At 34.4% G+C, this 144179-nt stretch overlaps 1 non-coding gene across 1 annotated transcript; it reads left to right on the forward strand.

Annotated features, from left to right (window-relative positions):
• The first annotated feature begins 122230 nt into the window (after nucleotides 1-122230).
• LOC122202585 lies at nucleotides 122231-122336 on the forward strand. Its single transcript, XR_006194748.1, has one exon. It is a non-coding gene; the product is annotated as a U6 spliceosomal RNA (small nuclear RNA).
• Nucleotides 122337-144179: the final 21843 nt, after the last annotated feature.

Below are 144179 nucleotides of genomic sequence, written 5' to 3' on the forward strand. Positions count from 1 at the left end.
ATCTGTATTGTTTACTTAGGGAAGCAAAATTAGAGGTAGGCTACTAGGCAGGCCTCTGTGGACAGGTAGCAAAAGCAAGAAATATACCTGTGATGTGTTAAGCCACTGAAGTTTGGGGTTTACTTCTTTCTTTAGTATAATAAGAAAGTTTTAAAAAGTTATTTGATGCTGATATTAATAATAAAATTGGGATTTCTTTTCCCAGCAGCATTCTTATTGCTGAAATGGGACCATTTCAAACATTAAATTAGTCCAGATGGCTGAGACCCAAAATGAGGTAAAATTTGGAGTAAAGTTATTTCTTGCTGTTATTTATGTTTTATTTTGTATTATATAAAAGTCCTTGAAGAATAAATTCCTTTAGATTTGTTTGAATGTTATACCATTTTTAGATTTATATCTAAATGTTTCTGGTTGTGGTTGTTTAATCCGTATATAGCTCTTCTAAATAAAAACAGACTGAAATCTGTTTCTTACTGATCTAAGATCTGGACTGTCAATAGTTGAGATGGATTGCCAAAGTCTCCATAAGTGTATAATATTGATTTGATGCAGAATTTACACCATGTAAGGATATATGTAAAACCACATTGGTCCTCATCTATTCTTTTGAATTGCTGCCAGCATGAAAACGATGTCCATTGTATTGTATGAATAAGTCTTTATTACAAAGGTTGAGTGGTGTTTTGTAATGAATTGGGACAATGAAATTAGTTATAAGGTCTGTGAAAGTTATTACCTTAAGCGTTTGGGGTCTGAATCAATACACCTTTGCTCAATCATAACTGAAGTCAATGAAATGAATTCCCCAAGAAAGGCTACAGAATTGAGTGTAAGACATTAACATTGGAATCATTCTAGCCGCTAGCTAACAAGGTAATGTTTTAGAAAGAGAAGGATGATTTATCACAACTGCATGAACATTTCTGAATCTGTTAGGTGACATTATACAGCCTCTGTTCCCTTGCTGGTGCATTGATTAAGTAAAATAACTTAAAGATGTGGGTTGTCGTGTTAGAGGCACAGTCCAATATTATCTTAATTATCCCTCATTACAAATGTTGCTAAGCTAAGGTTAGAATGTGCCAGAATTGTGAGGATGGCATTAAATAATCCATCACCATCATAATCAGGCAAAGGATAAGTTTAAACCGAGTAGGTAAGACAAGAGCTTTCTTTCTCATTTTAAACTGAATAAAAACAAATGCTTTCTGAGTATATATAGCACACAAAAACGGTTCTTTTATACATCATTTCTTCAGTTACGAATGCAGTTTTCTGAAGCATAGTTTATATAATTTTTCCTTGTGTACCTTTATTGCAAAAGAACTTAGTTTACTTTAAGATTAGTAAATATACTGTTGTTTTATAAAATAGACCATTGATTCCACTGAATTCACTTCACATAAATTTTATTACAGACAATTGCCCTACAAAAATTAATTCACTATAACATCAATTTTATTTAATTCATCATTGAATAGCTATACAGACAAGAAGGGTAATGGGTTAGATAGTGAAGTTTCTCTCTCCCCAACAAATGTATCATTCAAAACACACACTGCTTTGTTTCAGTATTAAAACTAATGCTTACACAATCATTTTTCCTTTTTGAAGGACTAGCTCTAAGATATTTCTTTTTTTTTCTTTTTTTTTTTTTAATATGAAGTTTATTGTCAAATTGGTTTCCATACAACACCCAGTGCTCATCCCAACGGGTGCCCTCCTCAGTACCCATCAGCCACCTGCCCCTTCCTCCCACTCCCCATCAACCCTCAGTTTGTTGTCAGTTTTTAAGAGTCTCTTATGGTTTGGCTCCCCACCTCTCTAACTTTTTTTTTCTTTCCCCTCCCCCATGGTCTTCTGTTAAGTTTCTCAGGATCCACATAAGAGTGAAAACATATGGTATCTGTCTTTCTCTGTATGAGTTATTTCACTTAGCATAACACTCTCCAGTGCCATCCATGTTGCTACAAAAGGCCATATCATTCTTTCTCATTGCCACGATGAATGGATAATTTTTTTTTCTAAATGGCTTTCTATAGAACACAAGGTACTATACAAATATCTACTTTTTAAGTCTTTCTTTACTAAAACAAACACATTAGATCAGATGTTCAGATGTTCAATCTTTTCTATATTGTTTTTTGATCTATGAGCCATTGTGGTAAAATTTTATAGAATTTCCTGAGGTGGTCTACTCCAGACAAACTCATGGTCCTTTCAAATGAAACCTCACTGCTCTTAAAAATCATTTTAATCATATGATTTTTTCCTAACATATTTGGAAAGTGTAAAATATTTTTAAACTTAATCAACGTTTATTTTCCTATTGCTTCCCAATAGGTTTGTTTCTGCAGATCCTTTCTACCCTCTCTCTCTCTCTCTCATAAGATAAGGTAACACTCTTCCTTATCCAAATGTCTTATTCTTCTTTTGCTATCACTCATACTTGCCCATATTCTTCAAGAGTCTTCCATTACTTGCAGTCTTCAAATTAGCTGTTGATTCTTTTTCAAGTACTCATAGACACCTTTATTTTGGAATGAAAACAATAAAATTCTTCATCAACTCTAAGGTTACTTAACATATTATTTCTTTTCTTTTTTTTCTTATGTCAAAACTCTTTAACTGGTGTCCTATAACTTGTCTCTTACTATTGATTCAGTATTTTGTATTTTAGGTTCTATCGAAATTGTGTTAGGAGGATCACCATGGGTTTCCTAATTCTCAAGTATATTTTTATCAGTTCTCATAATTAAAGATATCAGCAAGTCATTACTCTTAGTCAACATTTTCTAGAAAAATGTTTCTCACCTTTAGCTTCCGTGGCTTTTTTTTATGTTTTGTCATAATTCTGAAATCAATATCATGGCTTTATTTTTTGTCTCTTTGTACAGCTGTCATATGAAAAAAGCAAAATCGTTTTGTTTTTTGAGGTTTGTTTTTTGCTTTTTCCTCTCATTGTTATGGTTTTAATGAGCAATTTAATTTATCCATCCAACACACATTTATTGAATGTGTGTCAAATATGTAGATATACCATGAATGAATGTTGAATTTGTCAACTGCTTTTTCTGCATTTATTGAAATGATCATGTGCTTTTTCTTTAGCTGTTGGTATGATAGATTATATTGATTGCTTTTTGATTGTTGAACCAGTCATACAGTCCTGGGATAAACCCCACTGGTCATGGTATAGTTTCATGTCTGTGTATTACTGAATATATTTTTCTAATATTTGGCTAATGATTGTGTATTCTGACTCATGAAAATTATTGGTTTGTAATTTATCTCTTTTGAAATGTCTTTACTCATTTGGATATTCAAATAATGCTAAACTCATACAATGAGTTGGGAAGTGTTCCCTGCTCTTCTTTTTCAGAAAGAAGTGATATTGCTTTGTTATTTTTTCTTTCTTAAATATTTGATAGAATTTTCCCAGGAAAAACCACTTTGGTCAGATGTTTTATTTGTTGAAAGGTTATAATTACAAGTTTACTTTATTTAATGAGATTGTCTTTTCCCCCAGCTTTATTGAGGCATAATTGATAAAAACTGTATATATTTAAGTTGTATGATGTGAGATTTTGTGTGTGTGTGTGTGTGTGTGTATATATACATAGTGTATATATATATATATAGTGTGTGTGTGTGTATACACATACAGTATTTTAATTATAGTCACCAATCTATATATTAGGTGTCTCAAACTTCTTTATTTTGCATATATGAAACTTTGTACCCTTTGACCAACATTTCCCATTTCTCCCACCCCATTCCCTGGTAACCACCATTCTACTCACTGCTTCTAAGAGATGGACTCTTGTAGATTCTACATACAAGTGAGATCATGCAGTATTTGTCTCTCTGTATCTGGTTTATTTTACCCAGCGAGTAATGGCCTCCAGTGCTCTCCATTTTGTTTAAATACTCAAAAGAATATTATTCAGCCTTAAAAGTTCTTGTTATATATATATATTTATATTTATATATGATATATATAAATGTATCTATCACATTTTCTTACCCATTCCTATGTTGACCAAAAAGGATTGTTCCATATTTGGCTATAGACTATATATGAGCATATTTTTTACTCTGAATATAAGTACATATTTGTTACACACACACACACACACACACACACACACACACACACACACATTTACCCTGAACTTTAAAAACATATTCTTAGGATTATTAAGTAGAAAAATATTAATGCTTATAAAGTGGTTATAACAATGCCTAGTAAGAACTAGATAAATATGTGATATTATTTATTTATTTATTTTTTTAATATTTATTTATCTTAGAGACAGAATGAGAGCGGGGAAGGGGCAGAGGGAGAGAGAGGGAGACACAGAATCCGAAGCAGGCCCCAGGCTCTGAGCTGTCAGCACAGAGCCCGACTCGGGGGTCCATTTCACGAACCATGAGATCATGACCTGAGCCAAAGTGGGATGCTTAACCGACTGAGCCATCTAGGTGCCCCAATATACGCTATTATTAATTGCAAAGTGTCTGTACACCTATATTTAAAAATGTGATCATGAATAAGGGCATATAAATGTGATGGCAGTTGTCACACATTAAGAAATAGTGAATGAATAAGCAGGAGTAGAATGCAACTAGTGTACTTTTTTATTGTCTACTCTTGGTACTTTATTCCACTTTTTTTTCAATGTTTATTTATTATTGGGAGGGGAGGGGCAGAGAGAGAAAGGGAGACACAGAATCTGAAGCAGGCCCCAGGCTCTGAGCTGTCAGCACAGAACCCCACCATGGGGCTCCAACTCATAAACTGTAAGATGGTGACCTGAGACAAAGTGGGACGCTTAACCGACTGAGCCACCCAGGCGCCCCTCCATTTTCCTTATGGTGCAATCACTGATATCTCTGATATTTTCCCACTTTTCTTGCTTAGTCTGACCATTTCAATGTTTCTAATTTTTTTCTTTTTCCCTGTTATTTAAAAAAAATTATGTTTATTTTTAAGAGAGAGATAGAGCTAGGAGGAGGGGTGGAGAGAAAGGGAGAGACAGAGAATCCCCAGCAGGCTCTGCACTGTCAGCAGAGCACCTGATGTGGGACTCAAACCCATGAACCGTGAGATCATGACCTGATTGGAAACCAAGAGTTGGGCACTTAACAGACTGAGCCACCCAGGCCCCCTCTTTTTCCCTGTTATTTATACTTGGAGTATTTTAGACATCTTGCTATTAAGTTTATTTAGCAAAATATTATTCATCTGTTTTTTGTTTTTATAGATGTTTTTAATTATTTAAAATATTTTTAGTCTTGAACAACAAGAAATTTGTCTATAGACAATTTTAAGTAGCAAACTAGACAAAATTCTTCTGCGTTAAAACAGTACCTGACAGACAGGAAGTCCTAATAAATGTTTCTCAAATTATTAACTACATATTTTCCACGTCATCACCTAAACAGGAGGTTTTGTCATTTGTCACTTAGCATAGTCATGCTGGTGGTAGACTGTTTCTGATATGATGATGACTTGAAATGACAAAGCTCTCTGATACTTTGATGTCAAATCAGAATCATTATGGGATCTGTCTAGATCTGAAATTTATATAGCACTACTTCAAGTAAGTATTTTTTTTTAATAATGTAAGGAAAACTGGTCTAGAAAGGGATCTTACAAAGCAAAATGATTGCCACTCTATTTGCAGGTTTCAACCATCAGTTCCATCTGTTGTGGTCATATTCTAACTAGTAAAAAACACTATTCCTCTGAGTACTGTGGTTCCTTCATGTATTAATTTAATTAATAAATTTAATTCTTTACAACTATTAAATTTAGGAAAGCAAAAATTTATGAAAATCTTAAAAGGAAAAGAAAATTCCGGGGCACCTGGGTAGCTCAGTCAGCTTAACGGCTGACTTCGGCTCGGGTCATGATCTCAAGGTTTGTGAGTTCCAGCCCCGCGTCAGGCCCCATGCTGACAGCTCAGAGCCTGGAGCCTGCCTCAGATTCGGTGTCTCCCTCTCTTGGCCCCTCCCTTGCTTGCACTCTGTCTCTCTCTCTCTGTCTCTCTCTGTCTCTCAAAAATAAATAAACATTAAAAAAAGAAAGAAGGAAAATTCCAAAATTTAAAGACATAGTTAATATGTTACAACTCAACTCATTATCCATGTGTATTTGTGTAATAGAACTTGTCTAGGTCAGAAGTGAGACTCAAGCTGATGTGTGGACAGTGGCAACAGTCTCCCAGGTACTTAGGACAGACTAGCTCTCTGTCACTGAACACCTGTCAAAATTATTTTTTTCTTTGGTTTTTATTTAATTTTTTATGCTTTAGCGACAATGTTCACACTTGCATTTGCACACACAAGTGGAGGAGGGGCACAGGAGAGGGAGAGGGAATCCCAACCTGGCCCCAAGCCCAGGGCAGAGCCCAACATAGAGTTCAGTCCCACCACCATGAGATCATGACCTGAGCAAAACTCAAGAGTTGTTTGCTCAACCGACTGAGTCACCCAGGTGCCCTAAAATTCTTTACTGTCACACAGAATTTGGGGGCAATGAGGATATTGGTAGAGCACAGGAATATTGTTTGGTTTGGGACAGATTGAGTCCCAGATCTGTCACTAAGTAAAACTGTGACCTGGGGCAAGTTATTTAAAATGTCTTAATTTCTGTTTCTTCAGAGTGCAAAATGGGCTTGATAGAGTCTTAACACATAGATTTACAATGATTACGTAAAAGCATCAATATAAAATATTGATATTAGTAGATTAATTCCAGGTTTGTTTCCAGGTCACAACAAATTGCCATTGCTCTAGTATTTTCAGTAACATAAATTAGCCAGTAACTTCATGGGTCTTTATCAGTTTATTTAGGCAAGTTATAGAGTAAAAGTCCCCTTCTTTCACTACCATTATGAGCTGCTCCGCAAAGCAGAATGGTAATGAATGATGAATGTAAAATCAAATACGAATGATTTTTACGGTTAAAACCAAAACTGAGGCACTGGAAACAAAATGTAAGCTAATGAAAGAATATTAAAAATTTGAATATGTAAAACCATTTCATTTAGAAACTAATGTGCTGTCCCAAGAAAGAAACTTCTTAGCTGTGGTGTTGAGAAGTGACTTTCCAGGCTTCAGAATATTGCTGCATCTGGGCAAAAATGTCACTCCTCTCTATAATCTGTAATTTGGAATTATTTACTCATTTTCTCTCTGTGTTTATTTTATACTACTGTGGTAACAGAGTGGCTCTTTGCTGTGGTAAACAGGTCATTAAAAGGAAGCTTCAAATTTAAAACGAAGCTTCAAATTACGGATCCAGCAATTGTTTCATCTAATTTTCTTCTCATGCCCTATTTTCTGGTGTATATATGTATGTGATTCATTAAAAAGTGTGAGATACACATATGAAAGTTGTGAAATGTAGTAAAATGAACCCTTTGAACTACCACAATGTCCGAGAACTAGATTATCTCCATTACCTCGAAGAAACATACTGCAGGTACTCTTTTATGTCTAATTTTTTTTTTTTTTTTTTTTTTTACTGTGTGGTTTATCGAACTTGTTACATATGTTAGTAGATTAGTTGTTTATTTTATTGCTGAGTATGACTATACTATGATTGCACTACCAAATCTTCTGTTGATTGCTTTTGGTTGTTTCCAGTGTGAGACTCTTACAAATACAGTTGTTATATTCATTCTAGTGCTAGCCATTGTCCACATGGACAATGAAGCATCTCTGTGAATGAAACTACTTGGTCATTTGGTCACTATTTGTTCAACTTTAAAGTAACTAACTTTTCCAATATGCCACTTTACCTTCTTATTAGCAATGTTTTAGATCATTGGTATTTCATAACCTCACCATTCTTGCTACAGTCAATCTTTTAAATTATAACCATTCTAGTAGAAGGTTAGTGGTACCTCACAGAGGATTAACTTTCATTCTCCTGGTGATTAGAGTAATGCTAAACACTTTTTGTGTGGGTTGCTGAATTTCTGCATACCTTCCAAGTGGAAATCAGTACAGGGGCGCCTGGGTGGCTCAGTCGGTTGGGCGTCCGACTTCGGCTCAGGTCACGGTCTCGCGGTCCCTGAGTTCGAGCCCCGCGTCGGGCTCTGGGCTGATGGCTCAGAGCCTGGAGCCTGCTTCCGATTCTGTGTCTCCCTCTCTCTCTGCCCCTCCCCCGTTCATGCTCTGTCTCTCTCTGTCTCAAAAATAAGTAAAACATTAAAAAAAAATTTTTTTTTAAAAAGTGGAAATCAGTACAAATATTTTGCCCATTTGATAATTTTTACTATTGAGTTGTAAAAAATTTAAATACACATTCTAGATAAGTGTTGATTTTCATTTATGTTATAATATATATATTACAAAATAATTTATGCTAGTCTATGGATTACCTATAATCTTTAGATAGTATTGTTAATAAGGAAAAGTTTTTTAATCCTCTGTATTGAGGTATGATTGATATAACAAAATTATAAGTATTTATGTATACAACTTGATGTATTTGGATATAAGTATATACTATGAAACTATATACAATATAAATTTGTCCATTATCTCAAAAATTTTTATACTGTCCCTTTTTTGTTGTTTTTCATATTGTTTTGTTTTCATTTGTGGTAAGAACACTTCATGTAAGATTTACCCTCTTAGCAAATTTTTAAGTATGCAATAAGGATTATTAATTATAGGTCTTATGCTGTACAGCAGACCTCCAGAAATTGTGCATAACTGAAACTTTTTGCTATTTGACCAAAACTTTCCATTATCCCATTGCCGCTCGTCCCTGACAACCACCAGTCTGTTCTCTGCTTTTCTATGTTTGACTATTTTCGAGTACACGTGTAAGTGAGATCATGCAGTATTTGTCCTCCTGTGTGTGATTTATTTCACTTAGTGTAATTTCCTCAAGGTTCATTCATGTTGTCTCAATTAACAGGATTTCCTCCTCTTAAAGTCTATATACTATCCCATTATTTATATATACCAGATGCTCTTTACCCATTTATTCGTCAATGACTATCTGGATTGTTTTTATATGTTGACTACAGTGAATATTGTTATAGTGAACGTGGAAGTACAGATATATGTTTGAGATATAGATTTTTTCCTTTGAATATATACCTATAAGTGGGATTGCTGGATCATAGTAATTTTAATTATAATTTTTTGAGAAACCTCAATACTGTTTTTCATACTGGCTATAGTAATTCACATTCTTGTCAATAGTATACAGGGTTTTTCTCCATACTTTTGCCAATATTTATTCTTTTTTATTTTTATTGTTTTGAAATTAGCCTTCCTAACAGGGGTGAGATGACATCTAATTGTGGTGTTGATTTGCATTCCCTTTACGATTATTGATGTTGAGCACTTTTTCATGTACCTTTTGTCCATTTGTATGTCTTCTTTAGAAAAATGTCTATTCAGGTCCTTTGCTCATTTTAAATTGGGTTATTTATTTCTTGCTATTGAGTTGTTTGAGATGCTTACATAGTTTGGACATTAACCTTTATCAGATTTATGGTCTCCAAATGTTTCCTGCTAGCTCACATTCTGCCTTTCACTCTGTTGATTATTCTTTTGTCGTGTAAAAGCTTTAGTTTTATGTGATCTCATTTGTCAATTTTTCTTTTGTAAACTGTACTATGGGTGTCACATCCAAGAAATCATTGCCCTCTCCAATATCTAGAAGCTTCTCCCCTGTTTTATTCTAAGAATTTTTTGTTTCAGATTTTACATTTAAGTCTTTGATCCAAATTGAGTTGATTTTTGTATATGTTGGGAGATAAGTAACTAATTTCATTATTTTGCATGTAAATATCTATTTTTCCTAGTACCACTTATTAAAGAACCTGTCTTTTCCCCATTGTGTAATCTAGGCACCCTTGTTGAAGATCAGTTAACAAATGTGTGAGTTATTTATGGGCTCTCTATTCTGTTCCATTGATCTATAGATCTGATTTTATGCCAATACCATGCTATTTTGATTACTGTATCTTTGCAGTATGTTTTCTTTAATTTATTATTTTATTTTTGAGAGAGAGAGAGAGCAGAGGAGGAACAGAGAGAGAGAGGGAGAGAGTCCCAAGTGAGTTCCGTGCTGTCTGCACAGCCAAGAGCCCAATGCACAGCTTGAGGCTTTGAAGCATGAAATCATGACCTGGGCAGAAATCAAGAGTTGGGCACTTAACCGACTGAGCCACCCAGGTGCCCCTCGTTGCAGTATGTTTTGAAGTCAGGGATTCTGATAGCTCCAGCTTTTTTCTTGCTCAAAATCGCTTTGGCTAGTCAGATGTGTTTGTTTGTTTGTTTGTGTTTATGGTTCCAAATTAATTTTAGAATTATTTTTTTCTATTTCTATAAAAAAATACCAATGGAATTTTGATAAAGGTTGTATTGAACTTGTAGTTTGCTTTGGAGAGTATGGACATTTTAACAATATGAATTCTTCCAATCTATGAACACAGGATATCTTTCCATTTATTTCAGTCTCTCTGAAAATCTTTGGTAAGTATGTGTGCTTTTGAATGTATAGGATTCCACCTCCTTGGTTTAGTTAATTCCTAAGCATCTTAGTCTTTTTGATGCTATTGTGAGTGGAAATTGTTTCTTTATTTCTTTATGGATAGGTCATTGTTGGAGTATAGAAATGTAACTTATTTTCTATGTTGATTTTATATCCTGTAACCTCTGAATTCATACATTAGTTCTGTGTGTGTATATGTGTATGTAGGTGTATGTGTAGTCTTTAGTATTTTCTACGTATAAGGTCATGTCTTTTGCAAAAAGATAATAGTTTTACCTCTTTTTTAATTTGAATGCCTTTGGTTTCTTTTTTTGCTTAATTAATGTGGCTGAGACTTCTAGTGCTATACTGAATAGGACAGGCAAAACTGGGCATCCTGTCTTGTTCTGGAACTTAGAGGAAATTTTTTGGTTTTCACTATTGAGTGTGATGTTAGCGGTGGGTTTTTCACTTTATTATATGAGATGAGTTCCAAATATAGCTAATTTATTGAGCATTTTTATCATGAAAAGGTAAATGGAACTTTGTCGATTTTTTTTGCATTTGTTGAGATAATTACATGATTTTTATCCTTCATGTGTATCACATTGATTTATCACACTTATACCTAGGGATTAACCTACTTAGTCATGGGATATGATTCTTTTAATGTGATTTTGGATTCTGTTTGCTAGTATTTTGTTGAGAATTTTTGTATATATGTTCATCACTGATAACAGAGTGTAGTCTTATATTTTCTTTTGTTGTGGTCACTTTGTTAGGCCTTGGTATTAGGGTGATGCTGACTTCATAGATGAGTTGGAAGTATTCCCTCTTATATTTGTGAGGAGAGTTTAAGAGTTTGTATTATTTTTTTTTTTTTTTTGTCAGTAGAATTTGACCATGAAGCAATGTAGTAGTAAACTTTTCTTTGTTGGGGTTTTTTTGGTTTTTTTTGGGGGTTTTTTTTTTTTTTTTGATTACTGATTCAGTCTTCTTATTTGTTATTGCTCTGTTCAGGCTTTCAATTTCTTTTTGACTCTGAATTAAGAGGTTGTATGCTTCTATGAATTTATCCACTTCTAAGTTGTTCCATTTGTTGGTATATTTGTTTATTAGAGTCCTTTATATTCTTTTTATTTCTATGGATCAGTTGCAATGTCTCCTCTTTCATTTATGATTTTTTAAATTTTAGTTTCTCTCTTTTTCCTTAGTCTAGCTAAAATTTGTCTGTTTTTTTTCAAAAAAAAATGACAATTATCTCATCAATTTTTAATTTTTTTTCCTTCTTGTACTGCTTTTGCCACATCCTGTAAGTTTTAGTATGTTGTGTTTTCATTTTCATTTGTCTCAAGTTTTTTTTCTGACTTCCAACTTGATTTCTTATTTGGCCCAATAGTTGTTTAGGAGTATGTTGTTCAGTTTCCATGTTGGAAAAGATACTTGGAGTGATTTCAGTCTTGTTAAATGTGTTAAGGGGTGCCTGGGTGGCTCAGTTGGTTAAGCGTCCAACTTCAGCTCAGATCAAGATCTCACAGTCTGTGAATTCAAGCCCCGCATCGGGTTCTGTGTTGACAGCTCAGAGCCTGGAGCTTGCTTCAGATTCTGTGTCTCCCTCTCTCTCTGTCCATCCCCCACTTGTGCTCGCTCTCTCTCTCTCTCTCTGTCTCTCTCAAAAATAAATAAACATTAAAAATTTCTTTTAAATGTGTTAAGACTTGTTTTCCAACCCAGCATGAGATTTATACTGGAGACTATTTTATGTGCACTTGAGAAGAACTAGTATTTTCCTCCCATTACATAGAGTTATGTATATATCTGTTAGGTCCACTTGTTCTAAGGTGTTAGTCAAGACTGCTGTTCCCTTACTGATTTTCTATCTGGATGATTTATCTATTATAGAGAACAGAGTTTTGAAGTCTCCTGCTATTATTTTATTGCTGTCTATTTCTCCATTCAGATCAGCCAATGATTTTTTTTTATATATATTTAGGTGCTTTGATGCTGAGTTCATATATATTTATAACTGTTATATCTTCCTGTTGATTGATTCTTTTTTCATTATATAATGTCCTTCTTGTCTCTTGTGACAATTGTTGACTTAAAGTCTATTTTGTCTATGATAAGTATAGCCACTCCTGTTCTCTTTTGGTTACCATTTGAATGAAATCTATTTCTCCCCCACAGCCCTGCCTTCACTTTCAGCCTATATGTGTCTTAAATCTAAAGTGAGTCTCTTGAGTGACATCAGCAAAATGGGCAAATAATTCACCCCCCACCCCCCACCCCCCCCGCACCTTATCCCCTCTCAGCTAGAATTTGGCATCCCTCCACAGACAAAAGTGCCTTTGAGGAAACTTCAGGACTCAGGTAGGAAAGTGAAACCCAGGAGCAGTCCAAGACTCTCTTCCATGGTTCAGAAGCCTCTGGAAGTAAACCCACTGAGCTCAATCAAACTATAAATTCTGAAAGAACCCTGTCACTGAGCTCCATCCCATCCCAGTCCACAGTCTGCCAACAGTCTTGTTGGCACAGTTACCTAACAGGAGACACTCCCATCTACATCCCTGGAGATCCTAAAAAGGACCTATACTTTGCTCCAGGCCCCACATGGCTACAATCTGTCAGGAGTCCTGAGGGTTGAAAATCAAGGGAAGACACTCTCGTGTGTCTCGTGTACAAGCCCTTTACCCCATTCCAGCCGCTCCCAGACACAACCCATAAGCAGCTTTGCTGACCAAGAGACCTAGCAGGGAATGCTAGGTCCCCAAAGACCCCGAAAGGGCCCTATACTCAGTACGAGCCCCTATCAGCCATCATCCACAAGCCAGCTTGCTGTCATAGAGACCCAGCAAGAAATGCTCACATCTGCACACCAGGAGATCAAAAAAACATTCTTATACTTGGCTCCAGGCCCTCTAGCAAGGTTTAGGGACTACAAGTTGACTAGACTAGTCAACTAAGGGATCTAGAGGGAGACATGGCCATCTATACCTTGAGCACTAGGTCTACAGACCTTGATACTGGCAGTAGATCCTGAAATAGCACTAGGTTTTGGTTTCAGGCCCCTTAAGCCAAAGTCCAGGGCAAGTCTTGCCTACCTAGGAGTCCGTACAGTGACCAGGAAGTTGTCCCAGGGACATGGCAAGAACCACCCATCTTCACATCTGACAATAAGCCTGTTGTTTGAGGACCCAACTGTGGACCCTAAATTAGATCTTTGTCCTGGTGCCATCCTATTGAATAAGGTACTGGAAGCAGCCCCATCCATCCAGGGACCAGACAGAATCCACACATGCTTAAGCCTCCAGTAACAAGTATGCCAATAATGGAAAAAATACAAAATGAATCATGGGACAACATCAAGGAAACATTCATATCATAAAAGTTCCAGATGGAGAAGAAAGAATAAAAGGGGCTGAACACTTATTTAATATAATAGTAGGTGAAAACTTCTTAAATCTTGAGGAAAACAGGCACATGCAGATAGGGGAAACTAAAAGGACCTACTCTCAATATCGAATATAACACCCAGACATAAAGTTAATAGGGAAACATCAGATCTGAATAACACTATAGACAAAATGGACCTAAACGGACATTTACAAAATCAGCAGAAAACACACTCTTCTCAAGCACACATGGAACATTCTCCAGGAGAGATCAAATGTTGAACTACAAGACAAGCCTTGACAAATATAAGAAGATTGAAATAATATCAAGTGTCTTTTCTAAATACTATGGTATGAAACGAGAAATCAATTACAGGAAGAAAATGGAAGTATTCAGAAATACGGCGAAATTAAACAACACATTTCTCAACAACCAACGGGTCAAAGAAGAAATAAAGGGGAAAATAATAAAGGATCTTGAGACTATTGAAAATAAAACAACATTCCAAACATTATGAGTGCAGTAAAAGCAATTCAAAGAGGAAAATTTATAGCAAAACTTGTGCATACATTAATAAAAAGAAAGCAGATAAACAGCTTAAGATTATATGTAAAGGAATTAGAAAATTAAGAACAATCTAAGTCCAAAGTTAACAGCAGGAAAAATACAATAAATATTACAGCAGAAATAAATAAAATAGAGCCTAGAAATATAATAGAAGAAAAACCATTGAAACTAAGATTTGGTTTTTGAAAGATAAATATATTAGACAAAACTTTAGCTACATTAAACAAGGAAAAAAGAGAGAAGATTCAAGTAAGGAAAATTAGAAATTGAAGAGGAGACATTACAACTCACATCACAGACATACAAAGGAACACAAAAGCCTGCTAGGAACACCAACAAATCAGATGACCTAGAAGAAATAAATAAACTCTTAAGAACATATAACCTACTAGAAAAAATAATTAGCAAATAGGAAATTTGAACAGATCAATAATGAGTAAGGAGACTGAATCAGTAACCAAAATCTTTCCAACAAAACAAAAAAGCACAGGACTGGAGGGTTTCACTGCTGATTTCTACAGTACATTTAAGGAAGAATTGATGTCAATCCATCTCAAACTCTTCCAAAATATGAAGAGGATGGAACACTCCAAACTTATTATATACAGTCAGAATGACCCTGATTCCAAAGCCAGATAATGAGGCTATAAGAAGAGAAAACTACACACCAGTATCTCTGATGAATATAGGTGCAAAAATTCTCAAAACAATATTGGTAAAACTACTTCAGTAGAAGATTAATCATATATCATAATCAATTGGGAGTTATCATTGTTATACAAAGATGGTTCAACATATGTAAATTAATAAATGTGATACACCATAATAATAAATGTAAAAATCACAGAATCCTCTCAATAAACACGTCATTTAAAGAATATTGATTTTTGTTTTAACAAGTAGTCTCCTTGACTAGTCTCAAATTCCAAACTGTTTCCTCTGCAGTAGGCAGCAAGTGAACTCTTCAGTCCACAGTGTTTCCAACTTCTCAGCTCTTGCTTTCGCTGGACTTGTTGAAGTCTTCCCCACACATGTAAAGTTCAAAAACTAGCCAAGCTTTGGGCGGGAAATGGCAGATTTTGGGGTTTCCCCGCTGCATAACTCCCTCTTTTATAAGACTTCACCTCATTTTCCTGCCACTCTGGCACTCCTGGACTCTCTCCTCTGACCCCTAAAGCTGGTTAAATTGAAACTTTCTTGTTGTGTTTTACCAACCTCAACCTTGTAGAGTAAAAAGTGCTTTTAGAAGGAAGACGGACCCTCACAAACACAAGTATCACCCACTGCTATTTCCCTTTTTAATATTTTGATCACCTTCCCATTTTCCCCTGCATGTGTTCATTTTTCAATTGCTGTAAATACTTTTTAAAAAAATATTTTTCCAGATTTTTATCTGTTGGAGAGTTAATAATAAAAAAGCTTTACCACCATATCCAGAAGTGAATCTCCCATCTCGTAATTTTTAGTCGTCATTCAGTATTTGTTTCAAATTCCTTCAAACTCTTGTAATACAAGAAAGTAAGTTTTTGTGTGAGTGTCTTCTATCTACACGTATGCAATACATATCCATAAATAGGAGCTATTAAGTGTTTTAGATACATTATTTTGTAAGTAGAATAGTTTATGGTTTTAAATATTTTTCAAACTGCTTAATGATGATCTTTTATTGACGGATAACAGAGAACATAATTTATTTTAGAACAAATGGATTAGATTTTCAAGATCATTATTGCATAACAGAAACAGAATTTAAAACAGATTTAACTTACGAAATCTTCTGTTTATCCATCCATACGTGTATTAATCAAAACTGTTATATTTCGTAGATAAGAAAAAAATTAGAAGATCTCAAATATACGTATAGTTAACAAACATGTTTACAGATTGTCTTAATGTTTCTTAAGTTTATTTTCATGGATCATGTAATTATAAATATGTCTGGAAAATGTATGTCATAATCTGATGAAAGTTTAAACTGTATGCTGTGAACTTTTTTCACTAAAAAAATCTTTCTCAAAATAAATTTTAATTGCCTATTTTAAAGAAAAATAGCCTTATCACCCATTCTAAAAAGTAAAGTCAGGTCTAGAGTTGCTTTAACGATGCAGAGGAATCCTATAAAGACCTGTATTATGGTCTTGATGAAATAAATGCCCCACTTTTCTCAGAGGACTTAGCCATATGAAATACTTGGAGACTATTCTTCTAAGAGGACTAGAAATTCAAAATCCACACATGTTAACAAATTCCATATATTGGGGGAAGGGCCTATATCTTTTACATCTGAGTCCCTAAGTTTGGCACATTGCCTAGAATTTGTTAGCAGTTGTGTTATATGAATAAAAATTATTGTTAATAGCTGAAATGGAAATTAACCCTTGTGATAATTATAATTTGATATACATTGGAGCTATTTTTTCAACACTGTTCTATTCACCACATAGATCATGGGAACTTCTAGCTACTGAAGTAATAGGATTCATGGTGAGGAGAACACCTAAAAAAGCCAGTTTGATTTAGGTTGTTTATACTTTGAGTTACTATATACTCCAACAACTCCACTTTAACTAATATACATTATGAAATCACAAATGAAGGAAATCAAGTGATGAGCTGTAAAGCGTCTTCATATAATGGTTCATTTTGTTTATATTTTGTTCTAGAAATTTGTTCTAGAAATCTGAGCCTTTACAAAATGATAAAAGCATGTCAGTTATGGGTATGGACTAGTACAAAGACATTAGAATGAATACTTAATACTCTGTTTTCGTTTCAACTATTTGGATATAAGCACACCTTTGAGATGCTGTTCCCTTAAACTCCACAAACTTAATTGTCATAAAAGGAAATAGAAGCTGATGACTGAACTCAGTTATTTAATGTTTATCAAGGATAGATAAGAACCATTTGATTTGTAAAAGTTCAGAAATATGTTGCTGTGTGAATAAGAAAAGAGAGATGATGGTTAAAAACAAGTGGCCTGCATTGTAGCAAACAACCATTGGTTCAGTAACTATTCATCTCTTTTACACTTGTGTATATCCAATCCCAAATTAGCATGAGAATATAATGAAACATGCAAGGGAGAGAGATAAGTCAGAGAATGTTTTTAGCCATACTGAGTGAAGTTCAGAATTCTAAGATCTCTCAAACACAGCCTGCTCTCTAGAATTTAACAAGTAACTCTACACTGCTTAAGAATATGAGGCAAACTGCTCAAAAGAATGGAAACTGAAGAACAGACACAAAACACATCTATTTTGTGTTATACTTGGAAACATACACAGATGGGAGCATTTGTGTTTAATACTTCTATTCTCTAGCGCTAAATAAGCCATGTTCATTTTGAAAAGTAGTTTATTGAAGGATATATTTTGCTTTTGGAGACATAGCTGTTTCATTTCAACTGATGACCTCGGTCTCACTTTTTAGTTAGTCGGCTGATTGAAACACTTCTCTTCCATTTTCTGCAATAGAAGTAACAAAAACATACTTTTCACACAAAAGTGCCCTATCTGCTATTTTTTCCCATGCATAAACGTTAAGAATGTCATAGTGTTTTCAAGGGAACATTATATTAAAATGATTATATTTTAAATGAGGTTTATAATCTTAATGTTAAAAATCATTAATAATTTTAATTGCAAAATATCTACAGAATTAGATCATACTGACCTAATTTGCCTCTCAGATATATATTTCCAGCTCCATCTCCTATTGTCGACATATATTCTGTGATCAAAATCACCTATGCATGGCTATAAACAGATACACATTTCTTTGGTTATTTATAGTTGCTTTATTATAAGCTGACATTTGTAGCCCAGAGCATTAGAGATAAAGATGTTTTCTACAAAATACAGAAAAAGACATACATTCGACATAAGAAATTCTATAGTTTTTTTTTTTCTATTAGGATATTTGCTTTCTATTGTAGAATCATAAAATATCCTGAGAGATATACTGAGAGATATACATGCATATATGCATCATATATATACATACATACATATTCATATACACACATGCATACACTTAGAGGAGAGTATAAGCCATTTTTAAAGGAGTAAAATACCTAAAGTACATCTCTATGGTAATATTATCTATTGCTTACATTAAAACATTTCTATATATTACTGACAACCAAAAAGACTCTACTCAAATAAGATTCTATAAATTTCCCATTCACATTATTTATGTAAAATATAAAACGCTTTTAAAACCTTTCAATAAATTAAATTTTAAAAGTTTAAACCCATAATTTACTTCTGAAAACTTCTTTGATGTTACTACTTGATAGATAACTTTATTGTATCATAAACAATTGTAGAAAGGCAAAGATGAACTATAAGAATGAGAAATGAGCACACACATCTTTCTGTATTCCTCCTCAGAACCAATTAAATTAGAGCAAAACAGCTGAAAATTGAAATTAAAATGTAACTATAAGTTTGTATATAAACAAATATACAGGAGAAGGGACACAAGGAAATAAGAGAATTCAACTATTTATTGGAAGGTAGAAAGGCTGTGGACATCTGTTTAATGGATACTTCTGTGGGAGAAAATACCAGAATCTTCAATTAAAAATGAGAGCCACTCTGGCAAACATAAATCCACACACCTTCAAGTTCAGGGCTGAAAGGTGTGAGAGAGGACAGGAGCTCAAAGAAGGGCAGAAGGGCTAATTAATTGCCTATTCCATGGACACAAATGAGTTTTTACTTTCAACTTTAAGGTAACTGATAGTATCTAAATAATCAATAAATGACAGAGACAGGCAAAGATGTGCCTGTAACTGAGATGAATCTTCATTCCTTTGAGTAAGGAATAGTGGAAATACTTTAGGTTAGGATATAAAAAGAGGAGAATGGCATACCATTTGAAGATAGGAAAAGGAAGAATTAATAGTACACACGAATAAATATTAATTAACAAGAGCAGATATCATTTATTGAATGCTTATTAACCGCCAAGCATAATTTTAACTGCTTTATATGAATTGATTTCTCAAAACACTACATTCAGATGAGAAAAACAGATATGAGCAGTCAAATAACTTAAGATTCAACAGAGCAAGTGGAGGAATAAAAATTGGTACCCAGGAAAGCTTATTCCAGAGAGCTTGCACTTAACTAACAGTTACAAGAGTTAACTCTCTCCCAGTTATGGGAGACTTAGATGAATCTGATAACATTTTATAAGCATCAATTCCTTTGCTTTTATTTAAAGCCTCCATATACATAGATAATGTGCTACATGCATACTATCTCTCTTCCATGTAACCACTCATGCCTAAATTGCCTCATTAATAAAATTGGAGAAGTAACTATTTCTTACAATTACTGGAAAATCATATGGATTAATATGTGCTTAAAAATGTGTGGCACAGAGATATTGATGGTGTTATTTTTTAACACAATAAATATTACTACTAGCAAATTCACTCATCTACTCTTGCATATGTTCCAATGCTGGAAGAAACAGCTGCTGTATTTAATTCATTGTGATGTAATGCCTGTCTCCCTTTGGCTTCATTTTAAATATAACTCTTGTTTCAGGTGCTGACCAAAAACCTAACTTTTATGCAAGATGTGAATCAACTATCCCCTATAATTCCCTAGACTTTTACAGTTTTGTTGTTTACTCTCCATCTTCTTGCAAGTGCTCAAATATCCAGGGCTAGTGTATGGTAAAAAGCCAGTCTCTTATACAGTTACATAAAAATGTACAAAACCAGACCCAGGTCTTAGAATCTAAAATAATTCAATAAATCACACTTAACAAAGAGAGGGAGTTATGCTGTTAAACCATATAAGACTAGCCATAAAGCAAGCCATTGAGGAAGAGGACTCTAAGCAGATATGGAAAAACAAACTAGCCTCCACCTAGACTTGAAATTCAGGAAGCTGTGTTGGGTGATTTATCTGGCTCTTACAGTGGCTGGCATGCAAGGAGATATCGATAGGGTGGCAGAATAGATACTTTTTAGTTAATAATTTCTGTCATAATTGAATCAACAAAATATATTCACAAACTGTACTATTTCTATGTCAAGGATGAAACTATGCCTAAATGAACTTTGCATCCTTGTACTAAGATAGTGCAGAATATATAAAAATTGAAATATCTTGATAGAATTAGCTACACAATTGGGGTGATGGAGAATGGCGGATGGTTTTCCATTCTAAAAGAACACAATTACTTTAGGAAAAATAAGGGACAAACTACATCATCAAATTATAGACCAATCTAAAAAGTTGTGATCACAAATATTTATATACATATTTATGTATCTTCTTCTTTTTATTGGTATAGTCTACTCTGAAAGAACATTAATAAATGTATACAGTTTAGTTATTTATATTAGTCATCCAGAAATCATATTTAGAAATGGTCTTGTGTGCTATGATGGAAAAAGTTAATAACATTTGCCCTTTACAACCATTTTGTAAAAGATGTAAATCCCTTTAATCATTTTGTACAAATGTAATCATTAAGATTTGTGCTGTTTATGATAGTAGAGGACAAATATAATATTATTTATCTAGGATTCCAATGATAATGATGATTGTAGCAACAACAATGGTGACAGATAACATTGATCATTGACTATGGGCAAGGGAATAATCTATTTTATTTTCAACCACCAGATGGGGTACTCTTATTACTTCTATCTTACATATTAGATGACTTTCAGTGTTTAGGTAATTTACCCAGTATCATAGTGGAATGTACATTCTTTAGGTGCAGATTTTTTTAGAAATTCATTGTTGCATGGTAAGTGCCTAGCATAATGTCTGAATGTGGTGCATTCATAATAGAATTTATTGATTGAATGGAAACAAAACGTGGCACTATTGCTATTGAATGTTGTTTTGTTTTACTTTAGTTTTGCTCTTAACTTCTATGATATTCTGCTTCTCATTACCATAAAAGACCACCTTAAACCAAGTATGGGCTTGTTTATGTTTATTGGGAAGTATGAATTGGTATGGCCTGAAAATCTCCCCATATGTAGAAAATTGTATGTCTCTTTTCATCCATCCTTTGAATGATTTTGTCTGTCATCCTCGTTTGTAGAAAGCAATTATGGTATCTTTTTAAATAGCTTTCTATATTATTGTCTACATTTACTAGGTACCTGATGTTGAAAATTCATCCTATTTCCAAAATTACTTCTCTCAATCTTCAAAACATAGATGAATTCACAGACGAATTCTTATTTGTTGGTTGATACAACCAGTGATAACATGCACTTATCTAAATGAGATCATCTTTTTGGTTGGGGGCTTTTGAAAGGTCTTTATGAGAGCATAAACCTAATTCCAAAGATATCTTCTAGGTAGACCATGTACAACAGGTTTACCGATGCATTGCAAGCAACTAATTGATTAGTAAAATGATCTTATAAAGAATACCCTGAATAATGTAAGTTGAGCTCAACACATCTAGATTTCTGAGGTTAACCAAATGAAGTCCTGAAAGCTTTCCATCATGTATTCACAGCAAGGGGCAACTCCATGATTCCTGGTTTGCAGCATTTCATGACATATATTTTCCACTTTACTTTTACTTTCTTTTTTTTTTTTTTTTTTTTTTTTTTAACATTTTGGTATTATCCAACTTTGCAAACTAACAATTCTCCCTAGGATTTTCATTGCTGGTGCCAAAACAACAAAGCTTCCATTCAAAGTGAAGCATCAAAACTCCATGACTTTTTGCACTAGATCTCAATTTCACAAGGCAGGAGCAAAAGCACAGTAGGATAGAGTTTTGCATGCACTGTCATTCTTGCAGTTTCAGATGTGGTGGTCAGCAGGACTGTAACATTAAAAATGCAAGTTTCATTAATGATGGTCCACAAGGAAGAGGGATGAAAGGTTGCTTTGAATTGTCTTTGAAGACCATAGATAGTGAAAGAGCCTTTGATACGGGGAATCAGCACTAGTCTACTCAAATCAAGGACATCTGTCCTCCAAAACAGGAGAGAACAAAAAATAGATACTGATGAGTAGCTCAAGCAGGGCAGAAAGATGAGAAAATAGTTACTGCTCAGGTGTTTAGATAGCTATGGGAAAGAGTGAATAAAAGTGGACAACCCTTCTTTTGGAAAAACATGAAACAGTGGGTATTCTTTACTTGTCAAATGTGAAAGGATTGAAAAAATTGTTAAATGTGCCTTCTGGCTAGTTTGCTGGCAAATACAAGCTGTTCTCCCCAGATATCCACATTTATGTGTTTCTTTTACTAAACTCGCTAAAGTATTTGCCACTTAACAATTTCCTTATTCAATTTGGCTGGAGGGAGATTCATGAAAAAGAATCAGGCGACATAAAACAGAGAAATCAAATTAGATAATATTCCCATGTTCTAGCACATAGAAGTAAATTAGTTGGGATCGACCGGTTTGATTTCCAAATATTCTTAGACATAAACAGAGACATACAGTGAAAGATGAAATTTAATAAAGTTTGCACTTCAGATTCCCTGAGAACACAGCGTATTAATATCATCTTGAGGAAAGAATATTTTAATATTACATTAATAATAGCTAACATACAGTGTACGCTCTATGCCAGGCTACTTTATATCTAGTAACACATTTAATCTCTACCGCAACTCAGTGAAGTAGGTATTTTTTAATTATCATTTTGGACAAGGGGGAGTGAAACAAATTGGTCAAGTAATTTTTTCCCAAAATGTATAAACAGTAAGAGGGGATCTGGAATTTTAAATCAGGATTGCTTTGGTAAAAAAAATCTATGCTCTTTCCCAACATGTTATACTCATTTTCTGTTCAATGGATTTCTACAAGCAGTTACAGTCTCACAAAACCTAGCCCTTAAAAAACAAATCAGAGTCTTAGTAATTATTTTACCTGCTCTAATTTTAATTGCACACACACACACACACACACACACACACACACACACAGACTAAAATAGTGTCAGGTATTTGTTCATATACATGAGGACAATTTAAGGCTCTACTTTAAGTCCAAACTATTCATAATATCCATAATATTTAAGTAATATGTATGCCCTGATTAAACACCAAAACTCATGCTAATTTTAAAAATACATATGCATATGTAAGTATCTTTCGGATATTACAACACAGTATCTCAGTACTCTCTTCAGTGTGAAAAGGCTATCTTGGCATGAAAAATATGTTGGAAAGTGTGCCTACTGTGTGTGATATAATCCTGAAACAATGTCACTATAGTGTGACAAATGGACAATGATGTCTATAATATACATATCATGCATGATATACATTCAACAAAATATCTTTATGCATGTTAGTGTTAACTGAAATAGAAATTCACATAGCTTTGAAAAAAATTGAAGTCTGTGGTGAAAATCAGAGATGCACAAAGATGAGATTTATATATTGAAAAAACCCTAAAATCAAATTATCGAGTATGGTAAGGAGGATATCCATATGGGTTGAAAGTGCTACCCAGAGTAGAAGTCAGAATTCAGGTAGAGAGTAGAGGTGATTTGTGCAGGGGGAGTGTGACAGTAGAGATGGAAGATTGGTTACATATAGGCAATTAATCAAATAAATAAATACAGGGACGCCTGGCTGACTCAATCAGTAGGATATGCAATTCTTGATCTTGGGGTTGTAAGTTCGAGCCCCACGTTGGGTGTAGAGATTACTTAAAAATAAAATCTTTAAAAAATAAATCAGTAAATAAATAAATAAATACATTAACAATAATAAAAACAGCTTTCTTAAGAGTGGAGAAAGAAGTTAAAAAACACAAACAAGTGGGAAAATTAGCATGAATCTCATGATGTTAAAGTTGGATACATCAGGGTGAAGACATGATTTCCAATACATAGTTGAATAGATTAGACTAGATAGATTCCTAGATAGATAGATAGATACACAGAGACTTAATTTTGTGTGTATATAACTGTATGTATATTCTTATGCATATTCCCTAGATCTATTCACTGAGAAAGCCTGTTATCATTGACCCCTCATTCACCATGAATATAACTAGAACATGGTTCTTGACTTATGAATATAGGCATACCTCATTTTTCTACACTTTGTTTGATTGTACTTCACAGATACTGGATTTTTTACAAATTGATGTTTGGGGCAATGTTACATTGAGCAAGTCTATTGGTGCCATTTTTCCAATAAAAAGTTCTCATTTTGTGTCTCTGTGTCACATTTTGATAACTCTCACAATATTTCAAACTTTTTAATTATTACTCTATTTGAATTGCAGAAATGTCATAATAAAACTTTAGCAAATGAGGAGTTGTTTCTTATGGATGAGCAAAAGAAGGGGTTTCTTGAGATGGAATCTACTCTTAGTGAGGGTGCTGTGAAGATTGTTGAAATGACAACAAAGGATTTAGAATATTCCATTTACTGTGGGTAAAATGCTATCAAACAGTATCACATACAATAATTTGCTAATGAAAGGAATTTGCTAAAGAAATTGCTAATGAAAGGAAGAGTCAATAGGTGCTGCAAATATCATTTTTGTTTTATTTAAGAAAGTGCCATAGCCACCGCAGTCTTCAGCAACCACACCATTCTGATCTGTCAGCACCCATCAGTATAAAAGCAGGACCTTCCAGCAGCAAAAATATCATGACTCATTGAATGCTCAAATGATAGTTAGCATTTGTTAGCAATATTTTTTAAATAAGGTATGTATGTTGGTTTTTTTAGACATAATGCTATTGCACGCTTAATAGACTATAAAATCAGTATAGAGTAAACATAACTTTTATGTGCAAAAGTTTGGAAAACCAAAATATTCATTTGACTTACTTTATTATGGTGGTTTTGAGCCAAATCTGCAATATATCTAAAATATGCCCCTATTATTCCCCCCTAAAAGAAACCAAGGTTTCTTGTAGAAATGACCAATTCTAATTTTGGCTCACAAAATGTAAAAAAAAAATAAATCTAGAACATCTTATTGTCCATGAAAATAAAGTGGCCAATGAATTACCGGGAAATGTCAAAAGAACACAGGAGGCAACTTGCAAGAGCTTCTCCCACTGACCAAACCAGGAATGATTTTAACATCAAAATAAATAATGATAATAAATGATTCAATACATTGAATAAAATAGAAAACAATGGGTTCTATACAGACATCAATAGATTAAAAAATAAGTTGAAAGTATGACTAAGAATGGAAAATGTATTAGATATGACTAACTTCTCTCTGAATACTTATTAATTTAAAAGAGGAAAATATCAACCACATGATAGAGAAGCCAGACAAACACCAGCATAATCAAGTAATTAAGAGGAACACCATCAGGGGGTGCCCAGTGGCTCAGTCGTTGAGCATCCAACTTCAGCTCTGGTCATGATCTCACAGTTCATGAATTCGAGTACCCTATTGGGCTTGCAACTGTCAGCACAGAACCCTCTTCAGATCCTCTGTCCCCCTGTCTCTCCGCCCTTCCCCCTCTTGTGCTGTGTATCTCTCAAAAATAAATAAACATTAAAAAAAAAAAAAGATGAACACCATCATTCACTGGACAAATTAAAATCATATGAAACCTGATAGGTGCAATAAAACGAACACAGTGTTACTCCTGTGATCATCTTATCAAAGATGGAAGGCCTGAATCAAATCACAGGGAATCATTTGATAATCCCAGATTGAAGGCCAATCTATAAAATAACTGGCCTCTGATCTTCACAAGTGTCAAATTCATTAAGACAAAGGAAGAGTGAAGACTGCTTGATTGAGGGAGATTATAGAGACAGGAGAATTATTTACTATGTACAATTCTAAGGTAGATTATTTTCCTCTAAAAAACATTAGTATACCACTCAGTAAAACTGTAATGTAGCCTGAGGATTATATGGCAGTAATGTATCAATGCTAATTCACTGACTTTGAGGGTTGTATTGAAAAATATTCTTGTTTGTAGTAAAAATATACTAACAGCAATTGATATGGTATCAAGTCTACAAGTTTCAAATGGTTCAGGAAAGAAAAAAGTTCTTTATGCTTTTCTTAACTTCTCTATAATTTTATGTTAAAACGACATATTTGCAATTAGTATGAATTTTATGTTATTCCTAGAAATTAGAATAGTGGAAGCTTTTACTAACCATGATCCTACAAATGTATGAAGAGTAACATTTAAAAGCCATTGACAAGCAGATAAAATCTATTGAGGTTACCAAATACCTTTCAAGAGGTATAAAACTGGTGGTTTTATATTTCTAGAATTACATGATACCTTTTGGATATAGTGTTCTGTCATACACATATGGCACATCAATCAGGAATTCTGTAAGACATTTAGTGTGAAATATGGCTTTCCCCAGTAAATGTTCCCTGATCTGGCACTGGCCAGATGAGACACATTGGTAGGTAAATCTACACTATTTTGTAATTTGCCTAATAACACGTTTATGAAATTTTAGAATAATTACTTTTCAATTGTGTCCCTAACTAAAATGTTAGTTTCATGAGGTGGGCGTATTGAATGATTGATGGACAATATTTCAGTGAATATTTTATTATGTATATTTCAAAATACACATATAGTTACTAAAAATAAAGGCAACAGGCTAGCATAAGGGTGATGATGTCTACATTCACTTCTTGCTCCCTCATTTTTTTTATTCTTCTCAGAAAGAGGAGAGATTATCAAATTTATCAGATTACAAGACATGTGTTTTGTTCTTTTGATATGGTTTATTTTTCAAAACTTTATTTATTTATTTATTTATTTATTTATTTATTTATTTATTTATTTTTAAGAGAGAAAGACAGACAGAGCACGAGTAGGGGAAGAGCAGAGAGAGAGAGGCAGACACAGAATCCAAAGCAGGCTCCAGGCTCTGAACTGTCAGCACAGAGCTTGTTTGGGGGCTCAAACCCACGGACCATGAAATCATGACCTGAGTCGAAGGTGGACGCTTTACCAACTGAGCCACCCAGACACCCCAATTTTTCAAAATTTTAAATACATTCTAAATAGTTTTTATCAAAGCAATGCTGTGCTGTATTAAGCAATTATATTCTGCTGAATGAACAGAAATAATTCCAGACCTGCTCCTCATAAGCCCAAGTCAACAGCCCATGGTAAATTGATTTCACTTTTGTTATAAAGTTTCTATGTTAGTTTTTCTTCATATTTAAAATAATATATTTATTCTACTTTTTCTGGATCTCGCAATTAATTTCCTACTTTGATTATAAGAATTTATCACACTTCGTGTTCCAGTTAAACACACCCCTTCTAGTTTAATGATACTGTTTTTGGTTCCTCTACTTATTATATTATAAATGTAAATAATATTACTGCACTTGTATGTATTTTTCTAACAATTCAAGATGTTACCTCCTGCCCATAGTAATTGTAAGATTAACTTATAGTCTCCCCTTGAACAATACAAGTGTTGGGGTACCAACCCCCCCCCACAGTTGACGGTCCTTATACAACTTATGACTTCCTCAAAACTTTACTAATAGCCTACTGTTGGTCAGAGGCTTTACTGATAACATAAACAGTTGATTAATACATGTTTTGTTTATTATATGTATTATATATTATATTCTTACAGTAAAATGAGCTGGAGAAAAGGATATTAATAAGAACATAATAAGGAACAGAAATATGTTTATAGTAACGTACTGTAAAAATTCCACGTATAAGTGGACCCACGAGGTTCAAGGCCACTGTTCAAGGGTCAGCCATTTTTGCATGCCTACATTTTTCAACATAGCTCTATATCCTATAATCTCCCAACTACTATTATTTTTACTTTTATATACTCATGTTTAATAATTTACTTTCTTTTTGTGAACATAGTAGAGTCCCTTTGTTTTGTCTATTGTGACAGTCAGAAACTCAAATGCCTACAAAGGCAATGTAAATAAATATAAATAACTGAGTGATTCAGTTATTTAGATACATTTAAAGTTAAAGATAGTGTATACTATTTTTCAAATCTATTACTCTTTTTATTTGGTTCTGGATGACTGGCACCCTTTTTTCTATACCAAGAAATATCAATGTAATTGTTGTACTTTGGGTTGTATTATGCAACAAGAAGTCAGCTTTGAATCGTTTAACATGGAAAAATATTTAATTATGTTCAGTTTTAGTAGAATACAGCTGTTCACCATTGTAAGTGCTTCCAAAGATGGATATAATCTTCTCACAATGGTTTTTATATTTATGGTAACATTTCCCTAGGTATTTATAGTGTTCTAATATACCAGCATTATCATATTTAATTTTCAGTATCATGTTATATTGTAGTTCAATAACTTCCACTTGAAGCTCTTCATTCACACTATCAATATTCATTGAAAGAGGTGAATTGAACAATGTTAGTTCATTTTCATAAAATAGCAAATCAGAGAACATTTTCTAAAATTCAATCTTTAATTCCACAGTTTATAAGAATGTAGTTCAGAGCATTACTTTCATTTCTGAAAATTTATATCTGCATAGGAAATTGGGTCAGATTATTTCTTGCCGAATGAAATTCCCAAAGAAACCATTTTCGAAGAAGGAGCAAATTGAATTACATACTTTTTTATCTATGCTTGGAAGTAATTACCAGGAAATGTTCAACCTGTTTAGATAGATTTTATGTCAAAAAACAATCAAACAAAAAGCTAATTTTGGACCCCACCTTTTCTGTAAAACAAACCATGTATTTTCACTAGATGACAAGGACAACTTTCTTTCAGTAGTCCAAAAAAAAAAAATGTCTTCAACATCATTTCAAATCACCATCCTCTTTGTAATAATAAACTATGTTGTACCTATAACATACCTACAAAAGCATTAACATTTTTGTAACACTTTAAGCTCTGTAACACTAACTTATTTATTAAATTCAAGGACTTCATTCAAATTTTAACTTTCTAGCATGGAAGAATTACTTGTACATGGTGCAACTAATGTATTGAAACCTGAATTCTTGAAAAAAGAAATGAGGCCACACTATATTTAAGTTTTGTAACTAAAATTATATTATATTCCGCAGCTGGAATACCAGAGCTTCACTCTCTGGTAGTATAGCCACAAACCACAAGTAGCTATTTAAATTTAAATTAATGTAAGTTAAATGAACATTTTAGTTCCTCAGGCAACACTAGCCACATTTCAAAAATGTTCAACAGCCGCATGTGTTTAGTAGCAACCCTACTGGAGAGCACAGATATAGAACATTTCCATTATCTCAGAAAGCTGTTTGTAAAGTGCTGATTCATAGCAGAAAATGGCAAACTTTTTCTGTAAAGGGCCAGTTACTAAATGTTTTAAGCTTTGTGGGCTATATGTTCTCTGATAGAATTACTGAATTCTACTATTGTAATGGAAAAACAGTCATAATAAAGAAGTGTGGCTGTGTTCAAATAAAACTTTATTTACAAAAACAGATTTAGCCAGATTTGGCCTGTGGGCTATTTTTTTCTTGCTCTTGATCTATATTAATGTTTATTTGATCAATCTGCATAACAATTTAAGTACTTTTCCAAGTGTATATGTCCTATAAGAATATTGAGTATTTTGAACATAATGTCCATAAAAATTGTTAATAGGTAAGTGTTACAACCATTTTAGTATTTTTTACATCTGTGTAGTCATCAGCTGTAATAGGAAATGGCTTAATTTATTTTTATCTTTTCCACAGAATTTTAGTAGAAAGTTTTTATCCATATTTTCCAAAGAGAGGTTACAGAATTTGTAGTTGAATGTATGTTAACAAATTTGTGATTGTATTTAGGACAACTAGTTTTTGCTATACTCAATAGACATTATTTCATATACTCATTATCTGTTAAGAAGTTTTCATTTCATATACTATTGAATTGTCTTACAGTAGCCCATACCTTATTTTTATAATTATAATTTTAATGCTCTATCAGGGCATTCAGTTTTGTACTTTGTGTCTATTTCTGTACATGATTTATATTTTTCCCATGGTGACACAAACTGTAGTCCCTCAGTGCATAAATGCTTTTGAAAATAAAATGTTGTAGGGGTACCTGATTGGCTCAGTTGATTCAGCGTCTGTCTTGACCTCTGCTCAGGTCTTGATCTTAGAGTAAATCAATAAAAAATAACACATGTAAAAGTTCTCTTTTTCTCTCCAAGAATGTGATTTCTCCCATTTTTCTTGAAACGTATTGCTCTAATATTAGTCATTTTTTTTAAATATTTCGTGGATTATTTGGTAGCTCCTAAAAGATATACCCATGTCCTCGCCCTGGAACTTCTGAATGGGATTTTGTTTGGAAAAATGGTTTAAGTAGATAACCTAGATTTAGTCTGGGTGCCTAAATCCAATGGTAGGTGTGCTTATAAGAGAAAAGTGTAGGAGATTTGGGACTTAGATACATAGGAAGGAAGGCCATCTACAAAGGCAGAGATGGGAGTGGTATAGCCCTAAGACAAGGAACTCCTGGAGCCCCAGAAGCTGGAAATGGTGAGAAAGCATTCTCCCCTTGAGCCTCTGGAGGGAGCTGGGCCCTGTCAGCATCTTGATTTTAGACTTCTGACCTCCAAAACTGTGATACAAAAAATTTCTGTTGTTTTAAGACACCAGCTTTGTCATAATTTATACAGCAGCCCTATGACATCAATTCACTTGTGTGTGAAATTAGTTTTGAACTGTTTTATTGAAAATGGAAAAACAAGCCTAATATTAATGAAATTTTTCACTTTATTTTGTTATGGGAGAAAATACTGTGGTTATTATGGAAAAGCAGGGAAGGCAAATTTCATCTGAAAACAGCAACTATTTTGTGATGTCTGGGTGGCTCAGTTGGTTAAGCTTCTTATTCTTAATTTTGGCTCAGGTCATGATCCAAGGGTCGTGAGATTGAGACCCACATCAAATTGCACTGAGTGTGAAGCCTACTTAAGATTCTCTCTCTCAAAAACTAATAATAATAATAATTAAAAAATAAAAATAAAAACAGCAATTATTTTACTTCAGTCTATTTTTGACATATAGAAACATGAATTCATACTTTCTGAGCTTTTTGAGAGAGTTTGGAAATAATATATTTTATATCATATGCTCTAATAATTAAAATTTTAAATGATACTAATGAGTAAAATTCATATTTCACACAAAATTTTGACTTAGACAACTTAGTTTATAGCCTCAGATATATTGTGTGATATCAAAAATTGAAAATAAAAAAGATGCTGCATAGTTTTGTAAAGGTGGCAAGATAAACTTCTGCCCTCTTAGAGGTTTGGCTGACCCTGAAAATTAAAGTGACATAAGGCAGATCAACAAGAGAAAGGCATACTAATTTATTTAATTCAAGTTTCACACAACATAAGAGCCCTCATAAGGACATGAAGGCCTCAAGAAGTGCAGACTAAATGCTTTATACTAGATTGAACAAAGAAGCACTTGTGGAAAAGTAACTATGTGGGAAACTAAAGGAAGGTAAGAATTATTTTAACAAAGGCTGTTTCAACTTTCCAGTCTTGGGTGATAAGAATGTTACTTTTCTTCTGATATAAGGACATCTTCCAAATGGGGATTTTATTTGGGCTTTAAGGTAAAAAGGGGAGAGTCGGAATACTCCTTTTGCACTTGCTATTTTTTTAAGTGCCTTTATATAAAATAATTTTTATGCCAAAGGGGCATATTTGGAAGTACATATTCTAGTTTCCTTTGCTATTACTATCTATCAGGTATATATTTTCACTTAAAAGTCAATTAATGCACTATAGTTAATTCATTTTCTTAGTTCATTTTGTTTTTTGATTATTATCCCAGCCTTTACCCAAAGACTTAAGCAGATCTCTAGAATTGTTCTGGTATTCTTAAAGCTTTATTCAGACAATGCTTGTTACTCCCATCCTTTACTAATTATTTTTGAGACTAGTGAACAGATTCTCACTCTCTTTACTTGGCATTTACTAGTTCCCTTGTCCTTCCTTTTTCAGGTTTATTTTCTTATTTTATGAGAACAAATCCAAAAGAACTTGTTGAGAATAATATTGCTCTAGTCAGTGTCTCTAGCAAACAGCAAAGCTCATTAGAAAAATGATACCAGCCAGAGTTTAATTCCTTTATCAGAAAATCCTGATTGTTGTTCTTGTTATTATTATATAGGTGATGCCATATTCCTTCTGGATTTGGGGGAACATTTCTTTATTCTTGCTTTCTTTTAATTTCAAAATGATAGAACTTGATGTGGATATTTTTTTCCCTAATGTACCTGATAAATTAAACCTTTAAACTGGTGTTGAATCCTTTTAGGCTTATTTTGTAAATTACCTTATAATTTCTTACAATGCATGAGTTAGTCCTCTACTTTTATATTTTTCTCTCACATTTTGTCCTCTATGTATTATTTCCTCATGTTGAGATATTTTCATTTATTTTTCTTTCAAACATTCCATTGATTTCTTTTATATTTTCAAAGTCTTGCTGCCACTCCTTGAATATTTCTTTTATGTAACTTTTTATTTTTATATTATTGATGCAGCATTCAGTTAGAGTGTTTCTTGTTTATTATTAAATTGGCTCTGTTTAGTGAATTTTATTGCCTTGGGAATCACATGTTCTTTTTTTCTTTCTTTTCTTTCTTTAATTTTGTTGCCTTGGGAATCACATGTTCATTCTTTCTTTTCTTTCTTTCTTTCTTTCTTTCTTTCATTCTTTCTTTCTTTCTTTCAAGAAATCTCTTGTTTTTGTTTATCTGTATTTAAATGCTCTTATTCAAATATAAGGGGAGCATAGCTTTTTATTTATATGAAGTACTTAGAAACTCCACTAGAAGCCTAAGTTATGTGATTAGGTTTTCAAATGGGAAGCTTTGCCCCTTAGGGTGAAAAAGCAGAAAATCAGCAGTTAAACTTTGGAAAACCTAAATGTCTAAATACAAGGGTCTTTGTTCTAGGACATTAGCTGCTCAAGTTTTTCAGGCTATTTTTGTTTGTTTGTTTGTTTGTTTGTTTTGGTAACTTTTCTAATCTAACCCTGTTTTATCAACTCACTTCTTTGGGGGTGATAAATGATTGGAGGGAGTATATTTCATGTGGAAATGTGTGTATGGGAGGCGTGTCAGTGACTCTTCTTTTATTCTTCCCATTTCACATACCTACAGTTTAGTCCCTAAGATATGAGCTGACCTGGTATTCTACAGCCTAACATGCTTCTATGTAGGCCCTCATCCCTGTGACCTATAGATTAGGCAGCATCTTTCCTTTCCTGCTTCATTAATCACTATCTATAGTGGTTGAAATCTGTTATCTGCTGGTGTCACTATTTCCCAATTTCTTCAAACCTTGTATTCTTTTGCTATGGACCATTAAAAGAATGAGAAAAGTATAAATGTTGTCTTTTTGTCTTATAGGACAACACTGGTATCTCCTAATTTCTTCTCTAGATTTATATTAGTAAAATCAGAAAACATATCAATAATATCAATCAGAAATCTGTATTCACTGATAATGTGATTGATCACAATCCCATTATTTTATATCCAGAAACTTTTATTGTAAGGACTTTACTAGAGTATTTTGATTTATTTAACTATATTTTTTAAAAATAGTACATGAGCGTGAATTCTAAATTGTAGCTAAGAACATAAGGGAAGATAATGGGAAATAAGCTTCTTAACATGCAAAATATAGTTAACCATATTTATCTTGTTGGAATGCTATGAAAATTTATTGATAAAACATATATGATAACTTATCTGGTATGCTATCTAGCAAAACATAGTGCTAACCCAAAACTACCATTTTACAGTCGTTCAATTGTAAAATATCTATACACTGAAGATTTTCAAGTAGAAATTGAATAGTTATTTGTATGGTTTATTTCATAGGTAGAACCTTCACTAGATACAGGGATAGACCAAAAATCCTGAGATTCTTCCATTTCATGATGTCTCTAATTTTATAGAAACTTTTCTGTAACGTACCATAATACAGATTTTTACTACAAAATCTGGCACTGATTGTGAAGCTTATCAGAAAAGAGAAAACATAGTTTTAGAGAGAGCTATGGATATCTAAACTCTAAGGACCTTTTGTTGTGTATTTATATATGCTGAGAAGTAGGAGAAATGTATGTTGCAAAAGCCTTAGTAATGTACAAAAAATTGATTTGCATTTTTCCAAGTAGATTCTTTTATACTAAAGGCTTTGGAACAGTGGGTAACAGAACCATTTACAGCAACATGAATAAACTTTAATTTAACCAGAACATTTGATTAACTACCATTTCAGTTTCATCCAACATGCTGGATAATCAAGTTATAGCAGCACTTTGATATAAGCAGTATGTAAGGTTTTGCCATGGAATGTTTTTCAAAGTCCTAATTTAACATTTTTAAATATTTATAACAATTCTCACATATCAATGAATATCAAGGCATAAAAGTACTTGCTTTAACTGTGACTGTAAAAAAGAATAAAGATGTGAGGTGGAATGAAGGGCAAAAGTTCTTTCAATATTATTGACTGTTGTAGAGGTAGAGATTTGAAAGTTAAGCTTGTAATCACACACCACACCACAAGCCTTTGAATTCATACCATTCCTGGACCATTTTCTTCCTGAATGCCATTAACTGAATCTCTCTGAGACTTAGTTCTATTATGTAAAAATGTGGCTAAACAGGTCTACTCCTAGAATTGTTAAATATTTCATGAGTATAAATTACCTGGGCAGAGACTATTAAATGGTTTCTAAATTATCATCATTGTAAGACATTATTATAAGAAATATTTTCATTATTTCATTTAGCAACTAGTTAGTGATCCCTGACTTATGCCATGTATATAGTTAGGTGCCGGGGATTCTACTCTTAATGGGAAAGCCATGGTCTGACTAAAATGGAGCTGACATTATATTTAGCTGCAGACAATACAAGAAATCAACTAAAAATGTACAGGTTTTGATGTGCTAAGTAAATATGCCATTGCCTAGAACGAACAGTGCAAAGCCTATTTTTGAACAGGCTTGTCAGAGCAAGATTCTCAGGGAGGATATATTTACTCAGAGATTTTTAGAGTGAAGAATCAGCCAGGTAAAGAGTGAAGGGCAGAAGGTTACATACATATGAAAAAAAAGTTCAAGTTCACTGAAGCCCTCTCCCCACAAAAGAAGTTTCTCTTCTAGGAACTACTGGGAAAACAGTGCGTCTGAAGCAAGAACAGTAAGGGGAGCACAAGATGAAGTTGTATAAGAGTACACAGACCAGATCAAGGAAGATCTTGCAAACTTTTGTAAAGAATTTTGATGTTTTTTTTGAAGTTCAGTGAGATGTATTTAAATGTGAAGATCACATAATCTTTTTTTTTTTAATGTTTTAAAATATCCCTCAGATGCTGAGTGAAGAGAAGGAAAAGGAAAAAGGAACCGTGATAAAGTGATATTAGTGGTTCAGGATTAAATCAATGAAGTTTGGGTTAGTGAAAGGATAATTAAGATAGGAATGAATACATTTGAAATAATTTTGGTGTAGAAGAAGTGGGGGCTTAACATTTAAGCTAATAATGATATATCACACTCTGTGCCTCAGATGATGGATCAGGTAACTTAGAGAGTTTATGAGTAATCACAAGATGACTCCAAGAGTCCTGGGTTTTGCACTAGGTGACTGGTAATAACAGTTACTCTGATGGGGAGTGCTGGATAAGGAATAGAATGGGAAAGGGGAAATCAAAGTTTGTAGTATTGACATGCTAAATTTGTGGTACCTAGAAGGCATCCAAGTACAGTTGTCAAGTAGGCAGACAGATATGTGAGTTTGGAGAATCCAGGAAGGCCCTGGGATGGAATATTAATTTAAAATCATCACTATCAGGGGTGCCTGGGTGGCTCAGTAGGTTAAGCGGCCGACTTCGGCTCAGGTCGTGATCTCGCGGTCTGTGAGTTCGAGCCCCGCATCGGGCTCTGTGCTGACAGCTCAGAGCCTGGAGCCTGTTTCAGATTCTGTGTCTCCCTCTCTCTGACCCTCCTCTGTTCATGCTCTGTTTCTCCCTGTCTCAAAAAATAAATAAAACGTTAAAAAAAAGTTAAAAAATAAAATCATCAGTATCAAAGTATTAACCTTTAAATATCCCACAGTTTTGTCAATTATATCTTAATAAAGCTGAAAAAAATTGGAAAAACTCATCTGTACTTATTTTTTTAATCATATATACAAATAAAATTACTAGGGAATAAAATATATAGAAAGATATAGTATCCAGGATATAGCCTTAAACCTTGAAAAAGGATAAAAGAGCAAGAATTCAGCAAAGGACACTAAAAAGTTAAAGTCTGTGAGTTAGGAAATTGAATGGGGTATTGTCTTAGAAGCCACAAAGGAGAACAATATTTCAGTAGTTGTCAATATATCTAAGAAGCTTGTTATTTGAAGACAGAGCGGAGTAGAATAGTGTGCCTTATTCAACCATTCCACCGAAAAGAATGAACTTAAAATCTATTGTATGCTAGGGATATACTTCAGGCACCAGAGATATAGCAGTGAAGCAATATACCAGTGGGCAAACATTTCTGCAATTATGGAGATTATATTCTGAAGAAGAGAGATGGACAAGAAACAAGAAAAATATGAAATATGTAAAACATATGGCATATTAGATAGTGTTAAGTTCTAAGAAGAAAAATAAAGGGGAAGTGTTAAGAATTCTTGCAAGGAGTTTACCAAATTTGGGTAGTTTTGACCTTTACATTTGGAAATGTGAGAACTATTTGTAACTTGAAGTAGAGAGAAACACTCATGATGAAATTCTGATTGCAAAAGATTGAAGACTGACAGGAAGAAGAAAAAGTGGAGATATAAGAGTAGAAAATTCTTCCAGGAACTCTTGTGAATAGAAAATGGCATGGCACTATATGTGGAAGGAAATGCGGGATCAAGGAGGGTCTATTGATGGACACATTATATGTATGTATTTACTTATAAGTAGAGATACCATATTTGCATGTTGAGATGTATGCTGTAGCAGAGATTGACAACATAGGAAAATATGCAGAGAAACAACGGGATATATAAAGGAAATTGTGGACAAACTGACCTTTAACAAGAGAAAACACTTTATCGTCTTTAAAAATAACGGAGGGAAAAAAGATGAGTGAGAATATACTAGTTTATAATATGATAGTGAAAAGATGAGGCAATATAATTATTTGAAGGTGATGATTAAAAAAAATATATTTTAAGTGTTTGCCAAAGGATGGTTCAGTTCAATAAGGCTTAGAATTGACAGCTGAATACAATGGAAGAAGAATGAAAGGTGTTGAGATTATTTTCAAATGAGTGATTACAAAAATGAACCTTGAGATGTACACTAAGCAAAATTAAAATATTATGTACAAGAGAGGACCAATGAATAAAATATCTTACTGAGGTCAAATATTTAAGGCAGGGGTATTCAAGGGACACTGAAGTCAAAGTGTACATCAGAGGGAGAGCTGTTTGAAAGTAAGTTTCAATAAAGAACTCAAAAGAAAGGGAATATTAAATTCTTTTGAAAACAAGTGTTCTGGATATCATTTTAAAATATACATTTATGTCAATTTTTGTTCTGAACTTTCCATTTTTTCCTAACCCACTACTTTTCACTCCCACAACTTAAGTAAGGAAGCATTTGGCATCAATTGACTGGGGGGGAAAGGTGTCAGAGTGGAAAGTAAAGTAGTCTTCAAGGTTTCCTGATTTCCATTATTAAGAGTTAAAGATCTAAGATTGAATATTTGTTGTGGAGGAAAGAGAAAGTCCTTAGAGAGGTGGATATTCTGTATGAAAGATTAAAGTAAAGGGAATTGTTCAAGCAGACCAGGACATTGTGCTGCATCCCTTAGAAAAGTAGAAAGATTCAAGGTGATGAATCAAGGCACATGGGAACACAAGCAAAGGTACAAGAATATCTGTGGCTTTAGAATGTGTGTAAGAAGCACCATCTGCAAAGCAACAAATAGACCCACGTTGGCATGTATGTCCAGAGATGCATATGCTTTCCCACCTTCTTGATATGCAGTACTGTTCCTGGAGCATGATATAGCATAGGAGGATGGAGTTGAGACTGAAAAATAGAAACTTAAAAGAGAAAATAATATCCTGGTATAGGCTGCTCTTCATCTCAGAGCTCATTCTTCCAAATACATGCAGAAATTTATGGAGGAAGACAAGAGAAATGAAGGAAAATTTTACTCCTTCCCCTCTTCAGAAGGACACTAAGAATAAATATTGTTAAAATGTCAATACTACCCAAAGCTATCTACACATTCAATGCAATCCCAATTAAAAATTGCACCAGCATTCTTCTCAAAGCTAGAACAAGCAATCCTAAAATTTGTATGGAACCACAAAAGACCCCGAATAGCCAAAGTAATATTGAAGAAGACCAAAGCGGGAGGCATCACAATCCCAGACTTTAGCCTCTACTACAAAGCTGTAGTCATCAAGACAGTATGGTATTGGCACAAAAACAGACACATAGACCAATGGAATAGAATAGAGACTCCAGAATTGGACCCACAAAAGTATGGCCGACTAATCTTTGACAAAGCAAGAAAGAATATCCAATGGAAAAAATACAGTCTCTTTAACAAATGGTGCTGGGAGAACTGGACAGCAACATGCAGAAGAATGAAACTAGACCACTTTCTTACACCATTCACAAAAATAAATGCAAAATGGATGAAGGACCTGAATGTCCTTCATTTGCTTAAAAGCAAAAATGAGCTATTGGGACCTCATGAAGATAAAAAGCTTCTTCACTGCAAAGGAAACAATCAACAAAACTAGAAGGCAACCAAGGGAATGGGAAAAGATATTTGCAAATGACATATCAGACAAAAGGATAGTATTCAAAATCTATAAAGAACTCACCAAACTCCACACCTGAAAAACAAATAATCCAGTGAAGAAATGGGCAGAAAACGTGAACAGACACTTCTCTAAAGAAGACATCCAGGTGGCCAACAGGCACATGAAAAGATGCTCAACATCACTCCTCATCAAGGAAATACAAATCAAAACTACATTGAGATACCATCTCATGCCAATTAGAATGACTAAAATGAGCAAATCAGGAGACTATAGATGCTGGAGAGGATGTGGAGATATGGAAACCCTCTTGCACTGTAGGTGGGAATGCAAACTGGTGCAGCCACTCTGGAAAACATTGCGGAAGTTCCTCAAAAAATTAAAAATAGAACTATGCTGTGACCCAGCAATTGAACTAGTAGACATTTACCCAAAGGACACAAAATACTAATTCAAAGGGGCACATGCACCCTGATGTTTATAGCAGCATTATCAATAATAGTCAACCCTCTTGCACTGTAGGTGGGAATGCAAACTGGTGCAGCCACTCTGGAAAACATTGCGGAAGTTCCTCAAAAAATTAAAAATAGATCTACCCTATGACCCGCAATAGCACTGCTAGGAATTTACCCAAAGGATACAGGAATGCTGATGCATAGGGGCACTTGTACCCCAATGTTTATAGCAGCACTTTCAGCAACAGCCAAATTATGGAAAGAGCCTAAATTTCCATCAACTGATGAACGGATAAAGAAATTGTGGTTTATATACACAATGGAATACTACGTGGCAATGAGAAAGAATGAAATATGGCTTTTTGTAGCAACGTGGATGGAACTGGAGAGTGTGATGCTAAGTGAAATAAGCCATACAGAGAAAGACAGATACCACATGTTTTCACTCTTATGTGGATCCTGAGAAACTTAACAGAAGACCATGGGGGAGGGGAAGGGAAAAAAATAATTAGGGAGAGAGCCAAACCATAAGAGACTCTTGAAAACTGAGAATAAACTGAGGGTTGATGGGGAGTGGGAGGGTGGGTGATGGGCATTGAGGAGGGCGCCTGCGGGGATGAGCACTGGGTGTTGTATGAAAACCAATTTGACACTAAATTTCATATAAATAAATAAACAAACATACATTAAAAAAATTTAATTACAATACAGAAACAGAACCATGAGTTAAAATCAGAGGGGACATAAAAAATATTACAATTAGCCATACAAATATATCATTTATTTATTGTATCTGATGGAGACTGTCAAATAAGAATACATAATATGTATCAAGAAATCAAAGAGTTGCTTGATGGAAATATTATTTTTCTTAATTTGGTGAAGATACATGACTAAATATATTTGTCAAAAACTTGTGGAATTCTACATCCATGAGAGTGAATACTAGCTTGTAGATTGGAACTAAAACCTTACTTTTAAAAGAAATACCATCTACAAAGATCATTAAAACAAAGAGTACTGTGGGACACAGTTAAAGTGATTATTAGAGAGACATTTATGCTTTAAAGTCTTCGAGTTTAAAAAAAATAAAGGCTGAAAAGATCTAAAACATCAACTTTAAACAATAACAAATAAAATGAAACAAATAGTCTAAAGAGAATAGAAAAGAGAAATAATACAATAAATGCTTAATATAATAGAAAACAATTATCCAGTAACAAGTGCCAACAAGGAGATAAAAGTTGACTTTTTGGAAAGACTAAATATTCAGTATCCTCAGTAACATGTTACTACCAGAACTCTCTTGAAAACTATTCAGTCAACAAATGACAGCTGTTTCACTAACCATGCTTCTGAAAGGCCACCAGCAACAGACACTCTGATAACCACAGCTTCACAGCTAAATGACTAAACAATCATGAAACACTTGCATCTTTGTGATTGGGATAATCCCTGAACTCAGTGCTTGAAAAATCCTCAAGAAATATTCTCTGGTTTGCTAAAAGAGAATGTAATAAATACAGCCTTTTTAGACACTCAAAAGAAAGAAAAAGAAAGAAAAGAAAAAGAAAGAAAGAAGGAAAGAAAGAAAGAAAGAAAGAAAGAAAGAAAGAAAGAAAGAAAGAAAGAAAGAAAAAAGGAAGGAAGGAAGGAAGAAAGATCATTTCTCTGTTAATAGGAGCAAATGCAACCATTAGAGCACAAGTGAGGGGAAAAAAAAGTTTTAAGGAAGTAGTTCTCTGAGGAAAGTGAAACTATAAAAGATGCTATTTTTGCTCTCTGAAAACTTTGGTAAAGAATGTGAAAACAAAATGTCCTCAAACATCAAAACCAAGAATTATGCAAAAGAAACTTAACTCATCAGAACACAGCAGGATCATTATATGCTATTGTAGGAAAGAATCCATTTCAGAGAGAGAACAAATGTAGAAATGCCCCTACAATGGCATACAAGATTATCAGGAAAGCTTTGATTTGTAAATGTACTGTGATACTTAATGTAGAGAAATCTTAAATCTTAGCCCAGTATAGAAATCTATCATTCCCGATAGTATGAGAACTCTGGATGTTCCAATATCCCAGCAGAAGGTAGACAATCATCCACATATGAGTTAGGACAAGGTGAATTTTAAGGTGCTGATAAATACCAAAAATCAATATAAAACATAGAATATACGCACAAAATATAATTGTGCAGTGGAGGGCAATTGTCCAGTATGGATGGAAAGAAACACTTGTTTATGTATTTCTTTCATTATTATTGGTCTTTCTTCTGTTAAAATCTCTTGCACGTGAGAATTTTTGGCATTCCTAAACTTGCAAAAAATATATGGCTATAGAATATTGTGTATAAAATGCTATTTAAAATAGTATGCACTGGGGTGCCTGAGTGACTCAGTTGGTTAAGCATCTGACTCCTTTTGGGCTCAGGTCATGATATCCTGGTTCTTGATGTCAGGCCCCACCTTGGGCTCTGCGCTGACAGCTTGGAGCCTGCTTGGGATTTTCTCTCTTTGCCTCTCTCTGTCCTCCCCACCTCTCAAAAATAAATAAATAAACATTTAAAAAAATTAAACAAAATGGCACATAGCTATGAAACATATTATATTAAATACTATTGCCTCATAATGGAATTTATGTGGGAAAAGTGTTATAAATGGAGTTAATAAAGGTTAAGTGAATACATATTTCCTTTTGTTACATTATTAGAAAATTAGATATCACCTTCTTTGTTCTGCTTAATAAAGAGTTGTCAATATATTTAATTTCATAACTCCTCTTAACATATGTACTGCACATCCATCAATAAAAGGAGGACATTACACAAAGGCATGACTATCAGAAGGCAGGAATCATAGGGGCCATTGTTAGATACTATATACCACATGCCCCCAATTTAGAAACTGTGTAGTAGTTATGTGAACCAAATAAGAAAGAACATACGACTGAGGTCATGGAATAATAAGGGATGAGATTAATAAGAATTATTAATATTGCATTTGATATTTGCCAGTCACTGTGTTATATACTTAAGTATATTATCTTAATTATCAAAATAATCCTATTAATTTGATAGCTTTATTAATATAATGAGAGCAAAAAATACACCAAAGCAGTGTTGGTGATTGGACCACTCTGCCTCTTCTTTATAATATGAACATATAGCCACACTCTTTGACTTGGCACTTTTCAGAGCTTCTGAATAGAGACTTGAATTATATTTCCACACCCACTGATTTTGGGATCCTTTATGATTTAAGTCATAATTTAAATTTATTTTAAGTCATAAAAATGTTTTATTTTAACCAGCAGTATATGAGAAGGAGTGATAGTGTGCCAATTGTGAACACAGGTTTTAAGCAGCATCACATATTTTTTCTTGATCCTCTTGAACTCCAGCACTCAGTCTGAGTTCCAGAAAGAGATGTGTATTAAGTGGACCTGCACACAACATAGGAGCTGGAGTCAAGCACAGTTGAACCCAACTAGCAGAGCAGGGCCATATCCACAGCCAACCTGTAAACCAAGATTTGTGTTTGTGAGCCACTGAGATTTGGGGGTCATTTGTTGCAGAAAAAAAGTTGATGAATACAGCAGTGAGCAACTCAGCCAGTTACAGAACTAGTAAGTAAAAATTTGACCTCTGGCTGTCTGACTCCAGGGCCACTGCTTGAAAATAGTGTTTTTTGATCTCTAGTATCAGTAAAAATGAAATGTAGACGTCGTTTATTTAAAGTTTTCCATTGACTTGTTCAGCACTAAAATGCATTTGAGAATCCTAAATGTGCCCAGCTCCATGCAATTATTTAAAAAAAATGTAGAAGTAAATAAATTATTATCCCTGCACTCAACAAGCCAAAAAAAATAACATAGTGCTGAATACCCCTTTTTTCTCTATTAACTCTTTTTTTTCCCCAAGTTTTTATTTAAATTCCAGTTAGTTAACATACAGTATAATATTAGTTTCAGGTGTAGAATTTAGTGATTAACTCTTAAATCTAGAACTATGTTTTAATAGTTGAAAGTACTACCCCAAACTTACTTGAAGTTAAGTCAACAGAGAAAAGGGAAAGCTAATTAGAAATGGTTTATCACTTAATTTTTTAAAAATAAAATTTAGATTTACATAGATTTGAGGGTTAACATGATAGCAGGCCAAGTGTCCTAAATAAAAAAGATACAGCATTTGGTTTATTACTTGATGGTGTCATGAATATGTTGAGCTTTTAAACTTTATTTCATCTATACACTCATATTATTTAACAAATGAGAAATGTGAGATTTAAAATTATTAAGTAATGTAAACCCAAGTTAATTAGTGGCATAACCTAGAATCTGACTTTAGTCAGTCTCATCCAACAGACTATGCGCTTACTCACTCTCCTATGAAGGCTCCTTATAACACAGGCTCAAGCAACTTGTTGTTAACCACATAGACATGTCCCTAAAGGCCCCAAGGAAATTTAGTGAAGGGGGAAAGTCTGGATTTTCCCCATGGACTCATCAGAAACTAGAATATCTTCTTTTTTCCATTATGTGAGACAATCAACATAACTTCAACAGAGTAATACGGTAATACCTGGTAATGTGGCCAGAGCCTAATAGTTGACAGATTCTAAGGGGAATAAAGCTCTTAGAATACTGTCCATAATTTGTGTATTGCTTGATAAGTGTTAAATAGTAATAGTAATAATTGGAAATACACTGTACTAAATCCTTCCTTATAAATATATGAATCTACAGGAGAGAGTACATATTTTAAGCCAAAACAATAAAATGAATACTTAACACACAAAATACATATCAAAACACATGTAAACCTGTCTTGGTGAAAATAAAATCAAGGATTACAAAATGAACTCTTCTCAAATTCAAATATTAATGCTGGTGATTGATGTGATGATTCGTTTAAGAGAGCTAAGATGGAGTAAACTTTGTCCAAGTCAGAATGGCATGTCCTTAAAATAAATGCAAATTATGTGATGATTTGCCTTCCTATAAATTTTCCCATAGTTGTAAGGATTTAATTAAAAAACTATAATAGGCATCAGGATATCCTATAAATCAAAACTGTAAACAATAAAAAAAATGGAAATATGGTCTATGTTTGCTTTATCCAATATCAGTGAACTTAGTATAAAATGTTTATCATATCTTTAAAGTGTAATGAAAATTCATTCATTTTGGCTAATACTTTCAAATTATTCCTTCATAACTTCCATGAACAAACTATGTTCTTTTTTTTTTTTTTTTTTTTTTTTTTGTCTTGTGATGAATGGCTTTGTTTGGTTTCTAGGAAAATAAATAAAAATTCAAAATGTAAAATTGTAGGCTATGTACACAGAATATTTTAATAAAATATATACTTTAAACTTTCTTATGTCCTGAGTCATTTTGTATGTATTTACGTGTAAATCTTTCTCAGGTAAGTTCTGAGAAAATTTTACCTGTAAAACGAGATCTATGTGATTTTGAATATTTCACCTTAATATTTTTTCTGGTCTAAAAGATGTCCACTACAGGGTGCCTGGGTGGTTCAGTCAGTTGAGCATTTGACCCTTGATCTTGGCTCAGGTCATGATCTCATCCCACAATCCCTGGGATGGAGCCAAAACAGGTTCTGCACTGAGAGTGCAGAGCCTGCTTAGGATTCATTCTCTCCCTTTGTCTCTGCCCCCACCCCTCAAAATAAATAAGTAAAGTTAAAAAAAAAAAGACGTCAACTATAATATACCTTTCAACTCTCTAGAAAAAAAAAAAAAGACAAGTCTTACAGTCTGGACAGGCATTAAAATTTTAGACAGTTGGGATCAATCCATATTATATGCGGTAGAAATGCAAATATGAAATGCAGAATGATACTTTATTCGATGAAATTTAAAAGTTCAGTAGGAAATATGTCAGTATCAGAAAATGCAGTATCAAATAAGCACAGAGAAGAAATTTTAACAAAATATATTTATGCTACGATTTTTACCGGCTCCTCAAATGTTTGCAATTTCTTTGAGGCTTAGGATATTGTTGTTTAACGGAGTGGAAGAATTTTCTTTTGGTTACCTGGGTTTAAAACAAAGCAATAAGGGTGCCTGGGAGGTTTAGTCTGTTGAACATCCAACTCTTGATTTTTGCTCAAGTCATGATCTCAAGTTTGTGGGATTGAGCTGTGTATAGTGCCCCATATTGAACTCTCCCCTTAGCATGGGGCCTCCTTGGGATTCTCTCCTTCTGCTCCTCCCCACCCCTTGCCACTCATGCTCTCTCTCTCTAAAATAAAAATAATAATAATAATAAATATTAATAAAACAAAGCCATAAGATATGTGCTTTAAAAAAATTACCTTTCTTTTTCTCTTTCCTTAAAGAAATGTCCTTTAAAATGTCCCCTTAGATTATTTAATCTGTTAACAGTTGGCTAGGATCTGATTATATTTCATAAGAATTTTAGTTAAGTTTTAACTCATTTTAGTGAAGTTTTAGATGTGTGGCCACGTATGTAACAGCTGAACCCTCACTTTTTTTTTTTGTCTAATCATGTTTAAAGCAATGACTTAAAAATAGTCAGGACCATTAAAGAAATTCTCTCATACTTCAGAGTAGAAAACTGAAGTCATTATCTGGCCACATTTCTCTAATCTTTCACTAAAATCAAGTGTATATACACTGTTAACCTGAATCTAGGGCCTTGTAAAACAACTTCCTAGTAAATTAATTTACCTCTCAATGCAAGTATGCACATAGATGTGTCTATTCTTGATTTTTAAGTTTAATCAGATGGGGACTTTTACAGTTTGTTTGTTCTGTAAGGTATGACATTATAGAGGATTCCTTACCGTGCCCCTGGTTATTTGTGACTTAGAGAAAAACAATTTATTTTGTTTTGCAAACATACCAGTCATAATTATTTAAAATAGCTCTGTGAACTCCTTAGACAACTGTTCAATCTTCACATTTTATATGGAAAATAGAGCTATGACTTTGTTCTTGGATTTCAAATGAAATTTCTTATCTTTCAATGACTTTCTTATCTGATTCTTTCATTCTTCTGTCATTCTTCTATTATGTGTTCCCTTATATTTAACTTTATTTAATTTATTCCTTTAAACAAACCTTTACTGGGTTCCGTTTTGTTTTCTCTTACAACTTTATGTAGCTTCAATTGTATACAGTACAAGAAATTGCTTTTCTTAATTTCATCACCAATTTAGAATTTTTAAAGTAATTATATTGGTGGTATCTAATCCTTTCTGGGTAATTCTCTTTTTTAATCCTACATGTGAATATAGTGGAATATGATACCTTTAAACAAATGTATTGGTTCATCAAAATTTTTAATTAACATCTATTATATGACAAGTGTTTATCTAAAAAGTGGTAGATGTAAATATTTTTAAAATAAGCTTCTGGATATATCTGTATAATATATTTCTTACACACTGACTACATCTTCTTTTGCCTTTTTATATGACAAAAAATTTGTAATATTTTCTGCAGGAAGATAAGAAAGATAATTCACTCTTTTAATATGATTGTTCTACATTTAAAAATTATTCATAGTTGAGAAAGGTTTTTTCAGTTTTACAACTTATTATAGAAGCTAAACAACTTTTTTGAAGCCTTATATGATATGAAAAATAATCACCTACATCAGATGTTTGCAAACATTTTATGTAAAGGGACAGATAGTAAATATTTTAGACTTTGTGGTCCATATGGTCTCTGTTACAACTACTAAATTCTGCCCTTGTGATGCAAACATGGCCATAGACAATACTTAAATTAATGAATGTGCCTGTGTTCCACTAAAATTTTATTTATAAAAACAGGCAAGAGGCCAGATTTTTCCCTAGGGCCATATTTTGCTAACTGCTGATATATATTAATTAGTTGTCTATGGTAATCTATTTTATGAAACATATACATTACTTGCATAGTCAACAAAACCACTCAGCTATTTAACTAGATAAAAAAAATCCTGATAATTTTTCTGCTAACCATTTTGCTGACTTTCCAGGCTCCGGATTCTTGGTGCAGTAGTTTATAAGCAGGACCGAGAGATAAACAGTCTGGATTCAAGTCCCAGTAATATAACTTTATCAGAAATATGATGTCAGGCTTGTATTGATTTACTTTAAACTGCAATTGTCTTCATCTGCCCAATGATGACAATAAAAATAGGTACCACAGTTTTTGGGAGATAATTCACAAAAATAGTGGAAAGTGCTAAGTTCAGAGTTTGGGAAATAAAAGTCACTTTATTAACATAAACTATTGTTCTAGCTTCTTTAGCTTCCTTGGGGAATAATGACCATAATGTCTTATTCACAAGAGTGCAGAGAGATTAAAGACTATGAGAAAAATCTTTCTGAAAGTAAACTGAATTGATGCCAGGATTTTTTCTGATACCAGTGATTTGAAAACTGAAGAATGTTTGAGAGGAAAAACTTTCAAAATACCAAGTTCCAGACACCTATTTTACATTCTAAAGGCACATGACATTAGTGGGTTTTTTCTCATAAATTCTGATTATTATGTTTTTCTTTTCCTATCTAATCTTTGTTAAAAACATGTTTGCATTAAAAGAAAACAGCAAAGGTCACATTACTGAAATATCATTTCACAATAACCAGTGATTGCATGGAATTAAAATCACTAGTGAGCAGAAATTACAAATGGGGATGAGAAAATGAATGTGCATTTGAATAATCTCCCTATGTTCTCAGTAAACAGGTTGGATGATTGTATATTCATAGGGGTGTGATGAAGATTTAGGTTATCCTTCTTTTTGAAATTATTTTACTTCAGTAACCATCATACCACTGGAGTAGAAAACAGTCATTGAAATATCATTGACACTCATGCCATTCAGTGTACTGAAAGAGAGTCAAAGCAGTAGGTGTGCAAAGTGTTGGTGCTTTTCTTTCTGGTGAACATGACATAAAAGCCTGATGATGTGTTCTGTTATTCAAGTGAAACTGCCAACAGCAGATCAATACTGGGGATGGATATCAAGTCTGAGGTATTCACTAATGGCTATTGTAGGTCCCAGAGCAGCTGAAGAAAAGCAGATTGTGTCTTAATAAAAGTTACAGATCAGTAATGATGGGGAAATACAGAGCATAATGTAGACAGTTTGAAAGTTATTTTTATCATGGAACTCAGTCACTAAAATTGTAGAGGATAGATGCATTCTTAGAGTCTAACAAATATTGTTTAATGTCCAATATGTCACCACATAACAAGGTAAAAACTGATTATAATAATTTAATTGTTTTAAAATTTGATTTGGCCATAAGGTCTCTGCAATGTACAACTCCAAGGAATGTCTTCACACTGGAGTCCATATAAATACTCTCTACTATAAAACTGCAGGTGAATTTCCGGATCTCAATATATTCTTTCCACTCTCTAATGGTATCCTTAGAGGTGTATAATACAGAAGCCCTGTTTGTCTGCAAGATTAAGGAACCTCGATTAAATGTTGCTTATATGTGATCTGAATCCAATTTCATAAAACCAAGTGAAAAGCTGGTAGGGTTCCCTTAAGGTCATCAGAGACAAAAATTCCCTCCATCTTTTTGTTTTGCCCTCCTTAACACATGGCATTGACCTTATGGTCCAGACATCTTGATCACATTCCAACAAGCAGGAAGAAAAAATTGGAGAAGAAGCTTAAGTTTTTCTTTTTAACGACATTTTCTAGATATCGCATACAGTAATTTTACTTAAATCCCATTGGCAAAAGTTTAATCACAAGGCCACATGGGATGCAAAGGAAATTGGGAAATAGTCTCACTATTCTGGGTGACCATCCAGAATGGTAACATTTCAAGTATTAGTAAATTGTAAGACACTATTACAAACAAAAGGACATTGTTTAAAAAGGAGTTAACAAATAGGTCGGTCCTATCTGTTGGGGCACATAGCAATTTACTTAATCTAGTCCCCCAAAGGAAACGTGCTATCTTTATTATAAAGCTTAATGAGTAGAATGGGGATAAAAGTGTAACTGCAAAGATAGGTCTTCCTCAAATAATACTAAAATCTGCTTTGCTAATAATGTACAGTCAAAAATTATACCAGATACTTATTTTATTACTATCATTACTTTTTTTTTTTAATTTTTTTTTCAACATTTTTTATTGATTTTTGGGACGGAGAGAGACAGAGCATGAACGGGGGAGGGGCAGAGAGAGAGGGAGACACAGAATCGGAAACAGGCTCCAGGCTCCGAGCCATCAGCCCAGAGCCTGACGCGGGGCTCGAACCCACGGACCGCGAGATGGTGACCTGGCTGAAGTCAGACGCTTAACCGACTGCGCCACCCAGGCGCCCCACTATCATTACTTTTTAAATCATAGTTACTGTATTCATTTTCAATTACTTCTGTAACAAATTATCACAAAATTAATGGCTCAAAACAACACAAAGTTTCTGTGGATCTCATTCCTGGACTTATGGTCTCTTCATTTTCAAAGCTGCAGTGGCAGCTTGAGTTCTTCTCTTCTCTTATCACTTTCACCTTCCGCTTCTTTCTTAAACTTTTAAGGACCCTTATGATTACTTTCAGATTACAGGAATAATTCAGGAGAACACTCTTTTTTAAAGATCTGTGCCATATCAGATAAGCAACCTTAATTCATCTGCAATCTTAATCCTAAATTCCTTTAAGGTAACATATTTATAGGTTGCTAGGATTAGAAGTGGCTATCATTGAGGACACTATTTAATTTATCACAGTTATATAAGATATTTCTCAATTTTTACATTTTAAAAGTTTAATATACTTTGGTCTCAATATACCGCTAAGTTGCTAAGTGACTAAGTAAGGAGGCATCTGGCTATATTATTGAACTATATGGTAGAGATAAAATCACCTCATATTGACTTGGTCCCAGATTTCTTCATGGTTATTATGCTCTATCTCACTAATTTGGGACAGAAGGGTTGGACATGATTGTCATGGGCAAATAGAAATTAGTCCTAATTTCTCCGTAGGCCTTGTCAAACTTAGTCTATATCATATATTAGATTATTATTTTTTTTTTAAAGGAAGACAAAATATTTCAATATGTTCATCCTTCCTGTGTAGCGGAATCTGATTGCCAAAAAGTCACTTAAGGTAACTGTATTAGTCAGAGTTCTCAAATAAAAAAGAACCAATTGTGGTTTGGGTGGTGGGGTAAAGAATTGGCTTACATGGTCATGAAGATTGGCAAGTCTGAAATTAGCAAGGGAGGCAGTCAAGAGTTGATGCAGCAATGTTGAGTCCAAAGGCATTCTGGAGAGAATTTCTTCCTCTTTATTGGACCGCAGTCTTTTCTCTTAAGGAGTTGAACTGATTGGATGAGGTCCACCAATATTATCAAGCATAATCTCAAAGTTTACTGATTCAAATGTTAATTTGAATCTTCACAGAAGATCTAGACTGTTGTTTAACCAAAATCTGGGTACTATAACCAGCCATGTTGATACATAATATTAATCATCACAGTAAGGGATACTAGGGAGATAAAAAATGAGTATGCTCATCAGAACACAGAATGGTGGAGGCACCAGAAGGACATCCGACATGTCCTTCATGGTATAAAAAATATTTAAAGCATAAAATCTCTGCTATTCAGAGCTTGTATTTCACAAATGGATAGCTTCCAGGGAATAAATAGTTCTTACCAAAAATCCATCTATTCATCCGATCATCTGACAGATAATTAAGTGCCTTCTATTATGCTAGGTTATACACATAAATCAATAATGGGACAAAATGCCTGCTTGCATGGAGCTTACCTTCTTGTAATGCAGTGAGACAGTTCACTTCCTGGTTTATCCATCCTAGAGCAAACCTCCAGGATTCAAACATTCAGATTCATCTCAGCAGTTCCTCTCAGTCACACTCCAGGGTATTACTTTAACAGGATCTAAATCTCCACATTTTAATGACAGCTCAAGCAATTAACATCTCCTAAAGGGACTCTAAATGCAAACAGCTTATGCAAAGCAATATCCCTGAAGGGGACTTTAAGCACCTAACCCCTAAGGAGCAACTTATGCAAGCAAGTATCTGTTGAAGTAGTTTACCCTTAATAAATATTTATTCAAACTAATGCCCTCGAGCGAATTCTAAAGTTTAGTTGCTATACTGTGGGGCACCCACACGCGGACACACTCATACATACACACACTCACATGCATACACAAATAAATGGATATCTTAAATTCTCTTCAAATAGGATGGAAAGAACAGGATGAAAAATAAGTAAAAGTTCAGAACTTGAACAACTAGACTATTAAAAACATGCATAAGAAGGTATTCCTCCACATTTATTTTTAGATGGTTAAATACAGATTTTTAAATACACACACACACACACACACACACACACACACACGCACACTTTTTTTCATGTGGTACATGGTAACACACACGACGTGAATGTGCTCCTTACCAAAGTATATATTTGGCTTGATCAGTGAGTGCTCAATGCTTGCTTCAGCTCATTGGAAATGTGGATAAAAACTAGATAAAAGCATTAATTCACCAAAATTGTTTTATGGGATTTAACATATAAATACAAGTTGATGATGTGATGTGATTATGCAGGTAAATGTTAGAAGTTAAAATAGGTGGTTGCTATCTGTTCTTTAGTTATTTTTTTCAAAATGGAAATGGAAAATTGAAGATACACACAAATGCAAAGGTGGAAGTTAAGCACAGATAGGACTTAAAAATTACAAAGAATGTGTTTTCAATTTGGTATCTGAGTATAGGTTTGAAAAAATCCTGAGAGTTCCAGCACTTAGTATATGTGAAATAACATCATAATGAGCCAAAATTGACCCTTAAGTAATATTAACTTTAACTTCATAGTAAAGAAATAAGACTACAAACAATTGTATTAGAATTGACTGCTACAATTTTTAATGCTTATTTAAATTATTAATTTTCACAAGGCAATCTATTAATATGAAAGAATTGGATTGTTATGTGTTGAATGCCTAACCCAAAAAATCTAGGAATTTTTGTATTTTTATTAATTTTAACATTGCATGTTAGTAATTCTCATTTCCATTTTTGAGGAATATGTATTGAAATTTGAAGATATGAGGTCATATACTTTGTTACTAATAGAAACCAAGATTATTCTTCAAAGTCTGCACTTTGCACAATGTCACAATGTATGGAACATATTGGTATACAGTCTTTTACTATAAGGATAACACTTGAGATAAATAATGAATGTGGGAATCCTTCCACACATAGGGCCCTTGAGCAGATATAATAAAAACCAAGTTGCTGTGAGTTGGTTGTTATTTTTTTTAACTTAGATTTGAATACTGTTCTCATCATTTCTAGTCTCACTTTACTCCCTGGGTTCCAGTTCTCTACATGCATTTATCACAGCAATCCCCACTTTATTCTAGTAACCTTTGAGAAAAAAAACCTCTTATACAATGCTATTCCATTCTCCTCCTGTAGCTCATTTTTTCTATGACTTCCACAGCATAAAACCTGAAATAAATGATACTTATCAGAAATGACTAGAAGGTCAGATATCATTCTAACTAAATACCTATTTCTTTTTTAGGAATATGTGATTTTTTTAATGTTTATTTATTTTGAGAGAAGTGAGAGATACAGCACAGGGGAAAGGCAGAGAGAGAGAGAGAGAGAGAGAGAGAGAGAGAGAGAGAGAGAGAGAGAATGAATCCCAACGAGGCTGAGTACTGACAACATAGAGCCCCACTCGGGACTGGATCTCAGGAACTATTGTTACAGAACCAGACTGGAACGCTGACAGAAAACTAAGCAGTCCTTGGACATCTTGGTGGATTGGAGATTTATTTAACATCAGCGGGCTCAGAGAAGACCATTTCTCCAAAGATCTGAGCTCCAAATGCAAGTGGGAAGGGTAATTTACAGCGTCATCTTCCACATTCCTGGCGGCTTTCATGCATGTGGCAAACAGGGCAGGAAGAACCCAGAAGAGTAGTCTCTAAGTTAGGAACTAGAGCTTGTTTTAGTCCCGTTGACCATCTTATGGTGTAAAACTTTATTCATTTTCCCAACATTCCCCACTTTGATGCCTTTTTAAAAAATCTTTTATTAGGCATTACTTTTTAGCTCTAGGGGTTCGTACCCTCAGAAGGCTAAGATACATGCTACAGTTTGTCAAGCAACAGTGTTTTCAATAAAACGTACCAGGGTATTTAGTATACGGGGGCCGATGGTCACAAGTAAAATTATGGAAAGGAGGGGCCCTGCCAGGGAAGGCAGCCAGGATGCCCAGTCTGTGAGATCCCATCCTCTCCGTTGACTGATATTTTCTTGTCTATGTTGAATTCTTTCCTTGAGTTCCTTAACGTTAGTCATGACTATTCCTGACTGGTTTACAAAATAGCAACATTCCTCCTCCAGAAAGATACAAGTCCCCCCTTTTTTGAAGTGACGAGGTCGAGGGCTTTCTTATTTTGGAGGGACACTGCTGCCAGGGAGTTTATCTGGCTTTGTAAGGTTACCAGGGAGCCCACCACCCATTCCATTTCTTCATTTAGTTCTCAAGATAGTTTGTGGTATAGCCCTACGGATGAACCTATGCCTCCTATTCCAGTTCCTATTCCCAATGCAATTCCTGCTCCTATCAGGACGGGTAGCAGGAATGCCCATTTAGCCCTGGACGTGGGGCTAAAGGCTGTTAGGAACTGATCCTCAGTGTATACAGATATTTCCAGAATTAGGACGATGGAATAGCACATCTGAGTCCATTTGGCATCCAAGCATCGGTAGGCCGAATTGGAGCACAGAGAGAATACCCCAGGGGTTGAACATAGGGTTGTATTCCTTTTCAAGGTTATATTTCTCCCACATAGGGAGGTGCTGTCCATACCATCAGGGACCGTACAAGTTAGATTGTCGGCATTGGTGAGATGGACCCCAGTGGCCAAGGGTCCAATCAAGACAGTGGTGTTGGTTGTGATGTTTTCAGGAGCTTCTCAGGCCAAGGGGATGGGACTGGCTAAGTAAACCCTCCGGCTGAGAGGCAAGCACATCCAACAGGTTTGGGTGTGGTTATCCACTTTGTGGAGGACTTGTAGGGTGGTGTTGGCCCAGCCTTGGAGCAGGGAAATGGTGAGCATTTGATTAAGGGCTGAAAGGTTCAAACCCTGGTAGGATGCCAGGGGAGTGGTTGCCTTTATGGCTTATATTAGCCTGGTCTGGATATCCTTTCTGACTTTTTGAAGGGCCTTGTCTTGCACCCCTCCCCCGTCTGATGTCCCTTGTTGGGGAAGTTATGTACACTAGACTCACTTTCTTTTCTGGAGGCTTTGTTTGTTACATGGGCTCCTGCTATCTTGAGTTATTTCTACGGTCCAAAACTTATGTGGTTGGTCATCTGGCTATTAGCAGAGGGTGGGTGTCTTTCCCTTTAAGAATCTTTGTGGAGGGAGGTGAGGGAGCTGAACACCCTTGCATTCCTGATACCATGGGATACTGTCCTTATTGTCTTATAACAATCCTGGGGGCAAGGTGGGTATGTGGCAGTTGTGAGGGTGAGAGAGGTTAACATAACATACAGGCAATACTTAATAGTCCTCCCATCCAGAGGAGGTGTGTGAGACCCAGCCTGAATCTTTTGTCCCATGTCCAATTTGTGGGTGCAGCTCTATTAGCTTAACAGCAAGAAGCAAGTAAGGGGCAGGGACTGGCAGGGTTGCATCTGAACCACTGGGCTCGGTCCGCAAGTTGATTCCTCAAGCTTCTGCCTTGCTCAGGCCAGCCAACTTCTGGGGTGTGGCTGGAGCAGGGCTGGAGATCTCAGGGGCCAATGTCTTTTTTGAGGGTCAGTTTAAGTGGGTTGACTGGCTCTGGATCACTTCGCCAGGTTGAGGGTTCCTCTGAGTTGGCCTTCTTAACTCTGGAATGAAGGACCCATGGGGTGATACCTGAAACTTTAAGGATTGTAGGAGTTGTTAGAATAACAGTATGGGGCCCAGTCCACAGTGGTTTAAGAGGTTCCCTCTTCTAATCTTTGACCCATATGGAATCTCCTGGCAAAAACGGATGAATGGGGGTCCCTAAAGAAATTGGGGCCCTCTCTGTGGTGTATCTTTGTAACTTATTTAGGACTGCCCCCAAGGCCTGAAGCTGTTCCCCTTATTTCCATATCTCCAATCTGGTGTAGATCTCCTGGGAGTTTTCCTAAGCATGGGGGAGGCCACCCATATAGTAACTCGAAAGGGAAGAATCCTTCTTGCATTGTTTTATTTTTTAGTTGTTTTAAGAATTATTTTCTCCTAGTTAATATTATTAACCAGTTTGGTTTTAGTTTATTGGAAGCAGTCATGTGTTAATGAAAAATTTGTTAGGTTGAGGACTTCCATCAATCTATTACAACTTGGCCTAATTTGGCATCTTCGTTTCAGTAATCTGGCTAGTGAACTAGAATATAATTTTACCATCATACTTATATGATATATAGTTCAAAATTTCCAGTAACTTAATTCTGTACTCGAGTATATCTTTATAGTTTTATAGTACACACTTCAATCCATTTATTTTCTTTGTAGGTTTCTACCATTTATTCTAACCTTTCTCAATTGACTTATAATATCTACTACTAAAGCCAGTTTTTGATTAAGGAAAACTGATATCCGTATTTGTTAAAATATTATTTCTTCTCTCCCCTACTCTGTTCTCCCTAAAACTTGTGGGCTCTTCATCAATCAGATGAATGCATCAACTTTCTACTTGGCTATAAGATAGATAAGACTTTCAAGTGAGTTTCATATGATCCTTTCAAGAAGTTTCATTATCTTTCAAGAAGTCCCACGAAAACACCTAGCAAATCATGCATTCTCAGCTCTATTCCTTAAAGTATAGATATTGTGTAATGTCGATTGCTGATTGATTTAAAAAAAAAAAGAACAGAAAATCCAGACACTTCCAATTTATTTTTTTAAAGAACTCTTAAAAAGAGAATGAAATAAGATAAAGTATGTGCATTTTTTACCAGTATTTCACATATGTGAAAGATCTATAATTCACAAATGCCACAATTTTAAGTGAGTTATATGCAGGTGCATTCCATGATTGAAGTAAGGCAGAAAGCTCTCAGCATTTTGAAAGGATTTATTTTTGTCCTCTACACTTTAACTCTGTTTCAATTCATTCCCAACTATATTTTCCTGGAGTTATTTACTTATTGATTTGGACTGAGTGTTTTGTTGGCAGGATGAACTGTATGAGGAAAAGGAATTCATACACTGTACCAGAATTTGGCACAATATTTTTCTCTTTTGTATTGCTAACCGAATATAACATTGGGTCAGAACTTGACTCCTAGTGGAATTAAAATAATAAGACTAGACCTCTAGTCATCAAACCCAGTGACATATAAACCATCCCATTACATAGTTTGTTGATTTTAAAGAACAAAACATTACAGCCCAGCCACTCTTCCCACTCTCTGGTGCTTTATCAGAACTTCTATTGTGAACACATTTTTTGTTTGTTTGTTTGTTTGTTTGTAACTTGCTAGACGCAAGCAGTTCTATGCTTTTGACAGTCAACTTGTGTTCTTTTTAATACCTCATTGATTAGAGTTCTTTGTCATCATTACTTCCTGTTTCATTCTGTTCTCTGGATTTTTTATTTAAGACCCATACTTTTAATTTGTGGATTTCAGTATTTCATGGTGTGCCCTTAAGAATATAGCTGACAAAGCAGATGGAGGGATATTGGACATCTAGGAGGACAGATGTATTCAGTAGAATGCCCAGGATGACCACAAGCAACTAATTAGATCTCCTGTGGGGAATGTTATGCCCTTGAAATACTTTTATATCCTTGTTGTTTTAAAATCTTTAGAATAGAACTCTGACCCTTTATTGTGAGAACTAACTTTGAATACATACTCTCTACTTTTGAGAATGTATTTTGCAGAATGGGAGATGAATAGATCCGTCACGTTGAGAAGGATTTAATATCAAGGCTAAGGGTGAACTTTTAATTTATCTTAGTTTATCCTCATTTAATCAATTCAGGGCTATATGACAGCCTAAAGCATTAACTTTTTGAAGGCCAAATGAGTCATCTTGTAATGTCGGTTAAATCATGTTGATTGCTAAGGTCTGCAGGATTTAAAAATGAGTTTACTCTTTTTATACAAGATTTGTTTTACTTTTCTATGTTACTTGAATCTCAAAGGAAATTAAAAATAAAAATAAAATAAAATAAAATATTCCTATTCTATTGCTGCATATGAATTTAGATTTTACCCTCTATATCATTGTGTGGCAAAGACACAATGGAAGAACACAATGGAAGACTAGGCATGGCACAGGATGGAAGCCATGCTCTCTGATGATTCTTTATTTTCAATGCGAGAAAGCTGCATCTGGCTTATACATCACTAGTTTATTCTTCCCTGGTTTTCCAATCATATAAATTGTTTCACTTTCTTTGTTATGGAATAAAATGTGGAACAAAGTCATGAGTTTTTCACTCTTGGATTTCTTTGCATATATAAGAAAATATCAGGAGTAGGTAATTAATTTTCCCCCTAAAAATGGTGTTTCAGATGCCTAAGAGGAGAGTCAATGTAGGTGTTGGGACAGTTAGGTCTGGCATTGAGATAAGCATGAGCTAGAGCTAAGTAGAAAATAGCAATAAAGATAAAACCACATATGAAGATAGCATAGAATGATGCTAAAGTTAGGAAAATGGATGACATTGGTAATGATAGAACTGTTTAGATGGTTTTGAATTCAATTTTCTGCTTGCACATGCAAGGTTCCAACAAAGTTTCAATAGAGCATTGCTTTCCCTCACTTCCCTATCACTCAGCATTCATACTTAAAGAATTGGCCACTATGGAAAAGTATATGGAGTGAATGATTATATTAAAGGATATTTAATATAGGATATTAAAGGATATTTTATAAGAATTTAAAATATAATTAAATATTGAATTATTATACCATCACAAACTCTAAATTAAGTGAGAATTAAAGTAAGACATCAGAGGGCTCCAGGTACTAGCAATGTCTTGATCCAGGGGGACAAGAATACATAATTTATTATTGTCCCTGGAAGAGGAGAGAATTCATCTTATCTTTCTGCTCTTTTTTTTTACCCAACTCGCGGTGAAATAAATACTCTTAATTGGCTCCCTTAGACTGCTGGATTTTCAAGCAACATACACCATAAAAATAGAATGGACCAGGAACTGAGTAGGAGTGAAAAAGGATCAACTAATACATTAATGCAGCAATTATGTTCTACAGAATGTTCAATTGTGCACAAATGTGTTAATCTTCAGAAAAAGTTAACAATTTTTATTTCAGCCACTATAATTGGTAATATAGAGGGAGACTAATCCCCAGAGAGCTGCTTCTTAGGATAGTTGTAATAACTAAATGGATGAAAATTGATATGAAAGATATCATAGAACTGAGCCTGGCTTAGTTTAATCAACTAATCAGTGTTATTATTATTAATATTATAATTTTAATTATGATTATGTAATTGTCTTTGAAGTTTTTAATAAAAATTTGTTTCTATTTTGAAGGGAACTGTAAACTAATACAAGTAGTTGGGTAACCTGAAATAAACTGGAATCTGAGTAACATTTAGCTCCTTTGGTATCAAATACATGTTAATCAGGGGCAGATATCAAAAGATTTATTTACATCATTTTAATTTATTTTATTTCCTTTTCTCTAAATTTTTTAAAAAACTATTTTAGAAAGAGAGAGAGAGCATACAGACCAGGGAGAGAGGCTGAGGGAGAGAGAAAGAGAGAATCCTAAGCAGGCTCCACACTTAGTGTGGAGCCTACTGGGACTCCAGCTCATGACCTTGGGATTATGACCTGGGCCGAAATCAAGAGTCCCATGCTCAATCAACTGAGCCACCCAGCGCCCCTATTTGATTTCCTTTTCTAGCAAAACCAAGCCAAATAAATAATCAAGGTAGACTTTATTCTGTTTGGTTTTGCCTTCCTTTAAGTTGTGTTAAAAGTGAACATATTTTTTTAATTTTTAAAGGGAACATATATTTCAAGAATTAAAGAAAGTTACATTAATATATTGATTTGGTGCTTAGAACCATTCTCTATTTCCTTGAGGTTTTGGAAACAAAGTCCAAACTCCTTAGGATAGCAATGTCTGTCATAATCTGGCTCTAGCCTATCTCTCTAAGTCTATTACCTCAAATTTCCAGTTCCAGCACAGTATACATACCTTCAAACACAAACATAGCATGTCCTAGTCATACTGAAATTATTGCATTACTCTAAACATGATAAATTATATTTTCCTGATTTTGTACATTGAGTTCATATTCTCAGGATCTTACACGCTCACTATTAAATGCTGAGATGTTTTCTTATTAAATAAAACACAAATAAAGTGACAATAGTCACAACAATTATAACATGAAATTACTTCTTTTGAAAGTTTCTAGAATTTTGATGGCTTTTGGATGATATAAATATATCCCAAGAAATCAAAGTCTGCTTGAATTTAAGAAGAATCATGGTATCTGATCTAAAGCTTTTTTTGTAGGTATGATAAATTTTAACTCAATGAAGATTTATTGTTGCTGATTTTTAATACATATTTACAGAAAGGAAGATAGTACATAGGAGAATTTGGAAGTGTGTCAGGATTTTATATCAAAATGTAGTTTCTTCTTTCAAATAGAATACTCTATGTAAGACCTTTCTCCCCAACTCATAGTTTGGACTTCCATGAATTTAATGCAAAACTCTATTCAGTTTTGTGGTTATTTTTCAATTAAACGCAAACCAATTTGTTTTGATCACATATAATTTAATAAGTATGACTGAAACAATGATTCTTCTGAAGATTAACTTTTCTTACATCTATTTTATTTTCTTATAAGTTTGGATTGTAGATAAATGTTATTCAAAATGTTCTGGAGAATAAACCTCAGAAACCACAGTATTTTAAAATACTGAAGAATTTTATCCTTAAATAGTATTATAGATCATAAGGCAGGCTTATTATCAGTATATCTCAGAAAATTTGCTCTATGTATTTCACCTAATAGCTATAGTAATGTTTTGGTGTATTTTAAGATTAACACAATAATCAGATTTGTGTATTTGCTACAGATAAATGACAGTGTGACTACGTATAGCTTTTAGATCAACTTCAAAACAATGTATGCTTGCAAAAATGTGACAAGAGTACTGATAAGTAAAATTTTAATTATATAAAAATTAGCATTTCTTAACCTCCTATGATGATAGTAACCATCATCCTAAAAATTTAAGTCATTCCTGTCAACAGTATTTAAGTCAATGACTCCAAAGCTAGTTTACTCTCTTTTTCACACTGGTCTAATGCGCAAAAAAAAAAAAAAAAAAAAAAAAATTGTTGCATGCTTTGCTGATAAGTATGCATATTTTATTTGAAGGATGTTTGCTGATATAATTCTTTGGCTAATCCTTGATTGTTAGAAGTGCTAGAGCAATGTGATGCTACTTATGAATTCTGTTTGATTTAAATAGTGTTTCATTTTGGATTAGGTCTATTTGAGACATATTCCTCTGCATCCACAGTGGCTATGTAGAACAAATAAGAGTTTTCATGCTATGTGGTTATCTCAATTATTTCAGCTTACCATTCTTCCTATTAAACAAGTAGATTTAGAGTAAATCAGATAGCTTTATAATAGCTGATTGTGCATATATTTTGCAGGTAAAACATGTAAATTAGGGAGGAGAAAGCATGTTCTAATTTGAGTAGGAAGCCATCAACTCTAAGTGCTTGTTTTCAATTAGATGACTACTGAGTTTTTTCTAACCACATATGCTTATCATATTGATTCAAAGTGTATACATATTTTTTCTATAGGTAACAGCTGAGTTGAATTTATAAATGTAGCTCAACTGACTGTTGTTACAAAAGGCAAAAATTCTTATCACTTAGTATAATGAAATTAATGACATGAACAAGGTGTGAAGATAATGGTGATTTGTAATGTCTCCAACTAGGTTTCAATGTCTTAATTTAGTACATTCTAAAATATATACAGCAAGGTAAAAAATGAGATTGTTGGACATGCTCTGTTGATGAAAAAATGCACTTCAGAAAAATAACACATTATTTAAAATATTTTGGACTTTACAGCTTTCTCTTTCTCTCTTGTTCTGAATATTTTTTACTCTAGCACACTTTGTAATGAGGTAGTACCCTCAGGACTTGACTCTGCCTTTAGATACACAGATAATGTTGCCAGAAAATGGAATAATTGCTTCCAGTTAAGACTTTGCAAATTAAAATACTTTCTTAACTATAGTGTTACCATAGACTAAAAATTGAGATCTCTTAATCATGGCAGAATAACAAATAACTTTGGTAGGTGGCACGATGATATGGATAGAAAAAGTAAAAGGAATTAGAAGATGCTGGTTTAGGATAATAAATATAGTCTATGACATTGGCCAGATTAACTTTTCTAGGAAATTACCATGATCATAATGGAAGGTGATACTATATTATTTGTCAGTGTCCTTCCAACTTTAAGTTGTTGTTACTATATACCTTTGTTTTCTATAATAGCCTGGGCATCCCACAGTGAATGTGGTTTGACTATGGGAAGTTAAAACTAGTTTAGTTGCAGTACCAAGTAAGTCAATTAGGTTTAAATAATTGTAAAGAAAATATGGAAAATAAATTTTTTTTCTAACATTAGTAGTTTTATAAATGTATCAAAACTAAATTAACAGTAGTAAATGTCATCAATTTGAACACATTTCTACATGTTTATTAGTCCTTTCCCATTGTATTTACCTTAAAACTTGAATTATATTGAACTCATCAAAGGGAATTGGCATCTATTTTTGTACATATAGAGTATCTTTCTTCATGAGGGAATCATCAGTGATGCTGAGTACTTATGACTGGTCATATATAACTTCTAAACTCAAGTCCTAAAAATGTCAGTGATGATTTTCGTGATCTAGGTACATTTTTTTTTCTAAAGGCTGGAAATTAGGGGAGAGAGTGAAATTGTAAAGGAGTAATTTAAGTAGAGCAGTTTACAATTTCTTTTTTTACTCTGTTTAAATAAAGTAAAATAAACACATAAAAAAGGAAACATTTAAAAACATATAAGCAGATGTTTCCACAAATCAGCTCATTTCTCATACCCTGACATGTGGATATCTTGTACTTGCTAACTCCAATTCTGACTTTGGCCATACAGGTAATTGACTCATAGTGCCCTTAAGCATAATTGAGGTTTATATTACAAATCCAATGACTAATCTTCTCATATTTTATTACATAAAATTCCATTAATATTTTGGTAAGGATCCAACCTTCCCAGAAGAATACAAATACTAGACATAACAGAAAATATTAAAAATGTACACTATCTCATATATGTCATTTTTAAATGACTTAGAAGAACAGAAGAACTAATACCTTTCTCTTCATGTTCTTCTTTGTTGTTTGATTTTAGATGTGAGGGATTCTTTTTTCAAAACAAGGCTGTCAGTGACGGGAAGGACTGATTAATCCATGTATTTGTACTGGGTTAATTACATAAGGGTTATCTTGTTAATTTGTGATTGACTTTGTAAGTGCAATCAACCAGTGTTTATTAGCCACAAGACAAACTAATTATGCAGTGGTCCTATTTTCATCATATTTCTAAACTATCCATCAAGAATTAAAGGATTTTGTGAGGTTATTACTTTTGAAGCAAATGAGAAGTTTCTGTTTTTCAAATAAACTGATGCCATGTCCACACAACTGTTCATTGTGTCCTGCTATATTGCTTCCAAAAGTGAGAAGGAGAGATTGAAAAAACCTCAGCTCCTGGAAAATTCCAGTACAAACGACACTAATACTTCTTTTTCATCTATTTGTTATATTAAATATAGACTATCTCATGTTCCTCTTCTCTAGGATTTCAAGTTACTGTGCTACCATAGTGATACGGGAAAACAATTTCTTCAACATGACTTTCAAATGATTCCTCTTATTTTCAAACCCAAACCTTTTCTCACTGCTGATAACAACTTGAAGCTTTGTGTTGGAATAAAATAAGCGTTCAGGTCAGATAGATTTAAGTATATACTTCTGCACTGCCGTTTTCAGAGTAGGTGACTTATGGCAAACAATAACCTCTCAATTTTAATTTCCTCTTTTGTAAATGTAGAATTATGATACCTATTTTCAAACATTACTGTGAAGGTCTCATTAGATAATATTAAGGGTCCTTGGGAATAGTGTCACCACTAAATATATGTCCACAAATTTAATATCACTCTCATTCCTATTGTTAAGTAATATAATTTTTCATCTTGAATTCACTCCACCCTTCGCTTCTAAACAAGCATTCAGACACCTAACAGTCACTCAAATGGCACAGCACAACAACCAAACCGGCATTGAGAGACAAGTCTCTAAATGAGAAGTCCACAAAATCCACAGATTAAATTCCATTAAAGAGGCAAAAAACCACTCACATGTCATTATGTGTACAATGAGGTAACTGATTAGAAGCAGGGAGGAAGTGCTGATAATGAAAAATAACTGGCAGTATTAAACACACACACACACACACACACACACACACACACAAGGCTTGGGAATGGGAAGAACTCAAGAATGCACAAAGATCCGATATCTTCCCTGGAGAGATAAACAGACCCAGGAGATGGTATATGAGGCTATAAACTACAATATACAGCAACATACACATTGTAGGATAAAATAAGTCACCTGAAAGTTTCAGAGATTTTCCTGATTATAACAAAGGGTGTTTCTTAGCAGCTGGTGACAAATTGCATGGAAGAAATTATGGAAACCTTTTAAACTAGAGGACTTTTATCTCTATGCAATAGAGAGACATTGTAAATTTTAGGTCAGGTAATATGGCAGAAAGCCAGTAATATTAAATTCTCATAGTGCAATAATTAAGGCCATTCACCAGCATGGTAAGAGTGGAAATTGACACTGAGGGATAGGTATGGAAGTTAGCTAGAGAGACATGATGGACAAAATTGATTTAGGTCACAAAGAAAAGGATATTTCATCATGTTATGGACTGGGAGTTTGAAAACAGTAATACACAAAAACTAAGAAAATAGGATCTGAGCTAGTTTAGAGGAGTAAAATGTTAACTTTGGTTTGGACTGGTAAGATCTTTGGATAAGTTTCAGTAGAAATGTTTATCAACTAAATCTTGGAAAACTATGGGTGAATTAATTCATGTATGAAGTTCCCTGAGTACTGTATTATGTAAGATAGAAAAACGCTGGAAAGATATACTCAAATGTTATTTTTCTTTCACATATTCCCTTGATTAAATGTCATTTTTAAATTGAGGTGGTTAACCAGATGAACTGTCTAGGTAGCTAATTAACATTTTAAATATGTTTGGTTCAAATTTAGGAATGATTGGAAGTGAATAAGCTATGATTAGGTATTATTATTTCAAGATTCTCACCAAAATCTTCGTTCTTTTAGGGGCAGTGATGATATATATATATATATAAAGCATCTGTGACACTCTAAGAGTACTTCTCTAGATGACCTTTTGACATTTAATAATCAGAATTTAATATTGAGCCTGAATATCTTCTGTATGTGTGGATGATATAAATTGATATGTATTATGTGTTTAGATATATAAAATAGATAACATGATTTACATATCCTAAATTCTCACACAATTCTCACATACAAAAGCAAATCAACTTATAGCAACAAGTGATAAAATTGATGAGAGCAAAGCAGAGGAGGTAATTGTAAATGTGGCTTTGAGTGAATCATAGACATCTGGGTAGGCTTTATATTTTATGTAATATTCCAAAAGGGCTCAACATGATTTCAGAAATATGTTTCCAGGTGAATAATAAGAAAAAATTCATTTTAGAGTTGGAGACAATAGCTTAAGCCATTTTAGAGAGGGAGAAAGTAGTTTCTAAAATAGAAACAAAAGAATTAATATTCTGAAATTAAAGTTGATTGTCTAATAAGAAATCAGTCTGTGTATCTGATAGGAATTGCATTTACCTTCTATTAATAACAATCAGAAAAAATAGGAACTTAATCTATAATAATTGACTTCTCTCTTTGGTAAAAGAGGTCCAGAGATAGGCATTCTGGAACTGGTATAACAGCTCCTTGTTTATCGGGGACATACATCCTATTCTAATTTTGCTCCAGCATCCTTAGTCCAGGTTTCCACTTTCAAATTTGCCTAATTATCCTTCTAGATTCTAAGTAGGAAAGCAAGAAGTATGGGGAAACAAAGAAATATACAGATGTCCTTTTGCCACTTTTCTATGGAGGAATCTTATTCAAGATTCCCACACAATACCTCCCGTTTTTAACATATTAGCAAACTTTTAACATGGCCATGTCAACCTGTAGTGTACATTGGGAAAAACCTTTTAAAGCTGTTCACAATGTTACCTGAATAAAATGAGAGTTGTTTCCTGAGGAAAAAATAGAAGAGCTGACTTTGGGCAGGATACTAGGAGTTTTCACCATGCATTTTCTGGAAATCATGATTAATCCCAGTAACAGATGAAAATATATATGGGAATATATGCAGGTGTCATTAGATGTGATGGAAGGGAATAGGGAAGGATCGTGAAGGGATGTAAATCACATTTGGTTTCACTCAGTGGTGGATGCACTGTTTTCAGTTAAGGGGTTGTTGGTGTGATGGTAATCTGACACCATAGTTGGCTTGATCAGCTCTCCTTTACAGATAGTATAGATATACTTCCTATACAGGTAGTATTGAGACTGCAATCACTCACCATATGATTTCTTTGATAACTATTGGTAGTAGCTAAAGTTTGCTGAATGATTTGAGGAAGAAGGCTATTAAGTGTCTAGAAATCATGCTGTAGGGCTTATTTTTAATTAAAATTTTTCCTTTAAAAATTCTGTAGATAATAAAAAATGGAGTTACAAAACAAGATTATAATACTGGCTTCGTAATTTTCCCATGTATTTACCTTTACTGGAGATTTTTATCATTATCATATGATGTAAGTTACTATCTAGTGTTCTTTCATTTGTATCTGAAGGACTTTGTTTAGTATTCTTTTTTAATTCAAATTTTTGTTTAAATTCTAGTTAGTTACCAAATAATGTAATATTGGTTTCAGGAGTAGAATTTCATGATTCATCACTTACGTGTAACACCCAGTGCTCATCCCAAAAAGTGCCTTCTTAATACCCGTCACCTCTTTAGCCTGTTCTGCCTCCAGGAACTCTCAGTTTGTTCTTTATAGGTAGAGTTTATGGTGTGCTTTTCTCTCTTTTTTTTTTTTTCCTTCCCATATGTTCATCTGCTTTTTCTCCCTTAAGTTCCACATATGAGTGAAATCGTATGATACTTGTCTTTCTCTGACTGACTTATTTCTTTTAGCATAATACACTCCAGCTCCGTCCATGACATTGCAAAAGGCAAGATTTCATTCTTTATGATGGCTGAGTAATATTCCATTGTGGGTATAAGTATGTGTGTGTGTGTGTATGTGTATATACACATATATATGTACGTATATATATATACACGTATATATATAGTGATACACTATATATACGTGTATATACACGCATATATACGTGTATATATATATATACACGTATATATATGTATATACACGTATATATATGTGTGTGTATATATATATATATATATATATATATATATATATACACACACATACATACACCACATCTTCTTTTACACCACATCTTCTTTATCTATTCATCAGTTGATAGACATTTGGGCTCTTTCCATAGTTTGGCTATTATTGATAATGCTGCTATAAACATCAGGGTGCATGTGCCCCTTTGAATTAGTATTTTGTGTCCTTTGGGTAAATGTCTACTAGTTCAATTGCTGGGTCACAGCATAGTTCTATTTTTAACTTTTTGAGGAAACTCCATACTGTTTTCCAGAATGGCTGCACCAGTGTGCATTCCCAACAATAGTGTAAGAAGTTTCCCCTTTTTCCACATCCTCACCAACATCTGTTGTTTCCTGTGTTGTTAATTTTAGCCATTCTGACAGGTTGAGGTGGTATCTCATCATGCTTTTGATTTGTATTTCCCTGATGATGAGTGATGTTGAGCATCTTTTCATGTGTCTGTTAGCCATCTGGATGTCTTTTTGGGAAAATGTCTATTCATGTCTTCTGCCCATTTAACTGTATTATTTGCCTTTGGGGGGTTGAGTTTGATAAATTCTTTACAATTTTTTTATACTAACCCTTTATCAGATATGTCGTTTGTAAATATCTTCTCCCATTCCATAGGCTGCCTTTCAGCTTTGTTGTTTTCTTGGCTGTGCGGAAGCATTTTATCTTGACGAAGTCTCAATAGTTAATGTTTGTTTTTGTTTCTCTTGCCTCCAGAGATGTATCTAGTAAGAATTTGCTGGCCAAGGTAAAAAAAGTTGCTGCCTATGTTCTCTTCTAGGATTTTGATGGTTTCTAATCTCACATTTAGGTCTTTCATCCATTTTGAATTTATTTTGTGTGTGGTATAACAAAGTGGTTCAGTTTCATTCTTCTGTATATCCCTGCCCAGTTTTCCCAGCACCATTTGTCGAAGAGACTATCTTTTTTCCTTTGAGTATTCTTTTCTGCTTAGTTGAAGATTAGTTGACCATATAGCTGTGCTTTCATTAGCATTTTTTTAGGGTGGTGTAGCAGTATTCAACTCCCTTTGCTTTTGTTTACCAGGAGTGTCTTAATTTCTCCCTCATTTTATTTATTTTTATATTTTATATTCAAGTTTTATGGGCTTTCTTTATAAAGGAAGGTCTGAATGTTCCATATTCATTAACAGCCTGAAGACAACATTGAAAGGCTTTCAAAGTGACAGCACTATGCACTGTATTAGTAATATAATATATTTATAACTTATATATATAATCTTGTCAACACAATGCATAAAAGACATGCAGGAAGAGTCCTGGTTTTCACATTATGTTATACATTCAAGTAAGCTTAAAAATATATTCCCCCACTTTCTTTCTTTTTTAAAAAAATAAACTGTGGATTATAAATGACAATCTTTCATCAAAATGTATAATATAACTCTTCGGTGTGCTTTGAATTCTTCCAAGAAAAACAAAGGATGATGTTTGAAAATAAATTAATTCAACTCTACAAATAATAGTGTTTACATACAAGTTATTAACAATGACAAAATTACATCAACCACTCACAGCACACAAAACAAATTTCTACAAACACGGGGGATCAGGGTGTCTTCAGGAACTCTCAGGAAAATTAGTGTTCTTTAGTATATTTGTATGTTGTTTATGATGGGCTGTATTTTGTATGAGAGGTGTTGCATGAACTGAAAATGAATGACTAAGAGTTATTGTCCTCGGTCCTTGACTTTTTTTACCATAGATTCACAGTTCTGACAAAGGTCACACATTCATCAGTATTTGGTGATCACTATAAAACTTTAAATATTTTAATATGTATAGCAACTCCCTCCCTCGTTTAATGTAAATCATACACTTAGCACCACACAATGTCATTTTCTAATGGGATACAGTTTGGTGTGCTCAGTGCTCAGGTGGAAGAAAATACATGAAATGTAGTTTCAGGCACTGAAAAATGAAGACTTTAAAAGGTTGATACAACAATATAAAAGAGGGGTTGAAAAGACAGTTTTGCTGAATATAGAATTCTAAATTGACAGTTTTGTTTTAGTTTTTTTCTTTTAGTCATTGAAATATATCATCCACTGCCTTCTGCCTTCCAGTTTTCTGATGAGACATTGGTTAATAAATTTATGGGGATCTCTTTTATGTGATGAATTGCTTCTCTCTTGTGGCTTTCAAGATTCTCTGTCTTTGGGTTTCAACAGCTTGATAATAATGTGTCCCAGTATAGATCTCTATGTTTATCCTATTTGGAGTTCGTTGACTTCCATTGATTTGTAAACTATTGTATTTCATCAGATTTAGGACTTTTTCAGCCATTGTTACTTCAAGTAATCTTTGCCCTTTGTCTCTACTTTCTCCTTCTGGTAATTTCATAATGCATTTTTTTTCCCAGCAGGGAACTGATTTGAGTTCTAGAAACTCATGGAGACAAAGGGTTAGAAAAAGCAAGGTGAGTTGAAGAGTCCCAGAGTGAGTTATAAAAACAAAAACCTGTAGATTGTTTGAAATACTGTAGCTAGAGCCATTGTCCATTCCTTCAAACTTCTCTACTAATTTTGTGAAATCCAAGATGTAACAAATCCCATCACTCATCCTCCACTCCTGATACTACTTCCACAGATAGCCAAATAAATTAAGTGAATAAAGGAGACTCTAAATACATTATATTAATGGTATAAAATCATGGAGTAGCTTTTGTGAAAGCTGAAGGATTTTGTGCCCCAGCTTATAAGGTCTCAAAGCATGACATCTAATCCATGTAAAGGAAAATTGGTTGAATAATTGTTCCCACCATTAGTTTCATATATATATATATATATATATATATTTTTTTTTTTTTTTCAATTAGTTCCTATTTTTGATGGCAACCACTTTTCTGAAGTTCCAGGTATTTTGGTCCAATATGATTGGTTACTTACTAAGGTAGCTACTCATCTGCCATCCTAGAATTGCTTTTTAGTGTTCTTTTAGGTTATTCCCTTAATTTGTACACCTTGTCTTCCTTTTTCTTAGTTTCTTGTCTTCTTTTAACAATGAAGATAAAAAAGTATTTAAACTCAATTAGATTTATAAGAAAGTATGTGTTAGATGTGTATTTTCTGAACTTGTATGTGTTTGAAAATTCCTTGAATTTTTTCCCTCACACTTTAATGATATTTTGACTGAGTATAGAAATTCTGGTAAAACTAGGCTTTCTCCCATTGCCTTCTCAAATCTTTGCATGGTATATTCGTTGATTACTTTTTTGCACCTTGGTTACTGTAGAGAAAAAAACTGAATGATTCACTGTGTATGTCTCTTACAGAGTGAACCTACAACCAATCTTCATCTGTTTCAGATTTTAGGAACAGTGATAAAAGTAAAATGACAGAGAAGTCCAAACAGTGTATTAGTACTTCTCAATGGTTGTGTTAATTTGCCAATATAAGAGTTTGAAAACAGTCATTTCTGCTTATAGAAACATGTAAAGGAGAGCATCTCCCTGGTTTGCTTCCATTATGTCAGTAGCCATTATGCAAGCCCTAAATAACTCACCAAACTTTTACTGACCGTCAACCTTATATATGGTGTTGTGATAAATGTTGTTTGTAGAAGCCTGAAGGAATTATGTCCATCAATATGAACAGTGGAACCCCAATTTAACAAAATCACCAGCTTAATTAGCCTTCAGTGTTAAATATTTATCTTCATTTCTCTTTATAAAATCTACTGATGGATGCACCTGACATACTAAGAAATATTAACGAATTCCTTCCTTCATGACCTCATGTGCACTTATGCTCCAACCTATTGAGCTGTATGCTCTTATGAGTGAGCTGTGTTTTTTTCTAAGCCACTATATGCCAGTTATAATTGTTTCCATCATTTCATTTTAAACTAAATATCTTTAACAAGATGATAATTTTAACTGCAAATAGAATTATCACTGTCATGAAAATTAAGTTGAATACTTTGCAAAACTTTATATAATTGTGGAAGGCTAAAATATTGCTATCTTACTGAGTATTGTAGATAAAAACTAAAATGGTAGATGATCTTTTGTTTATTGTTTATGCAAAAAAAACAAACAAAACACACAACTCTAAAGAAAACACTCTCTGCAACACAAAATTATATATAGTAAATGTACATTTATATGATTTAACATAAAATATCTAAATTAGTTGTGTCATTATTTGTAATTCCATGCTTTAACTGACTTTTTGATTAATTGACCAAGTACTACTTCTGACATTGATAATTAAGATGGCTTTTATTGTAATTTACCAAATTAAGTTAGAATACTCTCCTTCCATACATTGTTATCACCCTACAAACACAAAATATTTGAACACCTACTGCATTCAACATGATATATTAGGTGCAAGTGGAAGGATGGGCCAAGAACATTAATAATCTAGGATAATATTTACTTTTGAAAATAGATTTCCATGACCTACATTTCCCAATTCCTGCCTATATTTATAATTCACTGGGCTATCAGAGAAAGAATAGAGATATAGATGAGACAGAGGATGTTAAAAGCATTCTCTGCATTAGGATATTCAGTTTACTAAAAATAAGTCTCTACTTAAGAGGAAAGACATGACTATAAAACTTAGTCTCTTAAAACATAATACTAAACATACAGTGAAATAATCCATTTAAAATCAATGTCAATTTACTATAGAACTACTACATCCAAGGCACTATAACCAAAACACAGGTAATTTAAAGGTACCTTTTTTTCCTCCGGGAGCTTACGATGTATGAGAGAAATCAGATATTTACAAGGTATGTGAAATTTAAAAATTATAATGTGGAAAGTTCAAACACAAAGTTATAATAAGCAATGTGGATTGGACTGAAAGGCAGGCTGGAACAAGACCGTCCAGAACACCCCCATTTTATATTTGTGACTTCAATTTTCCATTCAATTTAGGATTTCTAAATTTTTAATTTTTAATAAAGTATGAGTATTTGCATTAAATAATCTAGAATAGGCTTGTAAACATTTCAAGAAAACATAAAGAACTCGTGTGTTATTTATAAATAAAGTTTTCTTCCAGTCTATTAATATTGTGGGTGGTTTAGGCAAAATACATGATATTAGTGAATTTAATAGTCCTTTTATTTACCGGAGAAGTTCTGCCATTAAATACAAGAAGCTCTGGTTTTCTCAAATTGTGGCAGGAAGTTGTCTGTGGAAAACCAAATAAGTTTTTTTTTGTTTGCTTGTTTTTTAATGGGAAATAAGTGAAGCACTAAAGTCTCTGCATCTCCTAATCAGAGTATATAAAGAATGAAAGGAATTTACATTCTTTAGTCATTTTAATATGTATGGAAATCTGAAAATGTAAAGCTATTTATTCAAGTTGTTTGGGCAACATCTTTTATTTTGACATGAACACTTTCTGAGCAATGAGAAAAAATGGAAATATATGTTTAATGAAAGCTGACATACTAAACTTCCATTTAAAAAAAACACTAAAAATTTTAATTTCTACAACTGTCTGCTTCCTTTTCTCATTCACTTTTGAGTTTATGATGTTATCACTAATCTCATGTACCCAGAAGACAGAAACTCACTGAAGATTCAACATCCCTTTCAAGACTTATTTGAGATGTGCTATGCCCAATGAAGACAAGTTAGAAAGCAACAGAACATGCTTTTACATGTCACTTTTTAACACATGACTTGTTCCTGAGATCAAATGACTTGTTCTAAAGTCATTTTTTCCTTCCTGATTTCCACATTTTCTTGTGCAAGTATGAAAAGTGAAGCAACAACTGTTGAAGCAATGACTCTTTACAAAGTTAGAACTAATAAGTAAATCGTTAAATTGTTCCAAGCTTCACAACAGTGAAATCAAATATAAAATCAGTTAATTTCAATAATAGTTCATTTTTTAAAATCCAGCTAGTAGAATCAAAGTAAACTTTGGAAATTCATTTTGTGGAAGATGAAATTTATTATTCAGAGATTTACTTTAAATACAGTGAAAAATTTAATATTGAAAATAACATTATTTTTGTAGTAATCTGGAAAAATAATTTGGAAAAAAAGTGTTATTACTGAATGAAGAAACATGCATTGCATTAATGTATACCAAATTCATAGTTTCATCTGAGCAATGTAGACTATCCTAACAACTGAATGAACAACTAAACATAGAAACATGCAAATCTATTAAATCTATGTGTGTATGTTTGTGAGTGTGTATATTCAAATATTTATACATTGACTTAATGGAGCTGAACCCAAAATTGTTTAATAAGAATATGGTAAGCTAAAAAGCAATACTTCATCATAATAGTATGTATTCAGTCTTTCTGATATTTATGATCAATTAGATTTTAGAAATGATTTTGCCTTTGAAAAATATTTTTCAATCAAACCTATATATGTTATGATAATATGAACTCTCTTGTAAAAATTCCTCTATATTTTGGTTATGTTCATAACAGGAAATTTTTAATGAAAATATTCAACATGTTGAATTACAAAAACAGCTTTCAAAGTGTATTAGTCAAGATTTAACTAGAGAAGTAGAACCAGTAAGAGTATGTGTGTGTGTGTGTGTGTGTGTGTGTGTGCACATGCGTGTGTGTAGACTTGTTACAATAAATTGGTTACACAATTGTGTGCACTACTTAGATAATCTCTGAAGGCTATTATCCAGTATTGGTGTTTGTAGTCCACACAGGGAAGGCCATCAGTGTAACTGAGTCCAAGCTCACTCTGCTCACTGCATAAGCCAATAAGTCTAAAGGCAAGATGTTGGGGTAGGAAAGCAACTTAATTCAAAAAAACAGAAAACTGAGAAGATGGCAGACTATTGTCCTAAAGAACCATCTTAACCCAGCATGAAATTTGAGCTTTCTTTATGTTAGGAAAAGGGAAAAGCAGGAGGGGATTAGAATCAAGAGGTGAGTGATATCTATAGACGTTCAGATACCCACAAAGATCCAAGGAAAGCCATGCAACTTTTATGTCTTTGGTCAGGTGATCTTTCTGTATAGGAATCTGGTCATGATACTCCTATATCTTAGACATATGCATACTTCCTTATCTCCCCAGGGGAATGTGGGCTTTGGTTACAGGCAGTTTGCATAAATGTTAACATGTCTATGTGCATAGTTAAGCAGAATTTTCTAATCTATAGGTCATAGTAGCAAGGGAAATAGAAACAATATGGAGTCAGACATGCTTAGTTTTTCCCCATTATGTCAGGAAGGGAAGATCATATGTACACCTTGGAACTTACACACAAGATCTGGAAACCCAGTGGCACACATTGAGACTTGTGTCTATTCTTACTACCTCTGTTTGGTGATGAAGTTATCCTTCAGAAGCTGGTGTGCTTTGTAAAGTAGCTAAACATACAAACCTGGTGCAGGTGTCAATGACACTAAAGGAGATTCCAGGGGAAGGTAGAGCAATAATTACAGGCCTGGCAGTTTCATGGTAACAATAAGAGTCAACTAAAAAATGTCTCCTGCTTCACTTTCTCCAAATGTTCCAAGAATCTTCCTTGTAACCAATTCTAATCTAAGAACAGAAGAAAGTGAATCTAGGGGATTTAGTTCAGCCCATTCAAGTTGACACATTGCAAACTTACACAGGAAACATTTAGCAAAAGACAGCTTTTGTACCCAAATATTATAGACTGGAGAGCACTTTTTTATTTTTTATTTTTTTATTTTTATTTTTGAAGATTTACATCCAAATTAGTTAGCATATAGTGCAACAATGATTTCAGGAGTAGATTCCTTAGTGCCCCTTACCCATTTAGCCCATCCCCCCCCCACAACCCCTCCAGCAAACCTCAGTTTGTTCTCCATGTTTATGTGTCTCTTCTGTTTTGCCCCCCTCCCTGTTTTTATATTATTTTGTTTCCCTTCCCTTATGTTCACCTGTTTTGTCTCTTAAAGTCCTCATATGAGTGCAGTCATAGGATTTTTGTCTTTCTCTGACTGACTAATTTCACTTAGCATAATACCCTCCAGTTCCATCCATGTAGTTGCAAATGGCAAGATTTCATTCTTTTTGATTGCCGAGTAATACTCCATTGTATACATATACCACTTTTTCTTTATCCATTCGTCAATCGATGGACATTTGGGCTCTTTCCATATTTTGGCTATTGTTGATAGTGCTGCTATAAACATGGGGGTGAATGTACCCCTTCAAAACAGCACACCTGTATCCCTTGGATAAATGCCTAGTAGTGCAATTGTTGGGGCATAGGGTAGTTCTATTTTTAGTGTTTTGAGGAACCTCCATACTGTTTTCCCGAGTGGCCACACCAGCTTGCATTCCCACCAACAATGCAAAAGAGATCCTCTTTCTCCCCATCCTCGCCAACATCTGCTGTTGCCTGAGTTGTTACTGTTAGCTATTCTGACAGGTGTCAGGTGGTATCTCATTGTGGTTTTGATTTTTATTTTCCTGATGATGAGTGATGTTGAGCTATTTTTCATGTGTCGGTTGGCCATCTGGATGTCTTCTTTGGAGAAATGTCTATTCATGTCTTTTGCCCATTTCTTCACTGGATTATTTGTTTTTTGGGTGTTGAATTTGATAAGTTCTTTATAGATTTTGGATACTAACCCTTTATCTGATATGTCATTTGCAAATATCTTCTCCCATTTGGCCGGTTGCCCTTCAGTTTTGCTGATTGTTTTCATCACTCTGCAGAAGCTTTTTATTTTGATGAGATCCCAATAGTTCATTTTTGCTTTTGTTTCCCTTGCCTCCGGAGACGTATCGAGTAAGAAGTTGCTGCAGCCAAAATCAAAGAGGTTTTTGCCTGCTTTCTCCTCGAGGATTTTGATGGCATCCTGTCTTACATTGAGGTCTTTCATCCATTTTGAGTTTATTTTTGTGTATGGTGTAAGAAAGTGGTCCAGGTTCATTCTTCTGCACGTCGCTGTTCAGTTTTCCCAGCACCACTTGCTGAAGAGACTGTCTTTATTCCATTGGATATTCTTTCCTGCTTTGTCAAAGATTAGTTGACCATATGTTTGTGGGTCCCTGTCTGGGTTCTCTATTCTGTTCCATTGATCTGAGTGTCTATTCTTGTGCCAGTACCACACTGTCTTGATGATTACAACTTTGTACTACAGCTTGAAGTCTGGGATTGTGAAGCCTCCTGCTTTGGTTTCTTCTTCAAGATTGCTTTGGCTCTTTGGGGTCTTTTCTGGTTCCATACAAATTTTAGGATGATTTGTTCTAGCTCTGTGAAGCATGCTGGTGTTATTTTGATAGGGATTGCATTGAATATGTAGATTGCTTTGGGTAGTATCGACATTTTAACAATATTTGTTCTTCCTCTCCAGGAGCATGGAATCTTTTTCCATTTTTTTTTGTGTCTTCTTCAATTTCATTCATAAGGTTTCAATAGTTTTCAGCGTATAGATTTTTCACCTCTTTGGTTAGATTCTTAGGTATTTAATGATTTTTGGTGCAGCTGTAAATGGGATCGATTCCTTGATTTCTTTTTCTGTCACTTCATTGTCAGTATGTAGGAATGCAACCGTGCATTGATTTTATATCCTGCAACTTTGCTGAATTCATGAATCAATTCTAGCAGTTTTTTGGTAGAATCTTTTGGATTTTCCATATAGAGTATCATGTCATCTGGGAAGAGTGAAAGTTTGACCTCCTCCTGGTCGATTGGGATGCCTTTGATTTCTTTGCGTTGACTGATTGCAGAGGCTACGACTTCCAATACTATGTTGAATAATAGTGGCGAGAGTGGACATCCCCATCTTGTTCCTGACTTTAAGGGGAAAGCTCTTAGTTTTTCCCCATTGAGGATGATATTACCTTTGGGTTGTTCATATATGGCTTTTATGATCTCTAGGTATGCTCCTTCTATCCCTACTTTCTTGAGGGTTTTATCAAGAAAGGATGCTGTATTTTGTCAAATGCTTTCTCAGCAACTATTGAGAGGATCATATGGTTCTTGTCCTTTCTTTTATTGATGTGATCAATCACATTATTTGTTTTGTGGATATTGAACCAGCCCTGCATCCGAGGTATAAATCCCACTTGTGGTGAATAATTTTTTTAATGTATTGTTGGAGCCAGTTGGCTTATATCGTGTTGAGGATTTTTGCATCCATGTTCCTCAGGGAAATTGGTCTATAGTTCTCCTTTTTAGTGGGGTCTCTGTCTGGTTTTGGAATCAAAGTAATGCTGGCTAATAGAGTTTGGGAGTTTTCCTTCCATTTCTATTTTTTGTAACAGTTTCAAGAGAATAGGTGTTAACTCTTCCTTAAATGTTTGGTAGAATTTGCCTGGAAAGCCATCTGGCGCTGGACTCTTGTTTTTTGGCAGATTTTTTACTACTAACTCGATTTCCTTACTGGTATTGGTCTGTTCAAATTTTCTATTTCTTCCTGCTTCAGTTTTGGTAGTGTATATGTTTCTAGGAATTTGTCCATTTCTTCCAGATTGCCCATTTTATTGGCATATAATTGCCCATAATAATCTCTTATCATTGTTTTTATTTCTACTATGTTGGTTGTGATCTCTTTTTTTCTTGATTTTATTTATTTGGGTCCTTTCCTTTTTCTTCTTGATCAAGCTGGCTAGTGGTTTATTAAATTTGTTAATTCTTTTAAAGAACCAGCTTCTCATTTGATTTATCTGTTCTACTTTTTTTTTTTTTTTTTTTTTTTTTGGTTTCAATAGCATTAATGCCTGCTCTAATCTTTATTACTTCTTGTCTTCTGCTGGTTTTGGGTTTTATTTGCTGTTCTTTTTTCCAGCTCCTTAAGGCATAAGGTTAGGTTGTGTATGTGAGATCTTTCTTCCTTCTTTAAGAAGGCCTGGATTGCTCTATACTTTGCTCTTATGACCACCTTTGCTGTGTCCCAGAGGTTTTGGGTTGTGGTGTTATCCTTTTCATTGACTTCCACATACTTTTTAATTTCCTCTTTAACTTCTTGGTTGACCCATTGATTCTTTACTAGGATGTTCTTCAGTCTCCAAGTATTTGTTACCTTTCCAAATTTTTTCTTGTGGTTGATTTTGAGTTTCGTAGCACCGTGGTCTGAAAATATGCAGAGTACTATCTATATCTTTTTGTAGTTGTTGAGGGCTGATGTGTGTCCCAGTATGTGGTCTATTCTAGAGAAGGTTCCATGTGCACTGGGGAAGAATGTATATTCCACTGCTTTAGGATGAAATGTTCTGAATATATCTGTGAAGTCCATCTGGTCCAGTGTGTCATTCAAAGCCATTGTTTCCTTGTTGATTTTTTGATTAGATGATCTATCCATTGCTGTGAGTGGGTGTTGAAGTCTTCTACTCTTATGGTATTACTGTTGATCAGTTTCTTTATGTTTGTGGTTAATTGATTTATGTATTTGGGAGCTCTCACATTTGGTGCATAAATGTTTATAATTGTTAGGTCTTCTTGGTGGTAGACCCCTTGATTATGATATAATGCCCTTCTGCATGTCTTGATACAGTCTTTATTTTAAAGTCTAAATTGTCTGATATAAGTATGGCTACTCCAGCTTTCTTTTGTTGACCATTAGCATGCTAGATGGTTCTCCATCCCCTTATTTTTAATCTGAAGGTGTCTTGAGGTCTAAAGTGGGTCTCTTGTAAACAGCATATAGTTGGATCTTGTTTTCTTGTCCATTCTGTTACCCTATGTCTATTGATTGAAGCATTGAGTCCATTGACATTTAGAGTGAGTACTGAAAGATACAAATTTATTGCCATTATGACTCTTGAAGAGTTGGAGTTACTGGTGGTGTTCTCTGGTCCTTTCTAATCTTTTGTTGCTTTTAGCATTTATTTATTTATTTATTTGTTTGTTTGTTTAATATTTACATTTTCATCTTTTCTTTTCTCCCCTCTGAGAGTCCCCCTTAAAATTTCTTGCAGGGCTGGTTTAGCGGTCACAAAACTAAAACTGGAAAACTTTTGTTTGTTTGTTTGTCTGGAAAACTTTTTATCTCTGCTTCTATTTTGAATGACAACCTTGCTGGATAAAGAATTCTTGGCTGCATATTTTTGTGATTCAGCACACTGAATATATCCCACCACTCCTTTCTGGCCTGCCAAGTTTCTGTGGATAGGTCTGCTCTGAACCTGATCTGTCTTCCCTTGTCGGTTAGGGACTTTTTTTCTCTTGCTGCTTTCATGATTGTCTCCTTGCATGAGCATTTTGTGAATTTGACTATGATATGCCTTGTTGATGGTCGGTTTTTGTCAAATCTAATGGGGGTTCTCTGTGCTTCCTGGATTTTGATGTCTCTGTCTTTCCCCAGGTTAGGAAAGTTTTCTGCTATGATTTGCTCACTAATCCCTTCTACCCCTATTTCTGTCTCTTCCTCTTCTGGGACCCCTACGATTCTGATGTTGTTCCTTTTTAATGAGCCACTGATTTCTCTAATTCTTAAGCTGTGCTCTTTACCCTTTATCTCCCTCTTTTTTTCTGCTTCATTATTCTAAGTTTGTCCTCTATATCGCTGATTCTCTGTTCTTCCTCGTCCATCCTTCCCGCTGCTGCATCCATCTGTGATTGCAGCTCAGTTATAGCATTTTTAATTTCATTCTGGCTATTTTTTACTTCTTTTATCTCTGCAGAAAGGGATTCTAATCTATTTTCAACTCCAGCTAGTATTCTTATTATCGTGATTCTAAATTCTGGTTCAGACATCTTGCTCCTATCTGTGTTGGTTAAATCCCTGGTTGTCGTTTCTTCGTGTTCTTTCTTTGGGGTGAATTCCTTCATTTTGTTATTTTGAAGGGAGGAAATGAATTAATGAGGTAGAAAACTTAAAATTAAAAAATTAAAATTTAAAAAACATTAAAATTCAAAATTAAAAACACACACCACACACACACACACACACACACACACACACAAAATCGTATAGATGATGCTGGATCCTAGGTGTGTTTTGGTTTGGGTGTTGAAAGTGGTTTGACAGATTAGAGAAAAAAAAGGGGAGGGAGAAAAAAACAAAATTGTTTGATAATTTGAAAAAATGAATACACTGAAGTAGACTAAAATGAGATGATGTTGGTAAAATAGAATGTTAAAAAATATACACAAAAGTAAAGAATATAGTAGAAAAAATTAAAGAAAAATATTTTTAATAAAAATTAAGAATGAATATGAATTTTTTTCATTTTCTGTATTTAAGAAAAGAGAAAAGAAATGAAAAAGAGAAAAAAGATAAAAAAAAGAAAAAAGAAAGCATTTGAAAATTTGAAAAAGTGAATACACTGTAGTGGACTAAAATAAAATGATGGTAGTAAAATAGAATTTGAAAAAATTGACATAAAAGCAAAAGATATAGTAATATGAATTAAATAAAAATATTTTAATAGAAATTGAAAGTAAAAATGAAGTTTTTCTCTTTCTGAATTCAAGAAAATGAAAAGAAACAAAAAAGAGAAAAAAGGAAAAGAAAGAAAAAAAGGAAACTGTTTCAAAATTTGAAAAAGTGAGTACACTGAAGTAGACTAAACTAAAATGATGGAAGTAATGTAGAATTTGAAAAATTTCAGACAAAAATTAAAAATATATTAATAAAAATTGAAGAAAGGTATTTTTAGTAAAAATTGAAAATAAAAATGAATTTTTCTCTTTCTGTTTTCAAGAAAAAGAAAAGAATTGTAAAAGAGAAAAAGGAAAAAGAAAAAAAGAAAATTGAATAGATGAATCTGTTAACAGATTGAAGTAGGACTGAAATTGCTTTGTTTTCCCCTAGAAAGCACTCTATATAGCATTTTATAGTCCATAAATTAAGCCAGTGGTGAGATTTGTCTTCTTGAAGAGTGAAGTTGGCCCAGATGGGCGTGGCTCAGTTTAATGGCTCAGTTCTCCACCAGATGGCACTGCTAGCCTACTTGGGTGGATTTTTGTGGTGCTGGTAGGTGTGTATTCGCATGTTCTGGAGTGGTGAAAATGGCCCCACCCAGCTACCCAGTCTGTTTTCCTGGATCAGCAATCGCCCACCCGTCCTCTGTCTTCACCTCTCGTCCACTCCCTGCTTTTTCACTTTGTGTGACCAGGCCCCAGGCAGTACCTCTTTCCCTAGTTTTGTCTCAGATTCGGCTGTTTTCCTCGGCTTCTTACTTCTGAAGGACTGTGGCTTTGACCCCTTCCACCCCTCTGTGGGAGGGTCTCACCAAGCAATGGCCAAATGAGCAATGCCCAAATATCATCTGCACCCAGGAATGCCCGCTGGACCCTGTTGTTGCTGGTGCCCTGAGACTGTGGCCAGGTGCCAGCCCACCCCCCAAAAATTCTCGAGATAGTGTAGCAGCAGCTTTTCAGGGATTCTGGAAAATCACAACACACATCTGGCACCAGGTTTCACCCTTAACGACCTTGTTCCAGCACCAGCAAATGTGGCCATTTTCTGGGATCTGCTGAGACCAGGTGGCTTCAACAGTCTCTACCAAATGTCCTTCCAGCAGTGGAACCGCTCTTCTCCGTGTGGCCCAAGAACCTCCCGGATCCCACTCTGCTCCCGGGGATTCACCCTTCACACCAGAGCACTGCCAGGTATCGAGATGGCCGAGTTGCAGCCTTTGTGCTCCCCTTGTTTACAGTCTTAATTAATTTAAACCCTCTTCTTTCTCCTTTCTCCCTTTTTAGTTTAGTCCCTGTGGCTGTTTCCAATTTTCCAGTTTCTCTCCAGCTGCTTTTGGAGAGGGGTGCTTTTCCCATATTCCCCCCCAACCCCAGTCTCCGTCCTCTCTCTGCCCACAAAAGCAGTTCCCTACCTTCTGCAGCTTCTGGCTCCCCAAGTTCAGCTCTCCACGTTGTGACCTACTGAATTCTGTGGTTCAGGTTGTGCAGATTGTTGTGTTAATCCAATCAGTTTTCTAGGTGTGTAGGATGGTTTAGTGTTGGTCTGGCTGTATTTCATGGACGCAAGACACACAAAAATCTTCCAGGCTGTTCCGCCATCTTGGCGCCTCCCTGGAAAGCACTTTTTAAATGTTTATTTATTTTGGGGAAGAAAGAGAGAAAAAAAAAGAAACACGAGTTGGGGACAGAGGGAGAGAGAATCCCAAGCAGGCTTCGTTTTCAGCATCCAGCCCAACTCAGGCTCAATTCCACTACCCTGAGTTTATGACCTGAGCCGAGATCAAGAGTCAGGTGCTCAACCAACTGAGTCACCCAGGTGACCTGAAACAAGAAAATTTTGGAATGGAGGGACTAAAAATAGTAAATAATGAGAGCTCAAATGTTGTACATAATTTAACCTACAATTCTGAAATTATACTTTGGAAAATTCTCTATTTAGGTTAAGAATTTTTGACAGAGCTACTTTTTCAATTTATATGTTTATATTCTGTATCAGATAAAGTAAATTTCTGGAACCTACAATGTGAAAAATACAACTAATTTGAGAAGATTTGGTGTATACAGTATTTTTGGAGGAAGATAATCTGAATAAAGACAAACAAAGCATGGGGGTTAAAAATTATATCTTTCAATATAAAAGTTAGAATGGAAAAATATCCTGATTTAAACAAAATTTGCTCTGAACAGTCAGCAACTGCAGATGAAGTAATTCTTTTTTGCAATCAAAAATAGAAAAAAGAAACAATTTAAGGTAAAAATAAATCTAACCAAAATATGCAACACAGTAACTGAACATAATTTTATGGAAAGTTATAAAAAAGGCCATATATAAAATAATATTTTTAATTAAAATATTAATGATATAGCATGAGAAATAGATGCATCTATGAGCTTATTAAATATATGACTACTAAATATTTGTGCTATGTAATTATAAGTAGAAGAATTTTTAAATTTTCTTTCAACATTTTCATGAGTTTTGTTTTTTTTTTTTTTCATTTTAGAGAGAGAGAAAGAACACAAACAGGGAAGAGGGGTATAGGGAGAGAGAGAATCTTACACAGGTTCCATACTGAGCATGGATAGTTGGACACTCAACCAACTGAGCCATCCAGGAACCACTGCATATGAGTTTGTTGTAAAAAATATTTTTATAGTTTATGTTTAAGATATTTAGTGATCTGCATTATAATAAAAATATTTCAATAGGTATACAGTTCACAATTACACAATTTTCATGTTTTCTACCTTCTATTTTTATTTTCAAACTTGTTCCAGTTTGGATTCACATGGTATACTGAAGTATGGTACAGATTTCATGGAGTACATGACAAGTTAGCTCTTCTTTTAGATGTATTAGTTTGCTAGGCCTGCCATAACAAAATAACAGAGACTGAGTTGCTTAACTGACAGAAGTACATTTTCTCACACTTCTGGAAGCCAGAAGTCCAAGATCAGGTTGCAGCAGGGTTTGTTTCTCTAAAGTCTCTCTCCTTGGTTTGCAGATGGCTGCTTACTTGCTACCTTTTCACATGGTTATTCCTCTGTGCACATGAGCCCCTGGTGTCTCCCTGTGTGTCCAAATTCCCTCTTTTCATATGGAACCCCCGTCAGATTGGTGGCCCATTCTAACAGCCTCGTTTTAATCTCATCAATTCTTTAGGGGCCCCATTTCCAAACAAAGTTACATTCTGAGCCACTCAGGACTTCAACATATGAATTTTGAGAGAACAGAATTCAGCCCGTAACAGTAGAATAGATAGGGTTTTACCTACTGTATGGGTTGTAGAGAGACAGCAGTAGAAGGATTTGAACTGAGGGAGCAGAGGTACAGAAAGAACAATGGTTAGATTGGGAACACTGAGTTGTCCATTGCAATATTTCTGAAGAAAAAGGATCACTGCAGTCACTGGAAACTTATGTTAGAGTTCTAGATTATAGAAGGCTAGGAATGTTTTGCTGAAGAACATAGAATATTTATGTATACAAATAAGAGCCAATTATGGTTTCTGCACAGGAAAGAAGAATGTTCAAATTTATGAATTAGGAAGAAGCTTTGACCTTCAGAGAATGAGAAAATTGGAAGGAGATAGAGAGATTTGTGGTAAAAGTTAAGGAAGTATTGACATAAATTAGACAAGAGTTAATTAAGGCCTCAAGTGGAAAAATAGTCTAATGAACAGAAAGAAGAACAATGAGAGACATTTTGAAAAACTGATGTAACTTGTTGAATTTGGATATAACAGGAAAAATCAAACCTAAATCAGATTTTACAACTTGTTAAATTGGAGCACATGATGACTTTAATGAATAAGGGATTCAGAAACAGTTGGGAAACATGCTTGATTCAATTTTTGGTATATTGAATTTGAGCTTTTGATTGGACACCTGAAGAAAGAATTGTATATATGAATTCATTAATATAAACAAAACTAATGGAAACAGACACAGGAAAAAATACATACATCAATGTATGGGAAATAGTCTGTGGTGTCCTAGGAAGATGGTAGATGGTTGAGAAGTAGAAGGTAATAAAAGGAGAGCTTCAATTTTCAATCTGTGTTTTATATTGTTAAAATTTCAAAACAGACATGCATTTGTTTTTATTTTTTTTAATGTTTATTTAACTTTGAAAGAGATTGAGAGACAGAGCGTGAGCGGGAGAGGGGCAGAGAGAGAGAGAGAGGGAGAAGGAGACAGAATCTGAAGCAGGCTCCAGGCTTTGAGCTGTGAGTGCAGAGCCTGACACGGGGCTTGAACTCACAAACCTGGAGATCATGACCTGAGCTGAAGTAGGATGCTCAACCGACTGAGCCACCCAGACACCCCTGAAACAGACATGCATTTAATAATTACATATTTTATATACTGGTGTTCTACATTAGATTTTATTAAGAAACACACAGAAAAAAGGCTCAAACTGATAAAATGCTTGGAAATATCTGATGTAGAGCAAGATGAAAGCATTTTTGTGAACAGAATCTTTAGAAATCCTCCACTTGAATTTGACTAAAGGAATTTGATCCACCATGGAAATGGAGAAAACCTGAGCAGAGGTCACTGCAAGTTCAGGAACATCCAAGGTCATAGAATCCAGTGTAGAAAAGAATTTCAAGGGGACAGTATGTGAGCCAAGTGGATGTAGGGAAAGCAAGTAATACTATTGTTGTGATAACTTTAATTTTCATATACTTAAATGAGTCAACCTTAATATTTCATTAACAGGGATCTATTTTGCTTCCTACAACTTTGAAAGAGAAGAGATTCTCAATGTTATTTCTATTTGAAACATTATATAAATGATACATAAGACTTCACTTGTATAAATTTTGTTGATGCTAAGGGACGTTACACTGTGTTCTTGGAAGTTTTCCACAGGTGTATGATAAAATTATTGATTCCCTTGAACTGATGACTAATCCTTTTGGTCATCAACAAATACCAGTGTCTTAACTGGTGATTGTAGATAACTCTTAAACATGCTGATTGTAGATAACATAGTGGATCATGGCAATGCTGATTAATGGTGCTTTCCACATACTTTTAACCACAAATATTTTTCCTAAAATATCAAGATAGAAAATTTACTTATTTTGTGAAAATACTAAAACCATAGTAGGTTATTTATAATCCACTGATTTCCAGCTGGTTTCATAATCTCTTGAGCAAGACCCTTGGTTTTGTCTCCCTTTTATGCTCATGAGGGTGGAATAGGAATGATGGACTGTCCAGAGCATTTGCTCTTACTGATATTACTCTCAATGGCCCACATCTACATGCATATTGCACTTCAGTATGCATAGAAACACTGGGAGGATAATAATCAGCAAAGGAAAAAGAATAACAGCAGGAAAGTCTTACTTAATGTGCTATTTTACTGCCACTTGGATATAAATTTGCCCACACAGAGTTTAGCTTCAAATTTTAATGTCCTTTATTCACATTCAAAGTCAGCAGCAATGAATTTTTCTTTTTCAGTCCTGAGGCTTGCAGTGAAGGTTAAAGAACTATCATTAATAGGAAATAGAGTTGAATGTTTATTAATGCTGGACTTTGAAATAACCACTGATAACATAGTACGCAGCAGGTCTCAAGCAAACTCTGCTAACTCACAGTTCCCATTTACACTCTTACCTGGATCATGGGAATATCAGAAAAAAAGTATTTGGAACCTTTTGGCAAGTCAGCAGGTAGAAAAACAAATATTATAAAACTGTCAGCTTTACCAATGCCTTTTTGGTATGCATTATGAAAACAATTCTATCTTACTGCACTTGTGGAAAATTTTGAAATTTATTGGGAAAAACAAGCCTAGGTAATTCCTATGAAGTTTGGTTCACTCTTCTGGAAGAACAGAGTGCTGTATAGACCAGACATGGTCTGCCTATCTCCGTGGTCGGTCATTTATGATGTGACAATAGTTGCTGGTTTATTGAGCACCTGATGGAGACAAAGCACATGAGGCTTTTTTTTTAGAGCTTTTAGTTGAAACATATTTGTACAAGTAAGCAGCAAATGCAGTGTAATTCTACTGATTACACTAATGACACAGTTTATGATGAGTTCTAATTTCTTCTGAGAGGTCACTCACTGGGAAAGCTATGAGGTAGTTAAAATTATTCATCAATCCACACTTAATAGTGGATTTGTTTTTTTCATTCAACATATGCACAAAGCACTGATATGCTGTTGATGAATGAGAGTGATGGTAATGATAACGGCTACTTGCTTTTTGTTCTGCCTGCCGTTCACCTATCTTAAGTACCAAGAATGTAATAAATGATAGGCATTGTTGAAACTTCTTATGAAGAAAATGAGGTCTTCTCATTGGGAAAACACTTTTCATCTGTAGCTTACCCAGAGTGTAAATTGATTGCCTTTATTCTTTGCTGGTTTGTTTGTTTGTTGTTTGTTTCTTTCTTTGTTTTGGTCCATCTTTAGATATGTGTGCATACAAGTATACATACATCATGAGAAATTATCCTATGGCCTACATTTTCCACCAGTGTATACAATGTTAGACCCTAGGTCTTCCAAATTTTCTAGTCTTTTTACCAGACAGCTTTTGGGCAAGTGGCTCATATATGTGCTTTCTGGAACTTTCTTCTAGCTGTAAGTTCAGTGTCTTGTCACTAACCATGGGGAAATACATGGGAAATTATAGAAAGAAATGAGTAAAGAATGAAGTTTCTGTATGCCTTTAAACCTTGAGTATGCATTATTTTCATCTGTGCTTTAACATCACTGTCTCAAACCTTTAGCCAAAGACTCTGCCCAATTATGCAGAATGGAGACTTTTGCCAGAGAACTAAGTAAACCATGATAATTTATATTGACATCTTAAAAAAATATTTCAATCAAACCATTCCATACAGAGTTTAATCTTATCAGTTTTATTTCTGCTCAATGCCCAAAGCCAACTTGTAGTAAATTACTATTAAAAATATACACAGCACACATACCTATGAGATTTTACCTACATTGGAGTATATAAACATTTGATTTGCTATTCTTTTGTAAGGTAGCCAGGAATCACTAGGTAAAATGAAATTTTATTGTGTGTAATTTGAGAATGTATGTATTCCCTTGTGCCTTAATGGTTAGCATTAAAAATGTGTCATTAATATAATTGTTGACAGAAAATTAACTCATACTTCAATATATTATGGAAAATTGGTGTTGTAATTAAAGCTACTCTTTGTTTTTTAATTATTACACAACTTGATATTCCTATAATAAGTTCTTCCTCATGCGTCCTGGATTTCCTCAGTCCGTTGGAATTTTCTGAGTTAACTCATGTTGCTAGATGCTGAAGATTGTATTCTCCATATATGACCACCCCAATATATATCCAATCCAATATACCCTTCTTACATTATGGTGTCTACCTATTTCTACCAAAAGGTGATGCTGTTCTCTTCACCCTACCTAAAACTGGGCACAGTAATCACCTCACTCAGTAGAATGTGATAGAAGCAATCCTGTATGACTTCTAAAGCTAAACATTATAAAAGGTAATGTGGCTATACTAGTCTCTGTCTCTCTTAATGTGCACTTGCTACAGACCCAACCATTGTCTTGCAGGAAACATAAGTCATATGGAGGGTCCATAAGTGTCTACTCCCATGAATAACTCTAGCAAGTCACTCAACCGACATTTGCCTCAGCTACTGAGTATCTAAGCGATATGCTTTCAGATAACTCTAGGCCTCAGGTTTCAAGTCTCCTAAATGAGACATTAGGATTGTGGGGCAGAAAAAAAGAAATGTTTGTTGCGTACTGCCTGAAATCCTAGTCTATAGAAAATGTTAGATAATTGCTGTTAAATCAATAAGGTTAGTGTTAATGTATGACAGTGATAAATAGCTAGTATAATTAATTCTTATTGCTACAAAGCTAAAAGTGTAGTTCTTCCACCAAGAAGCAAAAAATCTAAAATTTGGATCAGTGACTTTCAGACCAAGTAACAGTTAGAAGTTGAAATGAACTTGAAGAGAATGTTAGTAGAAATCTGATGACCTTTGAAGATGCTAGAAGTATTATTATGACATGGTAGAAGGTTAAAAGAAAAAAAAAGACAACAATAGCCAAACTATGGAGAGAACCCAAATGTGCCTTGACTGATGGATAAAGAAGAGGTGGTATATATTAACAATGGACTATTACTCAGCCATCAAAAAGAATTAAATCTTGCCATTTGCAACAATGTGGATGGAGCTATAGTGTATAATGCTAAGTGAAGTAAGTCAATCAGAGAAAGACAAATACCATATGATTTCACTCTATATCAAATTTAAGAAATGAAACAGATGAACATATGAGAAGGGAGGGGGGGGAAAAGGAAGGGAGGGAAACAAACCACAAAGGACTCTTAAGGATAGAGAACAAAAAGGGTTGCTGGAGGGAGGTGGGTAGGTGGGTGATGGGTACTAAGTAGGGCTGTAGTTGTGATGAGCACTGGATGTTGTATGTAAATGATGAATCACTGAATTCTATTCCTGAAACCAATATTGCCCTGTATGTTAACTAAGTAACATTCAAATTTTAAAAATGCACTGACTTATTCAGAAAAAAGAAAAAAATAATCTACAATAACAAAAAAAGAAGAAAATGTACCTAGTGAAGTAGATGATACAATTAAGGAGATTTCTGTTGAAAATATTGGCTTTCTTCTTCTAAATGTATTTAGTGAGACATGAATCAGAGAGAGAGGTTAAAGAATGAGTGAATACACACAAAGAAGCTATGACTTTCTGTGTCTGAAAATAAATTTTCTTACTCCCAGGCTTTACAAATGATGAATGATGCTAAAATTATGAAATGGCATCTGAGCTAAACTTACATCAAAGGCATAGTTGAAAAACATAATCTAGAGATGAGCCTGATGTTGTGATTATAAAAGTCTTAGTGAAGATCTCAGAAAGTTTTAAATTGTTGTCCCAAACAAAAAACAAGTGCCTTTAAGAATTTTAATGCTGTTATTTTACAGCAACTTTGTGAGAAATCCAAGGTACAGCAGAATATATTTCACCAGAATTTGTATATGTGGCTTTTTCTAATAAAAAAATCTCTATGAGTTCCATAGAAAACCCACAAAATTTTTAAAAGAATTCTATTGACAGATATACAACCAGATCAGAATCAAATGATAGTGAAAGTACAAAATACAAATAGGACTTTGGAGTCCAAATTACAAACAGAAAAAAGCTGAGAAAAATATGCATTGGCCATTTCTTACAGGAGTGGAATAATGACTTGTAAGGTAACCAAGAAACCAGAGTGTGTATCAAACAGCTGTGGAAAATCATTCCCAAGAAATAGAACTGAATCCTAAACAAGTAATCAGCAAGCGTCATGCACTGTGAATTTCATATCTTCTATGAACCAGTGACATCAGCATGCCTTCAGTTTTCTCCCTCATTTAACAGGGGTATCTGTGGCAATTATGCCATGTCTGTATAACCACTGCATATTGGATGTGGGAGTGTATTCATTTTTCTCTTAGTTTCATGGGTCTTTAGAATGCAGGGAACTGTACTTGAAGAGCTGTACCCCAGGACCTGCAACAAAGAAGATTCATATGCATCTGAACCTTATTTACATGATAAGATACTGGACTTTCAGCTGATATAATGGGATAAAACTTTGGGAGGGAACGAATTGGAATTATTAATATTTTTTTGTGGCCCCAAACCAAAACCACAGTAACATGATATATCCCACCCTACATAATCTTATAGTGGGATGTTGACGGACCTGTGTGAAGAGGTGAAGGATTTTTGTTCCTTCCCACTGATGCCGGACAGATCTGTACAACAGCCTAAGGAATAGAATGTGGTGGAAGTGATGCTATTTGACATCTAAAGCTTAAACAAAACAAGGAATTCCTGAGTTTTCACCCTGCTTTCTCTCTCACCTGGGTCACTTATCATTGGAATCTAGCCAACGTGTAAGGAAGCCCAGGCTATGAAGAGAGGCATGTGTAACCAACCGTTCCTGGCCAAATGTTCATCTAAGCTTCCAGCCTGGAGCCAACACCAACCACCAGATGTATGAGCGAATGAGCCTTCATTTCCTTCTGACCACGATATTCTGAGTCTTCCATATGAGACCTTATGTTTTGAGAATATCTCTGCTCCTGTCAACTTGAAACTTTGACAGGATAAGTGATAAATATTTAGCATTTTTTTAGACCAATAGTTAGTTTTAGGGAGGATTGTTACAGTAATACATGACTAATTTGATGCAGCACATTGGATCACCAAGAATCTGTATTGTATAACTTGAGGTACTGAATGTCCAGGTATCAAGTGATTTGCTTTTATACATTTTTAGATATTGCTAAATCAAAATGCCTAGATTATATTTCAAAATAATTATTTTATAAGGAATAGTTGATTTTCTAACAAAATATACAACTGAAATATATGAGGATATGTTTGTTTCACAAAAAAGTCTTTAAATTACTACATAGGTACTGCTTTAGGTGCTTTTTAAGACTTAAAGGTGTGTGTGTGTGTGTGTGTGTGTGTGTGTGTGTGTGTTTACAAGTACAGCTTATGTTTAAGTTCAGGATGGCAAGTTTACCTCAAAAACATATGATGGTATATAACTTGTAAAGAAGGAGCTTTTCAAAAATAGGGTATAGAGAGGAAGAAAGAAGGAAGGAAGGAAGGAAATGAGGGAGGGAGGGAGGGAGGGAGGAAGGAGGGAGGGAGGGAAGGAAGGATGGAGACTGATTTAAAATTGTCCGCCCAAAATATTTCCAGTTGACATGGAGGTAGGTTCTTATAAATTTGTATTTTGTAGTGTGTTACATACTTTTGTATCAATGTTCCATTACATTAAAGATCAATTACAAGTCTATTACAATAAAATGACTTAGTCATTTTCCATCCAAAAATATTGACAACTATTTTCTGGTACTACACTGGTGTTTCAAAACATTAATAAAAAAAGAACATGCAGTAATTCGTTAACAAAAATTGCTTTTAGATAAGGAATATACCATATTTTTATGCATATACATCTGTTTTTCTCAAGAGGCAAATATTGGCAACCGTTTTCAAGTACCACACTGGTGGCAAGAAGCAACACATAATAACTAAAAACAAAAACGTTTTCTTATTGGAAACTACTTCCAGTGACTTTTGGAAGTTTTATTGGATAAAATAAAAGAATAGAAACTAGAGATCTCTTACATATTTTATATGTAAATGTATGCATTCCATTGATTTGCTCGCTCATTTATTTTACTTGATTGCTGGGTGCTGTGTATTGTAACATAAACCATCAATTAACTCAGTAATTATGTTCTTTAATTATGTAGTAACCAAGTGAAACAATATCAAAAACTATATGAGAGTGTGTATATGTGTGTATATACATATACATGTAATACATATATACATATATGTATATTTCATATATACATATACACACACAAGTCTGCTAATTGGTGTTTTACATCTCTCCTCAGTTTATTTTCCTTTAGAAATTTCATTAAACATTCTATATTCTCATACACATTCAATATTTTATTACCTTAGTGGGTGCTTTTTAATTTTTTTTTTTTTTTTTTTTAACGTTTTATTTATTTTTGAGACAGAGAGAGACAGAGCATGAACAGGGGAGGGTCAGAGAGAGGGAGACACAGAATCTGAAACAGGCTTCAGGCTCTGAGCTGTCAGCACAGAGCCTGACGTGGGGCTCGAACTCACGGACCGCGAGATCATGACCTGAGCCGAAGTCTGGCCGCTTAACCGACTGAGCCACCCAGGCGCCCCTAGTGGGTGCTTTTTAAATAGTGATTGAAATATTGAGATAATTTAGAGAGTCAGCATTTTCCCTAGTAGAAGACAGTAATTTCTACTCTGGCAACACCACGCCTCAATATATTAGTGTCATTTATTATAATGTATACTTAAGTTTGATTATAAAACAATGAGAATCACAGTTTTAGACTAGAGAGACAATGAACTTTCAAGCCAGAAAACCCTAGGCTTCAAATGCCTCCTTTCTATTTATTATCAGTGAGGCTTTAGAATAATTACATAATGTTTTCAAAGCCTCCGTTTTTTTCATCTGCATAACAAAAAAATAGCAAAATAATGCCAGATTTCTAAATTTCTGAGAATTAAGTGAATGCATATAAAATGTATGTCTCATAGTATACATGCAATCATTTATGGCTATTTCTGTGATTGGTTAAGAGCCCATCAGCTCTGTGGGAAGGGTGATGCTGAGAGATGGAGAAACTGAGGATTCTGTAGCTGCTGATTTAAGACCTCTGAAAGAGAAATTATGTAAAAGCTTTAATTAAACAGCTATAGCAGTAGAGCTACTTACTAACTGGATAATCACTAATTTTTCTTAGGTGAGGATGAAATTTGTAATGGTTTCTAAAAAAGAGGCTGCCATCTTCCAGGCATAGTATGAGGAGTTCAACCCATTATTAGTATTATGTTCGGACCTACCTCACTGGGATACTTTATAGGCTATTCTCTATTTATCCACTCATCCCTGCAACTCTCTCTACTAGGTCTACTTACGAAGAACTGTCACCAAGCCCCACAGGGCCTACAATTCATATTCTTTTTAGGTACTCTTACTCAAGCAAATCATTGCTCACATTATAGTCTAAAGAATGCCCAGTCTCGTACCTAAGATTAAAGACAATGCTGTCATGAAGACGATTTGTTTTTTTAAATTCGCAGTTCTGTTTTCACAAGGCATTTTGGAGTTTCAGACTCATTCAGAAGAAAGGTAAGATTGTACCATTCCTCATCAGGGATTCTAAAACAGATAACCGGGTTGTTCTGACCTTGGGCAAGTAAAGTTACTGTAAGCAGTTGGGACATTTTGCTCCTACTTATCATTTCGGGGTCACCAGCTGCTATTGTGAGGGTGATGTGTTCTGGGAATTCGAGCCACAACATTTAGAGGGGCGATTGGGCAATCCAGGGATGAGCTCGAGCTGCTGCCTCAGAGGAATCATTCTTGTGTGCCACTTTTGCCAGCGGCTGAGATCTGTAATAGCAGTTGAATAAGAGAGATAATTGGAGTGGGAAAAAGGGAAGGAGAGATCTGGTAAAATAAATTACACAAAGTGTTTTATTCTGAAAGTCAAAGTTATATCCTGTGTGGAGTCCCTCCCCTCCTCCTCGCCATGCTCACTTTTCCTCCTCACAAATGATGGCACATCCCTCAGTCTCCCAAAAAGATCTTGTGCCCCAGGCATCAGGGACATGCTTGATTCCATTGTTAATAGACACAAAAGCAGAGGACAAGCTCAGGAAGAAAAAAAAGTTGTCATTTTACTACAGTAAGAACTCATGCAGCATGAACATTTGTGAAAGGGATTTTAAATTGTTTACTGTATTCAGGGCATGGTTATTGTGATTTTATTGTATTTGACATTTAAAGAAAATTGTGTGCTTTTTTTAAATAATGGAAGGATAGCAGGTTTAGTTTTGCAATTATGAATTCTTGGTAAAGGTATACATATACATGTCTATATGTGGTTTGTGATGATAAACTATTAGAAATAGCCCCAAGATGTCAAAACTTTGAGTGTTGCAGTACATACTGCATTTTTTCTTTTTAATTTTCTTTTTAACGTTTATTTATTTTTGAGACAGAGAGAGACAGAGCATGAACCGGGGAGGGTCAGAGAGAGAGGGAGACACAGAATCTGAAACAGGCTCCAGGCTCTGAGCAGTCAGCACAGAGCCCAACGCGGGGCTCGAACCCACAAGCTGTGAGATCATGACCTGAGCCGAAGTCAGATGCTCAACCGACTGAGCCACCCAGGCGCCCCCGTACTGCATTTTATAGTAATTATAGATTTACATGTTTAGTTGTCTGTAGATGATATGATTTTTTTTAATTTTTTAATGTTTATTTATTTTTAAGAGAGAGAGAGAAGGTACAAGTGGGAGAGAAGAGAGAGGGAGACACAGAATCAGAAACAGGCTCCAGGCTCCGAGCCATCAGCACAGAGCCCAACGTGGGGCTTGAACTCACAAACTGCAAGATCATGACCTGAGCCAAAATCGATGCTTAACTGACTAAGCCACCAAGGCGCCCCTATGTTTTTAATCTTAATATGGCAAAACCTTAACATTCCATACACACATAGTAGTAACTAAAAAAACTATTGAATGAATAACAAATTAGCAGTTATCTTACCCACTCCTGAAAGGAAATTTGCATCTTAAAAAGGTTTGAAATGTAACAGAATGATAACCCATTAAAATACTAAAATTTCCTAAAACTATATAGATCTCTCTCTCATACACACATGCACACATGCACATACACACACATCACACACACACAGCACATGCAAATGCACATCACAACATTCCTTATGTTAATTTGATCTACACATAGTGCAAATATAAGACTTATAATGTAATTTAAAAGAACCAGTTGGGGCGCCTGGGTGGCGCAGTCGGTTAAGCGTCTGACTTCAGCCAGGTCACGATCTCGCGGTCCGTGAGTTCGAGCCCCGCGTCAGGCTCTGGGCTGATGGCTCGGAGCCTGGAGCCTGTTTCCGATTCTGTGTCTCCCTCTCTCTCTGCCCCTCCCCCGTTCATGCTCTGTCTCTCTCTGTCCCAAAAATAAATAAAAAATGTTGAAAAAAAAAAATTAAAAGAACCAGTTACTGAGATAAAACTTTATTTTAGAGTTTTCTAATTTCTACATTTATTAGACCTCCTAATATTTCAAATTAGATATTGTAATTTTTAAAATGTGATTCTACACAAGTGCCTACCCTACTTTTCTATGATGTTTCAGGGTGGGGATAAAAATTATTTTCTCTCTTTAGTATGTTGAAACTGTTTGGTATTCTGTTTTCCTTTTCCTTTTTACTCCTTTACAAAATACTGTGAAGGTCACTGCTTCATTCAAAGTAGACACTGGTAGTATTTCAAACATTAGCTGCATAATAACATAAGAAGATTATTTCATAGTTATTTCTAGTGTCAGCATTTGTAGTTTTAATCCACTTTTTTAGTTTTGTTTCTTGTCTACTTATGCTGAATGATAATTATGCAAAAAACAAGAATTTAAACAAATTGATTTTTTATGGAAAAGATCAATCTAAATTTAAAAACAAAAGTATCATTATGAGCAATACTGTAGATCTAACCATCCAGAGCTATAATATTCATAATTTTAGCAATGCTAATTTTATGAAGTGATTTAACCTATGTCCATTAACCGTGTAGCTGTTCAAATTAAGACATTCAGCATGTATCTTGGTACCACTAATAAGTGGTTCTGGTAAAATAATTAAAAGTATATGTATGAGAATAAGAATTTTTTTTCTGTTGTATTTGTTTTCAATATTCACTAACAATGATAATGGCAAATATTGATTGTTTTCTAAATACCAGTTTCTAAGCTTAGAATTTTATATTTCTTATTCTTTTAAATCCTTATGATGTGAATGACTACTTTAAGAAATTTAGAGAGATTAAATAATCTTACAAAATCCAAGTAACCAAGTCAGGATTCAGAAGTAGGTTTGTTATCTGAATTTTGTGTGGAAATTTAATCTTCATTACTAGCGGGAAAAAAAAGGAAACAGGCCATTAGCCAACCTAATCAGGATAGAATACAGAAAACAAACCAAAAAAAAAAAAAAAAAAAAAGAGAGAAAAAAGAAAAATTATCAAAACTGAGTAAATAAAAATATAGTCATAGAGATTTTTGTGCAACTTTAAATAAATACATTTGAAAACTTAATTAATAATGCATAATTTTCTATAAAAAGGCAACTGATAGACAATGATTCTAGCCTATAAATCTAAAAAGGATCAATAAACATTGGAGAAATAATAGCTAAATAAATCATTCATAAAAGCCATCAGGCCCAGATATTTTCAGAGGTGTATTTTCTCATACCTTTAAAATTCACATAAGTATATGCTATTCTAACTTCTCTAGAGCATAGATACAAAATGCCAAATTTTTGAATTCTTTTATATAAGTACCGATAGTATTAATCCACAAACATAAAAATATTTTACAAAGATAAAATGGCCTAAAATTGACCACTTAAGAAAATTGAGGTAAAATCCTAAACGAAATGTTAGCAAGCAGAATCCAGTAATATATTTAAAAATGGTACATAGTGACTAAGTGAGGTTAATTCAAAAAAACAAAGGTTGTCTAGTATTAAAATACACATTGATATAAACCATTATATTAATAGGTCCAAGGAAAAACCTCATGTAATCATACCTTTAGTGGCAAAAAAAGGATTTGAAAAATACCAATTTTATTTTTTTTTTAATTTTTTTTAACGTTTATTTATTTTTGAGACAGAGAGAGACAGAGCATGAATGGGGAAAGGTCAGAGAGAGGGAGACACAGATTCTGAAACAGGCTCCAGGCTCTGAGCAGTCAGCACAGAGCCTGACGCGGACCTCGAACTCACGGACCGCGAGATCATGACCTGAGCTGAAGTCATACGCTTAACCGACTGAGCCACCCAGGAACCCCGGAAAATATCAATTTTAAACTATATTTCAACATTTAATAACCATAAGAGTTTGTACATATTTTCTTATTAGGGCACACATATATTTATGGGTATGTATACACACAAACAAATGCTGGCTGTCGGGTCACTATATGTATTTAACATTTTAGCTATATGTCTCATTTATATATCAGCATAAGAAAATTCCTTAAAATAACTTCATAAAGAGGCACCTAGGTGGCTCCGTTGGTTAAGCGACTGAACTCTTGGTTTCAGCTCAGGTCATGATCTCACCCTTCATGGGATCAAGCTCTGCATCGGGCTGGCAGTGTGCAGTCTGCTTGGAATTCTCTCTTCCTCTCTCTCTGCCTCTCCCCTGCTTGCATGTGTTCTCTCTCTCTTGCTCTCTCAAAATAAATAATTAAAAATTAAAAAATAAGTTCATAAAATTTGAAATCCAAACTACACAAATGATCTTAACTTCATATTCAGTAGTTTGGATAACTAATAGAAAAAATTATTTCCAATGCCTTCACACACTCTATGTTACCAAAGGGACAAATGAACAAACAAAAAGAGGAAAATCTTAACTTCATTTTAGTCATGAAGTTGGAAAGTAGTGTTGGTATTGTTAAGACTGTTATACATTTGGAGGTAGTGTTACCATTATAATTGCAATACAGTTGCATTTGTATTGTATGATAAAGGAAATAAATAATTATGTTGGTGATGTGGGAGACCAGATTTTGAAAATGGGACAAATGAGAACTAGCTGTAATGATTAAGTAAATTTTTGTCATCCTGAATTTGAATTGGAAGTTTCAATATGAATTCATGAAGAATTTACCTTATAAGAAATATTAATTTGTGGGGCACCTGGGTAGCTCAGTCGGTTAAGTGTCTAATTTAGCCTCAGGTCATGACCTTGTGGTTCATGAGTTCAAGCCCTGGGTCAGGCTCTGTGCTGACAGTTTGGTGCCTGGAGCCTGCTTCGGATTTTGTGTCTCCCTCTCTGCTCCTCCCCCACTCCCCCACTGTCTCTCTCTCAAAAATAAATAAACATATAAATAAATAAATAAATAAATAAATAAATAAATATCAGTTTGTTAACTTCTCCTTTCTTTTTTATCTGTTTTTTTCTTTCTTTTTTTAAATTTTATTTTTTATTTTTTTAAATTTATCCAAATTATTTAGCATATAGTGCAACAATGTTTTCAGGAGTAGATTCCTTAGTGCCCCTTACCTATTTAGCCCATCCGCCCTCCCACAACCCCTCCATTAACCCTCAGTTTGCTCTCCATATTTATGAGTCTCTTCTGTTTTGTCCCCCTCCCTGTTTTTATATTATTTTGTTTCCCTTCCCTTATGTTCACCTGTTTTGTCTCTTGAAGTCCTCATATGAGTGCAGTCATAGGATTTTTGTCTTTCTCTGACTAATTTCACTTAGCATAATACCCTCCAGTTCCATCCATGTAATTGCAAATGGCAAGATTTCATTCTTTTTCATTGCTGAGTAATACTTCTGTGTATGTGTGTGTATATACCACCTCTTCTTTATTCATTCATTCATCTATAGATGGACGTTGGACATTTGGGCTATTTCCATATTTTGGCTATTGTTGATAGTGCTGCTATAGACATGGGGGTGCATGTGTCCCTTCAAAACAGCACACGTGTATTCTGTGGATAAATGCCTAGTAGTATAATTGCTGGGTCATAGGATAGTTCTACTTTCAGTTTTTTGAGGAACCTCCATACTGTTTTCCAGAGTGGCTGCACCAGCTTGCATTCCCACCAACAATGCAAAAGAGATCCTCTTTCTCCACATCCTCACCAATATCTGTTGTTGCCTGAGTTGTTCATGTTAGCCATTCTGACAGTTGTGAGGTGGTATCTCATTTTGGTTTTGATTTGTGTTTCCCTGATGATGAGTGATGTGGAGCATTTTTTCATGTGTTGGTTGGCCATCTGGATGTCTTCTTTGGAGAAGTGTCTATTCATGTCTTTTGCCCACTTCTTCACTGGTTTATTTGTTTTTTGGGTGTTGAGTTTGGTAAGTTCTTTATAGATTTTGGATACTAACCCTTTATCTGATATGTCATTTGCAAATATCTTCTCCCATTCTGTTAGTTGCCTTTTGTTTTGCTGATTGTTTCCTTCACTGTGCAGAAGCTTTTTATTTTGATGAGGTCCCAGTAGTTCATTTTTGCTTTTGTTTCCCTTGCCTCCAGAGACATGGTGAGTAAGAAATTGCTGCGGGCAAGATCAAAGAGGTTTTTGCCTGCTTTCTCCTTGAGGATTTTGATGGCTTCCTGTCTTACACTGAGGTCTTTTATCCTTTTTGAGTTTATTTTTGTGTATGGTGTAAGAAAGTGGTCCAGGTTCATTCTTCTGCATGTCGCTGTTCAGTTTTCCCAGCACCACTTGCTGAAGAGACTGTCTTTATTCCATTGGATATTCTTTCCTGCTTTGTCAAAGATTAGTTGACCATATGTTTGTGGGTCCCTGTCTGGGTTCTCTATTCTGTTCCATTGATCTGAGTGTCTATTCTTGTGCCAGTACCACACTGTCTTGATGATTACAACTTTGTACTACAGCTTGAAGTCTGGGATGGTGATGCCTCTTGCTTTGGTTTCTTCTTCAAGATTGCTTTGGCTCTTTGGGGTCTTTTCTGGTTCCATACAAATTTTAGGATGATTTGTTCTAGCTCTGTGAAGCATGCTGGTGTTATTTTGATAGGGATTGCATTGAATATGTAGATTGCTTTGGGTAGTATCGACATTTTAACAGTATTTGTTCTTCCTCTCCAGGAGCATGGAATCTTTTTCCATTTTTTTTTTTTGTGTCTTCTTCAATTTCATTCATAAGCTTTCAATAGTTTTCAGCGTATAGATTTTTCACCTCTTTGGTTAGATTCTTAGGTATTTAATGGTTTTTGGTGCAGCTGTAAATGGGATCGATTCCTTGATTTCTTTTTCTGTCGCTTCATTGTCGGTGTGTAGGGATGCAACCGATTTATGTGCATTGATTTTATATCCTGCAACTTTGCTGAATTCATGAATCAATTCTAGCAGTTTTTTGGTAGAATCTTTTGGATTTTCCATATAGAGTATCATGTCATCTGGGAAGAGTGAAAGTTTGACCTCCTCCTGGTCGATTGGGATGCCTTTGATTTCTTTGCGTTGACTGATTGCAGAGGCTACGACTTCCAATACTATGTTGAATAATAGTGGCGAGAGTGGACATCGCTGTCTTGTTCCTGACTTTAAGAGGAAAGCTCTTAGTTTTTCCCCATTGAGGATGATATTACCTTTGGGTTGTTCGTATATGGCTTTTATGATCTCTAGGTATGCTCCTTCTATCCCTACTTTCTTGAGGGTTTTATCAAGAAAGGATGCTGTATTTTGTCAATGCTTTCTCAGCAACTATTGAGAGGATCATATGGTTCTTGTCCTTTCTTTTATTGATGTGATCAATCACATTATTTGTTTTGTGGATATTGAACCAGCCCTGCATCCGAGGTATAAATCCCACTTGTGGTGAATAATTTTTTTAATGTATTGTTGGAGCCAGTTGGCTTATATCGTGTTGAAGATTTTTGCATCCATTTTCCTCAGGGAAATTGGTCTATAGTTCTCCTTTTTAGTGGGGTCTGTGTCTGGTTTTGGAACCAAAGTTGTGCTGGCTAATAGAGTTTGGGAGTTTTCCTTCCATTTCTATTTTTTGGAACAGTTTCAAGAGAATAGGTGTTAACTCTTCCTTAAATGTTTGGTAGAATTTGCCTGGAAAGCCATCTGGCGCTGGACTCTTGTTTTTCGGCAGATTTTTGACTACTAATTCGACTTCCTTACTGGGTATGGGTCTGTTCAAATTTTCTTTCTTCCTGTTTCAGTTTTGGTACTGTATATGTTTCTAGGAATTTGTCCATTTTTTCCAGATGGCCCATTTTATTGGCATGTAATTGCTCACAATATTCTCTTATTATTGTTTTTATTTCTGCTCTGTTGGTTGTGATCTCTCCTCTTTTATTATTGATTTTATTTATTTAGGTCCTTTCCTTTTTCTTCTTGATCAAACTGGCTAGTGTTTTATCAATTTTGTTAATTCTTTCGAAGAACCAGCTTCTGGTTTCGTTGATCTGTTCTACTAATTTTTTTGGTGTCTATAGAATTAATTTCTGCTCTAATCAGTATTATTTTCTGTCTTCTGCTGTTTTTGGGTTTTATTTGCTGTTCTTTTTTCCAGCTCCTTAAGGCATAAGGTTAGGTTGTGTATCTGAGATCTTTCTTTTTTCTTTAGGAAGGCCTGGATTGCTCTATACTTTCCTCTTATGACCGCCTTTGCTGCGTCCCAGAGGTTTTAGGTTGTGGTGTTATCATTTTCATTGGCTTCTATTTACCTTTTAATTTCCTCTTTAACTTCTTGGTTGGCCCATTCATTCTTTAGTAGGATGTTCTTTAGTCTCCAAGTATTTGTTACCTTTCTAAATTTTTTCTTGTGGTTGATTTCAAGTTTCATAGCGTTGTGGTCTGAAAATATGCACGGTATGATCTTGATCTTTTTGTACTTACTTAGGGCTGATTTGTGTGCCATTGCATGGTCTATTCTGGAGAATGTTCCATGTGCACTGGAGAAGAATGTGTATTCTGCTGCTTTAGGATGAAATGTTCTGAATATATCTGTGAAGTCCATCTGGTCCAGTGTGTCATTCAAAGCCATTGTTTCCTTGTTGATTTTTTGATTAGATGGTCTGTCCATTGCTGTGAGTAGGTGTTGAAGTCTTCTACTGTTATGGTATTACTATTGATGTGTTTCTTTATGTTTGTGATTAATTGATTTATGTGTGTGGGGGCTCTCACATTTGGCACATAAATGTTTACAATTGTTAGGTCTTCTTGGTGGTAGACCCCTTGATTATGATATAATGCCCTTCTGCATCTCCTGATACAGTCTTTATTTTAAAGTCTAAATTGTCTGATATAAGTATGGCTACTCCAGCTTTCTTTTGTTGACCATTAGCATGCTAGATGGTTCTCCATCCCCTTATTTTTAATCTGAAGGTGTCTTGAGGTCTAAAGTGGGTCTCTTGTAAACAGCCTATAGATGGATCTTGTTTTTTTGTCCGTTCTGTTACCCTATGTCTTTTGATTGGAGCATTGAGTCCATTGACGTTTAGAGTGAGTACTGAAAGATAGGAATTTATTGCCATTATGATGCTTGAAGAGTTGGAGTTACTGGTGGTGTTCTCTGGTCCTTTCTAATCTTTTGTTGCTTTTGGCATTTATTTATTTATTTGTTTGTTTGTTTAATATTTACATTTTCATCTTTTCTTTTCTCCCCTCTGAGAGTCCCCCTTAAAATTTCTTGCAGGGCTGGTTTAGTGGTCACAAACTCCTTTCATTTTTGTTTGTCTGGGAAACTTTTTATCTCTGCTTCTATTTTGAATGATAGCCTTGCTGGATAAAGAATTCTTGGCTGCATATTTTTCTGATTCAGCACACTGAATATATCCCACCACTCCTTTCTGGCCTGCCAAGTTTCTGTGGATAGGTCTGCTCTGAACCTGATCTGTCTTCTCTTGTCGGTTAGGGACTTTTTTTTTTCCCTTGCTGTTTTCATGATTGTCTCCTTGCATGAGCATTTTGTGAATTTGACTATGATATGCCTTGTTGATGGTCGGTTTTTGTCGAATCTAATGGGGGTTCTCTGTGCTTCCTGGATTTTGATGTCTGTGTCTTTCCCCAGGTTAGGAAAGTTTTCTGCTATGATCTGCTCACTAATCCCTTCTACCCCTATTTCTGTCTCTTCCTCTTTTGGGACCCCTACGATTCTGATGTTGTTCCTTTTTAATGAGCCACTGATTTCTCTAATTCTTAAGCTGTGCTCTTTTCCCTTTATCTCCCTCTTTTTTTCTGCTTCATTATTCTCTCTAAGTTTGTCCTCTATATTGCTGATTCTCTGTTCTTCCTCATCCATCCTTCCCGCTGCTGCATCCATCTGTGATTGCAGCTCAGTTATAGCATTTTTAATTTCATTCTGGCTATTTTTTACTTCTTTTATCTCTGCAGAAAGGGATTCTAATCTATTTTCGACTCCAGCTAGTATTCTTATTATCGTGATTCTAAATTCTGGTTCAGACATCTTGCTCCTATCTGTGTTGGTTAAATCCCTGGTTGTCGTTTCTTTGTGTTCTTTCTTTGGGGTGAATTCCTTCATTTTGTCATTTTGGAGGGAGAAAAGGAATTAATGAGGTAGAAAAAATAAAAGTAAAAAAATATTAAAATTAAAAGAATATTAAAATTAAAAAAATATTAAAATTTAAAAAATATTAAAATTAAAAAAGTATTAAATTAAAAATTAAAACACACACACACACAAAATCGTATAGATGATGCTGGATCCTAGGTGTGTTTTGGTTTGGGTGTTGAAAGTTGTTTGACACATTGGAGAAATAAAAGGGGGGGAAGTAAATCGTTTGATAATTTGAAAAAATGAATACACTGAAGTAGACTAAAATGAGATGATGGGAGTAAAATAGAATTTGAATAAATTTACACAAAGTTAAAGATTATATTAGAAAAAGTTAAAGAAAAATAATTTTAATAAGAATTAAAAATAAAAATGAATTTTTTCTCTTTGTATTCAAGAAAAACAAAAGAAAGAAAAAAGAAAAAGGAAATCGTTTGAAAATTTGAAAAAGTGAATACACTGTAGTAGACTAAAATAAAATTATGGCAGTAAAATAGAATTTGAAAAAAATTACATAAAAGCAAAAAATATAGAAAAAAATTAAAGAAAAATATTTTTCATAGAAATTTATGGTAAAAATGAAGTTTTTCTCTTTCTGCATCAGAAAAATGAAAAGAAATGAACAAGAGAAAAAAAGAAAAAGGAAATCATTTGATAATTTGAAAAATTGAATACACTGAAGTACACTAAAATAAAATGATGGAAGTAAAATAGAATTTGAAAAAAAAGTACGCAAAAGTAAAAAATATAGTAAAAAATTTAAGGAAAAATATTTTTCATAAAAATTGATAATAAAAATGATTTTTTTCCTCTTTCTGTATGCTAGAAAAAAAAAGAAGCGAAAAGAAAATGAAAATTGAATAGATGGACCTGCTAACAGATTGAAGTAGGACTGAAATTACTTCATTTTCCTGTAGAAGTCAGACTCTGAAGTGCTTTATAGTACATAAACTAAGTAGGCGGTGAGACTTGTGTTCTTGAAGAGAGAGGTTGGCCCAGTTGGGCGGGGCTCAGTGTAATGGCTCTGTTCTCCACCAGATGGCGCTGCTAGCTTACTGGGTTGTAGTGTTGTGGCACTGGTAGATGCATTTGTGCATGCGCGGGAGTGGTGAAAGTGATGTCACCCAGCTAGTAGTCTCTAGCATCCGAACATTGTTCTACCTGATCAGTGCTCTGTCTTCAGCTTTCGTCCACTACCTGCTTTTTCACTCTCCGTGACCAGGCCCCAGGCAGTACCTCTTTCCCAAGTTTTGTCTCAGATGTGGGTGTTTTCCCCAGCCCCTTACTTCTGAAGGGCTGTGACTTTGACCCGTTCCGCACCTCTGCGGGATGGTGTCACTGAGCAATGGCCAAATGCTGCACCCAGGAACACTTGCTGGACCCTGCTGCTACCGGTGCCCTGAGAGTATGGCCAGGTGCCAGCCCGCCTCAGAAAAAGTTCACGAGACAGTGTAGCAGCAGCGTTTCAGCGATTATGGAAAATCACAACACACATCTGGCACCAGGCTTCACCCTTAATGACCTGATTCCTGCACCAGCGAATGTGGCCATTTTCTGGGGTCTGCTGGGATCAGTTGGCTTCAACAGTCTCTACCAAATGTCCTTCCAGCAGTGGAACCGCTTTTCCCCGTGTGTCCCGAGAACCTCCCGGACCCCACTCTGCTCCTGGGGATTCGCCCTTCCCACCAGAGCACTGCCAGGTATTGAAGTGCGGAGTTGAGACTTTGCGCTCCCCTTGTTTACAGTCTTAATGAAATTTAAACCCTCTCCTTTCTCCTTTGTCCTTTCTCCCTTTTTAGTTTTTCCCTGTGGCTGTTTCTGATTTTCCAGTTTCTCTCCAGCTGCTTTTGGGGAGAGATGCTTTTCCTGTATTCTCTACCCCCGCCCCGTCTCTGTCCTCTCTCCATCCACAAAATCACCTCCCTTCCTGAGGCTTCTAACTCCCCAAGCTCACCTCTCTGACCACATACCTGCTGAATTCTGTGGTTCAGTTTGTGCAGATTGTTGTGTTAATCCTCCAATCAGTTTTCTAGGTGTGCAGGATGGTTTAGTGTTGGTCTGGCTGTATTTCATGGGTGAGAGATGCAAAAAAACTTCCGTGCTATTCCACCATCTTGGCTCCTCTTAACTTTTCCTTTCTTATAAAAAGGACTAGATACCAGGGTTAAGCTAGTAAATATGAGCATCACTAGTGCTCGGACTGTGATCTTTGAGAAGCACTCCTCAAAGAAAGGAGTCAGGGATGCTTGAATAAAGTTCTAGTTGAATATTCCAGGCAGCACATATGCTAAGATTTGTCATGCCAAAAACTGAGGGGATTTCCAAAAATAACAAAGAATATTCCCAAAGGATTCAAGAACCAGATTGAGGAGGCTGCTTCTGCCCAAAGAGAAAACAATTTAAGCCTCACAAGAATAATAATTTTAAAGTACTTATAAGTATAATATCAAATATATTTAACATCATAAGTTCATAATGATAATGAAGCACCAATGACAACAAATCATTGCATAGAGTTGGAGAACATAAAATAAATCTTGTTAATTTGAAAGCTAGCAAATAAAGGGATAACTCTAGCATTTAATCCTTAACTGATAAGGGAAATACCTTAGAAAGATGGCAGACTCATCCCTAAATATGCTTAAAAAATAGCAGGTGCAAGAAGGACTCTGCCCTCCCCTTTCAGGAGACAGAACTTCAGCGTGAAATGTACTCTCCTTATACCAACAAGAAAGAAACATTCTTATCACCAGAGACAGGGAGTTATCTTCAAATATTTTAGTCATTTTTCCATAATTGTCTCTTTTTTCAATTGAGTGTATAATTGCCCAGCCACTTCTTGAGTCTTCATTTGCCAATGAGGGCTTCCATCAACGTATGAAAATCTGTATGCTTTTGTGCTCTTAATATCTTAGGTTTTTTTTTAATTCTCCACTTGCCCAGTGGAGACCCTAAGATGCTAGAAGTAAGGTGTTGCCTACCCTATAGGCTTTTTAAAGAAATTCCAGGTAATGATGAAGGAATGAAAGAATGTCATCATTTGCAACTTTTAGTGAAATAATGGATCTAGGGAAAAAAAAGAAATTAAATGACTATTAAGATCACAAAATGGACACAATCACAAGGCAACCTATAAAGTTGTCTTGCCAGAAATTTGAACCTGAACCTAAATCTGATTTATCTGATTGGCCAAATATGAATCTCATTTTAAACTTGTTTGTTTATCAAAATAAAGGAAATGAAATGTATATAAGTACATAGTAAATGACATCTAGAAATGAAATCAATAAAACGAAGACTGTAGGTAACTCTAGGGAGTAAATTATCCAGTTTCTTAAACAAGTAAGAGACAGAGGGAGAAAATTTATAGATTAAATATAGTTTAGGGACATAGCAACTGATCAAAGTTCTAAATTAAACAATATAAAATATATTAAAAATTTTTTAATATTTATTTTTGAGAGAGTGAGACAGAGTACAAGCATGGGAGGCACAGATAGAGAGAGGGAGACACAGAATCCAAAGCAGGCTCCAGGCTCCGAGCTGTCATCACAGAGCTGGACAAGGGGCTCAAACCTATGAACCACGAGATCATGACCTGAGCTGAAGTCAGACACTTAACAGACTGAGTCACCCAAGTGCCCCAATATAAAATATATTTTAAAACTTTATGGGTAAATTAAAAGAATTTGAATACTGGTTTGACTTTTAACTAGGTCAATATTCTTCATCTTTGGGGAGAGTGATGGCATCATGGCATATTTTCTCGATATATATCAATGTGTTTATGGATAGAATTATTTGATGTATGGAATGTGATATAACAATAAGAAGAAGGGTAGAAACTAGAAGGTGTAGGGGCGCCTAGGTGGCTCAGTTGGTTGAGCGTCCGACTTGGGCTCAGGTCATGATCTCACAGCTCGTGAGTTCAAGGCCCGTGTTGGGCTATGTGCTGACAGCTCAGAGCCTGGAGTCTGCTTTGGATTCTGTGTCTCCCTCTCTCTCTGCCCCTAACGCACTCACATTCTGTCTCTGTCTCTCTCAAAAATAAATAAACATTAAAAAAAGAAAAAAAAGTGGGTGATGGGTATTGAGGAGGGAACCTTTTCGGATAAGCACTGGGTGTTGTATGGAAACCAATTTGACAATAAACTTCATATATTGAAAAAAAAAAAAAAAAGAAAAAAGAAAAAAAAATAAACTAGAAGGTGTATAGATAAAATTGCCCAGAAAATGATAACTGTGTAAGCTGCATGAGCTGTACATTGGGGATCATAGCTATATTCTCTCCACTACTTTAGGCTTAGAATATTACACAATAAAAAATTAAAATATCCAGTATTAACAAGTTTGAATTCCAATAATTCTTTAATTTACATATATAAAAAGTATATTATTATCTCAATTAGAAGTTACTTAGAAGTCACATAATGCAATCCCTCTTTTCACAGATGAGAAAACAGGCTCAGAATTGATACAGCTTGCTTAAACCATATGTGTGCCTTTAGATAGGGTTAAAGCAAGAATCCAATTCTTCTGGCTCTTAGGACACAAACATTTTTATATACTGGGGTACTTAGTATTTTTTAATTTCAATTTTTTATTTAAATTCTAGTTATTTAACATATATGGTAAAATTGATTTCAGGTGTAGAATTTAGTGATTCATCACTTACATATAACACAGGGTACTTAGAATTTAATTGTGTTGATAAAAAAGCCAAGTATCTCTATAAAGGCAATTAAAAAACAGATTTTATAAGTATGCTGGTGTATAACCAGTTTGCCATTTTTTGATATTTTTCCACTTAATATCTTATATAGGATGCTTTAAATGCACTCTTTTAGTTTCTAGAGCAAAGGAAATGGAAAAGAGCAAAACAATCTGGAGTGAACACCAGTACAAAGTATTTTTTTCTGTTAATCAAGACAGCATACATTAGGAGTAGCAGGTGTTATCTTAAGACAAAAGGCTGATTAGGACTTAGTATACAGCTATTATTTGCAAAGAAACTATTCATCACCATAGAATTTAATGTATCTTAATTAAAATACATAAATAAGTGTACTCTCTTAGGTTTATATAGATTTCAGTGTTTAGTAAAAGCTTCCTTATAAATCATTTTGAGCCTTACAATGACCTTTTCATATAGAAATTACTATCCCACTCCTGCTCAATGCAAATGATAAAAAGAAAAAAGTAAACGTAGCTAAAGAAAGAAGGCATGTTATGTAGAAGAACAATAACAATGGAAGTTTGTAGGCTTCTAAAGAGACCTATCTACAGCTGGACTTGGGCAAAGTTGTGTGTGATTGTGGCCTCAAATCCAAGTCACAGAGTATTACCTGTTTTCCCCTCATTCTGGCCCCAGGGGTTATAAGGATCACAGTTACCTGTGTGCATTGGTATCTAAAAAGCCCAGGAAGTGCAATTTTTAAAACCCTTTTTCTTGAGTTTTAATCTCTGATCCCTCTTGGAGACCTAAGGACATTAGATTTTCTCCTAGTTTTATTTCTGAAAGCTGAAAAGTCAGGGCAAAAGCCACTGGGGCCTTCTGACCCATCCCCAGAGTGAACAGAATCCCTGTAGGTCACAGACCCCACCTGTCGGGATCTGGTCAAGAGCATGGGGAAGGAATGGAAAGTCGAGTGGAAGAGGCCTGGCGGGGAGCAGGTGGAGTCCCACTTGCTAGGACTCCTGGGGAAGTGCAAAGCGGTTTGTGCAGGTTTGGATAGAGCGCCAGCTGGGTTCCCCAGCTTCCCTGGAGCAGGGTAGCACCAGGAAGGCAGTTTTTCTTATGCTGCTACTGCTACTCATCATCTGTGATCAGAAGACACTCTTACCAGTGGGCTAGTGGTAACAGCCCCACAATGTGTGACTCTCACCGACTTTAGCAAGGTTACCTCGCAAGGGGATATAATTAAGTCTCCTAATTCTCTTTGGGGCAGAAGCAAACCTAATAGACTGTATACTATTTTTCTTGTCTAAAGTTTCATTAACTTGCTGCAGTGCAGGGTGTTTATCAGGCGCCAGGGATGGCTTTGAAGCATCCAGCTTGTGGGACCCCCTTGACCACCTCTGGTACCATTGTTGGAGGACCAAAAGCAGTGACTAGGGAATTGCTTCCTTATCTTTTTCTGAAAACTTGTTATATCTTTAATCTGACCCTGAGGTGAGTTCAGCCTGGGATGTGGGGGCTAAAGAGAAGGACCAAAGATCCTCTTGGAAATTGAGACATTTATATGAATAATCTGCTGGCATCCTCCAAGAATGGCCCATGGTCCCACTGAGCACTCTGCCAGGCCCATTGGCCATCGGGCAAAGGGCCCCATGGGTTCCACGACCACTTCCAAAGACACATTGGTGAAGTGCCTCAGGACCCTCAGATGCTTGCAAATAATTAGCTAGCACCCCTCTAGAATGCCCTGTAGACTCCACTATCCCCTCCCAAAGGAACCCTGCAGGATCTTCAGGCTTTTTGCTCTTCCAGAATGGCATTGTGCTTAATAGGCTATCTTGTTCATGGTGCCAATTTGTCAGCGCTCCTCTGAACTGGGAGAGACCTGAGCTGCGGAGTGTGGGAGTAGCAGATTAAAGCAACAAGACAAAAAATGAGAGTGGAAGCTTTTAGTTATTTACTACAGTGATATGAGCAAGAAGATAAGAGAGAAAGCACCAACTTCCTCTGTTCCATTCTCTCCCATGGACCTGCACTCTGGTGGAAAGTCAGGTGGATCTGCAGAGTGTGGGTCCTCTCACTGTTGAGGGAACCCAGAACAAAAGGCTGCAGCAGTCACAGGAGAATGATGATGGGGTGTCATAAAAAATACCCCCACTAAAATGCATTTTTTTCTGAAGAGACAAACACTAGATTTTTTTTCATTTTTTGTTTTCTCTTTCAGTAAATAGACAATGTTTCCAACCATGTGTTTACATAGAAACATTAGTGACTAACATGATCTTTTTGTCCTGAGCTATTATATAATCTGAGAAATGAGCCAGAAAACTCTTAATTCGCATGTAATATCTTTCCCTTCAGCCATTCTCTATATGCAAACTGAAGTCTGGCCTTAGGTAAGTTAATGACATTCTAAAGAACTGTGACTTTTTGCAAACAACTAAAGCTGAATAGAGATCTCTATTTATTTTAACACCTATTCTACTCACATCACTTTTATGTAGCCTTCCAACCAAGATGAAAATGAAAGCAGCTCTCACATCTCTGGAGAGGTGCTTTCTACGCCTTCGATCTATGTAATACATCAGAAGTGTGCAGGGCACAAATGCTAATTTTATTCGTTTTGGAGCACTTAGGTATTGTTACATTTTTTGTAGTTGTGAGAACTTTTTTAAACGTGAAATTAATAGAACTGCTCAAGAGGGAAAATATAAACCTAATGAAAATGAAATCTCAATCATAAGTTAGTCGATACATTTACTGTATGTAATTATTTTTCTGTGATTTAAGGATTTTATTAAAATCACATATATTCAGATAGAATGCTCTCCTATTTAAAGGTGCCATTGAAATCACTGACCAAATATGACTTCATAATATACTGGTAAACTATTGTAGATTTACTTTCAAATTTTATAGAAATGTTTATCAGGATGAATATATATTTTTTAAAAAAGGCAGACACTAGTTGGCACGATTTTCAATTTGAGTTAGACCCTACCTTTCATACTTAACAATGAATTTTCTGAAATTGTATATTTTTCCTTAAGACACTGCTTTATGATTTTTTGCATAAATATGGCATATTACACAATTTAGTTCATTAAAATTATTGGTCATTAGGAATTAATTGTATCAAATTTTTATGTATTTATCTAAATACCTCTTTTGAGCTGTATCCAGAGCCTCTTATCTCCATGCTAAGAGAACTGTTTTGCATTAGCTATTTTGTAATGAAAAGCAAACTGGTTTCAACTTAATGAATTTGAGTTTAGGTACAAATTTACCGCTTAGTGGTGGTGAGGATTATGTCAGTTGCATTCTGTGAAGTTTTTTAATCTTTACATAGTCATTGAGAATTAAATATAATAAATATCTTTTTCTTAAATGTGTCTTGCTACAAATGTGTCTTGCCTTAAGTGAAAATTACCATGACACAAGGATCATGAGCAGGTCTAAATGCAAGTTTGAGAGCATCCCTATTTGGCTTTTTCAGATTTCTTAAATAAAACCCAAGGCGTTTGTGGTAATATATGGGGGAAAAGGCAGAGGAGAAGAAAAAGAGGAACAAACTGTAGTGATTTGGATTCAAAGACATGAAAGTGTTTTGTGCTTTTGCCTTTCTTGCCTTCCAAATGCCCTGAGGATGTAGGGATCAGAAATTAAATCAAAATAATGCTTGTACTGAGACTAAAGTTCTGTTCCAGATTCTATCCTCACCCTTCATGTTGAGTTCCTTCCAGACAGATTCCCTGTGTCTTCATATGATGCCTTTGTGCTTCAGAGAGTGAATGAATGTGTTGTACAACCATTGGAAGCCAATCGATCCCTCCTTGCTTTTGTGGTCTACCATGGACTAGTTTTGTGGCCTGAAATGTACCTCTCAACAATCTGAGCCCATTTTCATCTCAGTAAAATAGGAATAATAATCCCTAACCAGAGGAGCTACGGAGGAAATACCAGGCTAATAGTAGCCAACCTAAACATTAAAATTTTTACTTTAGTTTAAATATATCTTGACTCTCTCTTTCTGAGAACCACTTTGAAGTTGTATGTGGAATTTAAGACTGTGTGGCCTGGGTTGGTAGTCCTGGAGAAGGGTACTTGTAGTAACTCCTACCTAATTTACAAACTACAGTCTAGTCAGACATAAAGAGGCATCTGGGGCAGTTAGCCTCATAACACTCCCTGACCTCTGATTGTTAATTAGCTGGAGCCAGGATAAAATCCCACCAAGAGCATTCACTTTAAATCCTTTCCTTCACCTGGGAGGATGTGGTAATACCTGATATGGTGGTCCATTCTTTACGGGTAGGTGATGGACAGAGATGACCCTAAGAGCATAAACTTAAGTTCTTCTGGAGCCACCTGTGTGCCTTGGATATAACACACACACACTCTCTCTCAATATATATATTGAGAGAGAGCAACATACACACATACACACACACGTGTGTGTATGTGTGTATGTGTGTGTGTGTGTATGTTTTCCCATAGAAATTCCCTATTTCCTCATGTTTACATTTGTTTACATTCCATATTGGAAGAGCCCAAATGTCTAGTTCATTGAGAAATTGAGTGTTAACATGTTCTTGTTGGCTCTTGTTTCCTAATAAGAAATAAGAAAATGTTTGCTTTACTTTTTCTTGGCCAGGAAGCCATCTCTATTTAGAAGTGTCAGCAAGGACTAGCCAGATTGGTCTCATTGCCTGTATATACTTGCTGGATCCAGATCTTTTCAGCCAGGACTCAATATCACAGAGCAAGGTATTCCAGGGCTTTGGGATTGAGGACAAGCCTGAATGAACCTGGAACTCAAAAGCATGTAGGTTCTATCATCTGCCCCATTGAGTTTTCTCTTAATAGCTGTTTATACTTAAATAATAGCAAACAAATATGCTTACCACTTTCTTAAAACCTGGCTTTTGGGATAGGATATTCAGAGGTGAGACTGACTGTGGAGCATGTTGTAAGAAATTTACTCCCTTGACATAGAAACTCATGTCAACTGAGCTTTCCTGTTTGCCTTATTTGTCTTAAGCTCCAAATGCTGAGTCTATCGTATCAAGGTGTGAGGGAGAACTGACCTACATCTAGGATTGAGTAGAAGAGAGTATCCGAACACAGTGTTCTGTGGGTTCAGTGTTTCTTCACTTACATTTTGTCATCTGTAACATTAAATATAGTCTTCATCTAATTGCTGGGATTGCTCATGAGGATGCAAGAAAAAATTTTCTTCAAAATATTTCCTTAAAAATATTAAAGAATAATTCTTCTTTAGTAAAATCTATGAATAAAAATAAACAATTTAATGTAACAGTTTATACCAAAAAGTTAATTTGTGAATGAATACAATATTAAAGTCATCAAAATATTTATGAAGTAATCTTTTTAAAGTAAATTTTATTATTTCAAAATCTTTGATTAAATTTGTGTCTCACTTATATATAAATATCAATTTGGGAATATGCAGATATATTTTACTTCATGTAATGGGTAGATAGTGAATGTAGTCTTAAGAAAAAATGGAAATAATTTATTCTGGTTTTCTTATAGAAAATATTTATATTCTTAAGAAACTAAACTCATGTCTTTGGGTAAGAAACCAAATTTTTCAGATGTAGTATTCTGTGTAACAGATGACTGCTCCAGGGCACTAAATAGTTGAAAGATAATTTGTGCAAATAATTTCCTTTCTTTTTGATTTTAAATAATCCCAATATGAGTCCTTAAAAACTCTTTTAGTGGAATACACCATATATATTTTACGTTTTTAAAAATATGTATCTGCATATGAATTTCTTTTAAGTAAATTTTATGTAAATAAAATCTTTAGAAGTGAAACACTATATAATGGATAAGTTTTATCTTTGTTCATTTTGATCCTCATTCCCATTGGACAAATCATTAATGACCCATAAAACAATTTAAAACAATTAAATGTAATAGTGTATGCCTTTATTTGGATGTACTTAATGGTAAATCATTTTGTAATGTGGTGAAGATAAGAATATATTTGAATTCTATAGAAGTAATCACTTAAACTACTTTGCAATTTCAAATTTTCATGTATACATAGCTAAAATATAGATACGCATCTTTTAGAAGGGTACATCTGTATGTTAAGCAAAAGCATCATGATCACAGGAATGTTTCTCTGTGTGTGTATGTGTATGTGTGTGTGTGTTAGTTTAATAGTCAGTAAGTCAAATTCTCCCATATGGTGATCAACTCCATTTACTGAAATTATATGGATATAACTAAACATTAGCTATCATGATTATAATCAGATGAAATAATCTCCATAATTGTATTTACTGTGTCCCTGCACCTGTTTTCTATTCCAATGATTTTCCCCATCCATGAGTCAGCTGTTATCAGAATTTCCCTATCATGCAAAACATTTATTAAATGCATGCTTGTTTTAACATTATCTTCAGGTGTGATGATGGATAGAAAGAAATCGAAGTCATCTTTCCAGTTATCAAGGAACTTTATATAATAATGCTTAACTATTATAAATGTAATCTGTGGAGTACTCTTGATATAGCTACTATAATTTAACCAATAAAATCTATGTGGAGACAGATAAATCATGAAAAATTGCACCATGACCAACTACTAAAATTCAAGAAAAAAAATGCTTGTCCCATTTTTTGAAATCTATATGCATTGCATATAAAAAGAATTTCAGCTGGACTGAATTTCAGCTGGCTTTTAATTCAGGGCCTCATGATGTCCAAGAGCAATTGCATTGGACGGAGTTAAATAGATAAGGAAAACTATTCAAGAGTATTGAAGTAGGGGAAAGATACTGAACTCTACTCTCCTAAAAGGCAGGAAAGTTTGTGAGCACTGGGTTGAGTTGATAGGAAAGTATGGAGGGATTTGGTGTGGGGAGGTTGGTTCATGTGACAAGAGTCTGTGTTTGCTAACTGGTGCTTATCGAAGTTAGGCTCCTGTCTTCCCACAGAGACTGGGAGATTGGGATCCTCTCTTCCGTGATGATGACATTTCGAAAGAACAGCTTCCAGGTTCTTAAGAAAGATTGTCCTAGGTTATAAAAGATTTATATTTCAAAGGGGCAGAAAAATAATTTACAATTGCAAGCTTTCTAACTTTAATGCTCTGAGAAAGGAGTGGTGAAAGGCCTATGTCTGGCAGAGATTTATCTGAAATTTAGTCAAATTGAGGGACTTATTAATCATTAATGACATACAGAAGCTTTCTCTGTCTATAGAATGCCTGGGTGGCTAGTCAGTTAAGCATCTGACTCTTGGTTTCCGCTGAGATCATGATCTCATGGGTTCATGAGTTCAAACCCTGCATAGGGCTCTGCACAGATAGTGCAGGGCCTGCTTGGGATTCCCTCTCTCTCCCTCTCTCTCTGCTCCCCCACCTCGTGCACTCTCTCAAAATAAATAAACGTAAAAAAAGAAGACTTCTCCATCTACATATAATATTGATGTTGTATTATTGATATTAATTATATCTGTGTATCTATCTATTATCTATCTACCTGCCTGCCTGCCTACCTACAGGAATTGAAGGAAACAACATGAAAAAAAAATCAAGCAAAGAATTTACAAAAAGTCTGTAGCTTACAATGGATATTTGAATTAATTATCTGCAGCATCTTTATAATTCATTCAGAAGACCAAGCTTTTCTCCAAAGATTGTGGGGAAAAAGGGAAACAAAATACAATTACTCACAAGCCTGGTTTCTTCTCCCACTCTTAAATCGTTGCACTTCAGAACTGATTACTAGATTTAAGAAACTTCCAATTGCTTCAAGAACAAACCTCAATTCATTAGCAGGGCACATATGTTCTTTGAAAGTAATACAACCATTCCCCAGCAGCACAAAGCTGACTATGATTCCTTGCAACTTTACAGATCTGTGCCTTAGCAAGTGTTCAACCCTTTTGGCTATTACCTCTTTGTGGCATATTTGGTGAGAGCTTATTCAGACTTCATAACCTCACTTTAATGTCAATTCTTTCTAAAAAATATTGCCAAAATGCACTACAGACTATCAGATACACAGACTATCACTCTTTCTTCTGTGTGTTAGTATTGAGCACCTTGTGCATAATTTTCTTATTACACTGATTACATTGTACATGTACATAGCTGCCTCCTTCAGAATAGTGGTGCTCTAGTATTTATCCAAGCCACAGAAACCAATAAAATTCCAAACACATAACATTCAACAAATATTTGTGAAATATATAAACAGGTGAATAATCATTAAGAGTTAATATGAATATCAAGTGCAATTACATATATTAAATATTTGAAAATATATGTAATTTTATACCTTCATGTGGTTATGCATTTATAAAAATGTAGGAAGTGGTATAATTCCAACTATTTATATATATTATATATATATATATATGTATATATATATATATATTATATATATATATATATATGTATACACACACACACACACACACACACACACTTCCTTATAGATTGGATCTAGAAATATAGGGAAAGCCACTATTCTATGGTTTTTTTCTGATATATGAGAGAATGAAAATCAAAATAAGATCTCTCTGAAGAAAATAAGGCACAAGAATAAAATTCCTGTGAGATTTCTACTTGGGAAGGAAGATAACTGTTGGGACATTATTCAGTATAGCATTTCAAAAGTAAATATAGTCAATTCCACAAAATATGTATTTCATAAATACCAAAGCAGAACAATCCAGTGCAGAAGAAGAGAAAGGAATCAAGACCTGAGACTGTCCTGCAATGAATATGAAGTTATTAAGTGGAATACTTCCTACCACTCAAGAGGGCACTGAGAGATTAAAATCTTGAACCAGACGTGTGTCTTTTTGACCTCTGCTGACACCAGCCTCTGCTCCAAAACTCAGTTTGAAGGGTAATATGACTCCTCCTTGCTTTCTTGTTGCTTTCTGGGAGTGCTATCCTTACTGTATCTGCTAATACTAGCAGGCTGTGAAGAAAATTAACACACACAACCTCCCAAGCCTATATCATCTTCTACGAGATCTCATTTCAGAATCACGGCTACAATCTGTAAAGCACCTTTTGAGAGGCTATTAAGTTTAACTTCACCATACCTAACGCTCCTATTTGCTGCTGTTTGTTGCTGTCCAGTTAGCATGCCAATTGATTCTATAATACATGATGTGCTAAATTGTTAGACCCTTGCTCTCTGTTTGAACTTCCTTTCTTTTAATCTGCATTTCATGACTAGTTTCTTTGTCCTGCTTTCAACTAATCTCTTGAAATGCCTATTCTAAAGTCAGCCAACCCATTTTCTGAATGCTTCCTTCACAGTATTGCTTCAAATGAGATCTGGCCATTCCCAGAGAATATTGTTTCTTCTGTAATCATCCAGGAAAAATATTTATTTATTCGAACCCTTCATAATTCAGGGCAAGAGTGAAGATGTTATCTTCGACACTCACTACTGCTTCCATATTATTTTTCATACCCCTAGGATATAAAAGAAGTATTTTTAGCATCTTATCATCAATATTAGATTAATCAACTCCCATCCTTTAATTCATTGATGACTTGGGTATGGCTGACACATCAGATTCTGACATTTTTGGTATATTGGATACTCATTGATAACCCCTTGAATCCCCTGGCCTCTGGGGTTTTACAGCTAGGATTTTCATATTCATATTTTTTAATGACTTTCTCCTCCCTTGCTCTCATTAACTCATTTCTGCAATCACAGTTATGTTTTTCTTCAGAAACAGTGTCACAAAACATAATAAATAATTTAAACATCAAACTATGCAGCCACCTTTTTTCCTCTGTACTCAAGTACTCCAAATGCAGGTTTTTCTTCTTCATTATTACGCAGAAGACCATTGACATCCTCCTGTCTAAGTCTTTATTTAGTGTTTAGTCCCAGTCCCATTTAGCAAACATTTCATGATTTATCTTTTCAATTACTCCTGTGGATGATTTAATTTTATTGTATCCCTGATGTCATATCACATGCACCTGCCAAAGTTCTGACCCTGGAAGAAACAGTGAAGGATCTAAGAATCTTGTATTTGAAGAAGTCAAACTACGTGCACTTTTCTTATACTAATCATTATTTGCAGATTTATTTAAATCTTTGTAAGCCTCAATTTACTGAAACATCACATGAGAAAACTAATAGTAGATACTTCACAGAATTACTATAAAAAGGATGAAATAATCCAGTGAAGGTGTTTATCACAGCAAGTGTTTAATACTTTCAAGCTAACATCATCATTATTGCTATTGATTTAGTTTTGTCTATTTTCTCTGTCCTTTCATATGATAAAACAGAGGCAGAGTGTACATTTATGATCATTTTAATATGGTCACAATATTTAACTGGATTTTCAACAATGATTCACAGTATTACTATATATTTTTAATTTTTGCCCTCTTAAGGAAACTATTTCCTTTTCCAGTACTCTCTATTATCCTCCAGGTCCTTACCTACCAGAAATCCTGCCTCTTTTCATTCTCATAACCCTACCTTGTATTTAAAAATATAAACATAGGCCAAAATGTAAGCACATTGCTTCTTCCCACCATGATATCTCCAAGTCTATAGGAATAAACACACATTTCATGGTATCACTAGCCTTGTTCCAGAATATTCTCCATTAGGCTATTAGTTGCAGGATGTCAGTGAATGTTTCTGTCTTGTCCCCTACCCTGACAGACCAACACAGTATCTGCTAACCAATAGGATTATCATCTTTTTAACATATAAATGGCACTTTTATGTATATTATTGTTATTTTATGGATTACCATAATCTGAGAAAACAGAAAAATATAGCTTTTGCAGACTGAAATTTGTCCTTCCCAAATTCATATGTTGAAACTATAATGGCCAATGTGACTATATTTAGATATAGGGTCCTCAAGTAGGTAGTTAAGGTTAAATGAGGTGATAATGATGGGACCCTAATCTGATAAAATTAGGATCCTTGGAAGAAGAAGCAGAGACTTCAAAGAGCTCCCTCTCTTCCAGGCATATAAAGAGAAAAGGCCATGTGAGGACATAAGGAGGCCATCTGTAATCCAAGATGAGATCTCATCAGACACCAGCATTGCTGCTGCTTTGATCTTAAACTTCCAACCACCAGAACTGGGGAAAAAAATTTTTCTGGTTTTTTATCCAGCCTGTGATATTTCATTTTGGCAGACTGGGCAGACCAATTTTGTTTTTTAACAAAAGCTACTATAATTTATTTTAGAAAGTTAAAGTTTGTTTGAACTTTTTCAGTTTTCCATCACTTTATTTGATATTTGATGGCACTTAAAAAAATTATTGAAGAACCATGGGGAATTTGTATCATATTATACTTGCTTCAGAATATTCTGCTGGTAAAGGAGTCATGTGGAGAATGTATGGATTTTATATTGTTCAAATGATACTTAATTTTAAAAGCATCTGATTTCTAATTTGTATGGGAAGGAAAGAACACAGATATAGAAAAATAGCTCTACTTTCCTTGACATCGAACCAGAAAATCTGTGGGATATTGAGTTCAGGAAATGAGACCTGCTTTCCAATTAATTATTCTAGTACTTAAGCAACTAAATGCTGATAACTAAAAAAACAAAAACAAACCAAATGTCTGAAACCTAAAGATACTACTTGAAGACTAACATGCTCCAGGAGCAGTTGTGGATTTGCGTCCCAGCATGCTGATATACAAATACAAGTAACGGAAGAAGAGGAAGATTATCAGTTGAACCTTTACTTCACAGCAAATGCTTACCCATTTGTTTTTGTGGAAACTAATGTCTTCTTACATAAATTATATCATGCCATTCTCTCCTTTCTGTGTAAAGCTCATTTCTACTAACAGTTCCCTGTATGTTATCTATTCATATGTGTTACAAAAATAGTGTTCCCCAAATTTTAAAATTAGCTATACTTTAGCTGTGTTCAACCCTGTCCCATGCTTACTTCTCATTCTGTCAATATTAAATGAAAGTGTTTTTTTGTTTTTTGTTTTTTGTTTTTTGTTTTTTTTTTTTTTTTTTTTTAGAGATTGAGAGAGAGCAGGTATGCACAAGAGCAGGGGCGGGAAACAGTAAGAGGGAAAGAGAGAATATAAAGCAGACTCCACATCCAGTGCAGAGCCTGATGTGGGTCTTGATCTCACAACCATGAGATCATGACCCGAGTGGAAATCAAGAATCTGACGCTTAATTGACTGAGCCACCCAGGCGCCCCTAAAAGACCTTTTTAAAAAAGATTGTAAATGAAGCATGCAGTAAACAGTATGATAACCTCCCCCACGCCCCCCCCCCACCCCCCCGCCCCGCAAACATTAGCTCAGGGGTTCTGAACTTTGGAATCACTAACATTTTGGACAGAATTATGCTTATTGTGTGTGATTGCTCCTGTGCTTAGCTGCATCCTGCTTTTCATCCACTAGTTTCCAGTGGAGTAGCTCCCCACATTTTGTTGAAAACCAAAAATAGCTTCAGATATTGCCAGATATCTGCTGGAGGACAAACATATTCTTGGTTGAGCACAACTGTGTTTACTACTTGTTGCTTTTGCTATAAATTAGTAATTATTAAAACTCCACACACACAAGAGGGGTCTATTCAAATTTGGGTACTATTCATTTTATTAACATAATATAACTAGGTAAAATAGTCAAGTATTTTCTTTATTGGGCACAGAGTAAAATAATCTATGTTAATGACAGCCTGGTGAGATCTAGGCACATAAACTTTAATTTTCTCCAAAGGTCAGCTTCCATTCTTGATAAATGCTAGTCTTTATTTTAAACATTGTGTTTTATGACACTAGTTCCTATCATTTGAAGTCATATCCCATCTGTAGTAGGCTATATCCAAATGTCAAGATAAAATTTTTCAATTTATTGCATATTTAGGTATTTCTGACCATAGAAATAGCCAATTGACATGCAAAAGATATATAGTTTATTACCAAGTCTATCTGATTATTTGGGCAGCAGAAATCCCTGGGCCAGCACGATTGATATATGACATTCAGTTGCGTCAAACCAACCTCGCAGGGATTCAGTTAATTGAGTGGGAGCTATTATTACTGTCAAGAAATCCACACATGTTGCAGAATAGTTCACTCAGTACCAGAATAAAGGAACCTTAGAATTGAAAGTTGTCTTAGTAATTATTTAGTCCAAATTTCTCCAGTGTTGAATTTTCTCACAGATATTAACTCAGCATTGACTTGAGTACACCCAGATATGATTTTTAAAATTCCAAGTCTTAGTGAAACCAAATATCACAAAATTAGAGATTGGAAATACTAGAATTATCTATGTTTTTCTAGGTTGTAGATTCAAGGATCTTGTTAAATCATTTTTACTGTTGAAGCATTCTCAATCATCCTAAATAATTTTGTTGATATATAAGCATGAAGACAACAATGTTGAAGTGCTTTGTATCTTTCTATTATAAAAGTATACCAGAATACTTTCAATACGATATTTGAAAAGGCCACAATATAAACATGGATTTGTCTTACCCTAAACTCCTCTGCAAAAGAAACCTTTTTAAAAAAGATAAATAAGTATTTTCTCTTAAAGCATATATGTCTGTTTTAGGTCAAGAAAAAATGTCCATAAACACATTCTGAGAATGTTCAAGCATTTTTTATGTCTGTTAACAAAAGTATGCATATGAAGTTAAAACTCTGTCATTGAAGTATTTACTAATCAACCACTGATAATGTTTATAATTGTCAAAAACATTAACAAAAAATTATTCAAAGTAGTTCAGTAAATGCTTCTCTTATTAATGGATATGTTTAAAATTGAAATGAGCTTTAAAAATCATTAATACCTGTGAATTTCATGATGAAATCACCATTATGGAATTGCCCCTAAGTAATGATTTTGGAGAAGTGTGCAGGTACATGTCTATGTAAGCCCTCAAATGCTAAACAAATACTCCTAGAAAATGAAGATAAATTGTTTTGTATGTATTTTTCATCTTTGTCTTTCATCTTTATTTCTCATTTTCTGTCTGTATTGCCTTTTCTAGGCTCTCTGATATACAACAGAAGTGGTGCTGGCTTAGGCAGCACATATGCTAACATTGGAAAGATACAGAGAAGATTAGCATGGCCCCTGGACAGGATGATACAATAGAAGTGTTGATATTGACTATCTTTGGTCTCAGAGAGAAAGCTATCAATACTTCAATATTACATATGTTTTTTTGTTTTTTTCCCATTCAGATTATCAAATAAAAGAAGTCCCCTCCTATGGTGAGGTTTCCCCCCCCATCAATAATAGGTGTTGGCTTATTTGTGAAGTTTTTCTCTCTTATTGATCATATGACTTTTCTTCATTGTCCTATAAATGTTGCAAATTGTATAACATAGTTAAAATGATAAGTTACTCTTTTACTTATGGGATAAGCTATTCTGTATCATATGTTATTCTTGTTACATATTATTGAATTTGACTGGCCAATATTTTGTTAAAGATTCTGCATCCATGTGCATGAGAGATATTCATCAGATATGTTCTGACTTTTGCAAAGTGCTTGTCAACTTTTGATATTAAGGTCATGTTGGCAACATAAAATTAATTATTTCTTTGCTAAAATCTGGAAAAATTTTGCAACATTGATGTTATTTCTTTCTTAAAAATACAGAACAAGTACGTGGGAAACCATCTGCACATAAGGTTTTCTCCTTTTTTTTTAATTATAGATCTATTTTTATAAGGTATATAACAATTCAGATTTTCTATTCTTTTTTGAGTTCTACAGGAATTTGTCTATATAGCCAAAGTCACTGCCAAAAATTGTAAATACTTTTGTTATTTTTATGTCTAGAACCTTCAGTGATGATCATTTCGGTTCTTTCTGTTTTTGATCAGATTTTATAAGCATTCATCAATTTGATTAACCTTTTAGCATTGTCATTGTTCTCAACTGCATTTTATTTTCTATTTCATTGCTTTCTTCTTTTATCTTCATTGTTTTTTCCTTTATCCTCTTTTGTTTTTTTGATGTTTGTTTTTTTGGGGGTTTTTTTGGAACTTATTGAGATGGAGCTTAAAAAGTGTACATTTGTTCAAGACCATGATAAGTAAAAATGCTAGTGAGTAGATTGGTCCAATCTTTCAGTTCCATAAGGGATGGGCAATTCATAAATAATAACTATTTTACTTCACAGAACTTCTGCAAATTAGAATCAGTACAGCCACTACAAGAAGTATTTTATAAGATTATTAGTTTTTCTTATCTCATTTAAGCAAACATATGAAATGAAAGCTATTTTTCATTCCATATGAAGAATGTTTTTAAAAAATCACTGCAGGGGCTCCTGGATGGCTCAGTCGGTTAAGCATCCAGCTTTGGCTGAGGTCATGATCACACAGCTCATGAGTTCAAGCCCCGCATCCGGCTGTGTGCTGACAGCTCAGAGCCTGGAACCTTCTTCAGAACCTGTCTCTGTCTCTGTGTCCCTCCCTGCTCACACACTGTCTTTCTCTCAAATATAAATAAATGTTAACAAAAATTATAAAAAAAGTCACTGCAGGTATGACTTATCCAAGTGTCCATGAGTTTTATACTGTCAATCCAGTATGCAATGCAAAACAGAAGAAATGTTAAAAGAACCTGTATGGAAAAATATCAGACATATGGATATGAGTTTGATAAACCAAGGTCTATATTACAAAAGTGTGAGTCATAGCTCAATTTAGAAAAAAAAATGCAAAAGTTTTTTTAAAGGAATTATAGCTCTGTACATAATTCTTTATTGACTAGCTGATGAGATAGTGTGTAAGTGGCATGAAAGCTCTGGGTGAAAATAACTGTCTCTAAATAGAATGAAGCCATTGTGCAACTAGAAACTTCTTTTTCCTTCAAGTTTAAACACTTTTCCTATTTGAAGGGAACATAACAGAGAAAGAAATGTTGAACCACAACTCTCTAGAAGAAATAAAGTGCATCTCTTAATTCTTAACTTTAGTTCTTTTTAAAAAATATGTATCTATTTATAACATGTGATATATAATTTTTAAAAGTATATATATGCTTTATGCAACACACACACAAACACCGCTGTAAATGAGATACAGACTGGGAGTAATTTTTTCTGCACATTATTTTAGGAAAAGTTATCATTCTTTTCATATGATGATAGTTAATAATATAATAATAATAGTATAGTAGTAATAATAGTATATTGTGAACTATAAAATTGATAAAAAATGCTGTGATAAATCTACATATGTTGGACCACTGTAAATTAATTGTGATATATGTTTAAAATATATTTCATACAATACTATAGGAGATAAATTGAGAGACAAACCTTTATTTAGAATAAACCATACTGTGAGAGTGATATTTGAAGACACGTTTGATTAGGAATAACACTACGTCTTTGAAAGAAACTCGTAGACCTTTTAAAGGAAAGCAAAGCAAGCAGCTGCAGTCCAGTGTTGCACAGTAATATCTTCTGTATTTGTTCACTGGCTCTAACAAAGCTTGCAGTTTCCCCTTACCTTAGTGCTCTGCCTTACATCAGTGAATACACCATTGAAATACAGATAATAATCTGCATTGTCTATCAGTTCATGAATATTTGTTTGAAATACTCTATGTATTGTTTACCTCACATACAGTGTTAGTCTCATGATTCCTTATAACAACAACCATACTGTTGTTTTACATTGTTAGTAACCTAAAATGTGTCGCTGTGCCATAAAAACTCTCTTGGCTATATATCATGATAATAGTGCATAAGAATATGTGTTTTTTGTTTCTTTGTTTTGTTTTTTACAAATTTCTCATTATAAAATAAATGTCATGGGGATATAACGTATATAGCATGATGAGTATAGTTAATAACACTGTATTGCGTATTTAAAAGTGGCTAAAAGATAGATCTTAAAACTTATCACAAAAGGGACGCCAGGGTAGTTCAGTTGGTTAAGCGTCTGACCTTGGCTCAAGTCATGATCTCACAGTTCCTGAGTTAGTACCCTGTATGTGGCTCTCGGCTATCAGCACAGAGCCGGCTTTGGATCCTCTGTCCCCTCTCTCTCTGCCCCTCCGCCACTTGAGCTACCATTGTCTCTCTCAATAAATAAATAAATAAATAAATAAATAAATAAATAAACTAACTAACTAACTAACTAACTAACTAAACAACTTATCACAAGAAAAAAATGTAACTATGTATGGTACCTAGGTATCAAAACATAACATAAGATAACCTAGGTACATAACAACTAGTTACCTAGTTGTTACCTAGACTTATTGCGGAGCTCATTTGGCAATATCTACAAATACCAAATCATTATGCTGTATGCTTGAAAAAACAATCAACACCCTACCCAGATTCAGTGTGAGAAACCATAGAATAAATCAGTGTTTGAGCTGGGTAGGCCCTAGGAATCATCTACTAAACTCCCTGCTTTCTGAGGAACACTTCGTGCTCTAATTGACAAAGATCCAAAGATCTTTGTGTTATACCAGAAGATTGACTGTATGTGACAGAAACCTAGATACCCTTCCACACACACACACCCTTCCACAATCCCACTGTACAGGAATAAAAATGATTCCTAAGGCTATATTAAAAAAACAAACAAACAAAAAACATTTCTGTTTTAGAGTCCAAGACCAAAATTCAATGCCACATTTGTGGCTTACTAGCTTTTGAATCTTGGGCAAGTTCCAATACTCTGGCGAAGTCATTTACCATTTATATCTTTTGATTTCCTTCTCTGTAAACTTAAGACTCATCATAGAATTTGTTTTATAGGACTGCTGTAAGGATCAAATGACAAAGTGTTTAACAATTATTGTAAAATCTCAATGACTTAAATTTTATGGTCTACCTTAAATGACTTTGTGTATTCAAAATGGCCCACAACATGTAACAGGTATTTCATGCACATTATTTAATAGCATTTAGTGGTTAAAACCGTGAGTTATTGAGTGAGCCTGGCAGCATGGAATCCTGGTTCTTCCAGTTTCTAGCCGGTTACCTTGGGCAAATTATATAACCTCTCAGGTTATTGAAATGATTAAATTATCTGATTAAAAAAATACCTAATTGTTTATGAAACCCTTAAAACAGTGCATTGACTATATAGCAATATACAATAAATATTAATGTTTAGTAATACCAGTATTATAAAATAATATTGATATTAATAATTATTATAATAACTTCAGCTTGGACACATTCACTGCTTAATCCTGGAAAGACATTTCTCTGGATTTTAAGTCTCTATCCTTGTGCTGAGTGAAAGGAAAAAGGGAAAAAGTCCCTGGTACCTTAATGCTCAAAAATTCGATCATCTACTGTATCAGCTTTAATGCACAGTACTGATATTAAGGTAACTGAATAGTGGGGGTATGACCCACTAATATATCTCAATCAATTATGACTCATGCCATATCAAATCTCTTACTAAACTAAGTTAAAATAGCAAAGTTTATAAAAATGTATTTATAATTTTTCCCTGACATGAAGTCAATCTTACTCACTTGACTTCACATAATGCTTTCTTGAGTGAAAGAGAGAAATATAGTTACAGCAATGAAAATGAAGCACGATTTATACCCATTATTGATGCAAACCATGGAATCAAGTGCCAAATGTGAGTTACAATATTTTCCACTGACTGTGATAGAAAAAAACAAAACAAACCTAAGTTGCTATCATGCTCATAGACTTTTATCCTATTCAAAAGCATGGGAAATGTCCATATTCCTTTTTGGGTCCTGGAGGACTGCTATCTGCCTGCCCCTTCATCTCCCCAGTGCAGGCTAATTGGAGGTCCAGCCTTCGGGCAGTAGCTGGGAAAGTCAGGATATTGGATGTACAGTCTACCCCTATGAGGGAGAAACTAGGGTTGGGTGTTTTTGCTCAGTCACTCTGTACTGAGCCAGAGGGAATGGTTGCTAGGAGTGTTTTTGCATCCACTAGAACCACCTCTCTGTTTTCATGTGATCCTGGGGGACTGTAGAATGCCTAGTCTTTTCAGCTCCCAGAGCTAGGTAATTTGGAACCAGTCTGTCAAGTGGTGGCCATAACAAGTGGGTGATGGATGTATGGACAACTCCTTCCAGAGAGAAGCTAAAGAGCTGGTTTACTTTTGGAGACAACTGAAGGAAGATGGCTGGGGTTGAGGCCACAAGCTCTATGAGGCTCCCAGAAGAATCCCAGTCAATTCTCACATGCAGGCTGATTAGAAGCCAGAAGCTCAGGCCACAGCTTGAAAAATATGTAGTCAGATCCCTTCCAGGTGTTTCTGCCTGCTGTCTCTGTACTCAGCGTGAGGGACAGTTTTAAGAAGTGCTTTGTACTCATTTTAAAACTGTATTTTTGTGTAACATGGTCCTGTGGTACTTGTGGATACCAAGCCCCGTTGGCTATCAGAGCAAGCTGATTTGAGGGCCCTGCCCCTTGAGTGACAGCCAAAAACCTTGGGGTACAAGATGTGTGGAGAAGTTTCTTTCTAGGGGGTAGCCTTAGGAAAAAAAAAAACACACAGGGCCTAGACTAAACACTAGTTTGTATTGGTGGAGCCAACCTGCAGTAGAATGTGGGGAAATGCCCACCAGCTCTTTCAGGCTCTCAGAAAGATGCAGGGTGTTGAGAAGCCTGACCCTCAGGCAGCAGCTGGCAAAGTATGCAGCCAACCACTTTAAGGGAGAAACTGGGGGATGGTCTTTTGTGCCTGTTGCTCACACCGAGTCCAGGTGTATAGGCATGAAGAGTGTTCGCCCGCCTGTTTAAAAAATAGCTTCTTTGTTTGCTACAGTGCTGTGGGGCTCATGAATGCAAACTCTGTTGGCTAGGTGATTTGAGGGCCTGTCCTTCAGGTGCCAGCCATAGATGTTGGGGTGTTAAAATGTGTGAACAGGCTCCTTGAAAGGAGAAGCCAGTAATTTGGTTTTATTGTCAGAGTGAGCAGGAGGGAGAGGGTGGGGTAAGGGCTCCCCCAGCTTGTTAGTGCTCTGAAGAGGATCCCAGTCATTCCCTAGATTGTTATTAGGAGGCAGGAAGTTAGGTGACAGCTACGAAGAATGTTGTCAAATCCCTTCAGGGGAAAAGCTGGAAAATGGGAAGTTTTGTCTGTTTGCTCTGCACTGAGCCTGGGGCAATGGTATCCAGGAGTGCTCACACACCTGCTTAACAAGTGCTTTGTCTGCTCCTGTTTTGTGGGACTCATGAACACAAGTTCCCCTGACCTTCAGATTTTGACCTGTCCCTCGGGTGTTAACCTTAAAAGACAAGGTGCTAGCTTGCTGCAATATCTTCCTTCCTTAGGGAGAACCCACAAGTTGAGAGGGTTCCCTCCCAGTTGTAAGGCACTGTGCAGAGGTTGGGGTTTCTGGTGAGAGTGTATCTCGCATTTCAAAGCCCTTGATGGGCTTGAAATCGCATTTCAAAGCCCTTGATACTTTCTCAGTTGCCCAATGTGTACAAGTCATTCAACTAATTTTTGGATTTCTGTCAGTGGAAACTGATTCATATGTAGCTACATATTTGGTGTCTCTGTGGTAGGAGGGAAATTCAGGAGCCTCCTATGTGGGCATCTTGGTGACATCTATCCTTAACTCTTGTGAGATGTTCGGTTTAGTTACAATTGTTTTTGCTAGTGGAAATAGAAATGAGATTACCATTCAGACATAAATGTGTATGTTACCATTCTTGTGTAAATTGGTCAAGATCAGTATGAAAATAATAATTTTTAAAAAGTACCAAATAGAGCATATGTATCTAAATAGACATGTCTTCTTTTTTGCCTTTCATTTCAAAATGAAATTTAGATTAAAAAAATGTATTTTCAAAAGCACAGCTTAAGTTATTTTTAAAAAGGATATAATGTGCATTTAAACTGGGTAAAAGAAAATGGAAGATCCTAACATCAAAGGCAATTATAAACCTTTATTGAAGTTTAATTATAAAAGAGATCCATGTTGGATGTGTTTATCAACTCATTAAATATGTTTTAATTCTGTACTTATAAATTTAAGGAATAGATTTCCTTTCTCATGTTGGGTACTTGGGGAAATAACAAAGTAATAAGATAGTGTTTGAAGGAAAGTTCATTTAAGAAATTAAATTATCCAGTACAATAAAGTTCACACTAAGTGACATTTAAGCAACACAACACAGCACTTAAGATGGTGTGTAGTTACTGTAAATTAATTTCCACTCTGGTTATTTTGCTAATTTATCTTGTTTAGCAGAATAACAGCAATATACCAAAGAATTGCTAAAACCTTTGTCATTGATTGATCGATTGACATTTTAGCTAAGTTACAGTTTTTACATCAATATATACCTGTTATGTAAGTATTGCTGTTAGACATTGTATTCCCATGGGTACTTCAAACTAATTTGGTAAATAAATAGTAGCTTCAGTCTAAAGAGAGATTTATCATTTTGCTTAGGATATATGTATTTCCATTTATTCTGTTCTTTTTCTTTATCCCAGACAAATTGTTGCAGGAGAAATTCTTGGTTTTAAGTTTCTTGTTCCATAAATATGACTCGGGATATCAGCATTCAATAGTATCTTAAATCTGTGCACTTTCTAAAACATTATAAACCTAGAAAACTAAATAAAGTGATATTAATTTTCTTAAAAAATTATAGATCTTGGTGAGCATAATAAAATCACATTTTTTTTTACTGATTTTGAACCAATTTTTCAACCTGAGTATATCAATCTTACCCCCTGTATATTTAGGTTTGGTTTTCCCTATCATTCCCAATATCCATTTAAATAAACATTTGGAGAAATGCTTAAAAAATGATGATATTTCACATATAAGCAGGAGAAGTAGGAATAAGGTGCTGACGTATATTAGAGTATTCCACTTTTCTCCAGGAAAATGTAGAAAAAGAAGAAAATAAAAGATAAAACTCCTCAATCCACATCTTCAGCAAAATTAGGGTACTTGGACAATTAAAAACTCCAAATTACTTTAAATTGCAGTCAGAGTAACTGGTAGTAGCAAGACTTGTGGATAATAAGCCACAAAGGGATAAAGGGGTAGAGACAAACACAAAGATCTAGGTTTATTAGATCTTGAAGTTAGTATCAAGCAAATGTCCATACCAAGAAGAGAGAACCCCATCCTGAGCGTGAATAGCACTGAGCAGAGCTGTGACTTAACAGGACATCATGGCCAGTAGAGATGGAAAACCAAGGTTTTGTAAGGGACCAACAGCGGTAGGATGGGACATTGAGGTAGATCTTAGTAATGGAGTAGTCATTTTGGAAGCCATAGGTAGAAGTGGCCAATGAGTGAATAGGTAATTCAGTACTGAATCAGGAGTGTTCCTGAAATAAGTTAAGTTTTGACAGTAGAGGAGGTGTAGCTACACAGGGAAGCCATAGTTTCATGAAGCAATCCATGTCTGTAGGAAGCCCTTAAGTTGATTAAACTGGTAAACATTCTTGTCATGGAATGATTCCTTCTGTCAATGGAATCTTGTGATAGTAAGTGAAATAGCAAAATCCAACTTATTTAAATAACAGTAACAGCAAGATTAGCCCAATATATAACTTTAATTCAAAAAAAAAAAAAAATCAGGAATGCTTGAGTGGTTCCGTAGATGAAGCAGCTGACTCTTGGTTTTGGCTCAGGTCATGATTTCCCGTCTCCTGGGTTCCAGCACTGCAATGGGCTCTGCTGATGTGTGGAACCTGCTTGGGGTTCTCTCTTTCCCTCTTTCTCTGCCCCTCTCCTGCTTGTGCTCCTCTCTCCCTCTCAAAATAAATAAACTTAATTTTTTTTTAAATCGAGCCATGGCAACTCTGAAGGGTAACTACAAAGAATAAATAAAAGAATTCAATAATATTATATCTGGACAATAGGAGGTATTGATCAGACATCACTAGGAAAAGACATAGAAGAAAAAATACATATTTTTAATGAAAAGGCAAACTCTATCCTAATAAACATAAGATAAACAGATACCATAAAAATTTTAATACTGAGAGATTTGTCACTGGACAAAGTGAAATGAAAGTAAGAGATATGAAGGTATTTGGAATAGACCTTTTTAGTCTCAGTACAGAGCATTATTTTGATTTAATTTCTGATCCATACATCCTCAGGGCATTTGGAAGGCAAGAAAGGCAAAAGCACAAAACACTTTCATGTCTTTGAATCCAAATCACTACAGTTTATTCTTCTTTTTCTTCTCCTCTGCCTTTCCCCACCCTGCCATATCTTACCACAAACGCCTTGGTTTTTATTTAAGAAATCTGAAAAAGCTGACTAGGCTTGCTCTCAAGCTTGCATCAGAGAGAGCCCCAATTCTACTATATCTCTGCTCATTTATTTTGAGAGAGAGAGAGAGCATGATCAGGGGAGGGACAGAGAGAGAGGGAGAGAGAGAGGATCCCAAGCAAGCTTGTGCTGTCAGTGCAGAGCCCCATGAGGGTTGTAAACACACTACCCATGAGATCATGACCTGAGCTGAAATCAAGAATTGGCCGCTTAACCAATTGGGCCACCCAGGTGCCCCGAAAATATATTATTTCTAGACACACTACTTTTTTTTCCCTAAATATACCTTCTGAATATATTTTATCTTAACACACCTTCTGTCCTGTAATTAAATAAAATTTTCTCTTTGATTTGTTTCCGATAGTGGTACACCATTAGTATATCAGCACAGAGATGGTATACCAGTATAAGGCATTATCAGATATGACAGAGTGCTGATATTTTCTGGAAACAAAGAAAGGAAGCATTTCTGGGTAGTTTGACTTTATTATGAGCAAGGGTAGGGACTTGCAAGGACAAAACATTAACAGTGAAACTTATTCTACTTAATTCTCAAGGACTAATATCTTTTACCAATCAGTCTAGAAGTAAAAAGTCAAGCAAATTTTACAATATGAATTTAGCCTGGAAACTAAAGAGTAAAACAAACTTGACATTGAAAATGACCTGCATTGTGTTTAAACTTAGGACAGTGAACCTTCTTAGGACAGTGAACCCCGTGACAAATAAGCAGACCTTAAGCACAAAATGATCTTATCTTTCAAATTATAATTTTTTTCCTAATATTATCATTGATTTGACATGCTCTTGGTGACAATATCTAATTTATTTTGAAACTCAAATGACATTAATGGAGAACATAAGAATTTGATGTTTACCAAAATGGATCATAGGTTAAAATAAAGTTGAGACACGCTTATTTGAACATACATTGGAACTTTAATTATAGAATGATTATCAAAACTTAAATGCATTAATATCTTTCTCAGTTAGCTGGCTTACTGAGAAAGACACATATGTGCTGTGCAATTGATTAGTTTATGGTGTTGAATGTATATAAATGCAAAAACAGAGGGGGAGGAGTACTGGGGTATTATCCCAAATTCTCAATGTATCATTGTGTTTTCTCATATTTATCTTTTTCAAAAAGAAGATGTTAATATTTTTTGTCTTTTCCCTCATTTACAAATGACACTATATGAGTAATCTGTCTTTCAAAATTCCAGGATTTTGTTTGGCTTCCAGAATTTCCAGTATAGTGGTTGGTTGATTCAATAATCACATTAGTGGAATGTTAAATTATAAACCAAATGTACACATTTACTTACATTTTCAAATGGAGGATATTTTACAGGTATAAATGTTTTATTCTAAGGCATTTTTACATCAGGATTTAAACAAGAACACGGGTTCATGCTGTGAAAAAAAATAGCCATAAGAAGATACAAGACAATTCAACAACTATCAATCATTTTTTCCTGTCAGCAAGATAAATGGCAACTGTGAACAATCAAAAGGTGAAATAGGGCAGAAGTTTCTTTCTCCCTAACCAGGCTACCATGCACTTCCAGCTGATTCATCCAGTGGTGACATGTTCCTTCAGTTAGAGAAAGTCTCCCCATCTGTGCAAAGGGTTGGAGCTGCTCATAGCAGGTGACAGTTCCCAAACCAGTCCATTTCACTAGGAGAGATTCAGAGACCTAAATCTTCAACACTAGCAGGAAGCCTGAGTATTTTGAGTGAACTTCACTTCTTTTTTTTTTTTTTTTTTTTTCATAGTTGCTTTGGCCCTTTCTAATTGGTTATACCCAAAATTATATACAACACTACATCATTCATTTTATAAGTTGTTAACTACTTTCACTATTTTTATTAATGGATTTCTGGACTTTCCAGTACTTTCTAAAATGTTTATAATTTCAGAGTATAGAAGGTAATTATCCTTTGGGCCACCTGCTCATGTTTGCACCAAAAATTCTTATAAGTGGCTCTTTTTATCCATCTAGGTGTCTACTGATCTTTTTAGTAGTACCACCTTCACTTCAAGCCCTCCACCAATTTCACTGTAGTAAATCAAGTAAGAGGCAGCTGGAAGGTCTTGCATACAAGGTTGTTTGAGGTGGCCCTGAACCTACAAACATCACTTTGATCAATGTCCTTGGCCACAGTAGGTGCAGATCCTTGCCTCAATGTAACAGGGCTAAGAAATTCAGTTTTCTCTGACTGGATGGGAAGCAAAAGTAGATCACATACAATGATATTTGCAATCATGGCTTCCTGATACAAATTTCAAAATCTTAAAATACAAGGATATTTGCATTACAAAATTTTATGATTACAAAGGGAAGCCATTTAAAATTACATTTGGGCATGGTAGGCAATGCTATTATTGATTATACTGATCTTATCTAAGCACATTACATAAAATATATGTAATCAAACATATTAAACCATATTGATGAACATAAAAATGATGTAAGCATATTATATCATGTATTATATACTTAATTTTAGTATACTTAATTATAAAGAGGGCACTTGTGATGGCACGGGGTGTTGTATGTAAGTGATAAATCACTGAATTCTATTCCAGAAGCCAATATTGCACTGTATGTTAATTAAAATTTAAAAATTGCTTAAAAAAGCAAACTTAAAATCGAACAGAAACAGATTAAAGTATCTATCAAATATACAACATAACTTTCAGGAATAATGATTATTCCAGGTTGCTTTTGAATACTTTGAATAAATATTTTAAATTACTTTGACTATATACCCTTAGTAGGGTATATGCTGAGGACAAAAGATCTACAAGTAATCTTAAACTTCACTACACACTGTACTTAATGTTAGTTTTAATAATGTTATTATATTTTGAAATTACGTATTGTAGGATAAAGCAAGTAAATGTCTTTATGTTTTATCAGATGAAGGTTTTTAATGTGCATGAAAAGAAATACAAACAGAATAAGAAAAAATCCTATAATATTAAACTTGAATTAGACATGTCAAAAAATCATAATTATTTAAATCCATGTTTTAAAAAGTGTCCATATAGAGATTAAAAAATGTGAATAAATGAGTTTGATTGTTAACAAAAATATTCTGATACAAACTATGGTGAGTAAAAGAAATACTGATTTCTGGTTCATTGAATTATTAGTAAAACTAATATTTACTTTTTTTCATTTCACAAAGTAAGGTATGTACAGCAAATCTCTGAATGTTCAGATATTTAATAGAAAATGAGGGAAGAATACAGTATAGGTCAGTTTCTACGATGACATTGATATGATCAATTGAAGATACAGCATTAAGCTACATACTTGTGGTTCTCCACAAATTTGATATGAAAAGACCAGAATTCCTCCCTGGAGAAGAAATTTCAGGACGATATGTAGAAAATCGTCAAAGAAAACCCACCACATAAGGAAACAAGTTAGTAGAGAATGACCTCCAACAATGTGGATTTTAGCATTAACAAAGACAGTTTATTTTAAGAAGTGTTTGAAAAAATGAAGCACTGTTGACGAAATCTGCTTGAAAATGAATGATTTTTCACACATCAACCTACAGCAAATAATATGTATTATAAAACAGTGAAATTTCTTTCTTTGAATCAGGAACTGGAAAAACATCAGTGATTATCATTTCTTTTCAATTTTAATTTTCATTTTTCTTTTACTAATTATCTCAGCCAGTGAGGATAAACAATATAAAATAAATTGTAAACATTTAAAACTGTATTCCCAAATAATATAATTTATACCCAACAAAAATTCCAAAAATTAGCTAGAAAAGTTTTACCAGAATTAATGAGACAAGGAAGTAGCTGGAAGATACAAATACATTGTAAAAAAAATTGTTATATTTTTATCTGCAAGGAACAAAAATTAGCAAGTAGAATTTTTAAATGCTATTGATAAAATATGAAGTCTCAAAATGAGAGATATATCATGTTTACAGATTAAAAGAGTCAATAATATAAAGGTGACATTACTTCCCTAAATTAAGTCCATATGTTCAAATATATTCTAAAATACTCATGATATTTTTTTAACAGGACATAACTAGCTAATTCTAAATATATTTGGAACTGATAAAGACTAAGAATAGGCAATCTGTTCTTAGAGGGAAAATGAATGCATTTGAAGGATTTTTCTCCACCAGATATCAAGACCTAGAAAACTGGTGTTTAAGACAATCAGATGCTGGTATCAGGCTAGAGAAGGACTGATGGGACAAAGTGAAGAGCCTACAAACAGATCTATGCATTTCTAGAAACAAATTTTGAAAGAGGCAGTTTGCAGATTAGAAGGCAAAGGACAGACTTTGCAATAAACCCTGCTAGGATATTTGGGTAGTAAAGAAATTTTCCAAAGTGGGAATTCTACTTCACCATATGTGAAATCCAGTTCCAAAAGGAATAAACACCTATATACAAAAGGAAATCTATCAATATTTTAGAAGAGAGAAAAGCATACTATCACAGTAAAAATTATGTTAAAACAGAATACTGAAATTATAAACACTAAGAAAGTTAACACTTTTGACTGCCTTAAAATTAAGAATTTTTGTTTACCAAAATTAACATTGAAAAAATGAGAGAAAAATATTTTCAATTCTTACAATCAAAAAAAGACAAATATCAAGAGTATATTAAGAATTTCTACAAATTAATAAGAATAGAACAAATAAACCAAGAAAGATATCAGTAAAATATTTTTATACTTCAAAATGGAAAATATAAATAGACAATATGTTAAAAGGTACTTCATATTATTAAACATACAATGGAAATTTCAACCATGAAGAGATTTTCTTAGATTCACATCAGTATGGCAGATACATGAAAACTGGATAATATTAAATAATAGAGATCATGTGGAACACAGGTAAAATTCATACATTTTTAGGAGTGTAAATGCCACAGGTGATGTGGAAAACAAGTTGTCCTTACCTAGAAAAGTTAAAATATCTTCCAGGGCTTAGAAACTCATGTACAAGAACACCAGAATCCATGCACAATAATAATTACACAAACCTTGCATGAGAAATCCCAGACTGGAAACAAACTAGATGCTCATCAAGTATAAACTACAAAATAAACTAATAACTTGAGATATATTCTGTAAAGGGTTAGTACAGAAAAACACTAAGCACAGAAATAAGATCATATACAACAATGTGGTTTGATCTCACAAACTAATGAGTGAAAGAAGCAAATTTAAGAGAATACTTACGCTACTATTCCAGTCATCAAAAACTCAAAGGACAGGAAAAATAAAACCGTATTATTTAGGAATGTATACACATGTAATAGAATGGAAAAACAAAGCATGAGTAAAACAAAAGTCAAAAAATAGTCCTTGCCTCTAGAGGGAAAATAGAGTGATTATTGAGGGACATTTAAGAGGCTTCTGTATACACACAATGTTCGTCTGCTAGATTTGAGTATAGTAAATGCCTTATCTATTAAATGGTACATATGTGGTTTATGTGCCTTTTTAGCCTACAGATTATTTCATAATAGAGAATAAACCACATCCTTGAAAAGATTGTTGTGATGCTGAGAATCAGATGTGCTAACACCCATCACAATTCCCTTACTTTAGTGATTGAAGTATTTTAAGAAAAAAAAAATCAAAACTATAAAATTTTTGTTGTTCTCAGTAATAGAAGTGAGGTCTGTAGTTGATTACACTTTGAGAAATTGAGTTGTTAAAGCATCCACACATACAGAAGATAAAATGTGAATCAGAAGTTTTAGACTATATTTTATAAGCATTTAAGTCATCTCTTTACCTATGCTTTCAACAATTATTATTATCTCCTAAGTGCGAGGCATCTTTCTTAGTGAGGTATGGACAGGTAGACAGCAGTGCCTGTGTTCAATCAGGATCTCAGTTCTTAGGGAGCTTATATTCCACTGCAGGAAATGTGATTTTAAATAAGTAAGTCAACATTTAGAAAAGATAATTTGATGAGTACTATGGAAGAAATTAAACTGAAATATGAGATAAAAAGTAACTGAAGCACTGTTATAAGTCAAATGTAGGGAACAGCCTAACAGATACATGGGGAAGTGATGATATTTAAACAGATTCTGAATGTGGAAGTTATTTTAACAGCATTAACATAGGATTAGCTCCACCAGATGTCAAAATCTTTTATAAATTATAATATTTAATATAATACTGGTCCAAGGCTAGATAGAGAGATCAATGAAAAAGAGTAGAGAACTTAGAAACAGTCACTTACTTAACAAATGTATGAGGTTTTTTACAGATTGTAATAGGAATGATAAAATGTCCAATAAATGGTACCAAGATATTTGGATAATAAATACATACAAATACAATTGGGTCCCCTTTTCATAAAATATACCAAATTTAATTTACCTGCTTGTAAATTTGCTCTTCAAGGGCATATATCTTTCTTTCTCTGTCCACTGACAGACTTTAAGTGCCCCAAACAGTACCAGCCTTATGTTAGACACTCAATAAATGTTTGTAAAGCAAATGAGAGTAATTAGAAAACATACATTTGAAATAGTATCCCTTTAATTCAACAATCACATTTCTAGAAGTTTGCTTCAGAAATAAACTTGCCTCAGAGGGATTCAATATAGCTACAAAATAAATGCTTATAATGCTAAAATTATAAACACCATATTTGTTCATCATCGGATATAGTTTAATTCTGACAAATATATATTATAAAATATTCTTCAACTATTAAAAGCCATTTAAATCTGCATTAATTTATCTGAAAAACTATCTATGATATACTATTAAAAGTCTAATTTTGTAACATTATATTTTCTAAGTACACTTACTAAAAACCACGTTTTCTTTCATTCTCTTTTAGTGATCATACATTAATGCACATGAAAGCATCTGAAAAAATACACTAAATATTCATATTGATTACCATGATTGTCACCATGGAGTGGGGTTTCTAAATGCTTAAATTTACTAATTGGTCAAATTATTATATATAGTTGGAATACTTTAAAAACTAAGTATTAGTTTTATACATATGGTACTAGAGATATTTTAAAAGTCAGTAATGTATATGGTTTTTTAGAAAAAATAGATTAAGTAATAGAAGTGAATTTCTCACATGGGATTTGATATTCTCAAGGTATTAAAAAACAAAGACCTAATTCTTATTAGAATGTCTATATTTTCTTATCTTGTTTTAATTCCTTTTCTCTTTGATCAAATTAAATATAATCTTCAGATTATGAGTTAGAGGGATTTGAAACAAATATATTTATTTTTGTAAAAATTTTTCAGAAAACTTACAATAAACTCTCATAGAATTTCTTTAGTATAGCAGTGCATTTAACTGTAGCACTTGTTATAAGAAAACAAGTTGTTATAAGAAATAATATAGTGGGTTCTTAGTATAGTTTTGGAGCTAAAAATATTCAATAGAAGTTTTACTTTTCAAGCACAGATTATTCATAATCTTGAAGTATTTTTACTTTTAAAATATTGTCTTGGGTCATTCTATATGAGAATAGCTCTGCTTGAGCTTATAGGCATGTACATAAATAGCTTTAATTTGTCTTTATTGGAGGTCTTTTTCATCTAAGATAAATTTAATCATACCTTGGGTGACTGTTCATTTGGAGGTGGAAATAAGGAAGAAGAAAGTCCACTAGGTAGTGTTGTTTTTGTAAGTATTGCAAAATATGTGTTTGTTTATAAGTGGTCAGAGTTATAGTTCTAACAACAGGAAGTTTAATGTAATGAGTAGAAAATTCCTTTAGACTTCCGTCTTCTCTTCCTTTGTCCCTTCCCCATCTGCTGTTCTGTTCCTTTGCTTTCTTTCTGCCTTTCTTCAATCTGGAATATAACTATTATCATATACATTAAATAAATGTAAGCACTATAATCATTTTAGCACCTACATATCAATGCTTAAGCCATTCTTGTGAAAATTAATTGTAGATGGGAGTTTATTATTGGGAACCCAAATGCACTTATGCAAGTACACCTGAATTTCATACCACATCTTAATATATGTATAGTGTCAGGAAATGACCTTCAGCCATAGTCATTGTATATTTTATTGTAGATAAGAAGGTAATACTTTCCTGTATGGTGTCATATCAATAGCTCCTGAAAAACTAATAAACAAACCTAGTTTCATCTGTGTGCCCTTGAGTATTGTTGAATTGGAAAGATCACATGATTTACTGAAAGATATGCTAGGATGTTCTTGATTATTTCTGACAGTTGGTGTTGAGACTTTACACAACCAACTTTGATTTTATTGCTCTCGTCAGTTTCTGACTAATGGTCAAGGTAATCCTACCATTTCCCTCAGCTTGAACAGACTTTAGGTACGGTTCTGCATCTGTGTCTTGTCTTTCTTTTCCTTAGAGTACTTACTTTAGACTAATGCCAGTGTAAATTCTTTCTCTGCCACTTTGAAAGATATGCACATCTTTTAAAAAGCTTCTTGCCAGTCTTATAACCCCAGTATGCTTTCTCAATGACCTGGGAGCCCTCCCTCTGAAATATAACCATCAAAGAAGATAATGCTCTATCTCTCAGTGTATGTAGGAGGGTAGGGACCTAAATTCAGTGGGTGCTTTGCTCTAAGTTGTAAAACTACCCCTGTCATGAATGTAAGAGAAAGTTTATTTTTCCTCTGAGTAAAGCCAGTTAGCAAACAAATGGTCTACTACCCCTGCCCCAGCTCTTCAAATCTCTCCCACCCTTTGTTTCATCAGAGGTGAGTTTGGAATTAGTTCTGGTCCCATTTCCTCTATTCCCCTTTGACTCTTTCACTCTGGTGCAACTTTCACTTTGATACTAACTTACCAAAACGTATATTATATATTTTAAACAGGAGATGAGAGAAATGCAAATTATATAATAATAAAATATAGTATTGCTAAATGCAATTACAAAAACAGCTTCATTTTGGGTTGACCCCGGAGGCACAGGTGGGATGGAGAGGGAATGTGTACCTTCTTTTGAGGATGAGGAGGTGTTAGAATCTTCATAAAACCAACAGGAGGATGAAGCATTTTCGTTTTTGGTTTTATTTCCAGAGATATTTTTATATTTCATGTAACATTAATTCATATTTTAAGAGATACATTTTCTAAATCCCCGAGAGCAAGAGCAATAATACTTCGTACTGAAGAGTCATCTGTCAGGAGTGCTGGGGGTGAAAGAGGTAAGATTCATGTCTGTGTCACAGAGCTATTGAGGGCCAACTTTTGCCAAATGGAAGACTTGAGTAAAAAGATGGAACTGGGTAGCATCACAGGCAAACTGTTCTTTCTGTACATTCAAAAATACCTCCTTTGTGTGGATCAGGCATTTCAAACATGAATTCAAAAAAATATATAAAAATACATAACCTTACAAATATTACATAATTATTCACTGTAAATACCCCATCTAACCTCTGGGGGGGGGGGAAGGGATGAGGAGGATGTGGCTTAATAAAATGTAATATAAAATTTCCAAAAGATTGTAAAGTGAATTTTAAATTAAATTAAGAAAAAATATTTATAAAGGCAGAAATAATACATGGCAATTAAAATTAATTTAATGACAATAATTAAAATTTTTGACAAAAATAGAGTATAAAATAATATAATAAAGTGTAAATATATCAATAAAATAACAAATGTAAAATAAGTTAACAAGTAAAATAATAGAAGTTCACTGTCAAATTTGATTTTTTAAAAAATCTAGTAATATACTAAATATAAGAGATAAACCAAAAGTGTAAATATGGTCAAAAAAGTTGAAAATTAATGGATAAATAAGTTATGGCACACACACGTGCGCACACACACACACACACACACACACTGGAATATAATAGCAAACCATGTTTTTGCTTTGAATCAAACAGTATAAAAATCTGCACATGAACCCACATGTACACAAGCAAAATCTGTCATCTGTTCACAAAAAATGTAGGTAAGTTTTCTTTCCCTTTTCATTTTTGGAATTTATTGATATTAAAACTAAAAGGATACAATTCCACAAATTCTCACAAATTTAGTTGTTTGTAATCACCAAAATCAAGATAAAAGTTGTTTACATCACCACAGAATTTACTCATGCCCTTTGCAATCATTCTGACATTTCTATGCCCTACCTGTTACAATCTCATATTGTGATTGTAGAAATTGTCTTTTTCTCCTTTTAAATCTGTTGACATTTTCTTTATATATTTTGAGGTTCTATTGTTAGATGCATCCATCTGTATAAGTTACTGTGGCCTCCTGATGAAATTTCCCTTTTATCATTATAAAATATTCATAGCTATTTCTGATATTGCCTGAAAGTCTATTTTATAAAATATTACTAAAACCCCATTTTTTGCTTCAATTATTATACTCCCCCCCCCTTACTTACACTCAACACTTTGTATCATTAAATTTAAAGGATGTATCTATTAGGCAGTATATACAAGACTAGCATTTTAACTACTATGTCACTTTTTTATTTAAATAAGAGTGTTTTAGAGCATCAATTTGTAATGTGACAATTTTCATTGTTGGATTTATCATTGCTATTTTATTATAGACTATTGTATACTATTTTTTTATTTTGGTTATTTTTTCCTCTGTTTCTCCTTTTCCTTTTTTTTTTCTTTTTGGCCTTCTGATTATTTGGCTACATTTTAGTGTTTCATTTTAATCTATCTATTTGGCTTTTTGACTATAGTGCTTGTATAATATTTTTAGTGGTTGCTCTAAAATTTACATCATGCATATGTAACATTTCACAGACTACTTAGAGTGAACATTGTACAATTTTATGTAAAGTGGAGAAATCTTGCAAAGTCCTTGCAATGATAAGGACAGGTCCTTACCCCTGTCCATCCCTGACACTTATGCTGTAGTTGTTATATATATTAGCCTCCATATATAGACAACCCACCAGGCAATACCATAGGTATATATGTAAAATGTCCATATCAAGGAAGATAAAAAATGAACCAGAAAAGATGGTAAAATATATATAATGGATTTTGGGAAATCAGGAAACATGAATGGCAGATGAACATATGAAAGTTGCTAAAATTTATTAGTGATTAGGGAAATGCAAAATTAAAATGATATTATACATCATATCTATGTATTATATCATCCATCTATACTATAAGGGTATTCTATATCATACCCACTAGAGCAGCCAAAATTCATTCTGACAAAACCAAATTTGTCTAGGATGAGGATCTTATATGCTAATAATGTAAGTTAGGATTAGAAAAAAAATTCCTTAGAAAATAAATTGACAATTCTAATAAACTTGCAGGTGAGCATCTTCTTTGACTCAAAAAAATCATGTCTAAGTTTATATTCCAGGGCAACTGAAGAGTAGATATACAAAAAAATAAAAAAATGTACTTATTATTATAATAAACAACAAACTATTCTTTAGTACAGCAGGAAAATATGATCTTTCATTAACAATGCACCTATTTCTTTGATGAGAATGAGAATTATGTTTTATTCATTGAAAATTTGCAGTATCTATGACACAAAAATGGATTTTTGAAACAGAGTGAGTATGCATGTAAATCTGAAGCTCTAAGAAGCATTCCAAGCTAGAGAAATAAATCAAGTCTCTTATTGTCACTATTGATAATTAAAAACATAGATGTAGATATAATTACCTAAAGAGAAAGTTTAAAGCAAAAAGAAGTCAGAAGTCAGGATTGGAATGTTCACGAAAGAGAAAAAGTGTTTTTGTAGAATCCACATTAAAATACTGAGGATAGTGCTCAACCATTAAGTCAAAAATATGGTTTTGAGTTTTAACAACAAGAAATTCATCGATGATTATTTGAGCAGCAGTTTTCATGAAATGATGGATGGAAGTAGCTAGGGGAAAGAGATAAAATAAAGCCAGTATGTATACATGTCATTTAAGAACATGGAATATGAAATGAAATAGAACACACAGGTAGCAGTATAAAAAACAGACACTTCTCCTGATGATGCTTTCAATTCCCTTGCTTAGTTCTGATTTCTTAGTACTCTCTTGGCTACATTAAAATTTTCTACCGACTGTGTGTGTGCTGTAGCATCTTAATGTCTAAATAAACACAGGCAGCTATGCTGACTTGTCTAACTTTACATTTTTTAATCACTAGACCCAAGTGGACCCTTATGTCCTCTGGAATTCATGCTAGTCTCCCAGTCTTTTCACTCATCTATGTTTCATACAGAAGTATCAAGAAATGTAAGTTCTTTACAAGGTACCTTTTTTTTTCTTTCAGTCCAAATTAATAGTCTTCCTAAATACTAGGTAGAATGTTCAAAGTAGTATAAATTGTTACATTTATTGCTTGGTATAGCAACATAGTGTGTGTTTGTCTCTCTCTCCTCTTATTCTCTGTCCTGTAAACACTAGTTGCCTGGATCCCTCCTGACAAAGAGCTCCATTCATCCCTCCGGACTCTCTGCTTGATTCTGTGTGGTTCCTCATTCCTTGCATCGCAGCCTGGATCCTATGTAAGTAGGGCCCACCTCCTTTGTTTTTCATACTTGGGAGGTCAGTGTCTCATTCCTTCATGTCCAGTCTCTTGCAAATCATTGTTGAATGTACTTTCTCTGTTTTGTGATTACTACAAGTGGGAAAGTAGTTCAGTTTTTATTACTCCATCTTGTCCAGAAGTGAAAATGAAAGAAACATGGGTTTCTTGGCACAGAATTTTGCTGCCTATGAGA

Source organism: Panthera leo, chromosome A1, assembly GCF_018350215.1.
Source record: "Panthera leo isolate Ple1 chromosome A1, P.leo_Ple1_pat1.1, whole genome shotgun sequence".
In the NCBI taxonomy this organism is placed as follows: Eukaryota; Metazoa; Chordata; class Mammalia; order Carnivora; family Felidae; genus Panthera; species Panthera leo.